Here is a 132,884-nt window from a genome sequence, read left to right as displayed (position 1 = left end):
TCCATTTAATGGGATATCAGTGATAGGCATTTGCATTTACCACTGTTTTTGTTTTCTGTCTGCCACTTTTGCTCATCCATTACTTTTCTCCATTGATCATTTGTAACTCATCTGTTGATTTATTATTTAACTGTACAGAGACTCTATTCCTTAGTTAGGCCTCCCTTGTGAGCTTCAGCGTGATTCAGCAGCCAAACAAAACAAATTTAATTTCAGAATAAAAAAAACACACAAAGAGGACGTCAAGGAGCTGCGGAGGAGGGACTTGTTTTTCATCTAAAAAAAGTCGCTACAACGTAAACTGACGCCAGGCTGAGAAGTGTTCAAGCTAATGAATTCTGAAGTTATTCTGGCTGTGCCCCATTGTTCAAACTTTTTGGAGTGATATGTGTAATTTTGTGTCTGAAAGAATTGATACTGATTTTAATTTATTTTGGAAGGATGTGTTGTCTGGTGTTTTTGACCATGTAACAATTAGAACAAAGCCAAAAGAAACATTATTAATTTGTTGATTATCCTTGCAAAATTCCACATCCACAAATCCAAATTCTTACGCAAAAAACCCTCTTTTTTTACTTTTCATTGTGAATTAAAACAGTATCTGGACTCTATTAAGTTTTCTACTAATTCAAAAGCAGTCAAAACCATAAATGTATGTAAAATGTAATGTTATAATTTCATCCCCCCTGGCTGGTTATAATGTGTTGTGCTTTTTGTTTTGTTTTTTATTTGAGTATACTATTACACCGGTCATGAAATCACTACACTGGCTTCCAGTGAGTCAAAGGATAGAGTTTAAAGTCTTACTGCTGGTCTACAAAGACCTGAATGGTCTTGGACCAAAATACATGCTGGATCTGTTAGTTCCTATGAAGCTCCCAGACCCCTGAGGTTCATCTGGATCTGGTTTGTTGTGGTTCCAGAACCAGAACCAAGCAAGGTGAGGCAGCGTTCAGTTATTCTGCTCCTCACCGGTGGAACAAACTTCCTGTAGACCTGAGGTCTGCTCCAACTGTCAGCTCCTTTAAATCAGGCCTAAAAACATCACTGTTTACAGTAAACAGTGCTGAAGCGTACTCTTAAATTGAATACCTACCTGCTGTACTCTACTGCCCTTACTTTTTAACAGCTTGTGCTTTTTATTATTTTACTTCTTTTCTTATCATCTTATTCTTAATTTTTTCAATCTTATTTGTTATTTACTGTCTAATTATGTCTTGCTGCTTTTAATGTCAATGTAAAGCACTTTGTGTTGAATTGTGCTATATAAATACATTTGCCTTGCCTTATGCTCTTTATATGTCATAATTCAACGTGAAATTGCATAATGTGAAGTTTTGTTATCATTGTACTGTTTGCAAATGTTAAATAAAATTTTAAAAAAAGTCACACATCAAATCAGGTAAAGCCACGTGTCCAGCAGGCTGGGTTGCAGGGGAAGTCACGTGACCAGGAACACACCTGTGGGCGAGGCAGCAGCGGACCAGGAAGTGGAGCGTCGCTGCCGCGGAGAGGAGAGGAAACTCCCCACTCCCGACTACTGCGGCTCGGACACGCTGGTAAGAAATCATTTACTGTATTTCAGTCAGCGGGGTGACAAAAGATCAACTATTTTTGTTAAATGTTTCTGAATCTGACTGGTTTGAGAGTGCAGATGGAGGAATAGTTGGGGGGAGCTGCGGCGTGTCCTCGTGGGTTTCGGGTAGTAATAATGCTGCGTTCCATTTACCTCGGAAGTCGGAACTCGGAACTGGTCATAGCCGAGTTATCAGCGTTCCAGTTACAAAGTAGGAAAACAAGTTTGTAGTTCGCATATACCACATGAAAAATGTAAATTACACTATAGCAGCATATATATGCCGAACAATACTTGTATACGATTGATTTAGTGTGACCAAAACTAGAATGAAGTGCTACGAATTTTTACGGAGCTCTCTTCTACTGTTTACAACCGGGGCAGCCATCTTGGAATGTTAACTCGGGGGTGGTGAAGACTCTCCCACTTTCCCAGTGGGAAATCCCACTTCGAGGGGCGTTCCAGTTGAAAATTCCGACTGGGAACTGGGAAATCCCCACTTCCGAGGTAAATGGAACGCGGCATAAGTCTGGAGGGACAGTCACAGGACTGACGTGTTTCAGGGACATAAAGAGTGCTGTAATGGTCCAGGAGAGACGTGTTTCAGGGACATAAAGCGTGCTGTAGTGGTCCAGGAGCGACGTGTTTGAGGGACATAAAGCGTGCTGTAGTGGTCCAGGAGCGACGTGTTTGAGGGACACTAGCAGCGTTAAAGCATTGTCGTGAGAGTAGGTGTTAAGCCTGATTTATGGTTCCGCGTTAAAACGACGCAGAACCTACACCGTAGGGTCTGCGTTGGTGTAACGCGGAACCATAAATCAGGCGTTACGTCGCACCCTGTGACTGCAGAGTAAACGGCAGTGGCGACAGATTGTAGTTCTACTGGAGAACGAGTCTAAAGACAGATTTTGGTTTAATTTTGTTGAAGATAAAGTTGTTAAGTGAAAGCACTGCATAAATACGTTTATTTACATACATATACCGCTTGTGTTTCTAGAGAACTGTCCACATATTTAGAATCAGAATCACGTTTATTTGGTCAGGCCAGACAAGACATGGAATTTGATATGGTTATTGCTCACTCTACAGTAAATAGGTAATAGACAAAGGACAGCTCTTATTAAATATACAATTTTTAAAAAGTGGAAGGTGCAGCAGAATGAGGTAGATATGATTATTGGAAGGTGCATTGTTACAGCATATGATTGTGTTATTATAATTACTGTTATTATTATTTTATTATTGCACAGTGATTGATTACTCTGAGACTCTCTGAGTGATGAGAGTTCATCAGAGCAACAGCTTGGGGGAAGAAACTGTCTCTGTGTCTGGAGGTTTTGGCTACAGAGCTCTGTAGCTCCATCCAGAGGGGAGGAGTTCACACAGACTGTGTCCTGGGTGTGAGGGGTCTGCAGAGATGCTACCTCCCCTTTTCTTGGACCGGTGCAGGTCCTGTTTCCTGGTCCTGGACCGGTACAGGTCTTGGATAGATGGGAGATTAGTCCCAACTATCCTCTTTTCAGATTTAATAGTCCGCTGCAGTCTGTGCCTGTCTAGTTTGGTGGCCGTTCCGAACCAGAACCATTTATGAAGTCAAACTAAAAGACTAAAGGCCCGATTTACCAAGATCCTAAATAAAGAGTAAATTGCGTGTGCACTCAAAAAGTTTGCACGTGCTGTTGTTGTGTGTTTTGCGGGTGATCAACTAAGATTGCGTGCGCAATTGATAACAGGTGCAAACAGCAGTATTTAAATGAGGTGTTGCGCGTCTTACGGTTTGCGGCGCAAACTTTGCGCCATGGAGAGTCTGGATGGAAAGCAGGATATAGTCGCAAGCGCAAAATGAAATTTGACGAGTTGGAGTTAGAGATACTAGTGGAAGAGGCAAATTGTTGTGCCGTATTCAGCACCCCTGCCGTGAAAAGCACCCCCTCGTATATTCAATGATAAGTAGACCAAGAAAAAAAACAACACACTGACACTTCAATATATTTATATATGCACACTCACACAAACACATACTTAGGAGTTTATATTATATATATTTACAAATATTATGGAAGACAACACAGTAAGCAGGCTATTAATTAATGACATCAATAACCATTTACCCGATTTTTGTTATCTGTGACTGTGATTGTGGGAAAGTATGACTATTGTGGAATCCATGAGCGCATTTAAACATGAATCATTAACACAAAACTGGACGCTAAACAGAACGTGACACAGAATGAGAATATAATTTTTGTCAGACGAGGGGGTGCTTTTCACGGCAGGGGTGCTGAATACGGCACAACACCGGGGTATGACAACTGCAGAACAAGTATAGGCGCACAATGAGAAACACTTTTTTCTCCATGAAAACACGTGATTTATTTATTATCACAAATAAAAAAATGAATGTGCCTCCTGTGGCAACCTTTTGCTGAATAATACTCGATTTAACATTCAAATAAAATATTTCTCCTTTTGCATGTGGAGAATCCTCACCACAAGTTGAGCCATCCCCACCCCAGTCCTCAAATCAGGCACCAACAAGCATCCCTGCGTAATGCTGGGCAGATTAGCACCTTCCTTTCGAACGTATTAAATACAGACGCAATCACAATCCCCGCAAAAACTTTCAGGCTTGGTAAATCTCATTTCGTGTGGTAAATGGATATATTTGCATTTTCCCCTCCCAGTATTTAGCGATTTCTGGCGGGTACGCCCCATATTGATTATTCATCAGGGCAAAAGTACTAAATGAATAGCGTGTGCTATGTTGCTCTTTTGAGAGGCGCAGTCCTCTTTGCACGCTGTTAGTAGATCAGCTTGCACTTTGTTTTGCGGGTGATGTCAAGTTTGCACACGTTTTTACGCACGCAAACCTTTAGTAAATCAGGCCCTAAATGTTTCACATCTGACTTTTCCCTTTTGATCCCTCACATCTATTAAAACCGTGAAGGAAATGAAAACTTCCTCAGGATAAAAGCAAGACAGACACTGAAGGGGCTCAGACAGCATCTCTGAGAGCACTAAATATTGTTATAGCAATAATATAAACTTTATTTAAACAGACTGAAAGGGAGCTTTTATCTTTTTTCACTCCGCTCCCCTTTTTGTCAGACTTCAGTTGGTGTGTGTGCATAATAAAAGGATTACACTATATAAAATGGATCATTTCATACAATTCTCCAATAAATCACTTCTGTGATCAACATCTGGCCTGAAATACACGCATGTATAAAGAAATTAAAGTACATTTAACTATAATAATTTATTTTCTGACTAAGGGGTAAAAACGTCAACACAACTGTAAATTATGTTTAACTTGTTAATAACTTCATTTTGAACGAAAACGTAACGGTCAGTAGAGGAGCATCTATGCCAACAGGAAACTCTGATCAAAGGATGGTTTTGTTTTTATTTTCGTCTTGAAGGTCGGTGATTCTGCTTTCTTGGGACTGGTGGCGGAGCTCTGCCGGCCTCGCTTTCCCTCGACTTCCTTTTATTATAGCAGTGATTACACTACTAAATCTATGTTTTAAATTTATCGCAGTAAATGTGGTCATGTGAGGGATAAACAGAAAAATGAGCATCTTGATACAGACATTGAGATTATTTGTTTATTTTTTGTAACTTTATTTTGCATTTTTCCATTAAAAGACACACATCTTTAGCTCTTAAACAGAAAAATACAAAAACAAATATAATCAGACAGCAACCTCTTATCATAAGTTAAAAGAATGAATGTTATCAGCGTGTTAAAAAGTGGTTCCAGTTATCCGATACAACTTAAGATGTGTCATTGACCGCCATGTTTGGTGTGGGCTGATGCACTCTGGAAAACATATATCCAGCAGTACTGGACTATGAAGTAACAACGCTATTATACCGACAATCCTTGACAATAGGGAGTGTTCTGCTATCTACAGTAATTAAGTCAATGCTAGAAAAAGAGTGTTGAACTGGGGAGAGGGAGTGGTAAGGAGTTGGGTTGTGCTTCCTTCAAGGGCCAAAAAATACGTATGTGTCTCTGAAAGATTGCATAAGTGCACCAGCGTTAGAGATCTTACTATTCAGTGTAGGGTGTGATCTAACTAATTTTGTTAGGTCTGTATACATTGTACCCAAGTTACTTTGGTACAATTTTCTACTCACAATGACATATGAGCCACACAGGGTCTGAGATGGGATGAATGGAATACTTTTTGATCTATCATTTTTTTTAGTAGAATAGTTTCCTTATCCAAGCTTTCTTTAACTTTCTGGATTCACTCGATCGTAAGTGAGTCTCTTGTGGAAAATATGATATTACTTCCTCACGTTTTTACATGTGCAAACACTCTACTGGCTTATGAATTCCCTTTATGTTCCTACTCAAAAAAACGATTCAGGTCTGACTTCCAGGTATCGGACAATGTGTTCTAAGATAAGTAAAAAAAAATAAATAAATAAGAAAGCAGGAAAAAGTCCCTGTCTAACTAGAAAACTAAAACCAAGCCTTATCAAGATCGCACCGCCTTCCAGTATTGTGCTGCAGATAACCACCTAACCTATCCTCCAAACAGGCCTAAACGGGGATTAACCATAATGCTGTATAGCAAGCGCTGATTTCTGAATGTTCATAGTGGGTTAGTGGTGAGAACACCAGGGTGACTCAAGTCTTAAATTTAGAAGAAAAAAAGGATAAGCAAATATTCGTGTGCCACTAATCCTACTACCAATAAGTTTTATGGCGTTTTTCATTTCACATGAAAGGGCGTCATATTCCAATGGTATACACACAAACTAGGGGTGGGCGATATGGCAAAAATATCATATCACAATAAAAAAAAAAGTTTAATTGAAAGAAAAAAACAGACAATATATGTTGCTGAGGGTGATGATAATTTAGAGACTGCTAAATTGGGTTTAGAGCCGTCCGACATGTTATTTAAAAACTAGGATAGCAGTGTACCATTGTCGTCAATGCAGAAATGGGCCCAGAAAAAAAATATTGAATGATTGTAGTTGTCAGTTTCAATAACTGATGTTTTGTCTGTCCATTTTTATGTTTTGCCAGTTTTTTTCATTCTTATTATTTACATTCTGTTCAGTATTCAACTTTATAGAAAACTGGTTTGTGTAGAAAATCTTTCTTTCAAGTTCATTAAATTGAAAGATTTAATTGCACTCTGACAGCCTAATTAACTTGAAACCCTTTGCTAAAATTTTAACAGTACATCTTTTTTTTGGAAATGTATTTACGGCTGGGCAGCTCGTACCGCGGGTCAGCTACTTTAAGCAAGCGTTTTACTTTTAACGCTTTAATGGTACCATGTCCTTTGCGAGATAAAAGGTAACAGCTTCTTTTACCTCTTTCCATCACTTGGGGTGCTTCCTCATCAGGGGATTCAAACAGATTCATGGTGTTACAACCCCACATGCAAAAGGTTTCCCTGCAAACTTTTCAAACAACATTTGCTTGAGCTTTATCACTTACGAAAAAATCCGAACCAATTCCATATAATTGAGGTGGAATTTATTTTTGCAACCAACTCCGTTTGGCTTCAGCCATCGCTCTCTATGCGCTACTGCTACACACACCATCAAGGAGGCGGGTAGGAAATCGCTAGCTGCCCGTAATTCCCTATGATTGGTCGGTCAGGTTGACGATGTCAATACGTTTTGAGTCGTTGCATAAGCATAGAACTGCAATTTATAAAATGTGTATTAGACGATCCCACGATCTCTGCAGTTTGAAAAATCGTCTTCACGTTGTAATCCTTCACGATCTAATATCGTCATATCGCCTACCCCTAACACATACCCACAAAGACTACATGTGTGTACACCAGGGAGCTTCATTATTGTGGGCATGGCAAAAAAGTAAACGGGTGAGAAGAAGGGGGGAAAAAAACAATAAAAAAGCCTGGTGTTCATAGCTTAAACATTTGAATTTATGGGCTCTATATCAACATTTAGTCTACATTGTAGGTCTGAGCAATAAACTGAAAATTTACCGTTACCGTCATTCACTGCGATGACCGACGTCAATTTTCCCATGTCGATAAATTCGGTGTTTTGATTTAAAAAAAAAAAGTATTTTTGTCTGTTTTGACCATGTGGTGATAGGTAGGTTTTAATTCCCCTTTAAAGGGGCGAATATATTGGCTGTTTGAGCCTACGTTCACTTCGGTTTGCGTTCACAACCAGCTGCGTTGTGAGTGTACCTCGCTCGCGTAGCACGTGAGGAGAGTGCGTCGGCAATAACCGATTGGGGGCAGTATGCAGAGCCAGAGTTATAAAAGTAATAAAATATTTTGTGGTAGTATAATAAACCAGCTGTTGGAATAACTGATAAATAAACAAAACAGCAACACTGGATAAAGAGGAGATCTTTGCTTGTGATCTCGGTAAAGAAAACTACACCATTGGAGATGGTTTGTCAGGCAGTTCAAACAGAGCCGTCGGGAGTCTGGAAGCTTGTTCCTCTTGCTGATGCAGGCAATTGATGAGAAACAGCTGCAATATTTCTGCATTTTTTCCCTTTCGTTTGACGACTTGTTACATGGGATTGTCCCGCTAATTCAGCTCAAAACCACACACGCCGAGACCATAGCAGAGTGGCTGGCCGTCATCCTGCGCTACGTGGCGACAGGGACGAGCTATCGAGCTGTAGCCTGTCGTCAGGAGATTAATTTAAAGAAATATCTGGAGCAAAGTCGGTGTCGGTCGAGTGATGACTGAAGAACCTCTGTATCCAGCTCACACGTTTGATCATTTTCAATTCAATTAAATTTTATTTATATAGCGTCTAATACAACAGAGTTGTCTCTAGACGCTTTCCAGAGACCCATACCCAGAACATGACCCCCGAGCAGTTATTACATAAACAATGGCAGGTAAAAACTCCCCTAGTGGGAGAAAAACCTTAAGCCAAACAGTGGCAAGGAAAAACTCCCCTTTTAGGGGGGAATAAACCTTGAGCAGGACCAGGCTCATAAGGGGGGACCCTCCTGCCGAGGGCCAGACTGGTGGGTCAGGGACGGCAACAGCACAGCAGGCAGGTGGAAGCAGCAACGGGATGACCAGGGGTGGGGACCGCAGGCCAGCACGCAGCTCCCGAAGCTCCGGCCCAATCAGCAAGTCCCAGGTTGGGGTGCAGGGTCAGGGAAAGACTTGTGCTCCGTAATGCAAGCTACAAGCCACCCACGACCACCTGCAGAGAGAGAAAAGGGAGGAGAAGGGGGGCCAGCAACGGGATGACCAGGGGTGGGGACCGCAGGCCAGCACGCAGCTCCCGAAGCTCCGGCCCAATCAGCAAGTCCCAGGTTGGGGTGCAGGGTCAGGGAAAGACTCGCCAGTCGGAAGTAACTAAAATGAATATTGTCTCGGTGTGTAACTACGCCAAAACCATGTCGGACTCCGTAGGTTTTTCTGGTCCCCTCCCCAATCTCCCCAATCTGACCAGCGATGACATGTTTAGTCGCATGCTCTCGCTCCGCCGCTGGTTGTCTCAGTGGTGTTCAGAAAACGACGTGGACTTTATTGACAACTGGGAGACATTCTGGGGAAAGCCCGGTCTGATTAGAAGGGACGGCATTCATCCCACCCGGGATGGTGCAGCTCCTATGTCTAGAAATCTGGCCAATGTTATTAGACACTCCCCCTGACAATGCAGGGTCCAGGCCAGGATGCAGAGCTGTAGTTTAACACACTTCTCTGCTGCTTCTCGAGGACCAACGCCTGCCAACAAAACTGTAGGATTGCATTATGTAATTAGCGACTCTAAAACTGTAGGATTACATGATATTGGCGACTCTGGCCAGGTGCCTAACAAAATAGAAGTGGTTGCAGTTCACCAGGTGCAGCGTTATAGAGGCGTTAACCAAGATAACCTTGTAAAAATTAAAACCAATGTACATTTGGTACCAATTACAGACCGAAAAATTAGATCATGTGGACAAAACACCCCAGCAGTACCATCACCGCTGTGTTCGCCCTGCAACTACCGACGAGCACAGACATAACAAGCACGACTATGTGTTTGCACCCAGGAAGTGCTAATATGCCGCCCGCTGTTTTGACACCCATGTTTGTCACTGTGCAATGTCAATGTCACATCATAAATGTGAAGATAACTGCACCCACTCGGCCAGCCTCTCTTCAAAACAGTCCGCATTTTCGCATGTTCTTGCCGACTTCGTGTGCACGCAGGCAGCGTACACCTGTCTACCACGAGGAAGATTCTAGGTCACTTCAAACACAAATGTTTTATTTTTTAAGGCAAATTAAAAGGACAATAAGAAGTAAGAGTACAGTCTAAAAAACACATTACTGCCTTACTTTACGACACTTTTATTTGCTTATTTGTTTACATGCCTACTGGGTATTTCAAGTTCAGCGACTGTTTTTATTAAAAAATGTATGTTTAAATTTGCACTATTTTTACTAGTTAATAGTTGCACCATAATTACTACCTCGAGGAGAACTGCACTGTTTAAATGCTAAATGATTAAAATAAAAATGGGGGACAACCTGGATCTATTTGTTTTTGATCATCTTTTTAATGTGTCACGAAAGTCGGATCAGGACTGTATCGGCAGATACTCAAAATGAAATGTCTCGGAATCGGCTCGGGCCGGTATCCATAGCCACTCTTTGTGATGACCTGACCGATAGGGTTCAGGTCTGTGCAGAACAGAACATCTCCTTGGTGTATGCCACCCTTGATGCTGACTTGTGCAGTTGGCTTTGAGTCACCCCCTCAGAGTAGTTTTCAACAGTCCCCCCCATCGAGTTCCCTATGAAGGCTCTCGGCGTCAAGTTGACCAAGAGTGTAGTAGTTCCAAGTATTGAAGTATCCATGAGCGTAACATTGAGTCGTAGGCTTCATTGGAGTCGATCCAGGCAGTGCACAGATTTTGTATACATACATAAGTATGTATATGTTGTTGTTGTTTTTTCTCTTTATACACTTTATTATGTCGGCTTGTCTCAGTGAATGTTTCCCTCATTTCTTTTCTTTCCAGAGAGCCAATATGTCTGCTGGCAGCAGTTTGCGATGTGAAGATCAGTTCCTGTGCTCCATCTGTCTGGATGTGTTCACTGATCCAGTCAGCACACCATGTGGACACAACTACTGTAAAACCTGCATCACGAAACATTGGAGTGTCAAGGTTCCATATCAGTGTCCCATGTGTAAAAAGGTGTTCAGTAAAAGACCCGAACTTGAAGTCAACACCTTCATCAGGGAGATGGTTTCTGAGTTCAGACGTGAATCTCAACAGAAATCCAGCGGGGACTCAGACAAACATGCTGCTAAACCAGGAGAAGTTCCCTGTGACGTCTGCACTGGAACCAGACTGAAGGCCCTGAAGTCCTGCCTGGTGTGTCTGGCCTCCTACTGTAAGACACACCTGGAGCCTCATTTGAAAGCTGCACGTCTGAAAAGACATCAGCTGGTGGAGCCTGTGGAGAACCTAGAGGACAGGATTTGTACGAAGCACGACAAACCTCTGGACCTGTTCTGTAAGACAGACCAGACATGTGTCTGCTCTCTCTGCTCTGTTTTAGACCACAAGACTCATGAGTTTGTTCCTCTGACAGAAGAATTTGAGGTTAAAAAGGCAGAGCTGGGGAAGTCGGACGCTGAAATTCAGCAGATGATCCAGAGCAGACGGCGGAAGATTCAGGAGATCAAAGGGTCGCCGAAGATCAGTAAAGATGCTGCAGACAAAGAGAAAGCAAGGGGTGTTAAGGTTTTCACTGATCTGAAGGAGTCTGTTGAGAGAGGTTTGAAGGAGTTCATTAAGGAGATGGACGAAAAACATAAAACTATAGAGAAACAGGCTGAAGACTTCATCAAAGATCTCAAACAGGAAATCTCTGAACTGAGGAAGAGGAGATCTGAGGTGGAGCAGCTCTCGCGCTCTGAAGACCACCTTCCTCTCCTCCAAAGATTCTCATCCCTGAAAGATGCTCCACCCACCAAGAACTGGACAGAGGTCAGAGTCCATCCACCTTCATATGAGGGGACTGTGGTGAGAGCTGTGGACCAGCTGGAGAAGAAACTCAGAGAAAAAATGAAGAACTTGCTCACTGAAGCTGAGCTGAGGAGAGTTCAGCAGTATGAAGTTGATGTGACTTTTGATCCTGATACAGCACATCCTGAACTCGTCCTGTCTGATGATGGAAAACAAGTCTATCATGGTGATGTGGAGAAGAATCTTCCAGATAATCCAGAGAGATTCTCTCTGTATTCTAATATTTTAGGAAAACAGAGTTTCTCTTCAGGCAGATTTTACTTTGAGGTTCAGGTGAAAGGAAAGAATGAATGGATAGTAGGAGTTGTCAGAGAGTCGATCTACAGAAAGGGAAAGGTCTATCCAAGTCCCACGGATGGCTACTGGATTCTACTCCTGGGGATTGGAAATAACTACATAGCTGGTGACGATACTCCAGTTGAGCTGTCTCCCAGTCCTTATCCTGAGAAGGTGGGGGTGTTTGTGGATTATGAGGAGGGCGTAGTCTCCTTTTATGATGTAGACGAGGCAGCACATATCTACTCCTTCACTGGTTCCTCATTCAATGAGAAACTCTACCCGTACTTCTGTCCCGGCCCTCGTCATGATGGTGAAAACATTGCTCCTTTGATCATCTGTCCTGTCAATCAAACTGTCTGATCTTTGCTCAAATGAGCATTCCTGTTTTACATTTTAAATGACTAAAACCACCTCCAGTAATGAGGGCAGATGACACAGAAACCATTCAAGCCTCTAGCCAAGTCTTTTTACTGTGGTGCCTTTTGGCCACTTTGCCCAGCTCATCTGGGGGGATCCCAAGGGGTTCCCAGGCCATGCGAGAGACATAGTCCCTCTAGGTTGGGTCTTCCCCAGGGTCTCCTCCCCATGCGATGTGCCCGGAAAACCTTACTAGGGAGGTGCTACCCACAGCTCGTGACCATAAGTGATGGTGGGAACCTAAACTGACAAAACAAACAAACTCTGGACCTTTGACCCCAACTCCTTTAAAATCCTGTACCTTCTTTATCTCTACTCCCTGTAGTCTCGCCATTCCACTTGGGTTCCTCTCCTTCACGCACATGTATTCTATCTTTGTGTGTTTAACCTTCATTCTTCTTTTCTGGGGCATATGTCCACCTGCTCTCACTATAGATCACATTATCATCTGCAAACATCATAGTCCATGGAGATTCCTGTGTAATCTTATCTGTCAGTTTGTCCATCGCTTTAGCAAACAAGAAGGGGCTCAAAGGCCATCTTTGATGTAGTCCCACCTTGAACTCTCTGTCACACCTACGGCACACCTCCCCACTGCTTTACAGGTCCCATACAAGAAGGTTGAAGTGCTTTACTTAAGGAAAAGAAAAATGTGAGATAAGAAAAACTGATACCGTATTTTCTGCACCACAAGGCGGTCGTATTATATGGCGCATCTTCAAAAAAATGGCATATTTTAAAACTCTCTTCATATATAAGGCACGCTGCATTATAAGGCGCACAGAATATATGGTAAGATACCGTACTATAGTGGCTGGAGTTGAGTTACGCATCTACCTGATGGAGCTGCGCTACAGGAAATGCAAAAGATAACCAAGAAGAAAAGTGCCGTAGGTCAAACTTTATTAACAAAATAAAGACCAGCTTTCTGAAAACTTCGTTCACTCCCAAAACAAACGCAGAGGAGAACTTTTCCAGTTCATTCCCAATCCCCGAATCTTCTTCTTCTGTGTTGGAATGGAACGGCCGGGCCAGTGCAGCATCCAATGGTCCCTGCTTCGTCTCGTCACAGTTGCCATTATGCAAGTCAGCATCGCTGCTGTTGTCTTGAACGTCTGTGACGATTCCTGCCTTTGTGGAATCATCATTATCGCTGTTACTTTAGCAATATCAACTACAGTACCCAAAATCCCTCTGACTACAGTCACAGAAATGACTGTAATGATCCTATATAAGGTGCACCCCATTATAAAGCGCACTGCCGGTTTTTGAGAAAATTAAAGGCTTTTAGGTGCGCCTTATAGTGCGGAAAATACAGTACTATTAAAGGGGCGAAAATCATTACATCTCACACTTTATGACTTGGATCTGCCCAGTCTTGGGTAAGACGTCAAGAACAGTGTGATCGGACTGCACGGTGGTTCCCCCTTTTGTGTCGCAGCTACGACCTGATGCAGCATATTGTCGGTTGCATCATTTTATTGGCTGGAGTTGCGCTTGGTCGCATTAATGTCATTTAAAGTTTTAACTGGCTCATCAGTAAACGAGTTGTAAGATTTCAGGCACAGGAAGAAAATTAGACCAGGCAGTCTTTGGTCTCAAGACCAGTGTAATGGTGGTCGTAGCATCACTCGTATTGTAAGATGAGACACCTGATTCAGTATTGCGATGACTGATTTTTCCACGATTCTTTCAAGACAGCCAGCTTTTGTCTAAGATGGCCAAAAATGGTGACTTTTCGGTTGAAGACTGAAGGACCGTTGCACGGCATTTTAGTGCACTGATACCCAGTCCAGTTCAAAGGCCGCAACACTTCACTTCGGTTAAATTCTGGGATAGATTGAATTTTTTCCAAAATAGAATGAATTCTGGGGAAAAACAAATAAAACGCGTTATTTTTCTTGTGGAAATTTACATTAGTTGGTGGTGTTGGGTTCCCCCTCATAAGTTTGAGTTTCACCACTCCTTCAGTGGTCGCTCATTGCATCTTCCTACTCGTGTAACCTCCCACTTAGTCTGTGTAGACTGATTTACTTTACTACATAATGTCCGTTACTGGGGTCCAGGGTAGTTCTTACAGGGCCTGAATTGTTGACGTGGGTCTCCGTTACTAGCTACAACCACTCAACGAAACACATCCCTGGCTTAGGTAAGGTGCTAATAGCGGCCCAGAAGAACAGCTGGCTGCGGAGATGTGTTTACTTGGCGCAGACTGCTGTTGGCAGGAGATGGAGATGATGATCAGACATCTTGATGTCTCTTCTTATTCTCCACCACTGTTGCATCCATGCAAACAGAGAATCAGCTGCTAACATTGATATCACCCTTCCTTTTTTTTTTTTTTTTTTGTTATTCCTTTTTGCTGTAATCTTTTATGTATTGGTAGTTTGCAAACTGTGAAACTGCACTACCACCACCGGTATGGGGTGGTGGTTGTCAGGGGGTCTTACTAGCTCCGTCACTGCGGATGCAGATCTGACGAATGGGAGGACCCAGATTTGCAGGTAGATGATCTGAAGTTTGTGTATAATGTTTAGTTAGTTGTTGTTTATGTGTAGTTTAGGCATCTGAATTTATCCAAAGTGTTTTATCTTTTAACACTTGTGTAAATAAATTCTGATTCATTTGAATGAGAGAAGTTGTTTGTGTTTATTTTATACATATTTGTCACAGCTGCTGGTTACAAAGGTCTGTGCTCAGACTCCTTCCTTCACTGTTATTCCTTAACGCCACCCCTGGTAACAGGCTGGCACATGGGGAATAACAGCTACTTTGAGACTGATTTTGCTGTTTAGTTATTTTCCTGATAAAGTCAGGTGGTGCCCTGTTTTGATAACTCAGCAAATGATTAATAACTCTAATAACTGAACAAGCACTCCCTTTGTGGTACAAGAAAAGAGAATAATGTATTTATATACATATACAATGACTGGCTGTGGTTGGTCTGGGAGGGTTAAATGTTGAGGTATCTTTTTATGGTTTACTTATTGAGCCATTAAACGTGTTATCTTCTGTTAATGTTTAACACACCAGTGCCGCTCAAATCAACCATTTACTGGAAAATAATTGAATTAGTTGGCAGTGTCTCCAAGTATCTTCATTGGGCTGTGGTGAGCTGGTTCTGCAGGTGCAACAGAGACCTCTGGCACCAGGAAGTCCTCATTCCATGACCATGTTCTGCAGAACACAGCAGGACAGTATTATTTTGCACACTGTCTTGGGTTAAACAGCAGGCTGCCACTACTGGGGTCCGGTCACAACCCACTCTCCCTCATGACATTATTGGTCAGCTCTGTAACAGCCCAGGTCGCTGTGTGGGTGTCTGACAACAGTTTTCAATTTAGTTTGAACAAATTGATGATTTAAGAAACATAAATGGGTTATAAACAGCTGTGCACACAGCATGTACTCAAGGGGCAGTATCTGCAAGTTATAAATGTTTCCCTGCTTCAACACAGCCCTGATAGCCATGGCTGCCTCAACAAACAGTTGTGTGGACCTTGAACTACTGATAACCAGGGCTTAGAAATTGTGGTGTTGAAGCAGGGAAACATGTAAAACATGCAGAAAGCTGTTCCTCTAGTACTGGCTTGTGTGCACCCCTGGTTATGTCATGTTTTAAAGCAGGGGGGTCAAACTTGAGGGTTGGTGTCCTGCATGTTTTAGATGTTTCCCTGCTTAAAGGCACCACGACACCAGTGATCGAGTTATTAACAGAGTTGTTCAGACCTTGATGACGAGCTGATGATGACCATTAATTACTCAGGTGTGTAAGAGCTGGGAAGCATCTGAAACATGCTGGGTAGGGGCCCTCATGGACCAGGGTTGATACTTCCGATCCTCCAGCCAGGTCACTCACCAGCTCTGCCTGGATCTTTCCAGACTAACTAGTCGTGACTAAGGTTGACTAGTTACCTTAGCCAGGACTGCTGCCGGGACTGAGTTTTGGTGGAGGTCTGGGGCCCTTCAGGCCGCGGTCAGGAAGCCAACTGGAGGCTTGGAACCTGTACAGCAGGTACGGTGGCTCTGTTCAACATAACGATCCTACTAAACAACACAACGGTTCCAGCAGCTGAGCTGAGGCGTCTAGATCGCTATTAAACATTCATGAAACGGGAGAGATTGTTAAAGTATTTAATTTAGTCAAAACATTTTGGCTTCTTAAATGGAGGTTACATTCACAGAGCAGATAATATTTCATATAAATGTATGTTTATATTACTTTTTAAAAGTACGGTGTAAAAAAAGTTACAAGATCTCTTCTATTGCCTCTATTTACACACAAGAATCCATTACGTAGCAAAAATAAACATAATACATATGTAACATATTAATACTATGACTTTTTTGTTGTAAACACTCATTACACTGTAAAATAAATGTTAAAGGGGACCTATTATGGCATTTAATACCCATTTTAAACAGGCCTTGAATGTCACAAGAACAAGTTTTTGATTGTTTTTGCTAAATAAATTAGAAATTCATTCTCTGAGCCATGTCTTTATCTTCCCATTCTCTAACCTCCTTCTCTATGAGGGATTCTGAGTGGGCGGGGCTATGATAATGAGGCACTGTGCTGATTGGCTGCCTGAATGACGCGATACACCGCTACGAAAAATGGCGGAAGCTCCGGCCGGCGGAGTTAGTTGAGGGCGTGGTTTCACGCATCGGAGGTCAACCTATGTAAATCGCTCCCGTCGTTACGTAACGACGGGAGCAGAATCTGAACGGCTCGTAGAAGCCACATCACACTGGACGGCTCATCCGGGCGGCTGTACAGACACTGCAGAATTTGGTTACTTTCCTCCTTCTCTGAGTTGGCAGGCTGAGGGGAGACCACTTTATATATGTTAAAGCAAGAAAAAACTTGTTTTTCATAATAGGTCCCCTTTAAGTTTTCTGATGGAAATCAGGAATAAACATCCTGGATCAGTGTTTACATGAGATTTACTGATAGTAAATGTCCAGCCAGTTATTCTTGGTTGCCCCAAAACAAAGAAAATACTACCAATGCTGCCTTTGAACTTCCTGCTGCGTCTCCAGTTGGGGAATGTTTCTTTCTGGTACCACATCAGTATTTTCCCTTTGACTGTGACTGAAAAACTTCCAGCCTAAAGCTGGTGTGAATCCATCATGATTCACACCAGCTGGACACATGATTGCCGGTGACATTGCCACAACAACAGTCCAAGGGGTTGAGAGTCTCTCCGTGTGGGGATAGATGTGCGGGTCGGGAGTCTGAACTTGGCGATGCAAATCCTGCTGACGTGAGCAGAAAGTGAGCTTTGTGAAGGTCCGCTGATCGGTTCTCCTGTTTCGTGCACCAGACCTTGAGAGCGTTTGGAAACATCTGGAACCAATGGTCCTTCCTCCACGAGACTCCATCCGTCCATCAGTGTAGAGTAGCTCTTCTCCCTCACACATCTCAGGTTTTATTAGATCAAAATAATTCATTATCAGCGTCAACCTGCGCGTCCCATTTTTTCCTGGCTTTTGAGCCGGGTCAGGACAAACGGGGGGGCTCCTTTGTTTGTGACCCGATTATAGTTAAGTTTGTTTTGGTTTCTGAGCAGCATCGGCACAGCCTTCGGGCAAAGCGTTTGGGATCCAGGTTTGTGAACGGGGCGTCCTGATGGTCGATGTCCCCAGTTTGCAGGTTTCTATTGGACTTTCCTGCGCTGTCACAGCTGAAGTGTGTTCGGTTATTTGTGCTCACAGGTGGGACCAGTGCAGTTTTGGTTGAGATGCACAGTTATTTGTTTAGTGGAGTTCAGCTTTTAGTGTTGTTCTGGTGGTTTGGTTGAGCCACCACTTGTCTCAGGAGCCCATCGGTGGTTCAGATGGAGTCGCCGGTTTCTGGTTGCCTCGCCTCATTATCGGGCCATGGAAGGCCACGTGATAAACATCAAGGTGTACTCCACAGGCACAAATGTGGTTTCAATGTCAATTTTAAAACTAAAAATAAAAGGCCCAACTAAGATTAGTGAAACCAGCGGATTTAGATGATACCCAGGTTTTCGTAGATAACATCATCAAGAGGATCGCCTGCGGCTGTGGTCACACTGGAAGTCACGGAGGAGGTGGAGGTGGAGGGGGTGGCGTCGCCTGTAGATGAGGGACCACATGATGGTGGTGTTTTACAGACTTTAGCGTACAGGTGGGCAAAAGGGTCAGGTTTGGTTTCGGTTTTCTTAAAGAGCTCTTCTGTCTCTCTCGTGGGCTCAGTGTAAATCGGTTCGTCGTTGGCAAAAGGTGATGTTTGTGGGAAGGTGCTTGGGAGATCACTCTGCTTTTTCTGCTCCGGGTGGATTTTGTCTAACACCTCTGAGTAGACCGAATCCCGAACATCTGTTTTATGGTTGGGATCCGGAACTGAGGACGTAAGACTCAGAGTGTCGGGTACTTTTAAGACCGGAGGATTCAGAGGAAGAACACTTGCAGGATCAATGTACAGCCCTTTGTTTGGTGTGGTGTTGGGTGTTTGAATGGTTGGGATGCAGCACTCTGGGTCGGCGTAAATGCCGTCTGACTGGCCATCACCCCCACGGGATCTGTCATGTGTGGGGACCAGTGGCAGCGGCATGAGGGTGATGGGAGCGGGGGCACATTCGGACCGACCAACCAAGTCGTCCTGAGTTGGCGACCTGTCTGTGAACACCGGAGACCTCCTCAGTTTGTTCTCCAGAGTAGCAAACAAGTTGGTCATGTCGAACGTTGGGGGAAGAGGGGAATGTGATCGTTTGTTGACTATGAGGACTCTCTCATCCTCCTGAATTTGATGGCCCGTGGAGGTGGATGTTTTGTGTTTGATGGTGCTCTGAATCAGAGAGAATATCTTCTCAGCCTGCTGCGTCTCAAAGCAGAAGGGTCCAGGACCAGATTCGCAGCGTCTGCCTGCTTCGATGGTGAAGGCCAGCTGGAGAGAAAGCACCAGGGTGGTGAGACGGATCAGTCCAGATGCATTCAGACATGAGAAGCTTTAGGATTCAGATTTAATGACGAGTTGGTTAAGAAGAATGCAATAAAGCAAACCTTATCGATTCCAAATCGCCTCAGCAGTTCATACGGCCACTTAAGAACAATGTTCTTCGTCTGTTGTTCTCTCAGCAGCAGCGCCTCTTGTCCGACCTGCAGCCAGAAGGACCCCTGCAGGCCACACCGAGTCGCGGCATCCGTCCTCTGAATCACCACCTCGAACTGAGAGACTGGAGGAAGAGTCTTATTACTACCAACATATGACAAACAAAGCTGTGCTTCACCCTATAAAGCAGTGACTACGTTTACATGCAGTCAAAATTCGGGTTATTGCTAATATTCCGGTTACTGAAACATTCGGAATATTCCGTTTACATGCGTGAGCAAACAGCGTTATCTCTGTATACATGGTAATTAATCATTCGGGATATCCCGATCAAACCAGTGACGCGCGGAGAATGTGATGACGCAATTAGCGTCATTTCCGCTTCTTCTTCCTGTACCTATCCAAATTCAAAACAAATGTTGCTTTGCGCAACTTTTCGCCCAACTTCTTGTAAATCTCGCTATCCCCGTACTTTCTACAAATGCCAAAATGTTCATATCCTTCATTACATTTATGAAGTGATTAGTCTCCTCCTGGTCTTGCGTTTCTCCGTGTTTAGAAGAACTTCCTTCCTACTCAAAAGACCAGGATTCCTTGTGAATAGAGCATGCGCAGAAAACAAATTCATGTTCCGTTTGATGGGATATTCCGTTTGGCGTTTACATGACCAAATATTCGGGTTTTAAAAGGAGTAACCCAGGGGTCATATTCAGGTTTTTAAAAACTGGAATATGAGCAAATTCGGGTTATTCAAAGGGGTTATTGGTGTTAACATGGCCGTGCAAATTCGGGTTATTGCCTATATTCGGGTTTTAAAAGGGTTATTGAGTGCATGTAAACGCAGTCAGTGGTTCTCAGTTCCAGTCCTCACCCCTCCATCCTGGGACCTCCTCTGTTTAACATCTAAATGCTCCCACTGGGACAGATTATAAAGAAGAATAAAATAACTACCATAGCTATGCAGATGACACGCAGGTATATATTGGTAAATGCATTGACGAGATTAATGACTGGATGTGCCACAACTTTCTCCAGCTAAACAAAAACAAACGGGAGGTAATTGTCTTTGGAGACAAAGAGAAACAATTACAGGTCACCACAGAGCTTCAATCTATACACCTAAAAACCACCAACCCGGCCAGAAACCTGGGGGCACTGATAGACTCAGACCTAAACACATCAAGGCAATAACAAAGCCAGCCTACTATCACTAAGAATATATCAAGGTTAAATGATGTCTCAGCAGGAAAAACTAGTCCAGCATTCATCTTTAGTAGCTTGATTACTGTAACATCTTTACAGGTATTTCTAATTGAAACTACCCATGAGATGTAACCAGGGCCATCTCCTTGGTAGTCTAGTGGTTAGGATTTGGTGCCCTCACTGCTGCGGCCCAGGTTCACTTCCTGGTCAGGGAACTTTTCTTTTCTAAAATAGATTTCTCACAATACACCAGAGGGTTTCAACAAGTTAAAATATATGATGTCTCAGGAGGACCTGTAAAAACTAGTCTAGCATTCATCTTTAGTAGCTTGCTTATTGTAACAGCATCTTTACAGTCCACCTCAAAAGTCAGTCAGACAACTGCAGCTCATCCAGAAGTCTGCTGCTCCAGTCCTCACTAAGACCAGAAAAGAGGACCACATCAGTCCAGCTCTAAGGTCTTTACACTGGCTGCCTGTCCATCAGAGGATAGAATTTAAAGTTCTGATGCTGCTCTATAAAGCTCTGAATGGTCCAGGACCAGAATACATCAGGGACCTCCTGACCCAGTATGAACCTTCCAGACCCCTCAGCTCATCTGGATCCAGTTTTTCATCAGTTCCCAGAGTCAGAACCAAATATGGAGAAGCAGCATTCAGCTTCTATGCTTCACATGTCTGGAACAAACTCCCAGAAAGCCTCAGATCAGCTGAAACTCTCAGTTTATTTAAGCAAAGATACTCTATACAGAAGATAACGCATTACCGTTTCTGCCAATGGTATGAAATGGTATCCACTTCCTGTCTCCTAAGTGGGCGTGGTCGCCCCTCTCCCCACATCGTTTTGGAAGAGTTGTGAACGAGATACAGTACAACTTGAATATTTGCGCCTTATTTTGACGCTTGTTTTTTTTTATCTGCTACTTTAATGTCTGATATATCAACCCAGTGCAAGATCATCGGATCAGTCTAAAATTCTTTTTTCCCTTCCAAAAAGACTTCAATAATATCAATAACAGTATTATTAAGCAAAGAAGCAAGTTTTATTTTAATTTTAAATTTCAGTCTGTCCGATGGGAAAACGACTTTGGCAGTTCTGCAGTGACCGACGACTCTGAATCTCTGAATCAGCACCAGAGAGGAGAGCTATGTATTATTATTATATCATATTATATTATTAGCTATGATCTATCTCCTAATCTGTCGGTCTGAAAATCGCCATTTTGGTGTCAGAATGTTCAGAAGATATGTGGCTTTTGAAAAATGGGTCCCATATTTACTTACGTTACTATGGCGCGAAAGAATTGGTAATCTGTGCTCACGTTCACTTTTCCCATAGGACTCAATAGACTCAGGACCTGCTGTTAGTCTCCTAAAGGGGCGGGGCAGTGGGGAAACCCACGTGACACAGATACAGGAAACCCAACCGTAGTGGGGGGTCTCGTTTATAGAACGTCTCTGATTTAAGTCCAGGTTGAAGACTCACCTGTTCTCAGTTGCATCTGAATAAAGATCCATACCTGCATGGGTACTTTTAAGCTTGAATTTTAAAACTGGATCATATTTTAACTACTGATTGTATCTATTGTTCTTATTTCACTCTTTTCATTTACATTTAAAATCATGCTTTTAATTTCTACTGTGACGTCTCGGTAAAGCACCTTGTTGTTGAATTGTGCTATACAAATAAACTTTCCTTGCCTTTTTCTTCATCGTATTGTGTAATTATTATGTAAGTCTTATGTCCTTATACACTTCTGTTATGTACTGCAACCACTAATAAAGCAACCACTAATAAAGAGTTCTGATAACACACTTTGTGCCGCATGATTTGACCCATGTCAGAAAATGAAAATGAGTCTACAAAAAGGTCATGGCAGGCAGGAAGAAAGAATTGAAGGATGGAGGTGAATTCTGAAACAATTATTTTCAAGGTCACTGTCATTCAAGAATCCACAAAGCAGAGATGTCTGCACCTCATCTGTGACTGTAACATCCATATCTCAGCATAGATTTGCTCTGTGTGTGCTGGATCTGCGAAACTATGCTGCCCTCAGCTGTCTGTTCCGTGGTAATGACGGAAACGGGAGATCTGTCTGCAGCTCCCTGGTGGTCTAGTGGTTAGGATTCGGCGCTCTCACCGCCGCGGCCCGGGTTCGATTCCCGGTCAGGGAACTTGTTTTGTCTTAGTATTTTACTCTTAGTCAACGTCTAAAACCTTCTTCACCGATGTCGCGAACTGTTTAATCATAGTTTAACTACTGATTTTATCTCATCTTATCTATTGAAGAAAAGTACGACAGAGTATTAGGGCTAAATTAAAAGTACGACAGAGTATTAGGGCTAAATTAAGACAAAAAATATTGAAATTACGAGAATAAAGTCATAATATAATGAGAATAAAGTCGTAATTTATAAGAATAAAGTGGTAATTTATGAGAACTCTAACATGAAGAGCAGTCTTCTCCCTGTGATGAAAATGAGGAATATTGAACATCTTGTGAAGTTATATTCATATATTTATAATATATTTACGATTACGACTTTATTCTCGCAACATTATTACTTTATTCTCGTAATTTTACGACTTTATTCTCATATTATTATGACTTTATTTTCGTAATTTCCATGTTTTTTTGTCTTAGTTTGGCCCTAATAGTCCGTCGTAGAAAAGAGGCAGCAAAGGAGGAACATTAAATAAATATAAAGAGAAGTGGACACCCACGTTCATCTGCCGAGGCGTAAATGTGGTTCTCCTCCACGTGGACCTGAGCAGAGCCGGAGCCGCTTCCTGTCTGAGAGAAAACACACCAGCCACGTTAGGAAGTCTAGAAAGAGACGGAGGAAAACTCAGTGCTCAAGATGAAGCCGATGAAGAGGAAACGGAGGGTTTACAGCCCTCGCCCTGGGCTGTACAGAGAAAAATAGATGTGATCCCGGTTTAACGTGGTTCCTACTCTGGACGCCAACACGCCCACCATCAATCAGAATCAGAATCAGATTTTATTGGCCAAGTTTGAACATTGCCCGACAAGGAATTTGATTCCGGTTATTTCGCTCACTGTACCCAGATTTAAAAATAGCAAACAGTAAATAAACAAATGTGGCACTTATTAACATATATACAATTAAAAAACTGAAAGGTGCAGCAGATGGACATGGTAATGACGGCTCTAAATAACATAACATATATACAATTTTTTTTTAAAGTGAAAGGTGCAGCAGAATAAGGCAGACATGATTATTGTTGGAAGGTGCATTGTTCCAGCATGTGATAGTGTTATTATATTTACTGTTATTATTAGGGCCCGAGCACTTACAGTGCGAAGGCCCTATGGAGGAGTTTTTATTTTTGTTTTTATCCTCGTTTTTCTTCCGACGAAATGAGGGCCTTTTTGCCCCCCTAAATGTGCCCCAAAAGTCACCAAATTTTGTAAGCAAGCCAGGCCTGGCGAAAAATGTGATATTTAATGGTTTGCATTAATGGGTGTGGCCTAATGGCTCAACAGCGCCCCCTAGAAAACTTTGTGCATCATCCCCACAATACGGTTTGACGCACGAAAATCAGTACACACCTGTATCATGTCGCAACTTAAAGGAGCTTGAGGCAGTATTGAGGCAGGATTTATGAAAGAAATTCGTATACGTTTTAAGTTTTCTAGTAATAATGTCAGATGAAGCGTTCCAAACCAAAAAGAATGAGCCCTCTAGTGTATCTCTCCGTTGCCTTGAACAGGCTGTGTGCTGCAAAATGTGCTGCAATTCAGGTCCTGGATAGATGGGAGGTTAGTCCAAGTTATCCTCTCTGCAGACCTGATTGTCCGCTGCAGTCTGTGCCTGTCTAGTTTGGTGGCTGATGCGAACGAACCGTTTTGTTTGTTTGTTTTTTTAAGGATTTTATTTTATCTTACTTTTGGAGATGTGGTTTTTCTTTAAAATTAGTGTGAGACAAAGTTTTTAGTCATATGAGTCACAAGAGATGTTTGACTTCAGGTCGCCATGGAAACCACTGATAAAATAATTTCCATTCTTATTATATTACTTATTTACTTACTTTTATTATTATATTATAAGTACGTATCAAGTAATTACATGAAAAAAGTAAATAAATTAAAAAAATATGTCACAATATGATGTCAATAAAGCCATAATTTTATCAAATAATTAAAAAATATAAGCAGTTTTGAGAGTTTTGAGAAAGAAGTCCTAATATTGAAAGAAATTGTAATTTTATGGGAAAAAGTAATCACAAGTAAGAAACTGGGCCTGTTCAGAAATATGCTTAATTATTACATATTTTTTATTATTATTATTAATTATTATTATTATTTTTTTATTATTATTATTTTTTTGACCATTTCTGTTTGGGTTTTACCTTAAAGCTGCTCTGACACAGTCTGTCCACCCAGTCCACACAATCTTCCTTGAGAGCGGCGAACACCATGGTCCTGTCTTGGGTCTCCACACAGAACGCGGACATGTTGTCCTGCAGAAACACGGCAGCTTTAGTGGTGGAAGCTATGGCACCAAAGCATGGAAACGTTAACAAAATGGCAGAGACCAACCATGGGACAGGCCTCAGCGTTCGGGGGAAGTCTGAGGACGCTGATGAGCTCCGACAGTCGTACGACCTTTGGCCTCCTGTCCCCATGAACCTGGTGGTGTCTCCTGACCCCGGGGCTGTGGTCACCTCCTGCAGAACAACACAGACAGGCGAGATGATTTGGGATCATACATCAGCTCCTTCGGCTGCTGGTGAACTTTCACAACAGGCCCTGATGTTTCAGATGTATGAAACCGGAGAAACAACTGCTGAACCTCAGTTGTGTGTCCAGCTGATGAAGTGGGACAAACAGCATTACAAGCACTGACTGTTGCTCACAACTGCAGGCTGAAGAAGGAGAATGTTCTTGAATGGTCCTGCTCCGGACTTTATACCACTGACCATTAAGATATATATATATACACACATTATATATATATATATATATATATATATATATATATATATATATATATATATATATATATATATATATATATATATATATATATATATATATATATATATATATATATATATATATATATATATAGTGGGACATTATATATAATGGCAACCAACCGGAATGTCAACCAGGATGAATCACCTTTGGCCCCTGAGCAAGGCCTTAACCCTAATTGCTCCATGGTGTGTGTGTCTCAGATGTAAATCGCTTTGGATTAAAGTGTCTGCTAAATGACAGTAGTAGTAGAGTAAATTGGCTCCAATTATAAAAGTGAACACTAGATGTCGCAATTTTTCATGTTTGTGTCAGTTGGATGGATGGATACATAATAACTCTTTATAAACAGAGATTTTTCTAATGTTCACATTAATTACCCTTTTGCTAAAAGAAAAGCACAGCTGTGATGTTTTTGGTCTTAAATGGCTGCATCAGTGTTCAGTTCAGTGATCAGTGTTTTAACACTGATCTTCCTATGGGACAGGAAAGGACAGAGGGAAGCTCCGATGTCTCTTCCTGGTCAAACATCTGTCCAGACCCAGCTGGGAAGGCAGCATTTGGGTTAGCTCATTCAGACTGGAACATTTCAGTCGTCTGTCCTTGAAAGCCCTGTCTGGATGTGGTCACATGGTCATCACCCCCATCATTAATGAGAGCATTCTATCTGAAGGAGCCACAACTCTCCAGAGTCTGACTGCATCTGAGCAGCTCAGAGAGTCCTCCTCCCGTCACCGCTTACATTACTGTCATGTCTGATTCACGTCTCCTCCGTAATCACTCATGTTACTCTCCGCTCTCATCCCTAATGTTCATTTTTGTGTCCTGGACATGTAAAATGTAACCCAGCTGCACGTGAACTCCAGTGGACCACCGGAGCGGATGTGCATCATGCAGACGCATCAACGGAGCTTATGTAACACCATCAGCATGCCAGCCTCATCTGAGCTGTCAGATTGGCTGCTCATGTTCTGCATGCAGCCATCCACCACCAGCAGCACCACCCTGAACCCACCCGTCATCCTACATGACACAACATGACTCTCCAATCTGCCCAACTCATGTTGAGTCGGGCTTCGACTGCTCCTCTTCTTCACTTACATCGGGGTAAGAAGAGCATTTATGATGTTCAAGACCAAGGAAAAAAATCTGAAAATGTTATTAAAACTTAAATTAGGAATGAGGACCTCATTTAGTTGGTAACCAGCTTAACAAGAAACTCTTCCTGTCCATGGTTAAAAGTTTAATCCTGTGTTTTAGTGATTCCTCTGAGGAAACAGGAAGTGACAGCATTAAGAGCAACATGGCGAAGACCTTCAAGGAACACAAGCACCAAAGCAGCTCAATTCTTGTCGATTACCAGCATTTCAAATATTCATTAATAAAACAGCCAGCCCGGTTACTCCATTCTGGACTTTGAGTTCAGGATGGTGGTACCAACGGAGACCAAGGAAACTTCCTCCGGATGCCAGCAGATAGTGTGACGTAGACAGAGCAACCACCAGACTAGCATCGACCACAAACTGAAAGATTATCGGACAAACCATCCGTAACCTTGTCATACTGCACAGCGCCATGATGCAGATGGATGGACCAAACGGGCCAAGAAGCCTTCGCTACCAGCTCCTCCAGCACATCCGCGCTGCTGCCGGTGAACGTTTACAACAGGACCTACTGTTTCAAATGTTGTTCCTCTGGCAAACTCAGAAATGAGCGCTGCGTTTAGCTGACGTTCAATAAGCCCAACCTGCCGATTTGCTCCGCTAAACGTGCTACCATGAAAACGATTGATGAGAAAGTGATGTAATTATTCTTATTTCTGAATTCATCAGTCTGGAAGTTAGATTGTAGGGATTTGATCCCAACATTTGGACCTCCAGATTTAGGCCAACCAGGAACAGCTGCAGTTCCTCTACTGACCATTATGGTCTGGAGTCCATCTCCTTTGACCTCCCTGTTAAAATGCCCAACTTTACAGCAGAAGTAAACATATTTACAACCTGGGTCCAAAACAGTTTTGGTCTGGACGGAGAGTTCACATCCATAACCGTACGGGGATGGATTTTATAAGTATCCGCTAGCCCTCACTTCAGCTCTGGCACCACTCGTTCAAGACGTTGTTTCAGAAGCAACACTTGAAATTAAGATGTTTGGACAGATTTAATGAGAATAAATGTAAGGTAAAATTAATTGTCACCATGGGATAGTATAAAGCAGCTAGGCTAATATAGCTAGCTGTGGTTGACATAAGGTGGGCATGTCCATTTACGACACAGTGCTACGTAGTATGGGGCACAGGAGGTGAGCTCTTCTGCTACAGTCTATGGGCCTGATTTACTAAAGGTTTGCGTGCGTAAAAACGTGTGCAAACTTGACAGCATCCGCAAACCAATGTGCAAGCTGATCTACTAACATTTGTTCATTTAGTACTTTTGCCCTGATGAATAATCAATATGAGACGTACCCGCCAGAAAGCGCTAAATACTGGGAGGGGAAAATGCAAATAGGTCCATTTACCACGCGCAATGAGATTTACCAAGCCTGAAAGTTTTTGCGGGGATTGTGATTGCGTCTGTATTTAATACGTTCGAAAGGAAGGTGCTAATCTGCCCAGCATTACGCAGGGATGCTTGTTGGTGCCTGATTTGAGGACTGGGGTGGGGATGGCTCAACTTGTGGTGAGGATTCTCCACATGCAAAAGGAGAAATATTTTATTTGAATGTTAAATCGAGTATTATTCAGCAAAAGGTTGCCACAGGAGGCACATTCATTTTTTTATTTGTGATAATAAATAAATCACGTGTTTTCATGGAGAAAAAAGTGTTTCTTATTGTGCGCCTATACTTGTTCAGCAGGTGTCATACCCCGGTGTTGTGCCGTATTCAGCACCCCTGCCGTGAAAAGAACCCCCTCGTCTGACAAAAATTATATTCTCATTCCGTGTCACGTTCTGTTTAGCGTCCAGTTTTGTGTTAATGATTCATGTTTAAATGCGCTCATGGATTCCACAATAGTCATACTTTCCCACAATCACAGTCACAGATAACAAAAATCGGGTAAATGGTTATTGATGTCATTAATTAATAGCCTGCTTACTGTGTTGTCTTCCATAATATTTGTAAATATATATAATATAAACTCCTAAGTATGTGTTTGTGTGAGTGTGTATATATAAATATATTGAAGTGTCAGTGTGTTGTTTTTTTTCTTGGTCTACTTATCATTGAATATACGAGGGGGTGCTTTTCACGGCAGGGGTGCTGAATACGGCACAACAATTTGCCTCTTCCACTAATATCTCTATAACTCCAACTCGTCAAATTTCATTTTGCGCTTGCGACTATATCCTGCTTTCCATCCAGACTCTCCATGGCGCAAAGTTTGCGCCGCAAACCGTAAGACGCGCAACACCTCATTTAAATACTGCGGTTTGCACCTGTTATCAATTGCGCACGCAATCTTAGTTGATCACCCGCAAAACACACAACAACAGCACGCGCAAACTTTTTCAGTGCACACGCAATTTAGTACTCTTTATTTAGGATCTTAGTAAATCGGGCCCTATGTGTGTAGTGTACCTTGGTGATAAAGACTTAAATAAGACAGGCCTAGGCTGATTCTTCATGTGTCTAAAATCAGGAGTCCTGCTCATCTTATCAACTTGGGTTTCCACCTATGTTCATTCAGCCAGGAGAGAATATAAACTGTAAATAAAACTACCAGAAGGTGCACAAAGTTGTGATTAAAAGCTATTTTACGTATGTAGGAAAAACAGAGAAGACACGAGTTGATGAGCAGTGTCGTACCTCCCATATCTTTGATCTCCAGTCGGCCCACTCCACTGCTGCAGGGTGGAAACAGAGACAACCACACCGGCTTCCATTTCTGAGAGAAAGATCCAAAAACTCAGATTCACAACAGAACTCAATAGTTATCAACATGTTAATATTCCTCCATCACACATCTGTGGTCCTTCCATCATTCGGGGTCCTACAGGGTTCTGTTTTAGGCCCCCTGCTGTTATTGCTCCATATTCTCCCATTCAGACAGATTATGAGCTGATTCAGAAACAGATCATTTCACTTTTTCAATTCAATTCATTTTTATTCACATAGCATTTTTAACAACAACAGCTATCTCTAGGATCTTTCCAGAGACCCAAAACATGACCCCCAATCAATGATTATGACATGAAAAATGGCAGATAGAAAACTCCTCTAGTGGGAGAAAAACCTTCAGTTAAACAGTGTCAAGAAAAACTCCCCTTTAGGAAATTATGCTAATGAGATGCTTGTAATTAATAACTATAGATTGAGCTGAAGGAAAGAAAGAGAAGGAGGACAGAAACGTTTGAAGTTTGGTTTTAAACCCAAACTGGAAGTTGGTTCCATAGTAACTGTTCCTGATAGCAGAAGACCCGTCCTCCAGATTTACATTTGGATACTCTAGGAACTACAAGTAAACCTGCACTTTGAAAATGGAGAGCTTTATTAGGAACATAAGCTACTATCAGGTCTTGGAAAAATCGGGACTTTGGCAGTTTAGGACTTTATACACAAGTAATAAAATTTTCAATTGGATTCTAAGTTTTACAGGGAGCAAATGGAGGGAGGCTAACACTGGAGAGACATGGTCTCTCTTGCTGATTCCTGTCAGCATTCGCGCTGCTGCATTTTGGCTCAGCTCGAGGATATTCAGCAAATTACTTGGACATCCTGCTAATAACACATTACAGTAATCTAGCCTAGGAGATACAGGTAGTAGGAGAACACCTGGATCAGCTTCACCATCTAGAGGAGCCAGCTGAGGTGATTTGGTGAGGATGCCCCCTGGATGCCTCCCTGGGGAGGTGTTTTGGTCCAACCAGGAGGAAGCCTCGAGGAGAGGAGACCCGAACTCTCGGCTGACCTGATAAGACCTCACCATTCCCACGGAGGAGCTGGAGGAGGTGGCTGGGGAGAGGGACGTCCGGAGCTCTCTGCTTATGCTACTGCCCTGCAACCAGTATTCACATGAGAAGTCGATGGATGGATGTTGCCCTAAGAGTGTCTTGCGCTCTACAGTATATGCAGGGTGTTAAAGTTGATTCCTCGAGGGCCGGTGTCCTGCAGGTTTCAGATGTTTCCCTGCTTTAACACACCCTGACAAAAATGACTGTCATTAAAAGACTTGTCCAGACCTGGACCTGGACTTGTCCAGACCTCAGACCTGTTGAGATGCTGATGACGACCATTAAGTAGAACCAGGCGTGCTGGTGCAGAGAAACTTCTGAAACAGGGATCCTTACTTTTGTCCCTCGAGGGGCCGCTATCCTACATGGTTCAGATGTTTCCCAGCTCTTCCACACCTGATTCTGATTTATGCTCGTCATCAGCTTGTCATCAAGTTCTACACAGCTGCTTGTATCAGGGTGTGCTGAAACAGGGTAGCATCTAACCAGGGGTGTCCAAAGTCGGTCCTCGAGGGCTGGTGTCCTGCAGGTTTCAGATGTTTCCCTGCTTCAGCACACTGTGATAAAACCAACAGAGTTGTCCAGACCTTGATGGCAAGCAGGTGACGACCGTTAATTTGAATCAGGTGTGTTGAAGCAAGGAGACATCTGAAACATGCAGGACCCCGGCCCTTGAGGACCGACTTTGGACACCCCTGATCTAAACCATGAAGAGCAGGGGCACTCGAGGGCCAGGTCTGGGCAACGCTGCTCTCTATTGTACAAACGCCAGACCATTCTCCAATAATCCTTGACATGTCTAGTTACCTTGAGAGGCCTCTAGGGGGCAGTGCTGCGAACAAACTAAGGAGTTAAAGACAGGATAGGTGATTTTTGGATGACCTCAAACCATGTATAATTCCTACGATAAACAAACTCGATGGCTCATTGGCTTGATATCTGAAGTCTTGTCAACTTTCACTTATTGTGACCGTCGTCGTTGATTCCAATGAACTGTGGGTTGTTACCCCCCCCCCCCCCCCCCCCCCACACACACACACACACACACACCACCACCACCACCACCCCCACTTTAAAAATCATCCTTCCAGGGTATTTTCACCCTCCCATGTGTGACACATAGGTAAACATGAGTCACATCCTGCCTGTGTCGTACAGGAGCGTCCCCTCTCAGCCAGTTCCCTTTCAAAATAAAAGAATATCTTAGTTTGCAAATTCCAGCAGCGAAGCTCTGGTAGATTCTTTGCAGGGTAACCAGGATTGGTAATCAGTCTTTTGCACCTTTTTTGGATGAGAGCTGATCAGAAGCGTGTTAGGAGTCAGGGCTGTGCAGGAATGTCGTCATGTGGAACCTGAGGTGTGTTTCAACTTGCTCACTTGGATTCCTGGAATGTCACATCAGCAGCGTACAGAGGAGATGTGATATTTTCGTACAGAGCAACAGCTAACGCTCTCTTCTTTCGGCTGGTTTAGAGCTGAAGTAACAACATCTGTGTCACATCTCACACATTAGACGTTGGTCAGTGGAGGAGGCAGCATGACGTCATGTGATCAGTTTCTACAGCATCAGTTCAGGGAAAAGACGAATAAAAAGAAGGGCTTCCACGTCAGTCCTGCTGGAGGCCTACGAATGCTCGCACCAGCAGAAAGTCCTAATCAGATGTGCACTTACCTTGGTGGGTTTGAGCGGTCGGAGGTAGACCTTCCCTGATTTGGTCAGAGTATCCATCGAGGACGGAGACGCTTTTCAGTGGTGCGTTCGGACTCAGAAACACCTCAGAGAGGGTTCTCTTCTTTGCTGTGGAGTAAAAATGAGGCGTGGCCACGGAAAGGCATTCCTGACATATGATCCTCACCTGGAACACAGACACACACACACACACACACACACACAATCTGCAGGTGTGACTGCAGAGGACAAAGTTCAAGGTCGTTAAATATTAACACTGATTAATGCAAGCAGGTCTTAAAAAGCCACATGTAACCTCAGATCATCCCTCCCTGCGGTTGTCTTGGTCAGGAGCACCAGAACTCAGCTACTTGGGTTTCCTTCTGCAGCAGCATGCAACGCAGAATAAGTTCATACTCTTTTCAGAGTTCAGAACCACGTGCAGATCAACTGGCAGAGGCCCTGGGTTCTGGTCCAATCTGGGCCCAGACAGCGTTAAAGGGAGGCGGTGGTTAGCAGTGAAAGCAGCTGGTCCAGTGTTACCTGACCCAGCTGCCACACATCTCCCCCTACAGCTGAGACACCACACCCTCCATCACGATGTGCAGCTGATTTCTTTCCCTCTTGGTATTGTGTTACGATACAGCTGAAAGATCACTTGCTACACAAATGAACCTTTGTTTCCACGCTATGATGCAGTTTTTCTTGGATGTGTTATTGAGGACTCATGATCTCAGAAAAAAGTCCTGACGCAGGAGTGTTGTGTTGCGTCTATTTCCTAAAGCTTCGTCCAAGGAGGCTGTATTTAGTGATACATGAAGAAATGTCGCTTCAGCGCATGAATTATCCAAAATGATACCAGGTTATGGAGGCTGCTGCAGGAAAGGGCACTGCTAAATATAATGAGGATCCCGCTTTATGAGCGCAGGGACCAAATGTGCTGCTACGGAGTAGACCTTCAAGAAAGACGAGCAGATCTCTGCTCTGCCGCCGCACAAATGCTCATTCCTGAGACGTGGATGCATCGTAAGAAGTTTAAAATACTCAGTCTGACGCAAGGACAAAACAAAGAAACACACGAAGAAAATATCTGAAAGTTAAAACAGTGACCACTGTGAGACAACAACATCACAGAAGACACAATCACATGGACAAACAGCTTCACTGAGATCCAGTAATAATAATAATAATACATTTTATTTCTAAGGCGCCTTTCTAGGCACTTAAGGTCGCCGTACACAACATGTTAAAATAATAGCAGAATACATTTAAAAAAAAACATCAAAGCATTAAAAAAAAAACAGCAGAGGTAAGAACATTAAAAGAGATGAATTGTTAGATGGGATAGGCAGTCTTGAACAGATGAGTTTTGAGTTGTAATTTGAAGTCAATGAATGAGTCAATGTTCCTGAGTTGGGGTGGTAGAGAGTTCCAGAGATGGGGAGCAGAGCGGCTGAATGCTCTGCTCCCCCTGGTGGTGAGACGGGCGGAGGGGGCAGACAGTTGTAGGGAGGAAGAGGATCTTAGAGCTCGGGAGGGAGTGTGGACGTGGAGGAGATCAGACAGATATGGGGGGGCGAGGTTGTGAATGGCCTTGAATGCAAACAGGAGGACCTTGAACTGGATGCGGAACTGAACCGGGAGCCAGTGGAGCTGTTGGAGGACAGGAGTGATGTGATGGATGGAGGGGGTCCGAGTTATGATGCGGGCAGCTGAATTCTGGACCAGTTGGAGTTTATGGAGGGATTTGTGAGGGAGGCCGAAGAGGAGAGAGTTGCAGTAGTCCAAGCGGGAAGTGACGAGGCTGTGAACAAGGATGGCGGCAGTGTGGGGGGTAAGGGAGGGGCGGAGGCGATTGATGTTACGTAGATGGAAATAGACCGGGTAATGTTATTGATGTGAGATTGGAAAGATAGTGTGCTGTCCAGGATGACACCCAGGCTCTTAGCTTGGGGGGAGGGTGAAACAGTGGAGTTGTCTATAGTAAGAGAAAAACTGTCGGTTTTGGATAAGGTGGATTTGGTGCCAATGAGGAGAACCTGTGTTTTATTGCTGTTTAATTTAAGGAAGTTTTGGGTGAACCAGGTTTTTATTTCAGAAATGCAGTCAGTAAGGGAGGTGGGCGGGAGAGAGGATGAGGGTTTGGTGGTGAGGTAGAGCTGGGTGTCATCAGCATAGCAATGGAAGTGGACGTTGAATTTACGGAAGATATTGCCGAGGGGAAGGAGGTAGATGATGAAGAGTAGGGGCCCCAGGACAGAGCCCTGGGGCACACCAGAAGTGACGGAGGAGGGGATGGATTTCAGGGACTTGAGTTGAATGAACTGAGTGCGGCCAGAGAGGTACGATGTAAACCAGTCCAGTGGAGTGTGGGTGATGCCGATGGAAGATAACCTGTTGAGGAGGGTGGTGTGACGGATGGTGTCGAAGACCGCACTCAGGTCAAGGAGGATGAAGATGGTGAGGAGTCCAGAATCAGCTGCCATGAGAAGGTCGTTGGTGATTTTGATGAGTGCTGTTTCGATGCTATGAAGTGGGCGGAAACCGGACTGTAACTGTTCATACAGGTTGTTATGGGACAGGTGAGAATGGAGTTGGGAAGCAACTGTTTTTTCGAGAATTTTGGAGATGAAAGGTAGGTTGGATATTGGACGGAAGTTGTTGAAGTTGGAGGGGTGGGCACCAGGTTTAAATACTGCTGTTAGAGGAAGAAAAACATCCATCAAACTGTCAGTCAAAGAAAACAACATTTAAATGTAATCAAGATTGAACATCCCGCATTTATATGAATGATTGCGCTCCATCAGACTCCTGTGACCCCAGAGAGGAAGACGGAGGGGGTGGATGGATGGATGGATGGATGGATGGATGGATGGATGGATGGATGGATGGATGGATGGATGGATGGATGGATGGATGGATGGATGGATGGATGGATGGATGGATGGATGGATGGATGGATCGATGGATCGATGGATGGATGGATGGATGGATGGATGGATGGATGGATGGATGGATGGATGGTTGGTTGGTTGGTTGGTTGGTTGGTTGGATATGGATAGTCAGGAAGGATAATATAGTCATGTCCTCTTTCCATGCAGGTCGGTCTGGACTCTTCCTGACTGATTCACTGGACCGCTAACCAACAGTCGACTAGAAGCATTTGGTCAGAATCTATGTACAATAACATCATAGCTTAGCAGGATAATACTGAGGTAAGGTGGGCGTGTCCTAATGAGTTACAGTTCTGCGCTGCCCATTTCCCCCTTTTGGATAAACCGGAGCTGAGGGAGTCAGTTCCTGCCAATATGGCGCTGTGCTTTTGCACAGCGCCAGCGAACATAAAAGATGTAAAATGTTCATAAAACCTGACTCCCTGCGGTGTTTGCTCTTTTTTGTACAGTTCATGCTCCAAATGACCTCATGAGCCTGAACCGGTGTAGATGGGTGTAGATGACGGATGGATGCTCAGGAACCTTCCTGATCCTCAGCAGGAAAAAACTTAAATCCGTGAGGATTCTGATTCAATTAAACTGGATTTGTTTCTTTTCTGAACATGTCTTCATGACAGAACACATTATTAGAAGGGTGTTTTATGGCCCTAATGGCTTCCCATACACCCTCAGAGACGGCTTCTCAACATATCAACACGACATCAACGCCACATTTAAATCCTTCCACACACACTGGAGTCAGAATCAGGTCGGGAACATGAAGGCGGATAGAGAAAAGAAATACTACAACAGAGATTACAGACATTAGTGACACACTAAAGACCATTACCTGCTGTTGCGTAACATGATGGATTATGTCATCCGTCCATCATCAACTCTGTCTGTCTGAAAGTGTCGTCAGTGATGTGGGATCTGCAGCGGCAGCATGTGAACATGTGGGTTGATGATAGCAGTCTTTTCCTGCAGGTAACAAAAGCACACGCTCTGACAGGTTTGGACACGACAACGTGGAGGATCTCCAGCACTGACAGGCCCCGCCCACAAACAGTCAGGCCCCGCCCACAATTAGATCTCTTGTTTGTGTGCTCTGAGGCTCCGAGGCTCTGAGGTCACAGACTGAGCAGATCCACAATGACAGTCGCAGACAACGGGGACTGGAGGGGACATCACCGTGGCACCGACTGGTTCTCTGGTTCTGCCCAAGACTAAATCCAGAATCTGGGTTTGATTCAGGGGTTCTGAGCTGCTGTGTGTGAAGAGTGGGTGAAAAGTGGCAGCATGTTCAGGATAACAGCTGCAGAGCAGAGACTGACGTGTTCAGCACTTTGCTGTCAGCGAAATGCCTAAATAAAGGTCACGTTCCCCTGGGAGGAAGGTCGCTGCCACACACGCCACTCACGCCACGACATGTCTGTCTCACATGTGGTGACTGGTTTCCTCTCCTGCACGACCGTTCACCAGCACCAGAAATCATCCCAGAGTCCTCCAGCAGCAGCGTAGGTCTTCACATGAACGCTTCGCTGCAGATTCGTCACAGGAAATCAAGGGTTTTAGTGAAGACGCAGTCTTGAAAAGACATGGCAAAGCCTCCAAAAGCATGTGGGCGACCGCAAGAAGCCCCCAGGGAGATCTAGGAGAGGCAGTCAGGTGGCGCTAATCATCAGCCCTTGATCAACTGGTCATCAGAGGGTGAGCAGACCTCAACAAAAGTGGTTTTGGCAGTTTGCTGGTCTGGAACTTTCAGGTATGTGTTAACACAATGCCAAGAGGTAAAGACATCAACAACGGGCTTAGAGAAATAAAAATATTAGCAAGTGTTGTGCAAAGGGAAAGACTTTGAAGCTGGTCTAGTCTTTGTTTCTGGTCAAATCTACATCTTCAGATGAGGTTAGTGTGCAACCAAATGTTTTGAGCCGTTGTGACTCGTAGCTAAAATCAAACCTGTTAGCGTGTAGTAGTAGAGCGACGAACCTCATTCTTCAAAATGCTACTTTTAGCTGCTGAGCATTTCTCCATGTGTCTCCATGACCAATGTCAAGAATCTGATGGTCCTACAAGGACCTGTGCAATCATCTGGTAACTGCCCCCCCGGATCCGGATGTCATGTCACTTCCTGTACCCATCACTCTACTCTTCTCTCTTCTCAAGATATATACCACAGGTCAGTGCACTTGTCGGACGGATCCTTTAAGCGACCCGGAATCTTTTCCCAGCGTTGCTAGGAGCCGGCGGTGAGTCATCCCTGGCCCCACAGACCTCCCCAGATGCTCTCATAGTCAAAGATCCTGAGGTCATGCAGCCAGTCCGACCAGCCGGTTTCAGGCGTCACGCCGCCTCACATGCCTCTCAAGGTCATCTGATGAACTCGAGGATAATGGAGTCGCCGGCTGAGGGAAGAATAAAAACCAGTGGCCTCAGGTTTCAACAGCTTCAGTTCACACAGAGGATGCTCTACTACTCTGTCTCCAACGTTCTGAAGCCACGACCCTATTCTTCCTCTTAAAGAACATTGAAAATCTTGAACCCTCATCTGTTTACTAAAAAAACGGTTCCTCCTGGCCACCTCCTGGTGTCACCAAAGGCGACTCGGTCTCCACTGACCAACCTTTATCATGTGAAATGTTACAAATGGACCAGCAAGGGAAAGACAGGAACAGATATACACAGAGGGGTTAAAGAGACACAGGTGCAGACAATTAGGGCAGATGGGAACCAGGGAAGTCAAAACAGAACTGAAACACAAAGACATAAGTTTCAAATAAAACAGGAACTTAAATCAAACTGTGACATTGTCAGTGTTTGAACCCACAGACTGTGGAAGAAGAACTGGACAGGCCTGTGTGACATCATCCATCAGTTTTCTGCCGAGTGCTTTCAAAGCTTCTTATTTTATCGTTCTGCATGGCGCCATGTGACTGGGTGGAACAAACCTAGGAATCCTGCTGGAACGGACCTTGGAACCCTGCTGGGACAGACCTGAGAACCTTGCTGGAACAGAACTGGGAACCCTACAGTAACAGACCCCGGAAACCTGCCCACCTTAAGTCTATCACAGTTTGCAATTTTAGCTTACCAGCAATTTTGCCAAACAGAAAACATCTACATATTTACTTTGGTTTTGTGGTCTGTTCATACCTCTGTTTTTGTCCTCTCCGGCGAACCAGCAGACTGTTCATAACAATGGTCGACCCATTCAGTCATGTGACCCATTGGTTTCTGAAGAGCAGTTTTCAAGCCTGTTTTCGCATGGAGGAAGTTGATGGGAACACCCCACATATGTCAATCAAAGTTAGCTTTGGCTACCAGCTCCTTTAGTGGTGCCAGCAGACGGATCCAACGACATAGACTGTTTAACATGTTGACTCAATGAAGAAATCAAAGATGACTGTCTCATTCAGCTGACGCTGAGCTAATACAAATGTCTCATTGCTTTGCTAAGTGTGGTAGCAGGAGGAATTTCAGATGAGGAAGTGATAGCGGCTAGCCATTGGCTGACTCAACTGCCTAACAATCACATTAGAAATAAATGTGTTGCTTTACATAAATTCTTAGTATGGTACAAAGTTTAAATCACCCCCTCAGAGTCATCATGGATGTGAAACCAAATGATTGAGACCAAACTAGAGCTGGGTATCATCACAGACCTCCTGATATGATACGATTCCAATACACTAGGTCCCAAGTCAATACGATTTCCAATACGATACGATTCGATACGATTCAATATCGATATTCTAGTTACAATACCAATTTACCAAAAATACCAAACAAAAAGAAAATAAAGGGGCACGGTGGCGCAGCTGGTAGTGCAGCCGTCTCACAGCAAGAAGGTCCTGGGTTCAGTTCCCGCTGGGGAAGCTGTGCGTGTTAGTTCCCCCATGACTTCAGCACCACACCCTGGGTGGGGTTGGCGAAAGGGCCTTTCTGTGTGGAGTTTGCATGTTCTCCCCGTGTTCCCTTGGTAGCTAATGTGAGCTACCCTCACAAAAACAGTCCTGGGCTATACATGCCACATTTGGCCAGCCAGGGCAAAAAAATATTTTTTTTTAAATCGATACTTGGATTTATGTATCGATTATCGTTCCTACACATGTATATCGATAAAATATCGATATATCAATATTTTTCACCCACCCCTAGACCAAACGGTTTCTTGAATTTGACTGTAAATATGTTTATTTCTGTTGGACCTTTTAACTTCGAGGTCAGTGATGGACTCGCTGTTGGAGCCAGATCCTAGCGGCCAGTCGAGGACCTGCAGGTCTGGATCCAGACCCCAGTTGTTAGTAAAGGACCCCCAGGTCTGGATCCAGACCCTAGTGGTCAGTAGAGGAACTGCAGGTCTGGATCTACCCGGTTGTTAGTAAAGAACCCCACAGGTCTGGGTCCAGACTCTAGTGGTGAGCAGAGGAACCACAGTTGTTTTTTTCCCTCTTAAACCATCCCTGAGCGCTCAGATTGGACATTTCTCGCCGGGGGCTCTTCGTGTGGATGTAAACACTCCTGTCATCAACGTCGGCTACTTCATGAACAGATGTGACTCTGATGAAGTCCAGCTGAGCAGAAAGAGATGGAGACTCAGAGAGGAGGAGGAGGAGGAGGATGGGAGTCACGCATGGGTGGGCGTGAACCAGCCCCGCCTGCGCTGATTGGCCGAGCCGCCTGCCCGTCAGGTCCGCCCCGGCGGGGGGCGGGGCTGTAGCAGCGAGCGCGGACGGAGCTCAGAGCGGAGTCAGTCTGCTCCGTCTCCCCGCTGGAGTGATGGGAAGTACCGGCGCACCTTGACTCCGAGGAGGATTCCTGACCCGGTGGCATGCTCAGGCGCGGGTGACCCGGGTGACCGCGCGGGAAGCGTGAGAGGAGGAGGAGAGGAGGAGAGGAGGAGAGGAGGAGGAGGAGAGGATGAGGAGAAATCTCTCCGCCGCGGGCTCTCTGCTCGCCTGGAAGCTGCTCCTGCTGATGCTCAGGTGAGAGCCGCCTCACCTGTCTGACAGCTGCCAGAAACTAATGTACGTACATAGATGGTATATGTAATAATTATTATATATGTTGTAAAGGTATATTATTTATAATTGCTCTGGTATATCATTTATTTATAATGCTCAGGTATAATATGTATAATGCTCAAGTATATTTATATTTATAATGACCAGGTATAATATTGCAATGAAGTGCTGTAATATTTTTATTTTTATAATGTAATAACAGGTATCATTTTTTGATAAAGTAAAGCTTGCTGTTTTATTTTTTCTTATTTTTATTTTCAAGCAAAATTGAAATAGAAACAAGAGTTTCTAGAGCAGGAGTCGGCAACCCGCGGCTCTGGAGCCGCATGCGGCTCTTTAGCGTCGCCCTAGTGGCTCCTGGAGCTTTTTCAAAAATGTTTTGACCCTTTTTTTGTCTTCTTTTTTTTCTTTTTTTTTCTTTTTTTCCTTTTTTTCCTCTTTTTTTCTTCCCTTTTCCTTTCCTTTTTAATCTCGACATTTCGACTTTTTTCTCGAAATTGTACTTCAACATTAATCTCGACATTTCAACTTTGTTCTCGAAATTTTGACTTTTTTCTCGACATTTCGACTTTTTTCTCAACATTTCGACTTTTTTCCCGACATTTCAAATTTTTTCTCAACATTTCGACTTTTTTATCGAAATTTTTACTATTTCCTCGACATTTCAACTTTTTTCTCGGAATTTTGACTTTTTTCTCGACATTTCGACTTTTTTCTCGACATTTAACCTTTCACCATTTTCCTTCATTCTAAGGCTTATACAAGACTTTTCATTTTTTGCGGCTCCAGACATAATTGTTTTTTGTGTTTTGGTCCAATATGGCTCTTTCAACATTTTGCGTTGCCGAGCCCTGTTCTAGAGAGACTCATACGTTTTTTACTTCCTCCTACTCCTTTTCGGTCATGAAGGTTATTTCCCTTTGATTTTGTTTAATGACTGTTCATTTGTATTCTTTTTTTGTTTTGTGTAATTGTTTTTTTTTGCTTTAAAATTTTTTTCTTATGTATGCTCGAAATAAAGATTTCAATCAATCAAATCAAACCTGCCCCTCGGTCACGTGACACACACAACCAGGCTCAACCATCGGAAGCTCCCCACGGAGAAGCGTGAACTCCCCTCTTTTCTCATCAAGTGTTTTTCCTCTTAGACTGAAGTAAACCTCCGACAGAGGCGGTGCTAGGTTTTTCGGGGGCCCTATGGAAGGTTTTGTTTAGGGGGCTGGTCTCTGTAAAGCTGTCGTGATGAGTTCAGGGGACCTGCGTGAAGCTGGACCCCCACCCCACGCAAAAATCAGTGAAAATATTCTCAATCGTGCGTTAGTGCTGGTTTGTGCAGCAAAAAAAATTGTTTGTGCTGCTTTAGTTTTGGAGATATAACGGGTTAATTATGACAGATGACGTCACACAGCCCCCCGACTTTGTTGTTGTTGACTTGCTCGTTGAGAGTGATTATCTGTGGTGTTTTTTCAAGACTTATGGATGTGAAACAAACGATCTGTGGAAAAAAATGAGAGGTTAAGTGAGGGAGCGTGGTACTGCTGACTCGCTACACAAACGACAAGCCATTTCCATGTTATCTAACTGTGTCCGTATTTATTTTCCTCCAACGCCGAACAAACAGTCAAAAGCAAGGCAAGGCAAGATATTCACTCTCAGTTTGTAAATATTTCAAGTGGTGAACAAAAAACTACACTCTCCCTACTCCCCTCCTCTCCATGCAGCCGCCGCAGTGAACAGGTGAATATATGCCCATTCATTCATTACTTCAATCACCCCGCTTGTAGACATCAACAAAGTCAGGGGGCTGCGTGACGTCATCGCTTCATAATTAACCCGTTATATCTTCAAAACTAAAGCAGCACAAACGATTTGATGTGAGTTGTAAGTTAAAGTCCATCGACGAAACAGCAAATACATCCAACCTGCGATGGAAGGGTTTGAGGGCCGTCTTCTGTTCAGTTTATGGTGAAAAGCCTGAATCCCGACTTCCTCTGCAAGAATAGACTGATTTGATTGGCTCCCCAAGACTTGGGGGCATTTTTAATGAGCTCCAACAGATGTTTCCTCGTCCTCCCAGCAAAGCAAATTTAGATTTGCTAGCGTTATGTCCAGATCTCTAAGCTACAGAGTTTTTGATTTCCTTTTTTAAAACTGTCTTATTTATGAGAGAAAACTGAAAATCACGGCTTCATAAACTAAGAAAATTGAAATAGAAAACTAATAAACTCTGATTTACAAGTGTGTTCATTTTTGAGACTTAATGGACCAACAAATTTGCAAGAGAAAAGTCCCAAATTCTGATTGGTAAATTTGCTAATTAGATTAGATTGCAAAAATGTAAAACAAAAGAAAAGAAAAAAAGTCACAAAACACACTGTGGTTTTTGTAATGATGGAAATGTACCAGAAAAGACAAAAAAATAAGTTTGCAAGAAGACTCTGAAATTTTGACACTAACAAAAAACAGAAAACTAAAATTCTGACTTCTCAACGCGCAAACTTTCAAGAAAAAAGATTTAAAAAAAGAGGTGAATAAAAAGAAATTGTGGGTCCTACGTTTCTCTGTGAATATATGGGGAAAAAACAGAAATAAACTATATTGTGGCTTTATGAGCACCCAAACTGAAGAGAGAAAACTAAAAAACTGTCCGTGTGTCCGAGACTTCGCCCGACGCAGTCGTCAAGGCCTGGGAATATTCCCCCTCCCTGTAGCCCCCCCGACGCTCCTGTCTCCCCTCGTCTCTCGTCTTGTGTGGCTGTTACACCTGTGTCGTAGCTCTGTTACTCCCTTCCAGGGTGAAGCCTTGCAGGTGTTTCACGCAGGAAGGTGAGATTAAGGTGGTTCAGCCCGACTTCAGAGCGATCCTGTCATTAAATCTGGGCAACCAGAGTCTGCAGAGGTTTGACTGCTCAGAGACTTGCAGGGTAGTGACATATCCGGAGCTGACGCCGTGAGCACCTGCCTCATCACAATACGATAAAATCTAAACCAAACCTTCTCGGTGGTCAACGGAAACATATTTATTTGGATCAGAAAGACAGTGGATCTCCCTTTTGCACACCATGTGATGGTTTGATGCCCCAAACAGGGAGCCCAGATGTGCCTTTCCTTCTTCTTCACTGCTCATTTAAATGTAAACTTTCCTTTCTCTGTTGCGTTTTAAATCGGACACGCTTAACTGGCTGGAGTTTAGGCTCTAAATTGAAAACTGTGCTTGCTTCAAAGGTTTTAACATAAAAAGCAGCTGAACGGATCAGACCTCAGTAAATCTTCTTACGGCGTCACGGATGGATACAGAGACAAAGTTAACAAGCTTAAAGTTTGTAATTCAACAGAAAAGATCCTCCACCAAACACTCCCTCTCCTCCTCGTGAGCCACCGTTCCTCTGTTCCTGAAATCAGACGGTCAGCGACAAAATCCGACAGCAGTTGACGGAAGCTATGGTTTATATAAGAGGATTGATTACATTTATAACAAACCTCCCCTCCTCATCCTCACATGGTGGAAATGACTTAGAGTCACTGAACAGCGCTGAGATCCACTTTCAGCAGGAACCATCAGTAGATGTTTCCTTCAGCAGGAACCCTCAGTAGATGTTTCCTTCACCCTCAGTAGATGTTTCTTTCAGCAGGAACCCTCAGTAGATGTTTCCTTCAGCAGATGGAACCCTCAGTAGATGTTTCCTTCAGCAGGAACTCTCAGTAGATGTTTCCTTCAGCAGATGGAACCCTCAGTAGATGTTTCCTTCAGCAGATGGAACCCTCAGTAGATGTTTCCTTCACCCTCAGTAGATGTTTCCTTCAGCAGGAACCCTCAGTAGATGTTTCCTTCACCCTCAGTAGATGTTTCCTTCAGCAGGAACTCTCAGTAGATGGTTCCTTCAGCAGGAACTCTCAGTAGATGGTTCCTTCAGCAGGAACTCTCAGTAGATGGTTCCTTCAGCAGGAACTCTCAGTAGATGTTTCTTTCAGCAGGAACTCTCAGTAGATGTTTCCTTCAGCAGGAACTCTCAGTAGATGTTTCTTTCAGCAGGAACTCTCAGTAGATGTTTCCTTCACCCTCAGTAGATGTTTCCTTCAGCAGGAACTCTCAGTAGATGTTTCCTTCAGCAGATGGAACCCTCAGTAGATGTTTCCTTCAGCAGGAACCCTCAGTAGATGTTTCCTTCAGCAGGAACTCTCAGTAGATGTTTCCTTCAGCAGATGGAACCCTCAGTAGATGTTTCTTTCAGCAGGAACCCTCAGTAGATGTTTCCTTCAGCAGGAACCCTCAGTAGATGTTTCCTTCAGCAGATGGAACCCTCAGTAGATGTTTCCTTCAGCAGGAACCCTCAGTAGATGTTTCCTTCAGCAGGAACTCTCAGTAGATGTTTCCTTCAGCAGATGGAACCCTCAGTAGATGTTTCTTTCAGCAGGAACCCTCAGTAGATGTTTCCTTCAGCAGGAACTCTCAGTAGATGTTTCCTTCAGCAGATGGAACCCTCAGTAGATGTTTCCTTCAGCAGATGGAACCCTCAGTAGATGTTTCCTTCAGCAGGAACCCTCAGTAGATGTTTCCTTCAGCAGATGGAACCCTCAGTAGATGTTTCCTTCAGCAGATGGAACCCTCAGTAGATGTTTCTTTCAGCAGGAACCCTCAGTAGATGTTTCCTTCAGCAGGAACTCTCAGTAGATGTTTCCTTCAGCAGGAACCCTCAGTAGATGTTTCCTTCAGCAGATGGAACCCTCAGTAGATGTTTCCTTCAGCAGATGGAACCCTCAGTAGATGTTTCTTTCAGCAGGAACCCTCAGTAGATGTTTCCTTCAGCAGGAACTCTCAGTAGATGTTTCCTTCAGCAGGAACCCTCAGTAGATGTTTCCTTCAGCAGATGGAACCCTCAGTAGATGTTTCCTTCAGCAGATGGAACCCTCAGTAGATGTTTCTTTCAGCAGGAACCCTCAGTAGATGTTTCCTTCAGCAGGAACTCTCAGTAGATGTTTCCTTCAGCAGGAACTCTCAGTAGATGTTTCCTTCAGCAGGAACCCTCAGTAGATGTTTCCTTCAGCAGATGGAACCCTCAGTAGATGTTTCCTTCACCCTCAGTAGATGTTTCCTTCAGCAGGAACTCTCAGTAGATGTTTCCTTCAGCAGATGGAACCCTCAGTAGATGTTTCCTTCAGCAGATGGAACCCTCAGTAGATGTTTCCTTCAGCAGGAACTCTCAGTAGATGGTTCCTTCAGCAGGAACTCTCAGTAGATGGTTCCTTCAGCAGGAACTCTCAGTAGATGGTTCCTTCAGCAGGAACTCTCAGTAGATGGTTCCTTCAGCAGGAACTCTCAGTAGATGGTTCCTTCAGCAGGAACTCTCAGTAGATGGTTCCTTCAGCAGGAACTCTCAGTAGATGTTTCCTTCAGCAGGAACTCTCAGTAGATGTTTCCTTCAGCAGGAACTCTCAGTAGATGTTTCCTTCAGCAGGAACCCTCAGTAGATGTTTCCTTCAGCAGATGGAACCCTCAGTAGATGTTTCCTTCACCCTCAGTAGATGTTTCCTTCAGCAGATGGAACCCTCAGTAGATGTTTCTTTCAGCAGGAACCCTCAGTAGATGTTTCCTTCAGCAGGAACTCTCAGTAGATGTTTCCTTCAGCAGGAACTCTCAGTAGATGTTTCCTTCAGCAGGAACCCTCAGTAGATGTTTCCTTCAGCAGATGGAACCCTCAGTAGATGTTTCCTTCACCCTCAGTAGATGTTTCCTTCAGCAGGAACTCTCAGTAGATGTTTCCTTCAGCAGATGGAACCCTCAGTAGATGTTTCCTTCAGCAGATGGAACCCTCAGTAGATGTTTCCTTCAGCAGGAACTCTCAGTAGATGGTTCCTTCAGCAGGAACTCTCAGTAGATGGTTCCTTCAGCAGGAACTCTCAGTAGATGGTTCCTTCAGCAGGAACTCTCAGTAGATGGTTCCTTCAGCAGGAACTCTCAGTAGATGGTTCCTTCAGCAGGAACTCTCAGTAGATGGTTCCTTCAGCAGGAACTCTCAGTAGATGTTTCCTTCAGCAGGAACTCTCAGTAGATGTTTCCTTCAGCAGGAACTCTCAGTAGATGTTTCCTTCAGCAGGAACCCTCAGTAGATGTTTCCTTCACCCTCAGTAGATGTTTCCTTCAGCAGGAACCCTCAGTAGATGTTTCCTGTCTCACTTCATCATAGTGGAGTAGTTCTGGTATTTCTTCTTTCCAATGTTGCTTCAGTTGGTGGAGGTTTTTGGAAGTTCACTTCTAAGCAGCTCTCCTAACAGTGTTGCAAACAACTTGTTTGCTGATGACACCGCTGTTGTAGCGTATGATCATTTTATACAAAATATGATCGTTTCGGGCTCTCTGTACGATAATTGGGTTTTTTCGGTATCTGGCAACACTGTCTCTGAAGGTCCACCACAGCATCTCAGTCCGGTTCAGGTCTGGACTTTGACCAGGTCATTCCAGAACCCTTTCAAGTTATTCTGACGTAGATTTGTGGCTGTGTTTGGGGTCATTTCCTGTCACATGACCCAGCTTCTGCCAAGTTTTATATCAGACAGATGTCCTCACATCTGTCTCTAGAAGACTCCGGTCCTAGTGACTGGCAAGTGTCCAGCTCCTTGTGCTGGACGTTATCAGTTGTTATCAGTTGTGATTGATCTGTCCTATAAAACCCCATTAATGTCACAGACAAGCCGGCGTTCCTTTACCGCTGGTTCGGGGTGTTTGGTTGATGTTGTAATATACTACAGGAAGTGAAGAGGGCGGTAGAGCTTGCAAGTAGATCGATAAATAAGCAGACGGACCAGTCCGATTAGCACTAGTGGAGGAGAATAATCGACAGATGTACTCCTACGACAAAACAAGCCCATACCAGCATCCCTCCACCTCCGTGCTTGACAGTGGATTCACGGTGTAGGCTATTTTGGTTTCTCTGAGCTTGGCGCTGGAGAGCCCGCCAGGAGGGTTCGGAAAAGAGCTTTTGGAACTTCTATTTGTTTGCACTCAACGGTGCCTGCGGTTTCTGAGCTGGACCTCCTGCTTCTAATCGTGTGGTAAAATTGTAGTATTGGTAGTATTACAGTATTGGTAGTAATACAGTATTGCTAGTATATTAGTTGTACTACAGTATTGCTAGCATTACAGTATTGCTAGTATATTGGTAGTATTACAGTATTGCTAGTATATTGGTAGTATTACAGTATGTGTAGTAATACAGTATTGCTAGATGCCGTACCTACTCCCGCTGGTTGAATCCTGCGATCAGCGACTCTAGAAAACCTGGTTTTATCTCCTCTCACTCTGCTGCTGATGTTATTTTTAACAACATTCTCCATCTGTGTTTCCTTAAATGGAACATTTTTCCTCCGATTCAAAAGTCCTGCAGACAAAGCTGCGTTTCAGACAACTGAGGGAAGTGTTTAATTCAACTTCCGTTGGTTTTCTTTGCATAATGCAGCGCTTGTGTGCGTACAGATCCGACCGCCTTTAAAGTTTTAGTATTTGCTTCTGTCTCCTCGCTCCATTACAAGCTGCTGCCAGCCTCGCCGCCGGCCTCCATCCTTCAGCCATGAATTTTTACTCTTCTCTGGGCTAAACGCTGGTTCTGAAGCTTTTCCGCTCAGAACAATGTCTTCACAGAAGAACAAGTCGAAGGAAGTCACCCTACGGCGAGTGAACAGGGAGACGCGGCCGTGAATGTGATCCAGGATATTTCAGTCTGCTCCACAGCGGCAGAAACCGATCTCATCACGGCGGCGGCGCATGAATAATGGAGAAGGAGGATAAATATATATCCTCAATACTTAAATAAACAGATTATACCGGCGTGTAAAAAGTCAGTGCACCGCTTCGGTTCATCTCTCGTGACACCTGTAGCCTCTGGCCTGGAGGGGTGTCCACTAACCTCGCTGCATCTCTGCATCACGTCTGCAGCAGCCTCCAGCTGCACACATCTGGGACACCACTGATTTATGAATATTGTATCTGATAAACTACGACGCGTATTTAGAATGATTTCAAATACATTAATGATGAATTTTAGTTTTCACAGACTCTCCACTGATGGAGCTAGAAGCTTAATCCAAAGCATCCAGCTCAATTTTGTTAAGATTTAGTAAATAAAATAAAATGAAATAAACTCTGTTGCCCCTCCTGTGTGGATACCTGGAACCGAGTTCCCCAGACACGTCGATTTAATTCAGTGAAAACAGTTGAGAGTTCAGGGTCACCCATTGATTGTCTCTGGTGCTGAAAGCTACAGATGTCTGAGTTCTGATCCCTGTGCGGGGTTTTTTCCTGCTCTAATTGAGGCAGAGGTGGCTCCATCCTGATCACACGCGTGCGGGTAAACCGGGCCTTCAACTGGCTCAAGCAAACACTTTTTACAAGCAAAATATTTTGTATTTTGGGAGTTGTAATATGATTAAAAATATGACAATTATCATGTTAAAGCATTATTTTATTAACATAAAAATATAAATACAAATATAAAAACTCAATCATACCAAAAAAAAAATGCCAATAGAACAAGTGAAAATATTCACTGAAATGAGTGAAAATGGTCTAGTTACTTTTTAGATGACTGTCTTATTTCAAATGTAATGATTTTCTTTCGACTAGAAATAAAACATTTTGACTGGAAAGTAAGATAAAGTAAGATTTTGAGTTTTTTGTAGGGTTTCAGACATTTACTGACAAATCTCGTAACCAGACAGAGAACATTTCAGCCTCCTATTTTTCCATCTGTAGAACTTCCTCATGCTCCTGGTAGGCCAAGACCTGGTCTGGTCCATGGATGGTCCTGGTCTGGTCCATGGATGGTCCTGGTCTGGTCCATGGATGGTCCTGGTCTGGTCCATGGATGGTCCTGGTCTGGTCCATGGATGGTCTCCTCACAACAGACATCCAAGTGCCTCTCCTTCAGTCTGCTGCACAGAGGTGTCTTCACCTTCACCGCCTTCATCTCATACCTTTTTAATGTGTCCAGCCTGTAGTTGGTAGATGGCTGTCTTACAAGACTAGCAGCAATTGCCTGCTGCATGGGGTCACAGTGCTTTTGGCATAAATAACAGACCAAACCTTCCTCAGGTAAATTGGTTCAGCCACCGTTTGTCAAACCCACTGGCTTTGTGTTTTTGAGAAGATCTGTAAAGATGAATAAAAAGTCATGTTTAAATCACGTACACTTTGGCTTTGGGTTGATATGCTCCTATTGACTTGGAAACTGACTAACGTTACCCTCGCCTCGCCACCTCGTCCTGTCCTGCACTCTGACCCTCACTATAACCTTTCATGCATATTTGTGAACCACTTTCAGCCCTGACAAAATTGCTGCATCTCGTCAGTAACATGATTTATTACTTTTTAACTTCCTGTAACGTTAATTGTCTGCACTGTTTCACCTGCAGTCTTGTTTCTCCTGGTCGCGAGGTCTCATTTTAAAAGTACCGTATTGGCCCGAATATAATGCAAAAAACACCCGTCTTATATTCGGGCCAGTACGGTAGTGGCTGATTTTGCCAGCCATATCTGCAACGCTAAAACCATTAACGTTAAACTGATACAGAGGAAACTTTTTTTAATAAATAAGACATGCTCGGATGCAAAAGAAACAATATTTACCTGTTTGAACAGCCAGGGAAAACCAGGACGCCGATTTTTAATACAACAACTAGCAGAAAAAGGCAGAAAATAATTCTCGAGATTTCGTCTTCTTCTTATTCTTCTTGTTCTTCTTGTTCTTCTTCTGGTGCACTGTCGTTGATACAGCGTGTGGGACTGATGCCCAACAGCTACTGGCTCGTCTGTGTTTGAGGGGTGGGTCTCATCGACGTGTCAGTCGAGCTGGTTGCTGAGGAAGCCCTTGGGCAGGCGTGTCCAACTGGGAGGAGGACCCGAGGCAGACCCAGGAAACGCTGGAGGGACTGAATTTCTTGGCTGACCTGGGAACGTTTCGTCCTCTGTTTCGGCTGCTCCCAACCAGGATAACTCAGTGGTGCAGCTCAGTTGGGGTTGGAGCTTCTCCCTCGCTGCGATGGCTGCCGACGACATGTCAGCTCAGAGCAGAACGTCACCAAGAAGAAAGAGTTTAGATCAGGTCCAGAGGCTGCAGATTGGTATCTCATTCATTAGTGCCGAGGAATCAAGGCAGTGCTCTTGTTTGAGCTCTCTGATGTGCTCGTACACAACCCGTTTAAGATGATAAAGAGATGAGAATGAGATAGAACGGATAAAGATCAAACACATCCCAAATATCCCAGATGATACGGGTCTGGAGGTGTTTCTGATGTCAGAATATAACCAATAAACCGTAATTACTCTTTAATGTGTATGTCGTCTTCTCTCCCACGTCCTTCAGTGATCTAAACATCATCTCTACAGCATGTCGAAGGTTGTTTGTTCAAGGACGTATCTCAGGAACAGCTTGTGGTTTTGGGTGGCAGACACCTCCATGGAATCATCACAGCTGATAGAGTCAACATGTCACTTAAAGGAGCTTGAGGCAGGATCGAGGCAGGATTTATGAAAATAATTCGTATACGTTTTAAGTTTTCTAGTAATAATGTCAGATGAAGCGTTCCAAACCAAAAAGAATGATTCCTCTAGTGTATCTCTCCTTTGCCTTGAACAGGCTGTGTGCTGCAAAATGTGCTGCAATTCCGGGCCGGAATTTCCCGCGCTGTCCTGTGGATGTGACGTCACATGACGCTGCATGTGCGTTCTCCCCGTTCTCCCGTGCCGACTTTGCTGTTGGCTGCAGTACCCCCGACGTTCGTCGTAGCGAAGGGTGGCGCTAGAGAGTCTCATTTCTTAAAAGGAGCCTCATGCTCCTTTAAGCTCTTTGTCCAATCAGGGTAAAGCAAAGATTGTATGTTTTCAAGATGCCAGCTCATGTTAATGTCTTACCGAAATTATCCGGGACAGCAACAATGAATTGTCGCACAGATCAAGTGGGCTTTTCCTTAGAGATACACCAATCAGGATTTTGAGGACTGATCACCAATCACCAAAACAGTATCTGCTAATCCCAATATTGCTGATCACCGATGACAGTATGAAATCCATAAATTTGGCAATATTGTTGTCTCATGTACACAACACCGTCATTATATTATTAGGTATAAAAATTAGGATATGAGAAAGTATCATGAATTGACCATTGTTTTATTGCAGGCTGAGGTAATGAGCAATATTTCACACTCTAGAGACTCTTATATACGACTAAAGCCTGAATTATGGTTCTGCGTCAAACCAACGCAGAGCACACGCCGTCACCGTGACGCCGTCACTCCATCTTTTTCTGAGCAGTACCCCCCGCGACCGCTGAATCCTGAATGGTTTATCCGACTTTTCACGTTCACAGTGAATCAAAGAGATAAGGACAACTATTGTGCAAAAAACAAAAACAAAAAAGAAATCACACATAAACGAAGAAAAGAGCGCTGAAAGTTCACGACTGCTTCAAACCAGAAACCGGAAATGCGTTGCTTCCAAGCAAACCAATAACAGCCCTCTCGGTCTGCGTTTGGTCTGCGTTGCCTAGACGCGTAGTTACAATTTTTGGGATGTGCACGTCAGTGACGGCGTAGGGTACGCGGCGTTGTTTTGACGCAGAACCATAACTCAGCCTTAAGACTCAGTTTACAAAGTGTAGCTTACTAGCTTAAGCTTTCTTGTGGCAATAATTACGTACATGTGCAGTACACCAACACAGCAAACAGCAGACTCTTAGTTGATAAAAGTTGTAAACTATAAACCTTAGTTTTCCTGTGGAAAATGGAATTAAATCTCAAAATAAAAATGTATTATAAAGCTTTGCAAAAGCTTTCGTGATAGCAGTGTGTGACCCAGGAAACTCTTGTATGTGAAGCACAACTCTTCACACTAGAACTCCAAATGTCACTTGTGAAGCTGAAACGACTGTCGTCCTGCATAAGGCTGTGGATGTGACTGTTTATAGTTTGGTATAACTCCAGCTGGCATTCAGCAGTGAAATATTTACGACTCGGCAGCGCATACCGGGATCCGAGCAGCTAACGACACGTTTCAACCCCATGTCTTCTACAACAAAAAGCGGCTGTTGATCAAGGGATATGAATCCATTACCTCACGATGTAGTTCTTTATTTTTCCTGCTGTTGTTGCTGTTGTTTATAGGTCTCTGTTACAGCTGAGTTAGTGCCGTTGCTTTTCTTTCTTTGCCTTAGTGGCAGCCAACTTTAAAAGCTCAATATACTCCTTCTTGCGAGGACCTTCAAATGTCTTATCAGGTTCATTGTGTTGAAATTCTTTAGTAACATTCCTCCTCGGGGTATTTCCTTTGCACAAACCTTGCAAACTGCAAATTTTCGGACATTGTAAAACTCCCATACCGGCAAGGCCATTTTCATTGCTGATGTTTTGTAGACTGTCACGCCCCCTTAGGAGACCTGGGTCTGAAATGTGGGAACGCACGGTTTGGTGTTGTAAACGTCATCGGATCGGCCTGCGCTGAACTATTTTGACGACTCCGATCAAAACCGAGGCATTATCAGTCGATTGCCATCGGTTGTCGATCGATCGGTGCATCTCTACTTTTCCTCTGGAATCTATGATGGCGAAGCATCCCCGATTCAGAGTTGGGTGTTTTTCTCGGACTGCTAGCTCAGTGCGCTTTTGTCTCAGAGTGTTCATCCCTACGCGGTTACAATCCACCGTGTCCTACTGTTAAAGGCCGCCAGGTGGGACGTGCTGTTGGCAAGAGAGGAGGTTGGCTAGATGACAGAACTCATACTCACTAGTTCTTTGAGTTGGATGCAGTGGTGCCGTCCCCCTGCATGGGAACCGGGACAGTTTTATGTACAGTCGCTGTTCTCAGGTGTAATTCAGGCTGACGGAGCAGTTCCGCCTGTACCCAGTCAGCTTATCTGTAAATGGAGGCACTGCGGTGTCGCCACGTCGCATCGGACAATCAAGTCGGACATTTTTTAACAAGTAGACATTATACAGTGCTCTGCATTCGGCACGATGCTGAGATGTTCTGGTGCTACGAAAAACATAGGAATAAAGATGAATGGATAACTGCTCTGGAGCCCTTGTACCTTTTTAAATCTAAAGCAGACTAGTGGTTGAAGTGGTTTCTGGTCCCAGTTTTCTGTGACATTTTCTTGTTTTTTTTTTTTATTGACTGGAAATGGTCCTTGAGGTGGAGCCTATTCCTGGTCATTTGGTGTGCTGCATCAGTGCCACCATGCTCTGATTTGAGATGGCATTCAGAGTGCTCATCGGCAAAAGTTAAGATGGAATAAGATCTCAAATATAAGTTGATGACATTTAGTTATAGATTATTCAGATACTTGTCGTAAAATACTCTAAGTTTGACCTCAGCTCAGACGCATCAGTGGGAGAGACTATAAACATGCCATCAGTCATTAACGTTGGAAGGAAGGAAACTTCCATCCGTTTTGTCTCTTTTCATCATTTGTTGTTATATTTTCTTTCTGGGTTGCGTCTGAACCGAACACCAGAGTTGTGACCAAGTTTTAACATCCAAGTCGAACTTCCAGGCCAACAAGGAACTGAGGAAGGTTGCAGCTCCTCCACTGACCACTAGGGGCTCCGAAAGTTGACATCCGTGTACAAATGTCCAACTTTACAGCAGAAGCAAACATTTACAGTCTGGTTGAAAAAACATTCTTTGTCCATTGTTAGATTTTACATTCATTTATCACTTTAGCGATTTAGCACTATTTTGGATTCTGAGCTGTGAATTAAGACCCAGCAGAACACAGCATCACTTGTTTTGGATGTCAAAATGAGGTTTGTTTAGTGAGGAGAATTAAATAAAATTCAAATTTACGAGGATTATAGGTTATCATAAGCAAAGTCAGCCAAGCTAAAATGTCTACCTTTGATTAATATTTGATTGACAGCGGCTACCAGGGCTGTTTGTTCTGCCCAAATGCAAACAAGGTGCTGCCGTAACAAAAAAAGGCTTCAGAAGTACTTCAGTTGTTTTTACACAGTCTAAGGTTGTGACCCAAGTAGCAGCATTTCAGACAAATGTCCGTGCATGATGTGTCTGTTAATGCAACACACATCACTCAGCGCTGTCGTCGTCCACGTCCCGTACAGAAATCCTCTGCTTCTGTTGTTGCGCTGCATGACAAATTCGACCAAAAGAGCATTTGGTCGTGCTGCAGGAAACATTTGGCTGGAAATCACAGTTAAGTGGTGCCAGGGAAGTGGCGGCAAGGCAGTGAAGGAGGGGCGGTAGTCTCCTTACTTAGTGAACATTTGGCTGAAGGCGGTAGTCGACCCCGTCCCTGTCACAGCGGCGGTCTGTCCTGGGCACGAATGTCACGATGACCCCTGGGGTTGCAGGGAAACGTGGGGGTTTTGTGTTGATAAAACCGCTGATCAACATGAGCGAGAACTGCAGCTGCATGTTGACAACAAAACGGAAGAATGAAAAGGACGTCGGAGCTGCTTTCACCACAGGCATCAGGAGAAGGAATGAGTCATGTGAATGAGCGTGGTTAGTGTCTCCCAGCTGTCCTACGTTTTTACTGACGTTTAGTTGGGCAAGCCTCTCCTCCGTGTTAGAGGACCTCGAGTATGTCAACAAATAAGTGAGAAACTAACTGAAATTGTTCAAATCAGTGCTCCCTAAAGAAAGGCTGGAGGGGATATGAGTGTTTTTCATTCTGCAGAGAAGAATATAATTTAACCATTTAAGGAACCTGGAGGATGAAGGTGTAAAAGACAAGGATGAAAGTCTACGCCCTTAATCACTGAGTTAAGAACCATCATTCATCAGCAGCCGACATGGACAACGGTAACTATGGAAACCTTTGGCAGTACTTCAATATAGACATACATTCACAAATGAAACTTAAAAAAGAAACTTTGTCCAGAGGTGACATCTCTGGAATCTATGAAGCGCCATCGCCATGGCGCTACAAGGAGCTGTATCAATAACAGAACTGTCCAGACCTTGATCACAAGATGGTGACGACCATTCATTTAAATCAGTTGTGTTGAAGCAGGGAAACATCTAAAACATGCTGGATAGGGGATCTCGAGGACCAGGGTTGGTGACCCCTGCTAGAGGATGATGGTGACCCCACGGTTACGGTCCGGATCCTCAGTGTCTCTGATGACCAGGACCTTGGTTGCTCTGGTGCTCCGTTCAGTTTAAGGAACATTTCTGTCACATCGTAGGATGACGGCAGGTTTCTCACTGCTGCTTCGGTGTAGAGCAGGGGTGTCCAAAGTCGGTCCTCGAGGGCCGGTGTCCTGCATGTTTTAGATGTGTCCCTTTTTTTATCAAACCGTGATACAAGGAGCTTGGTCATCAACAGAACTATCCAGACTTTGATGACAAGGTAGTGACGACCGTTAATTAGAATCAGGTGTGTTGATGCAGGGAAAAAAGTAAAACATGCAGGACACCGGCCCTCGAGGACCGACTTTGGACACCCCTGGTGTAGAGGATAGCGCGCTCTGATGGTGAACTGCAGGTCTGGATCCAGACTCTAGTGGTCAGTAGTTCAGAGGAACTACAATTTTTAAAACCTCCTGGATGGATTCAGCCATAGACATATATAAAGGCTAAATGACTCGTCCGCGCTGCTGCGACGTCGTCACACGGCGGCCATCTTGCCACAGGAGAGCTCGCTCACTTTAACATTGTGTTTAATGGTGCCTGTACTGCAAAACAACCTTAACTTGCTCAATTCTCAACAGATTTTCTAACAGTTTGGTTTGTTATGAACGTCAGAGATGTATGCATACTTGTGAATAACTATAAACATTGAAAACATATGAAAATAACCAAAACGGATAGCTATGACATGGTATTTATATTAAATCAATATTTCCATAGTATTCTTAGTAACATTTATATTTACATTATAACATATATACATATATATATTATTACCATATAACATGTATATGTTACTAAGAATACTATGGAAATATTGATTTAATATACCATGTCATAGCTATCTGTTTCTTGTTATTTTCATATAAAAGTACGTTTTTCAATGTTTATAATTATTCACAAGTATGCAGTGTCATAACTACATCTCTGACGTTCATAACAAACCAACCTGTTTGAAAATCTGTTGAGAATTGAGCAAGTTAAGGTTGTTTAAGCAGAACATGCACCATTAAACACAATGTTAAAGTGAGCGAGTCTCCTGTGGCAAGATGGCCGCCGTGTGACGACGTCGCTCTGCATTGGCAGCAGCGCAGACGAGTCATCTAGCCTTTATATATGTCTATGGATTCAGCCCGGACGTTTGAGTGCCAGGTGTGGTTTTGACCTGCTGCTGGCTCCAAACAGACAGTTTTAGTCCTGTCGCTGCCGCCGACACTGATTACAAGCTCACAAATTATTTAGCCACACTTAGCAAAGGCAGCTTCTCCAAACACCAAAAACCAATTTTCATCCTTCCTGAAGTGAAAGTTTTCTTGTGTACCACCGAGGACATGCAGAACGACATCGCTTCTGCATGGACGGCTCCTCTGCGTGCTCAATTTCTGGACCGAGAGAACAAACAAACCCGGCCCGGTCCTCATCCACTGCCATGTGAGGCTCCATGAAAGCTCGTTTCAGTGATGCCAGTCACCAGTGGCTTATGGTTTCATCTCTCCTCTTGGAATCACAACGCAGAGCTGCTCTGCAGACCTGAAACAGGGAACCGCTCGCTGTTGGGTGTTTCACTGTTTACCTCAAGCAGTCCTACTGGCTGGTTTCAGAGCTGAGTGATGTGTCGCAGCAGGAGACCGGAGGTCTGCTGAAGCGTGTAGAAGAAGAACGGGACACATCTCCAACTGTGACATCATCCACAGGCTTTATGAAGAGTGCTTCAGAAAGATCTTTTTTCTCATACTGAGCGGTGTAATGTTGCAAAATTGGTGCAGCAAACACGCCTGTAACCGACTGGAGCACACCCACTTTAGCTCACAGTTAGCTGTTTTAGCTGGACTGACTTCGCTTACGCTAACCCATGATGCTAAGTGATATTACTTCACTTTATTACTTTACATTCATTGTGATCAAATCTGTCCGAACATTCTCATTTTTAAGTGTTGCTAGTGTTGAAACAAGGACTATCAGAGCCCCACTTGGAATTGTGGTCACTTGAACGGCTGCTAGCAGGGTTGGACGTGTTGTGGTCTGGCTCGCCCACCAGGGTCATCGTGACTGTAGAGCAGACCTCTGCTCTGAAGGGTCCTGAAATGATCTGCTGTGGCTCTTGGTTTTGTCAGTCGATCCAAGCTGCAGAGCTGCAGGACAAACATTTACAACGAGACCTCACGTTTTTTAATGAATTAATTAATTTATTTATTTCGAACATGTATATAAAAAAATAAAAATAAACAGTAACATATGCACATAGGTTTATAACTCTATGAATTTACATTATTTCTATTATTATATCTACACAATATCCATATAAATATAGTCTATATCAGGGGTCACCACCCGCCCGCGGGCACCAGGTCGCCCGCAGCGACCGCATCAGTCGCCCGCAGGCCAGTTCTAAAAATAGCACTAATCCCGAACTAGCTCTGTCTAAAATTGTATTTAATTGTGTTGCTATTCTTTTTAAATTACATTCACAGTGATGTAAACTCAAAAATGAATACACAAAAACGTGAATAAAAAAAAATATATATAAATCATGAAAAAAGTCAGGTCAGTCTAGTTTCATGACCAAACACAGCTTTGCTGAGACGAGCTCGTGAGCGCTGCAAAGCAAAGATGAGGAGACGGAAGCGGTTTCTACTGACAAAAACATGGCTGGAAAAAGGAAGAAAACGTATCATTTTCACAGTGAATGGAAGGGAGAGTTCTTTTTTACTAACGTGAAAGAAAACTGTGTGTCTCTCATTTGCGATGCGACTGTGGCGACGGCTAAAGGCTGATTTCAGGTTCCGCGTTACACCAACGCAGAACCTACGGCGTAGGGTACGCAGCGCCGCGTACCCTACGCCGTAGGCTGTGCGTCCATTTTACACGGAACCATAAATCAGGCTTAAGCGGCACAACGTGGAGAGACATTTCAGTAAATATCACAAGATACAAGATAATTTTTGTTAAATCTTACATGATTGATAATTTGTACAAACATGCTTCAGAGTTCATGATTTGATAAAAACTGTTAGTGGCTTGTGAAAATTGAAAAATATTTCCTGCAAATTGTTGTGGAAGTGATCATTTGAAAATGAAACTTTTGGAAAGGTATATAAGAAATTAAATATTGCATGTTCTGAATAATTATTTTTGATGAATCATTAACGATTAGTGTTTTCATTAATAATAATGTTAAATTAAAGGTAAACTGTAACTTTGTTATTTCAGCAGTGTTTTATCAAAGTGGTAGCCCTTTGCATTACTCAGTGCCCTTGAAGTAGCTCTCAGTTTCAAGAAGATTGGTGACCCCTGGTCTATATCAATACTACGTAAACATGCCTATTAGTACATAATTATCCATATAAGTATATAGAAAATATAAATATTTCTATAAATATTATATCAATATATAGAAAATACAAATATTATATAAATCTATATAAATATACACTATATAAACTACATAAATATCCCTATAAATATGTGGCAGGGTGGAGGAGCTGCAGCCACTCAGGCTGATTAGGGCACAGGTGGGCCCAATCAGCCTCTCCACTCTGCCAGCCTTCATAAGGCAGGGCTGCCCAGCAGCAAGGGGCCTGTGAAGCTGCTGGAGCTGGAAGCACGTGTCTTGGGTGATTGCTGGTAAATAAAGGGTTCTGCACGAAACTCTGTGTCCTCTCTATCCTGTCGGTCGGGCCCCGTGTTGGGCGCCAGTGTAGCAGGTCTCGCTGCCACGGGGCCCGACCGACAGGATAGAGAGGACACAGAGTTTCGTGCAGAACCCTTTATTTACCAGCAATCACCCAAGACACGTGCTTCCAGCTCCAGCAGCTTCACAGGCCCCTTGCTGCTGGGCAGCCCTGCCTTATGAAGGCTGGCAGAGTGGAGAGGCTGATTGGGCCCACCTGTGCCCTAATCAGCCTGAGTGGCTGCAGCTCCTCCACCCTGCCACAAAATATATATATGCTACATACATAATAAATATATAATGTTTCAGACGTTGTTCGATCATTAGCACCGATTCCTGCGTTTGGCCCACTCTCAGTTAGCACAAGCTGCCTACTCTTAGCTAAGCTTTGTCCTCGGATTTCTCCGGACCAGTCATGACGGTGAAATTAATAACACAATAAAGTATGTCCTCCTAAAATATGAACGACTCGTTCATTGTTGGTTGTCAAGGATGTGAAGTCAATCTATGGAGAATAAAACTGTTCTTTCACACCAGGAGGTGAAGTCTGGTGCAAAGGTTTAACATCACAGTCCAACTCACTGTTGGAACCGGACCTTAGTAGAGGAACTCTACCTCTTCTTATGTGTGGGCTGGCGTCAGCCCTGATGTTGATGCTTATCTGAACCTTAGCGTGACTGGCTAAGCTCCACCCTGTAAAAGTGAAGTCTGACACGTTTGGTGACGTGTCTTTGCTACAGAAGCTCATTAAATTAAGAACAACACACTCATCATGCATTCAAGACGGGCCTGAAGAGAGCGTACACGGTGATGAAATGGAAACATTGGATTCTTTCTGCACATTAAGTGGCTGGGAGTGTTTTTTTCCCCAACACACGCTTGAATTATGCTTCCAGCTGCATTGCCACAATATCGCTGCTGATCCCGGGATGTAAAAGAACTATGGTGCTTCTCACGAGTTGGACAGAAACATGGGCTAAAGTTTGATGGTCATGTCAGATGTTTCTCCTCCATCAGTATCAAACAGTAGGTGCAACAGCACCACTGAAGGTAGGAAAGTCAGTGGTGTCCGTAGCAGCCGCAGAATCAAACAGGACAGAAAAAATACAAATATTCAGCTGCTCCCTTTAGGGTTCAGCTTGAGATACAGCAGCTTCCATACGAGGAGCTCGTCCATTATTCATGAGGACCGGATGTTACGGTGTCGCCTCGTGTGGTTTCCTGTTGTCGTCCTGGGCTTCAAAGGAGAGTAATGAGAAGGAAAAGGTCAGGAAGGAGGGAAGGAAGGAGGAAGGCGTGCAAGCAGCGACCTAAGCAGCTTAACATTCAGGATTCTCACAGCTGACAAGTCTGTGTGGTGATGCGGACCGTCTGATGAGAGACGCTGGTCGGCGTAGCGACAGACCGATGAAATAATGAGGCGAGGCCCTGTATCTTAATGGAGGTGTCACTCCACATTAATCTGCAGCTTTCGTTTTAATGCGTTGCATTTGTTCTCTGTGGTCTTCTCACATGAACCCATGCAGATCATCTGCTGAAAGGTGGAGCGTGTCTGAATCTGGTGATGCCTCGGGTGTTGCACTCGGTTGTTTCTGTCCGTCTGATTTCTCTTTTGTTTATTTATAGTTCGCTTTGAGGCTCAGAAACGTCATCTCAGGAAAGACTGAGGAGATCACAGTTTTAAGTTTAGCTTTTAGTTCGAGATGAGGGTGTCTGATCATGCAGAAGCTTTTCCTTTACCTTTGGTGTTCCCCAGGGATCTGTCCTGGGGCCACCGCTGGTGGCTTTGAACTATCAAAATCCAGATCAAGACATCATTGATGCTGATTTTCATGATGATGCATGGTTAACTGGTCTGCATGTACCCACAAAAACCCATCTGGTGGCTACGAGCTGCTGGCGAGTTCTTTTGTCCGAATCTTAACATCGACTCATTATAGACTGACAGAAAAAGTGGTGTAATTCTTTTTTAAATGTTATTATTAAATACAATTTAAAATCCGTCTGGCCCTGGGGCCTTACCATTTTGCATCTTTTTTAGTGCTCCACTTATTTCCTCTGATGTCACAGTTGTATGATATTCAGCAGAGGTAACTCTGGAAATGAAGTATGGATGAATAAATGATCAACGGCTGAGAAAGATTGGTGTACCTGGGAGAAAGTTGTCTTGCTTGTGGGTCGTAACACGTCCAGGGATCCAGACGGCCATCATCAACCATAAACTCTGAAACGATTCTTGGCATCGATGTTGGATCTGGAGCACGAGGGCTTGATTGGATCCATGAAACTGTTAAAATAAGAAAGTGGTCATTTAGCGGAGGGAAATCATTAAACATCTGTTTGTACATCTCAGAGCACCGACATTGACTGACACCCCTGGGCTTTGTAAAAGCATGGCCACCACAATCACACATCTGCCGCTCTCCTCTGCATTATATTACCCAAAGAAAACAATATCCTCTTATTTATGAGTATTGCGACCGGTTTGGCCTCGGATAGAGAGCCTTACTGCCCTTGGATAAGATAGTCCAGCATGCTCTTTATTGCATAAATGGGTTTCAAAATCTGCATTAAACTGCTGAAGATGGGCCGATACTTTGGACTACTTAAATGGTCCAAAGCTCGAATTCCACTAACTTGAGTTATAGTTGGTCCCCGTCTGGGCCAATATGAATAGAATAATGAAAAAGAATCCACCTCAGATTTACACAGCCTTCTAAACGGAGTTGGTCCCAAAAAAATTCCACCTCAATTATATGGAATTGGTTTGGATTTTTTCGTAAGTGATCGAGCTCAAGCAAATGCAATTTGCAAAGGTTGCACAGAATTTGCACGTTGAGTGGTAACACGACAAATCTGTTTAATCCCCTGAAGAGGAAGCACCCGAGCAGTATGCTGAGAGCCAAACAGCGAGGGGCCCGGCGGGACCGCAGGCAGCAGCTAGCGTGAGACCAAACCAGACAATATTAACAGGCATTTGACAAGCCAAGTAACCAATGGAAAGAGGTAGAAGAAGCTGTTACCTTTTATCTCGCAAAGGACATGGTACCGTTAAAGACGGTAGATGATGAGGGGTTCAAACGCCTGCGTAAAGTAGCTGACCCGCCGTAAATACTTTTCCAGCACTGCCATGCCATGTCTCTACTCTGCATGCTGAGAAAAGATTGAACGCAAAGTTCAGAAGGTCAAATTTGTCTCTTTTTTTTCCAATTTATAATGATTTATAGTGAAATAAAAAAAAATAAAAATTATGATTTGATATTTTTGCCATTTCTCCCACCCCTGGTGGAGGGTACATACACGTCCTCAAATATCCAACTCTGCCGGACGTCCCCCACGTGCACGTCACGCCAGTGATCGCTACCCACAGTAGGGCTTGGGGATATGACCTCAAATCAATATCACGATAAATTGGGCAGTTTTACCTCGATAATGATAAATGTACAATAACCCTTAGCCGGCAACAAAAATTTTCTATTTTCAGATTGGCTGATTGGTTGGTGACTCCAGACAGCTGCTCTGAGTTGAGAGCACAACGCAAAGTAGCGTGCCGTGACTCGCTTGTAAGATGGGCTGTTGGAGTTACTGTGTACTGAAGTAAATTTTTCAGCATGAGAAATGCCATGTGTTGCGTGAGAGTGTGTGAACTTGTTGAAATGTACGAGTCTCACACTAGACAGCCCTGTTATGTCAGCCGCCTCTTCGTTTGAACCATCAGCCACTTTCTTGTTCAGACTGGATGGGTCGAGTCACGTGATTACAGACACGCTGTGCATCTTCTTAAAGGGGAAAGAATCTAGCACACAGTTAAATCAGACAAAAAACATTTTATTTTAGTTTTTTAATCAAAACACTGATGATTTGACATGGGAAAATTGACGCTGGTCATCGCAGTGAATGTCAGTAACGGTTAATTTTCTGTTTATCGCCCAAGCCTAACCCACAGTCCCATCTGCATCCAGAGCATCTGCGCTCGCTACGGAGAAAGAGATGCTCTTGAGAAACCAGGTCCGTTGTTTTTGACAGCGCATGGTCCACGCTGACTCAGGCGAGTCACGCTCATGACCACAGGTCGTTTTGGCCAATGTGCATAGAGCTGGTGTGAAAACCCCCTGAAACAGCTGAGTCGTTTAAAAGACACGGACGGCAGCAGCTACGTCTGTCAGTGACGTGACAGTCGTGACGTGACAGTCACAGAGCAACGACGTAGAGGCGCCTTGGCACCGGTTGAGTGAGAAGGCGGCAATAGTGCAGCGTTGGACACACTGTCCCCAAACATCCAGCAAAGGAGATGGCAGAAAAGAAAGCGAAGAAGAAACAAGCAAACAAGCAAACATGGAAGGACCAGATGTTTCTTGTGTTGTTGTTGGCTTTCTCCCTCAGCAACCGCCGTGGTGGTAGCGATTGAGTCCATTGATGGTTTCTCCTGAATGTCCACCTTCATCAACATGTACTTTGAGCAAAATGTTTCGGGTCCAATGTGTTCAAATGAGCTGTGGTCACGTGATTTATGACATCGGGTCATTGGAGACCCTTAGCAAGGAGATTCCTCAAGACCCTTTCCTCCTAGAGGAAGGTGTTCTGCCCCACCCAGGTTCCAGGTATTAGCTACCCGGGCCCCTGATCGCTAGTGGAAACGCACCTTTTGCATGCTGCTTGTTAGGCTGAACCAGAAGACGGCAGCCTTTAGACAATCACCTGAGCCGTCCAGTTCTTTCAGCTCGGATCATTCCAGGAACCTCCCCACTTCACTAACCGCATCTCCGTCCCAAATGCTGCCAGAGCTAAGTGACCTTAGTGGCTTCTTGTTCCTTTGGTTTAAAAAACAAACTTGCATGAAGTCACGTGTGACAGGAAAAGTGCTGATCGTCTTCCCGTTTGACCTGGAAGAGCTGTCACAATCAATGACTCTGTTTCTGTCTTTTAGTTTGGACGTTTCTGGCTGCTGGTGTTCATCTTTGAATAATTTAAAGTATTGAGGAGAACCGGGTGTGATATTAAAGGATGCACCCCTCACTTCCAGTCCAATAGTGCGGGATGACGTTTCGGAAGTTATTAGAAGTCATAGAGGAAGACTTTTCAGTTCAGTTATGAGCAGACGGAAGACATGAAAAGTCTTCTGAACAGCAAAAAAGTTAAAAAAAAAAGTCCCATATTTAGAGGAAGTTGAGAACCTGCCAGAGCTTCTAACATCTTGTGTCACAAAGAGGTGTCAGGAAGTAGAGGGTGACTCCGGCGCACCGAGCCAACCACCCAGACACCGATCCGAGGCCAGTAAAAGCCCGGCGGGGCGTCGTAGGACAGGAGATTGGCAGCTGATGACAGTGACGTGATGGATGTTGTCACGGAGCACAATTCCTGGAGGAACCTTCCAGCATCTACATCCGGAGGGAGGCAGAGACGACCACAAGGATGAACGTTTACAGGACCAGGACAAGAACGTGAAAATGCTTCTTCAGAAGGATGCCTGCCAGCCGACGTGAGCGACAGGCGGAGGACAGGCGGGCATTCAGGCGTGAGTCATGTCTGTGAGACTCGCACGCGTGATGATGCAGCGGACAGGAAGCGGGTCTGCTCTCGGGCCCTGGCGGTGCTTTGGTGAGTCAGCACTGTGGGATGGACGATGATGTGACGGGGGTTTCTTCTGTTGTCACAGCTTTTATGGTCCCCTGTCCGACTTCGTCAGCGACCGTGTACAGAGTTCTGGTCCATTCTTCTTCACAACGTTGCTGCAGGTCGTGGGGGTTCGGGTGCACATGCATAGCTCTCTTGAGGGTGAAAGTCAGAGCTGGTTAACTCCAACCGCCGTCCTTCAGACCCCTCTGAGACCACGTCTTCATGCCTACTCCACAAAAGTATTATATATATATATAATATATTCCATAAAAAACCTTTCTAAAAAAATAGAAACTTCTCAAATGTCATTACTAACAGTTATTAGTAGCAGCTCCCAAAACCTCAGCGCAGCGTGTGTGTGAAGGAGCTGTGGTGTCCCTTGAATTTGCCTTCAATTTAACAAAGTGCGTGTGTTTTGTTCATTTTCTCCGCTGGAGACAGAAGTCGCCTTTGCTTAAGATGCCCCTTTATTAATCACTGACACAAAGACTGATATCGGCGCTGCAGTGCAGCCTAAATAAGTCCCCCTGCATTGTAAGTGGCATGTGTGCTGTTTTAAGCGTTGTTTTGTGCATTCCCGGATCTGTGCTCAACGTACCTGCGCTATCATATGTACTTAGCGTTCCAGCACCTTCAGACCCGGCTGCAGAAACAAATGGGAAGGGCATAACATTTTTTTCAGAGGGGCACACCTATTGAAACCTATATTTTATCTGCTTCAGGCTAGCGGAGTTGCTAGCATGAATGTTTACTCCGGTGTGACTGTGTGCTTAGGTGCCTAGAAGTGTGGCTGCGTGGCGCTGCCGCTGCTTCCTGCTCTCTCTCGTCAATCGTTGTCCTTTCTTTGGTGGAAAAAAAACTTTATTTAACTGACGACTCTGTTTTCCGACCCTCCTGCTCTCCGTACATCCAAAGCCCCTCTTTTCTCTCCCGGCTCACTCTTTCACTCGCCCTCACACGTACGCAAACTCACACGCCCCCGCCCCCCAATTCACTCACATGCGTGCCGCATTCACTGGACAAGCACGCAGTAGGAAACCAGGACATCATAACATTGTCCCAGACAGCAGCTAACAGCAGGGTTGCTACAATAGAAAACCTGCGGGCCGCACTAACAATACACTTTCATATCAAGGTGGGGGCCACAAAATATCATCCCACTGCAATTGGCTCACGGGCCGCGAGTTTGAGACTGTTCTAGATGAACAACTATAAACTTACCTGTAGACGTCCAGAGGAGGTGATAACTTGGATGTAGTTCATAGTTTGTGCCACTAGATGTCACTAAATCCTTCACTTAAACTCAGAATAGCATGACAGGACTGAACTGATGCAAAATAATGCTTTAAAATTGAAATATTGATGAGGACGACAGCCACTGTGAACAACGGTCCAACCAGCCGCACTGGCACATCTGATGGGCAGGATGGTTCAGAACTCTGGGCCTCGTGTTTAACGGCTGTGGAGGAGGAGACCAGGGCAAACTGAACCCGTCTGAGCCCTTCTGATACCCGTCAGAACCCGTCTAAACCAGTCTGAACTGGTCTAAACCAGTCTGAACATGTCTAAACCAGTCTGAACCGGTCTGAATGTGTCTGAATGTGTCTGAATGTGTCTGAATGTGTCTGAATGTGTCTGACACCCATCTGAACCCATGTGATACCCGTCAGAACCGGTCTGAACCTGTCTCACTGTTGCCGTTCTTGGTCTCTGACAGCTGGAGCCGGTGTAAGGAGATGGACCACGCAGCGAGGACACGACATGCACTCATGTCTCCGTCCGACTTCCTGGACAAGCTGATGGGGAGGACGTCAGGGTACGACGCCCGGATAAGACCCAACTTCAAAGGTATTTACCAAGCTGTCGGTGTGTCTCATGCTGGACACCTATGCATTTGTGGGTCGTTGGTTCTGGATTTGTGGTCAAACAATTGGATTTGGCAAATAAATATAACTTCAGTCCATCTTCATGCCTCAACTGAACTCCTCTTGTTTGTTCATGATGTGATGGAGGGAGGAATGGAGCGGTTCTTCTGCAGGTGGATCGGTCCAGCGTCTGCAGTAATGTGGACTCTGAGAGTCTGTTTACTGGTGGACCTATGGTCCTAACCCGGTCCCAGCCCGGTCCAACCTTTAGGCCTGCTGGAGGGAGAAGCACCCAGACTCAAACACACAACGTAACGCTGACGTTCAGACCTGGAGGTCCACCGTTGTTCATGTACCTCAGGTGTCACCAATCCTGGTCCTCGAGGGTCGGTGTCCTGCATGTTTTAGTTTTCTCGACTTTAACACACCTGATTCCAATTAATCATCGTCATCAGCTTGTCACTGAGGTCTGCACAATTCTCTTAACGACACAGTCACTTTTATCACGGTGCAATGAAGCAGCGAAACATGTAAAACATGCAGGACACCGGCCCTCGAGGACCAGGATTGGTGACCCCTGATGTACCTGATGGATGTGTCTGACGGCGCTCTGACGTTGCCGTCCAGGACTTTAAGACTCCTTGAAACAGATAAATATGTCTTAATCCAGTTTACGCAGCTTCTATATGTTTTGTTCATCAAAAGTGGGGAGGAGACTACTGCAGACAAACCTCAGAAATTAAATGAATCAATGTTCAGGGCTTATTTAGATCCATAACCAGGAAACATGACATCACCATCAAACAAACGTAAACTCGGCTCTTTCCTGTCAGTTTTAAACTTTTAAGCTTACACTGGGCTCATCCTTAAATCAAAGACTGAAAATGTTTTAGCCAGGATTAATATCAGAAATACTGCGTCATACTGAAAAAAAGAGTAAAAACCAACCTGATGACACCTCGAGACAGAGCCTAGAGGTTCAGCAGAACTTCCACCAGAACTACCAACCCCGCCAGCGAGTGAAGAGGAGGAACAAAGGAAAACGACAGCAAACGTGGTGGAGCGCGGTGGAGAAGGGGGGAGTGTTTTATTGAGTTTTAGAGAACAGTTTATGAGCTTTAGTCCCAGAGAAAACAAATCACGGCAGAGCTCTGCCCCTATGCACGCATGTGCGCGCACACACACAGGTGATCAAACTCCCAACAAGGGTCAGAGAGAAAACAGCTGACAGAAATGTGTGTTTGTCCATCTGTTATCAGGACTGCTGTCATTAAAGGAGTAAATTCGGCCCTACTGAGTCCTGAACTGTTCTGGCAGCTCCACAGCTGCTCCAGCCAGGATTACCTGAAGGAGCTCGGAGCAAAGACGGATCATTTCAGCACCCTCCACGGTGGAAGTCTGCTCGGACCCCCGTTAGGCTAAAGGCTGCGTCACACCAACGCAGAGCACACGCCGCAGCCGTGACGCCGTGCTGAACCCTTCAGACGTCTCCGTCTCTCCATTTGGTCGCGGTGCAGTACCCCCCGCGGCCACTAGTTAGCGATCTTTTTCTGAATGCTTTATCCGACTTTTTCCAGTCACAGTAAATCAAAGAAATAAGGACAACTATTGTGCAAAAAACAAAAACAAAAAAAATCACACATAAACGAAGAAAAGAGCCCTGGAAGTTCACTACTGCTTCAAACCGGAAACCGGAAATGCTTCGCTTTCAAACGAACCAATCACAGCCCTCTCGGTCTGCGTGTCGTCGGCGTCTCCTCGACGCGTAGTTACAATTTTCGGGAGGTGCACGTCAGTGACGGCGCAGGTGACGGCGTGTCCTCTGCGTCGACCCAAACCACACGCCGTAGGCACGGCGCCATTTTGACGCAGAAGCATAATTCAGCCTTTAGTGGACTGACGCAGGTCCAACCCTACTAACAGCACAGCAAGTGAACATCAGGTCCCAGCAGAACTCTGCTAGTCCTGTTTTCAGCTCCGGCAGTCCTTCTTCCAGCTCCACTAGTCCTGGTTTCAGCTCTACTAGTCCTGGTTTCAGCTCCACTAGTCCTAGTTTCAGTTCTACTAGTCCTGGTTTCAGCTCTACTAGTCCTGGTTTCAGTTCTACTAGTCGTGGTTTCAGCTCCACTAGTCCTGGTTTCAGTTCTACTAGTCCTGGTTTCAGCTCCACTAGTCCTGGGGCCTGTACTACGAAGCGGGATTTGGGGTTAGCGAGGTAACTTCAGGTTTAACCCTGGGTTTTCAGGACTACGACGGTGGTTCACTTCTTACCGGGGTACATCGCCATGGTAACTTATGCTGAACAGCTAACCTGCTCCGGAGCAGGTTATGTTCCAGATACAGATCGCCGGGTATAAAAGCACCGCCCACTGACCAATCAGCTCTCTTGGAAAATGGCATGCCCTTTCGAAGAGAATCCAGTGGAGCTTGGTGCGCGGATCGTGAGAGGATCCCTCCGAAGAGAACGCGTATTCAGGGACCACCAAAACCCCTTTGCTTTCCCTGATGAGTACCTGTATGAACAATCCAAAAAAAAAGGAAAAAAAGAAAAAAGAGGTGGAGGAGAAAATAAAAAATAAATCAATCAATGAATAAATAAAACAAATCATCACCCAAAATCCGATGTACAGTCAATCCAAAACTAATACCAATTAAATAAATAAATCAAGAAGAAATCAAAAAGAAGATGCATTTGTAAGGGGATAGCAAAAAAGGGATTTTCAATTTCGTCCCTCGAACATTCTGAGAAGTCACTTTAAAATACTAAATACCCCCCTCCTGAAAAAATAAAAAATTAAATAAAATAAATAAAAAAACCCAATTCTTTGGTACAGCATCAGCACAAGTTATCGGTCAACAACAATACTTATAGAACCAATATATACAGACTGTCTCAGAAAATTAGAATATTGTGATTTTCTGTAATGCAAACACAAAAACAAAAAAAATGTCATACATTCTGGATTCATTACAAATCAACTGAAATATTGCAAGCCTTTTATTATTTTAATATTGCTGATCATGGTTTACAGTTTAAGATTAAGATTCCCAGAATATTCAAATATATGTTTATATCCCTATGAATTTATGCATTTATACAGTCAGCGATCTTTTGCCAGCTGTCTTTCCTGCATTTTGCAGCTGCAACTGTGTTGCTTTTTGCCTGTATTATATGCCTATACTCATCGTATTTCTGTAGAATTATAGTTTGCTCTTCGCTACTGAAATAAGCGGCTCTGACAGCGGACTTCTCCATGCTTGCGATTGGTCATGCGCTGAAAACACCGCCCCTTTTATGTGCACGCGCTCATATCCAGATTGGAGAAACCTGGGTTGATATACCGAGTTGATAACCACCGTCGTGTGACCGCTTAGCGTGATTGCAATTGTCCCGCTTAGTGAATCTGGATAAGGAAAAGATATCCTGGATATGTTGAACTTGCTTCGTAGTACAGGCCCCAGGTTTCAGTTCTACTAGTCCTGGTTTCATCTCCACTAGTCCTGGTTTCATCTCCACTAGTCCTGGTTTCAGTTCTACTAGTCCTGGTTTCATCTCCACTAGTCCTGGTTTCAGTTCTACTAGTCCTGGTTTCAGTTCCACTAGTCCTGGTTTCAGCTCTACTAGTCCTGGTTTCAGTTCCACTAGTCCTGGTTTCAGCTCTACTAGTCCTGGTTTCAGTTCCACTAGTCCTGGTTTCATCTCCACTAGTCCTGGTTTCATCTCCACTAGTCCTGGTTTCAGCTCTACTAGTCCTGGTTTCAGTTCCACTAGTCCTGGTTTCAGCTCTACTAGTCCTGGTTTCAGTTCTACTAGTCCTGGTTTCAGTTCTACTAGTCCTGGTTTAATCTCCACTAGTCCTGGTTTCAGTTCTACTAGTCCTGGTTTCAGTTCCACTAGTCCTGGTTTCATCTCCACTAGTCCTGGTTTCATCTCCACTAGTCCTGGTTTCAGCTCTACTAGTCCTGGTTTCAGTTCCACTAGTCCTGGTTTCAGCTCTACTAGTCCTGGTTTCAGTTCTACTAGTCCTGGTTTCATCTCCACTAGTCCTGGTTTCAGTTCTACTAGTCCTGGTTTCAGCTCTACTAGTCCTGGTTTCAGTTCCACTAGCCCTGGTTTCAGTTCTACTAGTCCTGGTTTCAGTTCTACTAGTCCTGGTTTCAGCTCTACTAGTCCTGGTTTCAACTCTACTAGTCCTGGTTTCAGCTCTACTAGTCCTGGTTTCCTGACGGTCTAACTGATCACCATGGGAGAGTCCTAAAATGATCCCAGGAGAAAGTAGCATGATCAGATGACCAGCTGAGCCGGAGGTAGACATTGAGTTCTAGGTGTAAACCTTATCAGAAAGGAACATTTTAAACTCAAGCTTGAATGGTAGAGAGAAAGGTCCACCATAGAGGATCCAGATAACTGAAGACAGAGATTCACAGATATTCTTCCTATAGGCAGGCTGGACGTACGACAACCACTGATCTCAGACTGCCTTTGGCACCTTTCCCCTAACCACAACCAGGTAACCCAGCTGCTCCTCCACTGCTGCTTATTTTCAAAGCATTTTTGGCATAAAGATACAACATTTCAGTCAGACAACTCTCACAGTAAGTTCACTGACTGGTCTCTGAACTCGTCCTTTCCCACCTGAGGAAGCACTACCCTGCCTTCTTCAACAGGAGTCCAGTTGGAGGCATGAACCCACAGGATTCAAGTTAAATTGTTCAGCACAGATGTGCCATGCATCCTTCAAGGCCGTACTCGGTACATTTTAACCACTAGAAGTACGCATTTCCACCGGTAAGGAAACCTCCCGATGCTGTGGAGTAGTCCCTGTTGACATGACTGTGCTTTGCTCCCGCAGGTCCGCCCGTCAACGTCTCCTGCAACATTTTCATCAACAGCTTCGGCTCCATCGCTGAGACCACCATGGTGAGTTCCCCTTGTGGGCTAACCGAATCCGGTCTGTTCCTGTTTGAGGCCTGGTTCCAGCGTTTCAATGATTTAATGCATTTCCCATAAACCACGATGAGATTGTTGCTGGTGAAACATTAAACATGGAAGTGTTTTTCCTCAGAGCACTGAAAGGCTTTCTGCTTCCTTCAGACACATTTGTCCCTGAAAGAGCTGCATAAATAAATCCAGACAGAGTTATGCGAATGCTTTAGGTCGCGCTCGGAGCACAGACGAGCTGCTGTCAGGCCTCAGCTGATTGGACAACATTAAAGTCAGCGTGGACTGAGATCTGAGCTCGTCTTTCTGGGTCTGCTTCCTGTTCATCTACAAACTGAAGCCCGTGGGACGTCGAGGGGCTCCGGGAATGCTCTTACAGGTGTACTGTTGCATGTATTGACTTAGAGAGAGTGTGATCTGATCAACTCCGTCATCTAACTGTGGGCAAAAGAAAGAAAAGCCGCGTGAAAGGTGGATGAATGAACTAAAACACGAGCAAGAAAAAGAGGATATCCCTTAGAGTTCAGTGTTTTTCTGAATTAATTTGTCATAATGTGTCCCAGAGACTAATTACTTGCCCGTTGGGGTCAAGGGGGCAGCAGCCTGGGTTTAGAGGTCCAGACCTCTGTCTCCTCCATGTTTACGGGGGAGGTTCTGGAGGGATTGTCCCATTTGAATGTCCGCCGATGAACGGTGGTCCTTTTGTGTCCAAACATTAGTCTAAAACATCTGGGTACAAGGTCGCTGCTGTTGTAAAACTGTAGCCAATGCCAATAGATTGTCTGAGTTAGCAACCGTGACAAAGGGGGCGGGGCTTACCTTACTTTACCAGGGATGTTTGTCAAACCTCAACCTCCAGGTGAAGTGACGCACACATTTGTGGTTCAGATCCAGAAAAGGACTAAAGAATGAATGCTCTTCTACGTTAGCGTTGACTCAGCAGTTAAAACCATCCATCCATCCATCCATCCACCTGTACTTACAACCATCCATCCATCCATCCTCCATCCATCCATCCATCCATCCTCCATCCATCCATCCTTCCACCTGTACTTACATCCATCCATCCATCCATCCATCCATCCATCCATCCATCTGTACTTACAACCATCCACCCATCCATCCATCCATTTGTACTTACATCCATCCATCCATCCATCCATCCACCCATACATCCATCCATCCATCCATCCATCCACCCATACATCCATCCATCCACCCATCCATCCATCCATTTGTACTTACATCCATCCATCCATCCATCCATCCACCCATACATCCATCCATCCATCCATCCATCCATCCACCCATCCATCCATCCATCCATCCACCCATCCATCCATCCATCCATCCATCCATCCATCCATCCATCCATCCATCCATCCATCCATCCACCCACCCATCCATCCATCCATCCATCCATCCATCCATCCATCCATCCATTTGTACTTACAACCATCCATCCATCCACCCATCCATCCATCCATCCATCCATCCATCCATTTGTACTTACAACCATCCATCCATCCACCCATCCATCCATCCATCCATCCATCCACCAGTTGTGGTTTGGTTAAAAGCAGCACCCTGGACAGATCACCAGAGCGTCAATTAATAAAAATAATAATGCTAAATCAATACAATGGTTCTTATTGGTCACCTGTGTAGCTTCATGACACTGAGCATGCTCAGATGGATTTTTGAAGTGTTGGATTAAGGTTATTGTCTCCAGTGTTTTTGTTATTGTTCCTCCACAAGTTATTTTTATCTTACAGGTTGTTAAGTGTGACCTGTCTGTTCTCGTACCAAAAACAACAACAAAATTTAAATCAAGGACAAGGATGAATAATTTTTACTGATCAGAAAAAAAAAGTTTTCTTTCTCAGCAACCCTGTTAGATTATCACAGGATACAGGCCAAAGTAACTTTTGGCCACATCCACAAGTTTGATTGGTGCATTACCGTGGATGATTGATTAATATGCTTTTATTAGCAATAGCTTGTCATCACAATAGTTAGATGTAGTCAACACACTTTCATGAAAAGTGGCTCGACGGTTTCAGACCAGTTTGTTTTACTTCCACGTTTTTTTTTTAAATACCGGTAGTCTGACCATTTTAAAGATGGGAGCTGGTAGACGGTCGGAGGAATACGGACGGCTCCACTCAGGAAAATAAATCCTCATTGATCAATCGGTGATCCAGCAGATTTGGAGCTTGGTGATTTGGATGCATTTACCGACCGAACAAGCAATTTTATTTTTTTAACAACCTTGATATTTATTCTAGTGCTCATGTTGATGCTAATGGTGATATTGACACGACCTGATACCATTAGCAATCACGATTGATCAGTGGATCTCCAATCAGCAGCGACCCTCATGACCTCAGCCCTTCATGAGTCCGTCAGTCTCCCTCCAAACACCCCACAGTACCAGCAGCTGTGGACCCGTCCCGTAATCCACACAGAAGAGTTTTTGCTCCGAGCAGCAAATAAATCTGACATTTGTTGTGAAATGGATGAATTTGAAAACAAGTGTTGTTTTATTCTGCGAGTTCCATCTTTAAGGGCAGAAACTAAAAGCTTGAAACCTTGTTCAGATGAGACGTGGCAGTGACGAGAAGAAACGATGACAACAGGCGACGGACAGAGACGGAAATGAGAGGAGACAGACAAGCAGACAGGAATAGCAGATGTGCAGCGAAGACGCTCAGCAACTCTGACAGCAGATACTTTAGAGAGACATGAAGTCATGCAGCTGATTCATGCATCAATATTTCTCCCTCACAAACACCAATGCAGGATGGAAGTCTGATGAAGACCTGCTGCAGCCGGGAAAAAGTGTCCCACAATTAAAAATGTCCCACTGAACACAAACGGACACAGAAATATTCACGTGAGAAAGGAAACTGCACGCAGACGGATCCAGACGGTTTAAATTCAAATAACAAACTCTTTTTATGTCAGATTAAAGAAATGAATCATCTCGTCTAATGACTAAAACTCCAAGGTCTTCAACTGATAAATGACCAAATAATAAAGAGCCACACTAAATAAAACCAGCTAAAAATACACATTTAGGTGAATAAAACTAAAAAAAAAATGTATGTATCCACCATTAAAATGACCAACATCTCCTTTCTAAAAGTGTTGTATAATTATTTGATGTCTGTCTGACCTGTCAATCACACCTGTTGCTAAGCAACTGGAGTATGTTGGTGCTGGTTGCTGTGAATCAGGTTTGTTAGCTTTCACTGATAAAAATGACCGTCAGAAATGAGACTCGTCCAGGAATTAGACTCGTGAACCTTACAGCCGGGAAAGGTTCACATCTCTTCCTGGTACACCAGTACCATCACCAGTACTACAACTAATCCAGTATGACAACAGCTGACCGTTTCAGCTCTTGTCTGAATCGGGGAGAGTTGCACCCACACAACCATTACACACTCATTTACACACACAAGAGAACACACTCCTGTGTGCAGAGGACACGTTCATCCTCACTCCCACGTATGCACAAGACCATGTATATATTTATACAGTACAGACCAAGAGTTTGGACACACCTTCTCACTCAAACGAATGTGTATATACATATATATATATATATATATATATATATATATATATATATATATATATATATATATATATATATATATATATATAATATATATATATGTATATATATATGTATATATGTGTATATATATATATATATATATGTATATGTGTATATATATATATATGTATATGTGTATATGTATATATATATATATATATATATATATATATATACATCACCTTCATCTTCATCTATACCTGCACCCTCATCTTCACCTTCATATTCAACTTCATCGTCACCTTCATCTCCACGTTCATCTTTACCTGCACCTTCATCTTCACCTACATCTTCATCCTCATCAACTTCATCTTCACCTACATCTTCATCCTCATCAACTTCATCTTCACCTTCATCTTCACCTACATCCTCATCTTCATCTTCCTCATGTCCTCACCCTGGCTCCAGTTCTTGAGGTGACACCAGAATTGCCTGGTCAGTTACGCCCCCTGTCCCTTCCACTCCCCTATATGTGGCGGCTTGGAGTTGACTGTGATGCATGAATGGGCCTCAGGTCTGGAGAAGAAGGCTGGTGTCGTCCATGATGGAGCTGACTAACGTAAAGATGGAAGGTAGCGCTGAACTCGGCCGTGATGAACTCTGACTGGGATTCACCACCAGGGGGGAGGAGTCTTCAGAGTTTCAGACCGTTTTAGACCCAGTTCACCAGCGACCGAGGTGTTTACCTGGTCCGTCCGGTTCTCAGTCATGCACACTCAGACTCCTTCAGCAAAATGCTTCTGTCCGGAGTCCACCACAGACTTCTCAAATCCAACAGTCATTGGATGTGGACATCGTAGTGCCGGGTTCACGTGTCTGTCTTTGAACTTGGAGCCTCTATAGAAGTCCTTGGTGATCGACTCTGAACCCGTCTTTTTGGTGAACAAACTGAAACCAACTGTTGGAGTTGGAGTCCAAAGACTTGGTCTGGTGGTCTTGCGTCTCTGCTTTCATGTGGTCTTCCTCTGTTCTGATGAAACCGCTTGGTTCAGAGATGAAACACTGTAAAGAACCAACGTCCTTTTGTCCTTTATTCGAGGTTTTTAGGGACCTCTTCGTAACCCTGAAGTCTCACTGCGCAAGCCTTTGACCTCCCAACTTGTCCGTTTACAGTTTACGGTGGAGGTGGACCAGAGCTGGACCAGAGGTCACGATCCATCATTTCAGGAGTTGGAGCTCTTTTTCCACGCGGAGGAATTTGAACCAAGAGTGCGATCGTCAGTCGATGCATGGCCCATGAGGGCCGATGACTCGCTCACGTGCGGATTCGTAGCAACCATGTGTCCCGCCAGCATCAGGACCATCTGCTCACCATCTGCTGTGAGGAGAGACGGCGCCGTCACACACGCCATGACAGAGGGACTAAAGGTGTGATTGGGTGTCCACTGACGGGGACATTATTTGATGGCCTCGCAGCTCATGGACTTTATGGACTTTAATAATATGAAGTCAAGCAGAAAAAGAATGTTGTGTTTCATTACTTTTACTGTAATTTCTTGGCAGACCTTAATTTTATCTGGTACGTTCAGTCTATACTTGGATATGACAGATATACAGTATGTTGTTGCTGTGTAAGTCACAATAAACATGAGGAGAAAAACCGTGGGGTCAGAGGTGTTCATCATTGGAGGATTTGTTGCCTAGCAACAACTGTACTGGTGACATCACATGCATCACTGACAGGTAACACTGGTGGACTCTCTTAGCAGTAGTTAGCTGGTAATCCCAGTGTAGTTGGACAGGAGGTCAACCACGCTGGGTGGGTCCGGTCCGGTAGCAGCTGACCCGTCTCCGCTCCCAGGTGTTTCTGGAGTCTGGTTCTCTCCAACTCTTCATAATCCAGATCTTTTTGTGGATGTCTGCCATCATGACGGTGTTTGGATCTTGTTCTGGTAGATTGCTGTGGTCTGATCTTAAGTCCACCAGCCATGGGGCGTTGGTGTGGCCTGGTACTTGTGTGTTTCCAGTACCGTTCAGTCCCAGCCTTTGGTCGATCAATGTTCATGTTGATGGTGTCGAGAGAACAACCTCATTATTGCCCAAGCTTCCACTGCTGTTGTGTGTCTTCTCAGACAGGTAGCAAGAGCTGGGGGTCTTTGTTGGACCTCAGGTAGAGTTTGTGACATGTTGTTTCTTCATTGCACCTTTCAACTGATGGTCTCTCCCTGCAGCCTTGATCTTGGACCTTGGTTTCCAGCCTTTCCTGCCATGGAGGACTCTGCTTCTTACCTGTGGTGATCTCTCGTCAAGCACCTCTAGGTGCTGCTGCTTTATACCAGCTGACGGGTGACAGTAGGCATTGATCATGCAGATTTTTACATACATGGAGAGAGAGTTGTTACTGGGCTTTTTTTTACGATTCTGAAGAGAAGAGTCTCCTGACTGACTTGACCTCCTCTGTGGATCCATCACTGCTGTGGTTTCCTGACACGTTTGAAATAAAAACAGAAGCACTGATTGTTTATTGTCACATCACTGACAGAGAGGATGAGGACGAGGAAGAGTTCATTTCTGAGCATCCACACTCAGAGGGCATCGAGCCAGGTTGCGTCGCTCTCCTGTGTGTAACACGCCATCCACCATAAACAGATTACATTATAAACTCTTTTTTTCATCCTCGATCCGTCCACCTCTTTAATCCTTTAGTCTCTGTGAGGGAGGGGTGTTTATCTGCTGCACAGAGAGAGTGATAATACCTCAGGTTTGTCCTGACAGAAACCGTTCTCACCTCAGTATCAGAACCAGCCTGCTGATTTAAGCTGTGCACATGCACCCTGAAGGCCCCAGGCTGCATCTGTGCCCTCAAACACATCTGTAGATGGTTTCTCTGGCAGAGCGCAGATGCAAATCGGCCCACTGACAAAGGAGTTTGGGAACTTGTTTACTTCCATTTCAGCTCGGTTGTGTTGATCCGTGTGGAGCAGCTCAGTTTAAAGCACATCAGCTGCAGGCCACAGATGTTTGCAGCTGTTTCCGGAGGACACGGCCGTAGACTGTAGAAGAAGAAATGGACAAACCTCCAACGACGTCATCCAGAGGCTTCTGAAGAGTCCTTGAGAAGCTTCTTCTTCCTTGTAATGCGCAGCGTCATGTTTTAAGTGGGCACCAGTTGATCACAAGTGACTTGACGGAGGGGTCAAGAAACGGCAGAATTGAGGAGAGGCTGGCTGAGCATGTGCCTCTGTTATCCTCACCTGTACGAGTTGACATTGCCACTGCTTAGTGACAAACATGCGTGTCAGAACAGCTGGTTCCAGATATGGAGTCATGTTCGTTAGGTCCATGCTCGTTGGTTGATGCAGGGCAAACATGGCGGTGCTGATGGTGCTGATGGGGTGTTTTGTCCACCAATGATCAAATGACTGAGCTGGATACCGAAGTTCGTCAGTCATCGCTCGACCGACACCAACTTTGCTCCACATATTTTGGTAAATGAATCTCCTGACGACATGCTCCAAGCTTGTAACTGGCTGCTACAGCTCGATAGTTCGTCCCTGTCGCCATGGCGCAGGATGACACCCAGCCGCTCTCCTGCGGTCTCAGAATCGCTGTGTGTGGTCTCGTGCTGAATTAGCGGGACAATCCGATGTAACAAGTCGTCCAATGAAGCGGAAGACATGCAGAAATATTGCTGCTGTCTCTCATCATCGATTGCCTGCATCAGCAAGACAAGGGTGACGAGCTCTCCACTCTCCCAACGGCTCTGGTTAAACGTCCTGACAAACCAGCTCGTGTGCCGCTGGCTCCGGCTCTTTTTCCGAGATTGCCTTCCCGATTGGAGAATCGGGATGACTGGAGACAACGATGGACGGCTCGTCTGAGGACGACCTAGAGAAAGAGCAAGCAAAGCAATGCAGGGACCTTCTCTTCATCCAGTGTTGCTGTGTTGTTTACTTTTCAATTGTTCCATCAGGTTGTTCCAACCGGATACCTCCAGTACGACGTGTTCTCCTCACGTGGTGTGCCAGCGAGGTCCGTTTCTTAACGCAGCTGGTTGTCTGCTTGAATGGACGAACTTAGGTGAAACAGCAAGTATATTCCAGCCTTAAGTCTTGAATAAGAGATACAACATCCTAGTCTCTAGTCCACTGGTCCAAGTTTACTGTGAAACTACTGGACCAGTTCAGTATTTGGTGGATTTCTTTTTCAAAGCTCAGTCCTGTAATATATCGTTATAATTATGATCATAAAAATGTATTTATTATTGATATTACTTGGTGTCTGCTGCTGAACGTCATTTGTTTTGTTCAGCCACCTCCAGACTGAATTTATTATTGGAATTAGTGAATAAAACTGAGCACAGCCTTATTTAAGCAGGTTTTAAAAGAGGTAAGATTGTAATTTGATTAACAAGTGCTCAGATGTGATGATCAGACGGTCTGAAATAAGCTGAAAGGCCCTCCTCTCTACCTGCCAGAATGGATCACATCTGTTGGGGTTTGTTCATGACCCCGGGCCGGCACTGAGTCACCGTACCCTGAACTGTACTTCCAGCTCTTATGAGGTTTCTGCATCAATGAGTTCATGGGTCCTGCAGAGCAATGCTAAGGATGTCTGTTTTGTTCGGAAAACTCAGTAACAGCTAATGAGCAGGAAGCTACAAACCTTCGGTCCACATTGGTCCCATGAGTCCATGAAAGTCGTCCTGAGAAAATGTGTTTATGTTTGCCATTGTTGCTTTAATGTGCAGCTTTTCCATTGTATTTCCATGTTTCATTACACATATCTATGAGTAAAGTGCACGTACATCGCCACTGATGTTTTGAAAATTTGACAAGAAAACGTTCCCAAGTCCAAACTATGAGATTCTACATCAGGGGTCTCGGACCCCAGTTGTCGAGAGCCACAGTCTGCATATTTTAGAATTTTCTCTGCTTCAACACACCGTGATACAAGGAGTTGTGTCAACAACAGAGCTGTCCAGACCTTGATGATAAGCTGGTGACGGCCGTTAATTTGAATCCGATGTGTTGATGCAAGGAGACCCTGTGGGTGATGTCACAGAACATGTGTCCAGTTCCTCTTTATACAGTCTGTTGTCCAACTACAGAACCCAGGGGAACACCATAACCAGCTCTGGGTTATGAGGAAGACTCCTCATTCACCTGAACTCACTGGAGCCCATCAGACCTTCTTATAATTGATGGGTGGTTAATTATATAACTTAAACCAGACTAATACCAACATGTTCAAGCCTCTGTAATTGAATGTCCTGATAAATTGGATCAGATCACTGATCTTACAGGACATGTATGGACACCAGTCCAATGTTCTGAAGCCATGAGCTCATTGGTGGTGCCCACTTTCACTTTGACCAGCACTGTTTCTGTGAGATGATGTGATCTAGATCCTGCCTGGTATTTAACGTAGAGATAGAAGCCTGACAATAAGGGTGCATAGAGACAATTCTCCTCGAGCAGTCGTGTTGCGGTGTTAGAGTTTGTCCTCTGCCAGATCTTTAATGTGTTTTCCATGTTCCTCCCATACTGTTCCCCTTCCTGTGTTCTACGTCTGCATCCTCATCCAGCTTCACGTGTGCTGTAATTCCTGAATGCCCTGAAACTCAAGAGTATGAGTGTACACCGCTCTTTATGTAACTGTAGCTTGATTATGTTTTGGCTGACAGTGTAGAGAAGGATTATTAAACAGTTTGTCTGTGTTTATGATTCAGTTTGCCAAGAAGGCATCAGAAGTCACAGCTCATCACATAAACTGTCAACGTTTGACTCAAGCGGGCCCAAGCGGTTGGCAGCAGTTGGTGTGCCGGCGCTCCAAAATCAGGGTTAACCTCCTGTAATCTCATTAGCCACATCTGTGTTCTCCGAGCCCTGGCCGCGACTCTGTTTGAAGTGCAGCGAGCTGGAAGAGTAGTGATGTCACTTCCAGTCAGTGAGCACAGTGAGCAGAGATGCTTGCTGCCGTTTCCAGTGCATTCTGGGAGTCTTCTGCGGAGCTTGCAGCGCAGTGGGGTGATACTGGCAATAGGGATGCTCAGCTCGCTGTCCGGGGACCAAAGTCCTGTGTTCCGCCCAGATGGCTGCACTGCGTTTACTCTCACAGATCATTTACATCAGCCTGGGGGGGGTTGAGCTCTTATTTACTTCTTACTAACTACTAACTCATTTTGGCACCACTGGAGGTAACATGTAATGTGTTCACACTGCTCAGACACCAGCCTGTGGGAACCGATCCAGAATCCCCTCCCCACAACCCACAGGGTCCAGAGTATCTGTTGCTAACATTCTGGTACCAGATGCTCCGGGAGAACCTCCAGATCCCCACGGGTCAGAACCCTTACAGGATTCCAAGGAGGACCTGCTCAGAATTAAGCGTTTGGTCATTATGTCAAGATGGTTATGAAATTCATAAAGTTGTTGTTCCTGTTCTGGCATTGAGGATATGGTGGTAGAGAGTTTTGGTGTTATTTTATCCTGTACAGTAGGGATGGGCGGTATGGACTAAAAAATGTATCACGATAATTTCTGGCTTTTATTCCGATAACGATAAAAATGACGATAAGAATGACTCTCAGATCCGCCATGTTTGTTACACAAAAACGTCATCAACGGGAATTTATCCTTTCTTTCTTTCTTTCTTTCTTTCTTTCTTTCTTTCTTTCTTTCTTTCTTTCTTTCTTTCTTTCCTTCCTTCCTTCCTTCCTTCCTTCTTTCCTCCTGCTCTCTACTTCCTTCCTTCCTATTTTCTTCCTTCCTTCCTTCCTTCCTTCCTTCCTTCCTTCCTTCCTTCCTTCCTTCCTTCCTTCCTTCTTTTTTCCCTTCCTTCCTTCTTTCCTCCTGCTCTCTCCTTCCTTCTTCCCATCATCTTTTCTCCCTTCCTTCGTTCTTTCCTTCCTTCCTTCCTTCCTTCCTTCCTTCCTTCCTTCCTTCCTTCCTTCCTTCCTTCCTTCCTTCCTTCCTTCCTTCCTTCCTTCCTTCCTTCCTTCCTTCCTTCCTTCCTTCCTTCCTTCCAAAAATCAGCTTTACACAAAAACGTCATCAAGGGGAATTTATCGTTTTTACCGCGAGATGACAAATTCTTATCGTGAGGAATTTTTTTGACGGTTTATCGTGAACGGTAAAATATCGCCCATTCCTACTGTACAGTAGTAAACCATCACCATCATTGTTGGTTTAAACATTCTCCCGCAATCTTTACTGGGAACAGGACTAGGGGACAGGTCAGGAGTGAGGAACAGGTCAGGACTAGGGGACAGTTCAGAGCTGGGGAACAGGTCAAGACTAGGGGACAGTTCAGAGCTGAGAGACAGGTCAGGACTAGGAGACAGGTTCCAGGACATCCAAAGATTAGGTTTTTATCAACATTTGTAGCCCAACTCTGATTTCGGTCCAAACCAGGTCTTATCTGTGTGTGCAGGACTAAACCAGCTCTTATCTGTGTGTGCAGGACTATCGCGTGAACATCTTCCTCCGCCAGCAGTGGAACGACCCGCGGCTGGCGTACGCCGAGTACCCCGACGACTCTCTGGACCTGGACCCGTCCATGCTGGACTCCATCTGGAAACCAGACCTGTTCTTCGCCAACGAAAAGGGAGCCCACTTTCACGAAGTCACCACGGACAACAAGCTGCTGAGGATATTCAAGAACGGCAACGTTCTGTACTCTATCAGGTCAGTGTGGAGGCAGGTCCCCCGGCGTCGGGCCGCACCACGTGGTTCGTGTTCATGTTCCCGTCATCTGCGGTCCGACCACAACAGGACGGCCCTGGGTCCTCTACTCACGAACCATGCACGTATGGCCATGCACTCGCAGCCTCTCACGCCTGAAGGCGCCCACCGGAGAGGCGTCGGTAGGATGATGTGGATGCGAATACGTCGGTACGCCTGATAACTGCTGCTGACACCACCGTCTGAAGACCCGGGTCTCTGTATGGGACACATCAGGAGGACTATTGTCCAGGGTGGTGTCTCTCAAAAATCACGTTTACCAAAATACAACGTTGTTTTGTTCATTTCAAATATGTAAATCTCATACAGTGCATAATTCAACATGCATGATTACCCAGAATGCCCAATGACCCATTCACGCCGGAGCAATGTGGAGCAAATTAGTCACCCAAGACTGGATTTGTTTGTAATATAATAAGATCTGGAATTATGGATGTATCCTAACCACAAAAATAGAAGAAATGACAGTGTCCTAGCCAGACAAAAGACATAACGAACTTACGTACGAACTTCACTCATTATTCCCTTTTCACTCCTATAGCTCTCTGGCGCTACAATCTGCGTTGCCTCGTGCTTGTTGTTTAAGTCAAAACAGACATAGATTCCATGTACAGAGTCCAACAGAACTGGACCAGCCCTCTGTGGCGCCAGCTGGAGGTTTTCAAACGGGTCTAGAACCCGCCCACCTGAGCTCAGCTACCACAGGTTAGCTGGTTTAGCTTGGTTTAGCTCTGCTAACCTCTGATGCTGACTTAAATAACTTTACACAACAGTATTTAACACAAGGACTAGAGGAGCTCTGCTGGGACCTGTGGCCTATGTGTCCACGTGACCATGCAACGCCAGTCACGCTTCACTGTGCTGAGCTACGCTCTGGACCTGTCAGTCAACCTGAAACTGTCTGAAATGATCCAGGGCCTCGATTGGAGGCCTCAGCTTCTGTATGAGGCAGAAGCTGAGCTGGATACAGTCCTCTGGTCGGTCCTGGTTAGATGCAGTCCAGACGGTGTCCTCTGGTCGGTCAGCACAACAGTCTTTAAAATTAAAACTCAGTTCAGTGAATGCAGCAGAACTGGAAGCCGTGGGTAGAGTAAAAGATGGAGATTCTGGAAGGTTCTACTCTGGAGTTTTTCAGTCGTTCCTCATAAAACAGTAAATGTAAATGTAAATGTACTTTATTTATATAGCACCTTACATCAACCTAGAGGTGAACCAAAATGCTTTACATAACATACAACAAAATAAAACAAGAATAAAACATATGAACATATAAAACATCAAGTCTAAAAAAGTGTCGCCACACTACTGGGTATTAAAAGCCACCCTGAATAAATAAGTTTTCATTTTAGATTTAAAAAGGCCCAGGTCAGAGATGGTACATAACTCACAGGGGAGCTTATTCCAGAGCCCGGGGCAACTGAAAAGGCTCGGTCACCTCAGTGCTTATACTTTGACCTGGGCCCTTCCAACAAACGTTGGTTGGAGGATCTCAGAGCTCTGCCAGGCTCACGCACCGTTAAAAGCTCTGATAAATAAGGAGGAGCAAGGCCGTTAAGAGCTTTAAAAACAAACATTAAAAAGTAGAAACAGATTTATCAGAATCCACTGGTCCAACAGCACTCACAATCCTGCCGCTGGATCATTGTTCCTGCCTCTGTGCTTCCTTCCAGACTAACCTTGACGCTGTCGTGTCCCATGGACCTGAAGAACTTCCCCATGGATGTCCAGACCTGCATCATGCAGCTGGAGAGCTGTAAGTACGGCCAACCTTCAAACACACACTCACATGCTGACCCGGTCCAGACTCTGTGGATTCCTGATGAAAGACCTCCAGCATCGTGCACGTTTGTGGTCATGAGCTGTTTAAACCCTGACAACCTTCAGCAGAACGTGACATGTTCTAAATACTGTTTTACATGAATGTAAAGACCCGGCCTGGTCCTAGTCATTAGCCCTGTATGTCCCTTTCGGTTGGTGTACGAAGGAGACAAACATGAAGGTCCACACTTCAACCTGCGGGGTACGTGGACAACAGCAACGCAGTGGAATCTGATGCTGGACGACCAGCCTGGAATAAAGGGACCATTACTGCTGTTAAATCTGAGCTGAAGAAGTTTAATTTCTTCACACTGCAGACATCTCCCCCCTCTGTGACGATACCAGCAACAGGAATACAGGCGTGCTGACCTGCCATTATCCTGGTCGAGTTGTACCGAAGCGTTACTGCAGGAGATGCTGGGGTCAGCGCCGAATTTTGCAGTTAGCTGTTTGCTGAAGAAAGTCAGACAGACGTCCAAATGAAAGCCATATGTTTGTCTAAGAAGCATCTGGATATGCTGGTGTTTGGATCTATTGTTAACATTTACACATTGGAGGGGGATCGATACTGCTGCTGATGTCATGCAGCATCGTGATGACACACTCATTCATCCATCCATAACCCATCCATCCATCATCCATCCATCATCCATCCATCCATCATCCATCCATCCATCCATCCATCCATCCATCCATCCATAACCCATCCATCCATCCATCCATCCATCCATCATCCATCCATAACCCATCCATCCATCCATCCATCCATCCATCCATCCATCCATAACCCATCCATCCATCCATCCATCCATCCATCCATCCATCCATCCATAACCCATCCATCCATCCATCCATCCATCCATAACCCATCCATCCATCCAGCCATCCATCCATAACCCATCCATCCATCCAGCCATCCATCCACCCATCCATCCATCCATCCATCCATCCATCCATCCATAACCCATCCATCCATCCAGCCATCCATCCATAACCCATCCATCCATCCATCCATCCATCCATCCATCCATCCATCCATCCATCCATAACCCATCCATCCATCCATCCATCCATCCATCCATCCATCCATAACCCATCCATCCATCCAGCCATCCATCCACCCATCCATCCATCCATCCATCCATCCATAACCCATCCATCCATCCAGCCATCCATCCACCCATCCATCCATCCATCCATCCGTCCATCCATCCATCCATCCATCCATCCATCCATCCATCCATAACCCATACATACATACATACATACATACATCCATCCATCCAGCCATCCATCCATCCATCCATCCATCCATCCATCCATCCATCCATCCGTCCATCCATCCATCCATCCATCCATCCATCCATAACCCATCCATCCATCCATCCATCCATCCATCCATCCATCCATCCATAACCCATCCATCCGTCCATCCATCCATCCATCCATCCATCCATCCATCCATCCATAACCCATCCATCCATCCATCCATCCATCCACCCATCCATCCATCCATAACCCATCCATCCATCCATCCATCCATCCATAACCCATCCATCCATCCAGCCATCCATCCACCCATCCATCCATCCATCCATCCATCCATCCATAACCCATCCATCCATCCATCCGTCCATCCATCCATCCATCCATCCATAACCCATCCATCCATCCATCCATCCATCACCCATCCATCCATCCATCCATCCATCCATCCATCCATCCATCCATCCATCCATAACCCATCCATCCATCCATCCATCCATCCATCCACCCATCCATCCATCCATCCTCTCATCATCCACCTGTACTTACAGCCATCTATCCATCCATCCAGAAAATGATGAGCAGAACTGGGCATGCTCAGTCTTGCCTAAATCTGACATTCAACAAACACTTGAGTCCTGAAGTAAAGGTGTGTGAACTCAAGACTTCAGGTCAAATGTGTTTCAGCCGGGTTAAAGGTCTGGGTTCCTGATGTCTGTGGTATTTAAGTTCTTCCTCCTGAAAGTCTTTCCTCTGTTGCCTCATTAAGTATTCTTTGATGTGTGAATATTTAAATACGCTCCCATCTGCTGCTTCCTCCTCATCACCTTTAATACATCATCAATTATATGTTAGTGAAAGCTTCTGAAAATCAGCTTTAGAGTCTGTTATGTAGACCAGTGAGAGGACTCACTCGATCCCCCAAAGTGTTAGAGACTGCATGAAAAAAATAATAATAATTTTAAACCCAGTGATTCTTACTTTTATTCTCATCATCTAAAGTACGAAACCAAGATATGTTATTGTTTTTCTTTTTTCTTAATTGTATTTGTTAATGCACATCCATTTGCATTTCAGGCCTCCAACATAAACATTAAAAAAGGATAAGGGGGCAATTTAGAGGCGGTAAGAAGGAAAAGAAGTTTGGATTATAACAATGATTTGGTACAAAAGCAATAGCCATGAAAGGCCGAGTCTCAAGACTCAAACTTACACAAGGCCTGCTGTTAACCTCATTCAGAGGTGACATCTCTGGAGTCGGTGGCAGCTGTGATGGACCATCTCCATGGAAACATGGACTGTAGTACCTTGGGAGTACCACAAGGTTCAGTATTAGGACCTCTGCTTCTTTAAACCTACATGCTCCCACTCAGCTTCATCTTCTGTTAGTTAATATAAATGTCTGATTAAATGCAGATGACACTCCGAATCATCCCTCTGATTAATATGAATCAGTAAACTAGATCTGTTTGGAAGAAAAGTGCATTGTGTGCTCCAGACTTCTGTAATGGAGCATTGAAGCAGAAAAGTACACTGAGATTTTAGAGCAACATCTGCTGAAGAGAGTTGTTCATCGATGTGAAACCACATTCTGGACTCATTGCCAAGACATAACTGAGGAAGAAGAGGGTACGATACTGGACTGGTCTGTCTGCAGTCGTGATCTGTCAACTATAGAGAAGGTTGGAGGTTTGTTTAACCATAAAGTACCAGTCGTCATCACTTTGCTTTGTCAGAACATCTCTCACTGTTGTGAGAAGAAATGGAGATGTGATGAACAGCTCAGCTCAACGGTACCAACTTCATTTGGAGTATGTTGCAAGTGTGGGGTGGAAAAATAGCTGTTCATTAACAAATGTGTTCATAGAGTCAACAAAAGCATTAAGGGGAAATGTGAGAGTTACTTTTCCAACATCATCCCAACTTTTTATTCTCACAAGATTTGATCTGAAAACCTCCTGCAGCCTGTAAATAGTTTTTGACTGTGCACTGAACTGGGGGCGACGCCGCCGCTTCAGGTTTATTCTGGTCTGGATCAGTGGGACTGTGTTGTTTTGCATTAACGTGGACTGTGTGAGTGTAACCTGCAGAACTTCAGAGTCAACAGCTGGACACCTTTTCCCCACCTGAAGCTGTTAGTTTTAAAAAAACATCCTCCGATACTGAAGCATACGGCTGCAGGTCTCTGAGAGGTTTCCTCTCACTGGAAAACAAAAACTCTTGTGTTTAGCTGCAGGTGAGAAGCGGCATCCACCTCACAAACAATCCCCCCCAGAGGACTGACGGCATGCATGTTTGTGTTGTTGTGTCCCAGTTTTCTGGTTGTTAACTTCAACGTTGTTGGTAAGTTAACTGTCCAGAATGGCGCTCTGTTCGCTGTCTGCGTTTCGCATCGCTGTGGAAACGACGCTAACGTGTGAATGTGATGACCCGCAAGCTTCAACAGAACAACAGTTACTGCAGGTGAATTATGGGGCTGTGAATTAAGACCCAAGAGAGCAGGATGTTTTTATGTTGTCGATCGTACCAACAGACCACCGTGGCCACCTCTGGGTCGGTCTGGGAGAGTCCGGGTTGAAGGTAGTGAAAGATATGTGTTCGTTTGTCTGATGAACCAAGAAAGACTAGTGGAATAAAATCACAAGTTAATACAACTTTTAATCATGTCAAGCACAAGGTTTTTCCGGCCGGAGGTAGACTTCTCTCAGACCACGTAGGTAGGAGAGAAAATCACACGGGGGTCATCGATCCAATCTTTTTTATACTGAAAAGGAGGGTGTTCTTTGCAAATGATTTTCATTGGTTGAGCCTAAGAGACGTGTCACTTCCTGGGGTGTCAAGCCTAGCTCACAGGTGAGACTCCCCACAGCTAAGCGTCTGCTTATTCCTCCATGGCATGTGTATTGCAAATTAATTTCATTAGGAGAGCCGGATCAAGGAGAAATCGCCTTAAGGTGTCACCTTTCCCCAGTCTCCTCTCCAACAATGTGTATTTGTATTTAACTTCTAATCTAATTTTTGTCTACCCTTGGCTCTTAATCAGAATGAGATTACTTTGAAGAGAGAGCCTAGACAGTTTTGAGCTTCAATAATTTCATGAAATCCTAACAGCAGTTTGACCAGAGGGTAAGATTAGTCAGTTTCAGGGATTTACAATATATAGAAAATGTATTAAATCAAAATATCTACATGCACAATATCTGTATCACACAACAAAAACAAAATCATAATAAATGAGGCAGCACAGTGGCTTGGTGGTTAGCACTGTTGTCTCACAACAAGAAGGTTCAGACTCCCAGGCCCGGCAGGGTCTTTCTGTGTGGAGTTTGCATGTTCTCCCCGTGCTTGTGGGTTCCCTCCGGGTGCTCCGGCTTCCTCCCACAGTCCAAAAACATGCATGCTAGGTTAATTGGTGATTCTAAATTGCCTGTGAGTGTGAGTGTGTCTGGTTGTCTGTATATGTGGCCCTGCGATGGACTAGTGACCTGTCCAGGGTGTAACCCCTGCCTCTCGCCTGAAATTAGCTGGGATAGGCTCCAGCAGACCCCCGTGCCCCTGCAAAGGATAAAGTGGGTATAGAAAATGGATGGATGGATAATAAATGGTTGTCAGATATTTTCCAGTTTTATTGCCTCAGATGCTAGTTAAGATGCTAATTTAGTGGTATTGTAGTCATTTCAGGATGCAGTGTTGTGATTATTTACCTTTGATAAAACTGTTGCTATAAAACAAATATTACAACAAACAATATCCCATCTTGCATGTTTTGCTAGTCTTGTGCAGCACTGATTAACATCGTAGGTTAGCAAGCGCAGAGCTAAGCTAAGATAAAGTACAAAAAGTGAGCGTGTTTTTGTTGCACCCATTTGATTTTTTTAAGTCATCTGCTAAAATAGCAACAACCAAAGCTCTCACATCTGACCAATCCATAAGCCCCGCCCCTCAAATGCAGATGAGCCAATGGCTGCTGAGCCTCAGTTCCACAGGGACCAGAACTCAGACATCTGTCGCTTTCATCTCCACAGAAAAAGACTGGAAGACCCAGAACTCTCATCTGTTTTATGGAGTTTATGTCAAAAATAATTAAATGATGTATCTGGGACTTGGAATAACTTAACGTCCAGAAAATCAACATTTGTTTTAAGATAAATCAAAGTATATTAGAGTCTAACTCTGCTAATGTTACCTAAACTTATTTAATCACTATTATTATGTAAGAACACAGTTAAACAGAGCCGAAACCAGGACCAGTGGAGCTGGAAACAGAACTAGCAGAGCTGAAACTAGGACTGAAGGAGCTCTGCTTGGAACCCCGGTTGTTCGTTCTGTGGTTACAGTTGAGTCGGACCGGTTCTGGTCAGACTAGGCTACGGCATTCCATCCTGATTGACTTGCCTGACATTGGATACAATCATTACAAAAACATGCCCCAATTATACATAAATGTTTGGTTTATTACAGTTTTAACTGATGAGGTACGTAACAAATCAAACCTGTACAGTTGTCATGGACGTGAACCAAAACTGTTAAATATCTTTATTTCTACATTAAAGTTGGACTTTTTAACACTTATGAAGCCAGCCCCGAGTGGTTGTTCAAGGAACTGCATGTTTATGGACTTCTGCACTCGTTTTAATCCTTGATTTTGTACCATTATTTGTCAGCTTGTCATTTGTACACAGTATTGTTCATAGTTTTATAGTTTGTACGGTTTTGTGTCGTTTTAATTGTTTTATTCCGATCCTGTACTTTGTGTTTATGTACCAAACATGCTGCTTTGAGCAGGAGTTTCCCAGGTTGGGATCAATAAAGTATATCTATCTTATCTATGGATTTAGGCCTGTAACTGACCCACCAGTGTAACCATCAAAGGGCTGGGGTACAAAGGACCCTACATTATTTACCTGTCAACGTGTTTCTGGGAGGTTTTTATGGACAAAATGTGGCGCAATGCTTCATCAGTTTGTGTTATTGATCATTTCCAGCCTGATCAGTGAATAAATCAAACAAACCTAGATTACTGCTAACTCTGGGACAGAGGTGTCAAGTAAAGAAGTACAAATACTTTTACTCCTTACATTTTCACGCAATTATCTGTGCTTTTTACTCCTTACATTTTAAAAACAGCCTCGTTACTCTATTTCATTTTGGCCTTTAAACAAAAACTATCCGGTTAAATTGCTCCATCCGGATAGAGTGAATTTGGTTGTGGTTGTTTCAGATGTTCTTGTCCAGTTTTGTTCTTACATCCGTTCCCTCAGATTCCTGCAACTGAACTTGGATGTACATTCCAATAAAGGTTAGGATAAATGATAACATGCCTCTGAAGTTTGACTTTTTGCACCATTACAATACTTATAGGCAACTAGTCATCATATCTGCTGCTCTCTGAAACACATGTTAATGCTCAATAGTACACATATATGGTTCTTTAATATATTTGCATTATACTGAGATGCATTCATTTTCAATGGCTTTTGTCCTTAATGGCTTTTTCCCCCTTACATTACTTTTACTTTTATACTTTAAGTAGTTTTGAAACCAGTACTTTTATACTTTTACTTGAGTAAAAAACTTGAGTTGATACTTCAACTTCTACAGGAGTATTTTTAAACTCTAGTATCTATACTTCTACCTGAGTAATGAATGTGAATACTGAAGACACCTCTGCTCTGGGAGGAGAAACTAAAGTTTTAGCTCCAGAATTTGCCATCTAGTACAAAACAAAAGGCAAACACAGTAAAAAGATAAGAGGAAGTCCGTGTCCTGTGTGCTGGGTTGTGCTTGGGTTGCTCGGTGGTTTCTGACAGGATGGGTCTTGTTTTCCAGTCGGGTACACCATGAACGACCTGATCTTTGAGTGGCAGGAGAACGGGCCGGTCCAGATTGCCGAGGGCCTCACGCTCCCACAGTTCATCCTAAAAGACGAGTCGGACCTCAGATACTGCACCAAGCACTACAACACAGGTAACACACACACACACACACACACCGCTGCGAGCGTATCTGCACTGCTAACATGGAGAAACACCTGCCACCTCTGATCAGCCGCGTTTGTGCCGCCGGGTCTGAATATGAACCAGCTTCAGGGAATGGACAGATCATGAAGGATATCTTCCTTGAGGACATGGGGCCGTACACCGCGGGGTGGGTGTCCTGTCTCTGACGCTTGTGTGAAGAGACATTTGAAGACTTTGCTCCCCTAATAAACCTTTGGAGAGTATTTCAAAGACGTAGAATCACCGACTGTATAATACGAACTGGACAATTCCTCCTGTGACATCACCCACAGATCTTTGAAGAGTGATTTTGAAGCATCGTCTTCCTAGAAATTGCAGCGCCATCATGCGAATACGTCAAAGGAACAGCCCTGGGAAGCCTACTGGGCCACACCCACCTTATGTCAATCACAGCTTATCATATTAGCATATTGACTGGTTATAGGGTTGCCACCTTTCAGAAATAGAAATAAGGGACACCCCGATTTCAGCAGCGCAGGAGCCAAAAAAAGGGACATCCCCAAAACTTCTAAACTGCATAGAAATGTATTTATTTTATATGAAAAAACAAAATGCTTTGATTTAAAGTTTAAAGTGCTTTAATAGCATTGAACTTGCATGACTGTACAGACAACCATACTAGCAACTGAAATATCCTCCCATGATGTGTATGTCCATCAGCCCAGATGTATAATAAGCTACAGGTGAAGGTCGGAACATTAGAATATGGTGTAAAAGTTAATTTATTTCAATAATTCAACTAGAATATGGTGAAACTAATATATTACATAGTCTCATTACATGCAAAGCAAGATATGTTAAACCTTTATTTGTTATTATTTTAATGATTGAATTGTTTATTGATTTCATAACATAGAGGTTTTTTTCATTTGGGGTTTCATAAACTGTGAGTCATAATTACCAAAATTATAACAAATAAGGCTTGAAATATCTCACTTTGAATGTAGGTGGGAAATAATATATTTGTTTCACCTTTTTTTTTTGCAATATATTCAAATTTTCCGACCTTCACCTGTATATTATGACATCAATAAATAAGAGCATAATATATGTCTGTATTGGTTCAATACGGAACACAACTTTTAATTCACAATTACGGAACAATTACGTATTTTAAAGGACGGGTGGCAAGCCTAACTGGTTATGCTAACTTGTCTGCAGGGGACAGTTATCGTCTCATGCTGTTGGCTTTATTGCAGGTAAGTTCACCTGCATCGAGGTGCGCTTCCACCTGGAGCGTCAGATGGGTTACTACCTGATCCAGATGTACATCCCATCCCTGCTCATCGTCATCCTGTCCTGGGTCTCCTTCTGGATCAACATGGACGCCGCCCCGGCCAGAGTGGCGCTGGGCATCACCACCGTCCTCACCATGACGACGCAGAGCTCTGGCTCCAGGACCTCGCTGCCAAAGGTGTGTGTGTGTTTGCACGTGAGGTTCCAGGTTAAAGCCGAGTGGTTAAGGATCCAAGAAGTTGTTCAGGATGAGTGTAAGAAGCTTGAGTTTGTGCCATGCATCATCCAGAGAGGTTGTGGCAGAGAAAGGGTTGGATTAATTAAGACGATCAACAGAGAGTTTAATTTAAAACAGAGCCTCACATATTACCGCCCCGTCTGCAGAATGACAAATGCAGCGACGTGAAAGAAGCCTCCCAGCGAGGGACACAAGTCACGTTCAGTTTGTGTTCACCAGCACTTATACGTCTGCAGGTTTTGGACCGTGAAGCTGATTAATGCAAGGCAAGGCCAGGCAAGTTTGTTTCAGCAACAAGGCAATTCAAGGTGCTTTACATAATAAAATCATGACAAGTAAAAATGGAAAGAAGGAAAAAAAAGAGTTACAGTTCAGTGACAGAATAAAGAAAAGTTATACTTAAACCAGAATTACAGTTTAGTTCTAAAATGAACATTTTTTCAATCTAAACTCAGAATAGTTTAAATATTCCATCAAAGGCAGCTGTAAATAAGAGTTAAAGAGCACATTGCAGGTTAGAATTTTTTCAAAAATGATACCTGACCTTATGTGAAAATGACTATGTGAGAAGTTAATGTAGGATTTAATATGTTTTACAAGACATAAGGGCACGTATTCAGAGGAAAAAGTGGCTGATTTTAGCCAAGCTCCTACAAACGCTTTTTTTTTCGAACACCGCGTCATATGACGCCACACCAGGGAGCAGTCTCCACAGCTCTGCCCCATCTGACTGCCCAGACCCCGTACACACGTAGCCGGTATCTGCTAAACCGAAGATATTTTCCTACGTTTGGACCTGTCATCCACATGAAAACACAAATAAACGAATGTTTAAAAAAACTCCGGGCAAAGTGAAGATTTTTGAAAACTCCATTTATGTAGATGCGTGTAGACACACACAACCGGAGTTTTGCGTTTTCGAACGTCGCATTATGCGCCAAAACAACAACAAATCTGCTCTGAGTCTGACGTCTAACGTGCGACCCAGAACTGCAGATGATCCACCATCTGTCCTCCAAGCTATTTATTAAATAAATGGTCTCTGCTCTTGACACCGTTACACCGACGCGGAGCCTACGCCGTAGGGTACGCGGCGACGCGCAGCAGGGCTGCAGCTGGGCTGCGTCGATTAACGCGGCAGCTCCGCGGCGGACACCGGGGGGACTCCAGCTCGTTACCCGAAAATGAGGCGCCGCTCCCGGGGAGCTGCGCCGCAGAGGCGGCCCGGAGGCCGGATGACCAGATGATCTACAGGTTTGGAATGCTTATAAATGTGGTCGAAAACGCAGATCTTCGTTTATGTGTGGAAGGTTTTTTTTTTTTTTAACAACGATGTAATGTGGATACTCATTTTTTATAAACGAAGGGGGGGAAATACGGGGAAATATTCGGTTTTAAAAATACCCGGCTATTTCGGATGCTTTTAATCAGAAAAAAGAGAAGATAATAAGCCTGTTTTCTGTTTAGAAAGTACAAACATAGACAGATTACAAGTACTCACCCGTTTTTAAGGAGTTAATTTCAGAGTTTCTTTCAGGAGCACGGGTGCTGCAGTGAATAAAGGCGGATTTATGGTTCCGCGTAAAATCGACGGCGTAGCCTACGGTGTAGGTTACGCGGCGCACGCAGTGTTCTGTGCGTCGCCGCGTAACCTACGCCGTAGGGTCTGCGTTGGTGTAACGCGGACCCATAAATCAGCCTTTTAAAAAGCGAGTTTCAGCTGTCAATCAAAAGAACGTGGGGGGCCTAACGGGTTCGTAATTATAAGGCTGTGGCCCGTCATATTGGTGTGAATACACATTCACAACCTCTTCAGTGTCACAACTAACATTAAGATCCATTATTTTTCCTATTGTTGAATTCACCGCGCTCCCTGATGTCACGTCACTTCCGGTTCAACCTTTTCAGATGCGGAAGTAAAATACTCTCACAAAAACAACTCCGGAGGTCACTGTAGTATATATTTATGCGTATTTCAATGAAAATTCAGTTCCTACATTATTTTCCTACACATTGATTCACAGTGGTCTCCAACCTGCAATATGCTCTTTAAGAGTAACTTGATTTAGAGGAACTGAGGGTTTCAGCGTTTGTTCCAGATCCGTGGAGCATAGAAGCTGAATGCTGCTTCTTCATGTTTGGTTCTGGTTCTGGGGACGCAGACCTGAACCAGAACCAGAACCACTGAGAGGTCTGGGTGGTTGCTATGGCAACAACACGTGTGTGAGGAACCAGAGCGGCCTCCCCACTACAAGGGGACAAGGCAAAACTGGAGCTTGGTGATGAGGTGTAAAAAAAACCTTGCAGAGCGTAGAATGCCAAAAAATAAGGCTTTTTATTGTGTGCCAAAAAGCACAAAAACATACACGCAAAGGCAAAAACAATATTCTAACAAGAATGGCACAAAGGGGCATAGCCTCACAACAAGCTTCCTTCAGCAGCCTCTTCTTCCGGTATGCAGCTGCTGTTTATAAACCCTGGCAGGGAGGAGAGGTTGATTGGACACAGGTGTGCCACAATCAACAGAACCAGGTACACCTGTGTGCTGCTCCCCTGCAGACCACGCCCAATCCTCCACTCTGCCACACACATTAAAAAAGAATGTCCGGTGATGGTGAGAAGGGGAGGGGTTGCTCACTTTCTCACACTTCCCTCCCCCTCTGGAGTCTCGCCAACCCCGTTGCGAGACAGGAAAACGGCCATTTCCTCCGGTTGCCGGCCGCTTCCTCCCAGTTGCCGAGGACGCTTCCTCCCGGTATCCGAAGACGCATCCTCCCGGTATCCGAAGACGCATCCTCCCGGTATCCGAAGACGCATCCTCCCGGTATCCGAAGACGCATCCTCCCGGTATCCGAAGACGCATCCTCCCGGTATCCGAAGACGCATCCTCCCGGTATCCGAAGACGCATCCTCCCGGTATCCGAGGACGCTTCCTCCCGGTTACAGACCTCCTGCTGGTCACCGGGTCTCCCAGACTCCTGCTGGTCACCGGGTCTCCCAGACTCCTGCTGGTCACCGGGTCTCCCAGACTCCTGCTGGTCACCGGGTCTCCCAGACTCCTGCTGGTCACCGGGTCTCCCAGACTCCTGCTGGTCACCGGGTCTCCCAGACTCCTGCTGGTCACCGGGTCTCCCAGACTCCTCCTGGTCACCGGGTCTCCCAGACTCCTCCTGGTCACCGGGTCTCCCAGACTCCTCCTGGTCACCGGGTCTCCCAGACTCCTCCTGGTCACCGGGTCTCCCAGACTCCTGCTGGTCACCGGGTCTCCCAGACTCCTGCTGGTCACCGGGTCTCCCAGACTCCTCCTGGTCACCGGGTCTCCCAGACTCCGCCAAACCCACGGCGTCGCTTCCCACCTCTTCTCTCCAGTTTTCAGGTGGCGCCAAAGATCCCACTCCTGACACCAAATGTGAGGAACCAGAGCGGCCTCCCCACGTACAAGGGGACAAGGCAAAACTGGAGCTTGGTGATGAGGTGTAAAAAAAACCTTGCAGAGCGTAGAATGCCAAAAAATAAGGCTTTTTATTGTGTGCCAAAAAGCACAAAAACATACACGCAAAGGCAAAAACAATATTCTAACAAGAATGGCACAAAGGGGCATAGCCTCACAACAAGCTTCCTTCAGCAGCCTCTTCTTCCGGTATGCAGCTGCTGTTTATAAACCCTGGCAGGGAGGAGAGGTTGATTGGACACAGGTGTGCCACAATCAACAGAACCAGGTACACCTGTGTGCTGCTCCCCTGCAGACCACGCCCAATCCTCCACTCTGCCACACACATTAAAAAAGAATGTCCGGTGATGGTGAGAAGGGGAGGGGTTGCTCACTTTCTCACAACGTGTCTGGTGTATTTTTGTTCTCAAACCCATTCAGTGATTTATAAACAGAAGTCTATTCTGAGGTACAGAGAGCCCGTGTAAAGATCTCAGATCTTCTTAGTGGTGAGAACCCGGGCAGCAGCGCAGCTGTCTGATGGACGTTTTAGGCACCTGTGAAGACACTGTTGCAGTAATCAAGTCCACTGAAGATAAACCCATGGATGAGATCTTCAAGGTCCTGCTGAGACATCAGTCCTTTGATCCTGGAGATGTCCTTCAGGTGACAGAAGGCCGACTTTGTAACTGTCTTAATGTGTCTGAAGGTTCAGGTCTGGGTCCATCACTACACCCAGATTTCAGTTTTGTTCTGTTTGTGTTCACCTGAAGAACATTATGTCACATCCACTCATTGATTTGTTTTCTGCATCTTATCAACGCTTGTATGGGTTCATTATCTCCTGGTGACATTGTAATGTACAGTTGTGTGTCATCTGCTTACTTATGGTAACGTATCCTGTTGTGTATTATTATCTGAGCTAGTGTATCCTGTTGTGTATTATTATCTGAGCTAGTGTATCCTGTTGTGTATTATTATCTGAGCTAGTGTATCCTGTTGTGTATTATTATCTGAGCTAGTGTGCTGAGGTCTGACCCAGTCCTCCAGTCGCTCTAGTAATACACCATGGTCAACGGTGTCAAATACTGCGCTGAGGTCCAATAGTACCAGCCCTGCGGTTCTTCCGTAGTCGGTATTTATGTGGATGTCATTGAACACCTTGACAAAGGCAGTCTTAGTGCTGTGGTGTACACTAAGAATGCTAGCAGTACAACATTTTACGAGATGAGCAAAGCTTTGACAGACCACAGACCACCTCCCTGCGGTTCATCTGATTTATTCAAAACGAGACCTGAAAGGCCTCTTCATCATCATAATTAGTTGTACTATTATTATTTCACTAGCGGATGCTTTGCATGACCAAACACACGTGTGTTGGTAACACACATCGTGCATCTGCTGGAGCGTGAGTGATAGCGAGCCCCTCGGTCTTGTTCTGGTATCGTGTATGCATGAGATAGAATCAGACATGGAGCGCTGCGTTACGCAACACACTCACCACTGCGTGTGTGTGTGTGTGTGTGTGTGTGCGTGTGTGTGTGTGTGTGTGTGTGTGTGTGTGTGTGTGTGTGTGTGTGTGCTCAGAGGTTAGGAGGTTTCTCGTGTTTCCAGTGATGAACAGGGCTTTGCACTCCAGGATGTTACATGTGTCTGAATAAGTCATTATTTCATGCAGGAACGAGGCTCCGTCTCTCCGACACCGCAGGCGTCAGCGGCTCGGTCACGAGTGGGAGTGTCGGACAGCAGATCGGCATCGTGGGAACGTGTTAGTTCCCCGTCTACTAGGGTTTCTGTGTAAAAATAATTTTTTTAATTCACCTGATCATAGTAAAACCTATTTCACGGTGACATTATTTATTAAACAAAAGTGAAGCCAGTAGCAAGAACTTTCAGTAGATGGTTCCTTCAGCAGCAGGAACGCTCAGTAGATGTTTCCTTCAGCAGCAGGAACCCTCAGTAGATGTTTCCTTCAGAAATCCTGCAGGTGACGTCACAGTGGGTTTGCAGAGTTTTTACACAGTCGAGGGTTTGGCATCATTGTCCAAGCTTTAGCTCTTGAACCATTGAAACCTTTTTCTATGCTCAATGTCAAGAGCTACCTACGTTACCCTCGCTACCCACGTTCCTCCCTGTGGAACGCAGACACCAGAAACAGAAATGGTTTTCTGACCCGGCCGAGATTATAACGCAGCAACAGTTGCTTCTTCATGACCACTGCTGATGACTTTCCTCCTTGGCATTGTGTCAACACCTGAAAACAGACACTTTTGGGGAACTTGACTGATCAGAAATGTTCACCACCTGAAAGGTTCCTGGAGGTCTCAGAACCAGAGAAAGTTGAAGGTTGCCTGTGGCCCCCCGGTGGCCCAGAAGCTGCAAGTTCAGCCTCAACATCAGGTACTTTTGGAGAACTTTAACCCGAGTCGCACAAAGAGGGAAAGCACCGTGGTCCGGTTTTACGGCGGAGTCGTCCAACCTGGTGAAGGACATCCCGATGTGCTGTTGGTGTTAAATATGACATATTTCTGGTCTAAAAGAACCCGGTTCTAATGCCGCCTAACCGTCCAGAACTCGAAAACTATCACAGATTACTGAAGCAAGTGTGTCTACGTGTTCTTGTTTTGTTAACCTCATGTGGACCCTGTTGTGTTCTATTCACTGACCTCGTGGGGACCAGTGCCTGGTTATAATGGTACAGAATTTAATTTGTGTGTTTTCAGGTCTCCTACGTGAAGGCCATCGACATCTGGATGGCGGTGTGCCTCCTCTTCGTCTTCTCAGCGCTGCTGGAGTACGCTGCTGTCAACTTTGTGTCGAGGCAACACAAGGAGCTGCTTCGATTCAGGCGGCCCAAGAACAAGAGCAAGGTACCGAAAAGTCCCACAGAGAGCAGAACAGTGAATGCAACTGATCAAACCTGCAGAGATGCCTCTAATGACATATTTAAACTCACGCCGCACACGTGTTGGTGCTGTGGTACGTGTCGGTGCTCACTGAGCTGTAGTGTAACGCTGCCATCTGGTGGACGCTTATCGCCATTGCAGCTTTTTATTCAAAAGAAGACAAACTATGAAGTTAGAAACACTGCTGGGTGCTGGGAGAGTGGATCTGTGCATGTTTCCTGACGCTCACGTGGCACTTCCTGCATCCGTGCATGACACAGCATGGGTCCATGTGCTTCCCTGGTTCTTCAGGCTCCCGGTAGAAGGTCATCCACACCGAGGATGAGCACGTTGTTGGTGCATGTTAGGTGGCTGATGAAGGGTGAACAGCATTCAGTCAGCTCACTGAAAAAAAAACAGAGTTCACAGACGGTGTCACGACCCGGCTCAGAAGCAATGACACAAAAAATGGAGATACGTCAGTTGTAGGCCAGTACTTAAAGGAGACCTATTATGGCATCTAATACCAATTTTAAACAGGCCTTGAATGTCTTAAAAACAAGCTTTTGATTGTTTTTGCTAAATAAATTAGAAATTCAGCCTCTGAGCCATGTCTTTATCTTCCCATTCTCTAACCTCATTATCTATGCAGGATTCTGAGTGGGCGGGGCTATGATAATGAGGCTCTGTGCTGATTGGCTGCCTGAATGACGCGATACACCGCTACGAAAAAATGGCGGAAGCTCCGGCCGGCAGAGTTAGTTGTGGGCGTGGTTTCACGCATCGCTCCTGTCGTTACGTGACGACAGGAGCAGAATCTGAACGGCTCGTAGAAGTCACATCACACTGGATGGCTCATCCCGGCGGCTGTACAGACACTGCAGAATTTGGTTGCTTTCCTCCTTCTCTGAGTTGGCAGGCTGAGGGGAGACCACTTTATATATGTTAAAGCAAGAGAAAACGTGTTTTTCATAATAGGTCCCCTTTAAGTGTTTTATCTTAACAAAATATCAGTGCAACTAGAACAAACGACCAAACTACAAGGTGTCGTAATCCGCAGGTTCAGTGGTGAAAGTGACCAGTGAGTGATGGAGGTCAGCATGATGTGTACGAGAGAGGAGAGCTCCACCCACTACGGGACGGGTGGAGTTAAACAGGGGGAGGAACACAGGAACCAGGTGGTCCACATCACTCTTCGGTTCTGTCCACGATGATGCAGCGTAGACGGAGAGCAGACGCTCACACCAGCAGGCCGTTGCTACGGAAACCTCGTTTCAGCTGCATCGGTCAGCTTCACAACTGAAATGACATCTTAAACAAGGACAGATGGACGGATTCAGACAGAATGAATGTCAGGCAGTGATGGTTGGCGTTGTAAAAGCTAAGCTAAAACGTGGCTAGCTAATGCCCAACTAATTGACTGCATCTGGGGGAGTCCCCAGAGCTCTGTCCGAGCTCCACCTTGGTTGGGGGGAGTTATCTAGCCAGCAGCTGGAAGGTTCTTGTGTAACCTGGAAGGTAGTCAGCTGTTGCAGCTGCTGTCAGAGCTAGCACCCGGCGAGCTAGTGGACATCAGTCCAGATGGGTTAGCGCCCCGGGGTCTCAGATGGACCCCAGACCAACCCAGAGTACTGACCTCTTCCTGTCAGTACAATTAACAACAAAACAAGTCATAGTATCTGTAAGATAAGAGTGAGTGATGTTAGCTCTTAAAACAGCTCAGAGGTCAATTCACTGAAAACGTTAAGTAGCTAAAGTGACAGCTAACCCTTGACTCTGCATACTGCATACTCTTCATAGACTCTGCCAACCCCTGATAATCCAGTATTTAGTAAATAAGCAGAAGAAGCAGACCGAGCTGAAGCAAACCCACCACTTGTTACCACAAGCTATTTTGGCTAAGCTGGCTAACTGATGCTAACCCATGATGCTAACTAATGTTATCCTGCAATTATTCAGATCAAATTTGTCCAAGCCTCCTCATTTCTGATGTCACTACTGAAACGACAACTGAAACTAGCGCAGAGCTAGCAGGAACCACAGGGACCCTCAACAAGCCGATGCTAAGATAACTGGCTCAAGTTTGTGTCCACAGGGCCCGACTACATCCTGGGACGCTAACTAGCTTCACCTCACATTCATTCTAAACAAACATGTCCAAAAATCATAATTTCTGTTAATGCTACTAAACCAACATTTGATAATACAAACAATTAGGAAAATAGGACAGTTGTCATGGAAACATGACATTACATAGACTACAAACCCCAGACAAACAGGTCAGCTCACACGTTCTGTTGGTTTATTAACAGTCCAGCAGACACATTATTCTTAAAACAAAAACTGCTATAGACAGTTAGCAGTTTAAAAAGCCCAGAAGTCAAGACTGTGTTAATCGCTACGTGGTTAAAGTGATGTCATTAACCTTCGCCGGCTGACAGTAGAAGAAAACACTGTCATTAAGTTTATCATATTATTTTATGAGATGAGATACATTAAAAGATTAGTAAAGTTGTTTTGCAACATTTGACACTTTATCATGGAGATGAACTCGCTGTTGGGTCCAGGTCCTGGAGGACCCGCAGGTCCAGATCTGGACCCTAGTGGTCGGTAGAAGAACTACAACGTCTCTTGGGTTGGTTTGAATCTGCCTCCAGAAACCAGATGTTTCCTTTCTTGTGAACCCAACCAAACTGGTGTCTTCACTGCGAAGCCGCTGACTGAATGACTGAGGCCCCGCCCCCTGTCTCTGGTTGCTGTTCTCCTTCTTGTTTCTGTCTGTTGACCGTGTGCATGCTGTCGGCCGGTAGAACGCCGGCGTCGACCCGGAGGAGCTGGCCCGGTCCCTGCGCCGCGTTCACGCTGACAACGGCCTCAAACCTTCAGAGCCCGTGTACGGATCTATGAGCAGCTTCTGCACCGGCCGCCGCAGGGTAAAACCACCGTGCATCTGTGAGCATGTCTGCATGTGTTTGCTCCACCTTCACCATCTCACCAGACCATCATCATGCAGGTATACCCTCCACCCTTCATAACGTCTGACTTACAGTGAACTGAGGGCTGGTTTATACACATCTTTGTACTTCTACCTCTGAAAATGTCCCTTTTTGAGTTTGGATCTGCCTGGTCTCACTAATAAGTGGGTTTCTGCTCGTTGATTCAGTTTTACTCTTACACAAGTCAGATGTCCAGAAGATAAACGAGTGAAGGGCCAGACACACACGCAAGAACAGAGATGTTTCAGAAACTGATAGGAAATCAGACATTGCTTTTGAATCGTAGCTCAACAGAGTCATTCATAAAGAAAACACCTAATGAAACGAAGCTGCAGGTCCGGGCCGGTTCCCAACGGGGCTAGAGCTGGACAAAGCTTCTGTGACGTCAGGAGACAGCTTTAGAAGCCAGGGGCCAGATTCACCAATATATTCTTAAGAACAATCTTAAGAAATGTCTTAAGATCTAAAATTAAGAAGTTCATAAGAAAGTTCTTAAGTGCAATTCCTCATTATTTTCTTAAGAACCGTCTTAAGAACTGTCATTTCTTACGAATTTCTTATTTTTCTACTTAAGAACTTCTTAAAATACGCGCCAACAAACAACATTTATAGTTTAACCGTCAGTCACTCATTAAACATGGAGAAGGAGAAAAACAGATGCAGGAACTTTTCAAGGTTATGGGGGATGAGATTAATCTCATCTCATCTTCTCCCGCTTTATCCGTTACCGGGTCGCGGGGGTAGCAGCCTCAGCAGGGATGCCCAGACTTCCCTCACCCCAGACACTTCCTCCAGCTCTTCCGGGGGGAGTCCGAGGCGTTCCCAGGCCAGCCGAGAGACATAGTCTCTCCAGCGTGTCCTGGGTCTTCCCCGGGGTCTCCTCCCGGTGGGACATGCCTGGAACACCTCCCTAGGGAGGCGTCCAGGAGGCATCCGGTACAGATGCCCAAGCCATCTCAGCTGACTCCTCTCAATGTGGAGGAGCAGCGGCTCGACTCCGAGCTCCTCCCGGGTGACCGAACTCCTCACCCTATCTCTAAGGGAGTCCAGTCACCCTGCGGAGGAAACTCATCTTGGCCGCTTGTATCCGCGATCTTGTCCTTTCGGTCACTACCCAAAGTTCATGACCATAGGTGAGGGTAGGGGCGTAGATTGACCGGTAAATAGAGAGCTTCACCTTTCGACTCAGCTCCCTCTTCACCACGACGGTCCAGTACATCGACCGCATTACTGCGGACGCTGCACCGATCCGCCTGTCAATCTCACGCTCCATTGTTCCCTCACTCGTGAACAAGATCCCGAGATACTTGAACTCCTCCACCTGAGGCAGGACTTCTCCATCCACCCGGAGAAGGCATGCCACCCTTTCCCGGTGGAGAACCATGGCCTCGGTCTTGGAGGTGCTAATTCTCATCCCTGCCGCGTCGCACTCGGCCGCAAACCGCCCCAGCACATGCTGGAGGTCCCGGTCTGATGAAGCCAACAGGACAACATCATCTGCAAAAAGCAGAGATGAAATCCTGAGGTTCCCAAACCGGATCCCCTCCGGCCCCTGGCTGCGCCTAGAAATCCTGTCCATAAAAATTATGAACAGGACCGGTGACAAAGGGCAGCCCTGCCGGAGTCCAACATGCACCGGGAACAAGTCTGACTTACTGCCGGCAATGCGAACCAGACTCCTGCTTCGATCATACAGAGACCGGACAGCCCTTAGTAGAGGGCCCCGGACTCCATACTCACTGACCCCCCACAGAATGGCACGAGGGACACGGTCAAATGCCTTCTCCAGATCCACAAAGCACATGTAGACTGGTTGGGCAAATTCCCATGAACCCTCGAGCACCCTGCGGAGGGTGTAGAGTTGGTCCAGTGTTCCACGACCGGGACGAGGATGAGATTAATGTGAGAAAAAAAATACTATTGGGGAAAATTAATAATAATTAACTACCACGCTAACTAACATGCTAACAAACAGTTAACAGGCTCTTTGTGTAATTAATTAGAAAGTATATCCTCAAACTATGACCTACTAGTCTAAACTTGTCTAAAATGTGTTGAAAAAGGTGATATTAGAGGCTTATTATTATTATTATTATTATTATTATTATTATTATTATTATTATTATTATTATTATTATTATTATTATTATTATTATTATTATTATTACCTTTTCACAGAAGACATTTTAAGACAGGTCAAGGTTGTCTTAAAGTTAAGAAAAAAGTCAAGAACAAATTTGAGAACTTTTATTTCAAGAATACCATTTATTCCTAAGTTTTTTCTTAAGAAGAAACTTAAGAAGAAAGTTGAGAAAATACTTAAGAACTTTTTTGGAGAATATGACTTCTTCTCTTTTTTCTTCTTAAGACTGAGCTTAAGAAAAAAAATACACTTAAGAAGTTTTTTTTTCTTAAGAATGTTTTGTGAATCCGGCCCCAGGTCTTTGTCTCTGCGCGGTGCTGTGGTTGTAGGAACCGACTCTCAGTTGATCCAAAAGTGGGCTGAACAAGATCACCTGGCGGGTTTGGCCACGCCCACCTCACCTCTACTTTACATTGACTGGTTAGCATGGGCTAACCGTTAGCTCATGGTAACCAGTCAATGTAAAGCTAACATGGTTTCTGATGCTGCTTCTGTAACGACGCTTGTAGGAGGGACTTTTAGGTTGGATCCCGCTCATATCGCTGGATGAAGAACACGCGTTGGTAACATAAACACAAGGCGTGTTAGTAGTGACTTCGGTTGTGAAGGCGAGTCGGGAGGCGATAACCGCTAACATAACATAACCTGTGTGGGCGTGTAGAATGACGTATGTCCCTACATCAGCTAGATTTATACACAGTCAGACAGGTGTAGTTTTATCAACCAGGATGGATGAACATCGGGATGAATGTTTCTTGGCTGCGTTTTTCTTCTTGCAAAGTCCCGGTTTTTCATTTTTGTGTCCGCTTGTTCAAACAATGGACCATCATCCTCTGTGGTTCTGGACATACGCCGGTTTATGGCGTCCTCGGCACCGAGGCTGAGTAGCCCGTGGATCTCCTCGTCTCCCCAGTTACTCATCTTGCTAATATAGATCCTGCCTGTGACGTCCTGCTGCTGCTGTTCCTCTCATCAGCTGTTTCCTTAGTTTATAAAATAATACATACATTGAAAAACTCAGGTTACGTGATCAACAAATCCCTCCCACAACCGTTAGTTCTGTTTACATTAGACCTGACCCGCGGTTCAGACCACCCACATGTAAAAGGTGCCCATCAAACTGGGGGTATTCAGCAATGGAAAACGGGCTGCTGACTGAGGGAACTTTGATCGCCAGCGGGTTTGTTGACGCTCAGCTAACGTCTAGTCTCCTCCTCCGTTTGTTCGTTCCCCCTCATCCCTTCGTGCCTCATTTGTGTTCCGTTGCTAAGCAACACATCCATCTGTGAGAATTCAAGTCCTGATGTCAACAAACTAAAATTAAATCGTTGTTTTTAATTTGGAGGAAACAAGCAGCGGTGTGAACGCAGGTCACTGAGGTCACTGAGGTCACCAAGTCACGACTTCAGGATGTCTGACAACGTTCTTGTTTGTCATTTTAGTTTAGCTTAGGATTGACTCAGCACTGCCCCCTGTGGCTGCTGGTGGTACTGCGCCCTGTTGTCTGTCCCCGTCAGCACCTGCAGCGGTGGATTCAGCCCCGGTCCTCAGGACCCCCGTCCTCAGGACCCCCGTCCTCAGGACCCCCGTCCTCAGGACCCCCGTCCTCAGGACCCCCGTCCTGCTCCCACGCAGGACGGGGGTCCTGAGGACCGGGGCTGAACACCTGTGACCTACAGGCAGTACTCGAGTTGTAAAAAAAAAAATCAGGGGGTATGGTGGATTTTATCATATGGGGACAGATAATTTGTGCTGATTAAAGTAAAAAAGTAAAAAAAGAGTAAAAAAAAATCTTATTACACTTAAAACAAGACTCGTTCACTGGAAAAAACAACAATTTTCACCTGTTTCAAGTAGATTTTCACTTGAAATAAGTAGAAAAATCTGCCAATGGAACAAGATTTTTTTGCTTGTAATGAGAAGATAAATCTTGTCCCACTGGCAGATTTTTCTACTTATTTAAAGTGAAAATTTAATTGAAACAAGTGAAAATTGTCAAAAAGGTTATTTTTCTGGTGATGACTCTAAGTGTTGAAATAGCAGTAAAACCACATTCATTGATGAAATGACATAATGGATGGAAAGGCGGGATGGCAGTTTTACAGGGGGGATGATTTTGACTGTTTTTATTTCAGGGGGGATGCCATCCCCCCTCATCCCCCCTCAACTCCAGTACTGCCTACAGGATGTGCAAAAAGACAGAAGTAGGCGGCGCAGGAAGCGGACAGAGGTGCACGTCCCTCTTCGTACGGTCTGGTACGAAGCATATTCAGAAACCAATCAGTCATCAATGAGGTGAACTGAACCCAGATAAGCAAAGGTCAGAGACTCATGTGATCCTGTTTCTACATCTGGACCCGTCCCCGGAGCTCCAGCTCAGCGCCAAACAAGTCCTCATTCGTCGTCTCAACTTTACATTTTGATCTTACACGTTTTGGAAAATTAAAGTTCTGTTCAGCACCAGTTTCATCTTTTTAGAGACGTCCAGGTTACGCCGCGTGTTTACTGGGAACAACTCTGATCTTTTCTTCTTCTGCAGCTTCAATATGTCAAATGAACATTCAAATGAAACCATAGACAAGGTTGTTTAAAGCTTCTTCCTCCTCCTCCTCTTCTTCCTCCTGTTCATCCTCATCCTTCTCCTCCTTCTCTTCTTCCTCATCCTCCTCTCCCTCCCCTCCAACAGGAAGGGGAGCTCCATGAGAGCAAGACGGCGTCCACGGTTGCCGCGACGTCCACCCCCAGCATCACCAAGGACTCCAAGGTCAGCGTCAACAACGCTGTCAGTGTTGTGAGCGCCGCCGGCGCCGCCGGAGCCCCCGGAGCAAACCCTACCCAGAACCCCCCTGGGGCGGCGGGGGGGCGCGGCAAGGGGAAAAGCACGGAGGAGATGAGGAAGCTGTTCATCGACCGGGCCAAGAAGATCGACACGGTGTCGAGGGCGGGCTTCCCTCTGGCCTTCCTCTTCTTCAACATCTTCTACTGGGTCCTCTACAAGATCCTGCGACACGAAGACGTGCTCAAGCAGTAGAGGCCGTGCACGTCCCCCTAACAGCGCCGTGAGCTCCGGGTGCTGAAACATCAGACGTTTAATGTACGTGTCCGGAAAACGTTCAGCTGTAAACTCGTTAGAGACCATCTCCTGCAGCCGTCGGCCATCCCCAGGAACCAGGAACCAGGAACCAGGTCCCGGTCCACCACCGTGGGTCCTGAGGAACCAGGTCCCAGTCCTCCACCTCTGGTCCAGAGGAACCAGATGTGGTCCACCACATCTGGTTCTGAGCTCCTCGTCCCGAGGAACCAGGTCCCAGTCCACCACCTCTGGTGCACAGGAACCAATTCCCGGTCCACCACATCTGGCGCTGAGCTCCTCGTCCCCAGGAACCAGGTGTGGTCCACCACCTCAGGTCCCGGTCCACCACCTCTGCCGCTGAGCGGTGAGGAAAAGCTCAGGTGGACATCGTCCGTCAGCACTAGAAGCTGCGTGGAAACGTTTCACGCGCTTCTGTCCCCGCCAGACCTCAAGAGGACAAAATCTCACTCATCAAAGACCAACTGTGGTTTCAGTCGGACAGTCAATGACTCCACGCTCGACTCTGAGTCACGTTTCCATGGTGACTGAGATCCGGTCCGTCCTTTTAGAGAAGCACACGCTGCATGAACACATCTGGGACTTTAGATCGCGCCACAAAGACCACCTCCACCCTCAGGTCAGCTGTCACCATGACGACAGTGAGACGAGGCTTCTGTAAACCCTCACATCCACTTTAACGTCACCACCAGACAGATCTATTTTTAGATTTTTTTATATTTCCCTCCAGGACAGATTTGAGTCCCATTTGAATGTCCCTCCGTGAGAGCTGTGAGACCTCTGGGGACACAGCACTGATAGACTAGCCCAGGGGTCGGTAACCCAAAATGTTGAAAGAGCCATATTGGACCAAAACACAAAAAACAATTATGTCTGGAGCCGCAAAAAATGAAAAGTCTTGTATAAGCCTTAGAATGAAGGAAAATGGTGAAAGGTGAAATGTCGAGAAAAAAGTCGAAATGTCGAGGAAATAGTAAAAATTTCGAGAAAAAAGTCGAAATGTTGAGAAAAAATTCGAAATGTCGAGAAAAAAGTCGAAATGTCGAGAAAAAAGTCAAAATTCCGAGAAAAAAGTTGAAATGTCGAGATTAATGTTGAAGTAGAATTCGAGAAAAAAGTTGAAATGTCGAGATTAAAAAGGAAAGGAAAAGGGAAGAAAAAAAAGAGAAAAAAAGGAAAAAAGAAAAAGAAAAAAAAAGAAGAAAAAAAAAGGGTCAAACATTTTTTTAAAAGCTCCAGGAGCCACTAGGACGACGCTAAAGAGCCACATGCGGCTCCAGAGCCGCGGGTTGCCGACCCCTGGACTAGCCAAACACAACTAAGGGGACGGGGTTTACTGAAGGAGAAGGTCCATCAACTGCTCCCCAGAACCCCTCCAGACCAATCCTGATCTCTTAGTACGGTTAACAACACGAGACATATTATCTTTAAAATAAAAGTGATTATGTTTTATTGTGTCTTTTTTCACAACTCTGAAGTCAAGCCGACTCAGCGTTAAATCCTTAGCAGCTAAACTGATGTATCTGTGTCAGCTGTTAAAGCTCCCCGCACAGTCGTCATGGAGAAGAAATTACTGAGACTAAAACTGTTGGGTCCGGACCCTGGTGGTCGGTAGAGGAACCGCAGGTCTGAACCCGGAACCTAGGGGTCTCTTAATAAAGACTACCACTGTGCTGCAGTGAGTTCACGGCTCACCAGATAAACTCAGTGAACAAACACAAGTGTGGGTCTTAAACTCTGTTTCCTCTGCTTGTGTTGAGCTACTTGAGCTGCCAGCATTGTGTTTCTCTCCTCTTTGATCGCCAGCCTGAATCCAATCTTTAGCCCCGTCCACAGACATGTCAGCTCCCACCAAACAAACATCCATCCATCCATCCATCCATACCCGCTTTGTCCTTTGCAGGGTCACGGGCCAAACAAACATGATTGGTTTTAGTCACCAAAACAAATATTGGAAGGAGTTCCTGTCCACTCTGACGCTGGTGCAGCAGGCCTCCTTCTGGAGCAGGGGTCCGCAACCCAAAATGTTGAAAGAGCCATATTGGACCAAAACACAAAAAACAAATATGTCTGGAGCCGCAAAAAATGAAAAGTCTTGTATAAGCCTTAGAATGAAGGAAAATGGTGAAAGGTGAAATGTCGAGAAAAAAGTCGAAATGTCGAGGAAATAGTAAAAATTTCGAGAAAAAAGTCGAAATGTTGAGAAAAAATTCGAAATGTCGAGAAAAAAGTCAAAATGTTGAGAAAAAAGTCAAAATCTCGAGAAAAAAGTTGAAATGTCGAGATTAATGTTGAAGTACAATTTCGAGAAAAAAGTTGAAATGTCGAGATTAAAAAGGAAAGGAAAAGGGAAGAAAAAAAAGAGAAAAAAAGGAAAAAAGAAAAAGAAAAAAAAAGAAGAAAAAAAAAAGGGTCAAACATTTTTGAAAAAGCTCCAGGAGCCACTAGGGCGACGCTAAAGAGCTGCATGCGGCTCCAGAGCCGCGGGTTGCCGACTCCTGTTCTGGAGCAACGGTATGACCTGGTCCAAGCCCAGACCTGAACCTGCTTGAGAGGCTGTTGTGGAAAGAGAGCTGAGTAGAAGCTGAGGTCCAAAACCTCAGTGAACTGAACCAACAATGGAAAGAAAAACGGACCAGAACTCCTCCAGAACCATGACACACTGAAGTCACACGGGAGACTCCTGGGAGTTCCCACCGCTGGAGGGAACTTTACTCTACCAAACGGAGTTCCTGCCGCTGGAGGGAACTTTACTCTACCGAGCAGAGTTCCCGCCACTGGAGGGAACTTTACTTTACGGAGTGGAGTTCCCACCGCTGGAGGGAACCTCTGCTCTACCCAGAGTTGTGGGATCATGGGCGTGTTTCGGTTTTCACACACTGCTTCTGAATGAGTTTAGTTCTCGTCCAATAAGTAAAGACACAGTGCAGTATATCATGTGTCGTTGGTTATCTGACTTCCCTCGCTCCATCACGCACCAAAAATGGTGAAAGTCAAGAAAACAAAACCCTTTTTTAAAAGACGGGTGAGACGTGGTGATTTTTCCAGCCAGTTGGTGACTCGTTATTGATGTGAGGTGTTTTGAAACCCTCCTGATCCGAGTTAGCTGCTGCGTCCGCTGAATGAGAGGAAGCAGCTCCGAGGTCTGGTGTTGCAGAACCGGTGTTGGTGTTGGCCGCGGCCTTGTTGGGTGCCAGACTCTGGAACTGGACTGATTTCCTGGAAACAGCCTGGCTGCAAGGGTGTAATTCCCGTCAGCCGCTGTCGTCAGATGATCGCTCGCTTTCCAAACATGACCTCCAGGAGATGTAGACTAGAATCAGCAGAAGGACTCAGAAGGGGGTTTCCTCCTGTAGGGTTGGTCTGAGCATAAACAGTAGAAGAAGAGCTGGACACGCCTCCTGTGATGTCACCAACAGCTTTCTGAAGAGTGCTTTTGAATCCTCTTTTTCCTCGGACTGCACGCCGACATGTAGGAAGCTGGCTGGAACACGTCCACATTGTGTCAGGCCCGGTTAGCATTTTTAGCTTAGCTGACTTATCTTATGCTAACCTATGATGCTAGTTGATATTAGTTTACATTCATATCAAATTTGTCTAAAACAAGTTGGCTGCTCTGGAGAAAAGAACCAGAGACTCTTTGCTTCATGGAGGCTGATTAGTGGGGACGGTCCGGCAGGTGCTGATACCAGTCATTGTCTTGGCACGCTAACGAGCGTTACCTTGCAATCGTTCTGATGGACTGTGTCCATCCATCCTCATTTTTATTGTCGCTACGAAAACACCATTTCGATCGAGTACTGCCAGATCTGAAACGAGGAAGCGCAGCGGTCCAGTCAAGCACCGCCGACGCCCTGGGCAAGCTGACGCCCAGCTAAGCGACTGCATCCTCCGCGTCCTTGGGGCTTTGACAGATGTGGGCGCTGGCGGCGGTGCTGACAGTGCTAGTGAACCTGGAGGCTGGCTTTGGCGGGAGCAGCCAGTTGCTCCAGCTGCTGCCAGAGCAAACAGCCCGCAAGCTTGAAACCGGCCCCCAGTCGACCCAGGAAGCAGCCTTCGACCGTGACGGTAGATACATCTGTGAGGGACGATCAGCTGTCGGCCACACCAAGGGTGTTCACACGCGCCAACAGGCTTTATAAGTGCAGGTCTGAGAGTTAAAGGGCACATATGCCGTTCCTGACTTTCAAAGGTTCTGAATTTTCAGGAAGCTAGCCAGTGACAGCAGAGTGAGCGGGGAGCAGGGGAAGGCCTGACAGAGTGCTAACCGCTGTCAACGGAGAACAGAGGGTTTAGGCTGCAGGATCCACCAGACTTGAGGGCTTTTAGAGTCCCGATCAAAGTAAAATGACTCGCGGTGCTAATCAACATGAATACAGAACACAAGACCTTTAAGACTTTTGGTTTGACAAACACTGTGATTTTTAGAGACGCGTCGTCTCCCTGCACTGTGACGGTTTCAGAACCAGAACTTTGGCACTGCTCAGATTTCTGGACCTTAAACGACTGGTTTCCACGTGCCCTCCATCACATTTTGTGAAATACAGAAAACGCCCCCTGGTGTTCAGCGCCTGGATTACAGTTCTTTAACAGTGGTTTGGCTGGATGCTAATGCTAATCCAGATGTTGGTAACGTCGTTACAGCTGTTTAAGCTTGTAGGTTCACTACAGACTCAAACATCTGCTTTGTTTTTCACACTGTGCCAGCGTAGCGCACACGTCCTCTCCAAACCCTGCAAAATTTCCGTCACTCGGGAGCAAATGAAGGTAGAACCAGAACCCCGGAAGGAGGAGCTTCCTGATCAGTTTGAACTCTGACAAACCAGAGCAGCTGCATTTCATGGTCACACTCGCCTCTGTTGGGGTTTGAAGGTCTTCAAGTTTCACCAGCTGTGCTTCAGTCCTCAGTTCCGTTTCTGTTTCTTTTGAGAAAGTTTGTCTCTAGACCCGTTTTTAGACCCATTTTTAGGCCCGTTTGGAATGAAGTCGGATCTCGTCAGCTGCAGCTTTTCAGCCAAAAAATCCACAACCTCCTGCAGCCAGAGGGCCCCTCACCACGTTTTCCAAACAGTGTTTTTTTTTACTGTAAAATAAAACTAAAAACCATCTTTGTTTCACAGTTTATCAGCCAATTATTTAAAACTGTATTTATTCTGCCACCGTGGTTAAAATGTGGTGAGATTAGTTGTTAAAGTGTACGAATCACATGTGTTGCTCGTCACCGTCGCCGTCTGACTTCAACCGGCTGGAAACACAACAAACGACTGAATCCCTACTGTGTTCGGTCTCTCGCGACCATCCTGGCGGATTACATTTGTTGTAATTATATTCTGTTGGGTTTAAATAAACTTGATAGCCACTTCTCATCGGTGTCAGTGTTTCCTTTCTGGGTTCTTCCTCAATAAAGCATCATGATGAAGGTGAACACCATTTCTGAACAGGATCTCCAGCAGCAGCGGCTCCTCTGGGTTCTAAGAGGAACAGGACCTTGTATCCAGTCTGATGCAAGAAAAGGAGAATATTTTACCTCTGGAACGAAGATCCATCTGAGGACTGTTCACACTGGTTTATGACGTTTTAAACTTCCAAGTACCCGGTATTCATTTAAAAACCAGGTAAATGTTTCGCCACTGGGGGGCAGAAGTGCACCAGAAAGGTGGCCGGATTCTCCTCTGTGCTGAGATGACATCGCCCTTTCCAAGGGAGTAATAATCACTAACACTTAAAAAAAATGTGAAATATAAATCCTTGAAGAATTGTAGCAGCGCTTTTGTGTGAAGAACAAAAATTGAGAGCTAAACAGTCTGATTTGTCTATGTAAAATCCAGGAAAAACTGGAATCAGGATATTTTAAAAATGAAACAATATTTGAATAATCAGTCTACTACAGTGAAGGTGAGCTGTAGCAGTTAATAATAATAATAATAATAATAACAATGAATTCTATTTATAAGGCACTCTTCATCCAAAAATTTGAGAGCCAGTACATAGTTAAAACTAACAATAATAAGTCAGAAAACTCAACTCAAAAACACCTTCCTGAATAAAAAGGTTTTTAGGCCAGTCTTAAAAGAGTCCAGTGTCTGTGCCGCCCTTAGATGGTCAGGGAGACGGTCCATAAGCGGCCGCTACTGAGCAGAAGGCCCGGTCCCCCATGGTGCGGAGCTTGGTGTTGGGAACCCGGAGGAGTGAGCAGTTTGTAGATCTGAGGGTGCGGGTAGAGGTTTGGGGAGTAAAGAGTTCTTGTAGGAAGTGCATGTTCATTTATGGATGAGGAGTAGGACTTTGTATTCAATCCGGGTTGAGACAGGGAGCCAGTGGAGTGAGAGGAGAACGGGTGGTATGTGCTGATATGTCCGGACTCTCATCAGGATCCTGGCAGCGCTGGTTTGAATGTATTGCAGTTTCTGGATGTTGTTGCCGGGGATCCCAGTGAAGAGTGAGTTACAGTAGTCCAGTCTAGAGGAGATGAATGTGTGGACGAGCTTGTCTGAATCTGACAGGGTTAAAGTGGGGCGGAGTTTGGAGATGATAAAAGGAGGTTTTGCACAGGTGTTTTATATGGCCATTAAATGTCAGGTGAGGATCAAACCTAACTCCCAGATTAGTGACTGGAGGAGAGGGCTATGACCTGACCACCGAAGCTGAGGTGAGTTATGGAGGATGAATGAACCTGGTGTGGAGTGCCGACAAGGAGGGCTTCGGTTTTGCTACTGTTTAGCTGGAGAAAGTTGTTGCTTATCCATGTCTTTATCTCCCCAAGACCGGCAGAGAGACATGAAATGGCTGCAGAGGGGCTTGGGGCAGTTTTTATGTAAAGCTGCGTGTCGTCAGGAAGGACATCTTATGTCTGCTGATGACACGACCGAGGGGGAGCATGTAGATAATGAAGAGGATGGGGCCGAGGACCGACCCCTGCGGAACACCACAGGAGACAAGGAGCAGTCTGGACTTGCATATTCCCAGTGAGACATATTCAGTTCTGCCAGAAAGGTAGGACTGAAGGTAGTTGCTTATTAAACACCTGAATAAACCTTAATGACAATGTCAATAACTAGTTTGAAGGAAAGGTGCTGGAAATAAGGAAAAAGGTTCTTTTTTTGTCACTGGCCAACGTCTCGGCACAACGATATACATTCCAGTCCAGCCCGTCCAGAACAACAAAAAAAAACAACTTAAGACATGGATAGACAGGTGCCTGCGGCTGCAGCCATGGTAGGCACTGCCCTTTCATTAGCTGAGAAAGGATAACACCAGGAAAAAGGCTAAAAAAAACATCTTCATGCTGTGTGAAAACAAATGTGTCAGTTACAGTGTCTCCACAAACCACAAAGTCATCCCCGAGGTTCGACTCGTTCTAGACCCTGAAATGTCTTCTGACTAGCTGTTACTCCTTAGCTTTTATCCATTAGCTGCTAGCCATTAGCTTCAACCATGAGCTGTTTGACTTGTTCTAGACCCTGAAATAGCTTTTAAGCTTTAGCTTTTAGTCATCACCCACTAGCTGTTTGTCAGGGTTTGGTTATTTAGTTCCTGTTTTATTTTGAAACCTGTGTCTTTGTGTTTCATTTACGTCTTGACTTCCCTTGTTCCCATCTGCCCTGATCGTCTGCACCTGTGTCTCATCAACCCTTCTGTGTGTATCTGGTCTTGTCTTTCCCTTGCTCCCTACTCGTCCGTACTGTTTCATCCGGTCTGGTTTTGTGCAATTCTGATTTTTTGCAATCCTGCTCAGCAGCACTCTGGGTTTTGTTTAAGTTAATAAAACAAGTTTTTTGGAACTCCTGCCTCCTGGTCTCCTGCATCTGGGTCCTATCCACCCCACTTCGGGACACTGTTAGCCATTAGCTTTTAACCATTAGCTGTTAGCTGTTGACTTTTGGCGATTAACCTTGCTTCAATTCGTCAGAACTACAGCTCTGTAACTGCTATCTACAGATGAAAAATAGCAATTTCTAACAATCCTTCTTCTGAAATACTGAAATATAAATTTTTTTCCCTCCAAGAGAATGAAGTCAGAGATAGTTTTTTATTTAGTGGCATTCTGGGGCAAACTGGAACTAACTTCAAAAATAATATTTAAACCTTTACGAACGAAAAACAGGTCTTTTGTTCAGAGACCGGCTCTCCGGACTCGGAGGCGTGTGGGATGGACCATCACACAGTAGAATTCTTCAGTGTGGTCAAATGAATGAGTATTCCTGTTCTCAGCAGCCAGTCCAGTTGTGTGATGGTCTGAGGTGGAGTCAGTAACCAGAGCTCATTTGGATTTCTGAGAGAGGAACATCTGCTGCCTTCACCTCTGGTCCAGGGAAGTACTGAGATGATGGAAAACTACATTCTGGACGTATTACAAAGACAAAACTGAGCAAGAAGATACTGGACAGACCAGTCCTTAAAGGAGCTTGAGGCTCCTTTTAAGAAATGAGACTCTCTAGCGCCACCTTTCACCACGACGGCCGTTGGGGGTACTGCAGCCAACAGTGAAGCCGGCACGGGAGAACGGGGAGAACGTGCATGCAGCGTCATGTGACGTCACATCTGCAGGACAGAGCGGGAAATTCCGGCCCGGAATTGCAGCACATTTTGCAGCACACAGCCTGCTCAAGGCAAAGGAGAGATACACTAGAGGAAACATTCTTTTGGGTTTGGAACGCTTCATCTGACGTTATTACTAGAAAACTTAAAACATTTATGCATTTTTTTCATAAATCCTGCCTCAATCCTGCCTCATGCTCCTTTAATGGACGGATGGATGGACAGATAGACGGACAGTACCAGAACGAGACCAACTGGGACCAGCCTGAAAAACCCACGAGACAGAAACCACCTGACAGAACCGACCTAGCAGAGGGGGTCAGATCTGTCTCAGTTGGTTTTATTGTATCAGTTCTGACGGGGTCGGTTCTGGTAGGGATCAGATCTGTCTCAGTCGGTCCTGTCTTGTTGGTTCTGATGAGGATTGTTCTGTCTCAATCGGTCTTGTTGGGTTGGTTCTGACTGGGTCAGTCCTTTCACGTCCTTTCATTTCTGTGTCTATCAGTTCTGACAGTTCTTTCAGGGTCCAGTTCTTTTAGGGGTCAGTTCTGTTGTATCGATTATGACGGGGTCAGTTCTGTCAGGGTCAGTTCTGTTTCTGTCGGTTCTGTCAGGGGTGGGTTCTGTCTCGGGTGGTTTTGTCAGGTCGGCTCTGACAGAGATCGGTTCTGTTTGGTCGGTCTTGTTGTGTCGGTTCTTTCAGGGTCGGTTTTGTTGGGGTAGGTTCTGACAGGTTCAGTTCGGTCAGAATCGGTTCTGTTTCTGTCGGTTCTGTCAGTATCAGTTTTGTCATGTTGTTTCTGTTTCGGTCGGTTTTGTTGAGTCGGTTCTGTTGTTGTCTGGTTCTGTTTCGGTCAGCTCTGACAGGGTCGGTTCTGTCAGAGGTATGTTCTGTCTCGGGTTAATTCAGTTCTGACCGGGTCGGTTTTGTTGGGGTCAGTTTTCCTCATGTTGTTTCTGTTTCAGTTGGTTTTGTTGAGTCGGTTCTGTGGTTGTCTGGTTGGTTATGTTTTATGTTTGCTCAGCTCTGACAGGGTCGGTCCTGTCCCGGTCGGTTCTGACGGGGTCGGTTGGGCCTCACCGAGCCCGAGTGTAGTCTGGCCCGAGCTGGATGCTGAGTCGGGGTTCCTGCTGGAGGATGTCAGAGCCGGCGGAGGAAGGAAGTGGGGGAAGCGTTCCTGCTGAACACAAATTAAATCTGACAAATATAAGCAGGGAGGTCGTTCCTAAACGATCTTTCCAGGATTGCCAGCGTGAATCTTCCGCATGTGTGGGTTGTTTTTGTCCTGGTGGGAGCTGAGTGCGACGGCGGCGTGCAGAGACCTGACGCTCCGGCTGAGTATCGGTGCAGTCATGTTCTGAAAGCGAACGCACCTCAGAGAAGCAGCTGCTCAGGTGAGCACGTCAGGGAGGAGGCGGGGCCGCGGGGCGGGGGCGGGGGGGGAGCGGGGGCAGCTACTGCAGGGTGGGTCAGGACTGTAATTAGTACTCTGCAGAGTTTACTTAACCCGCTCTGAGTGACAGATGTGTTGTATAGACTGATGGGAGGGAGGCGGGAGCAGCAGGGGGAGGGCAGCACCGAGGGGCAGAAAACATCTGAAAGCGTAAAACGCAGAGCAGAAAGACGGCAGACGTGGAGCTGGAATCATGTCTCTGACGGGGAGGGTGGCTCTGGTGACGGGGGGGGCTCAGGGCATCGGGAGAGCCGTGGTCCAGTCCCTCCTGCAGAGCTCGGCCAAGGTCAGTGCTGCTACTCACTTCTGCCAGGAAGTTAAAGCTCCTCAACTTTCCTGCTTCTGTGTGTTCTGTTGTTTTTCTCGCGTTTCTCTTGCTTCTGCTCTGAGAAGCTGCACATCAACCTGCTCAGGGTCCAGTCCAGAGTCAGATCTGAGCCGTGGGAGGACGGGTTCTGCCCTGAGCAAACGCTTTACTGTCTCTGCTGCCGCCAATCTGAGGCTGAAATGACACTTAAGTATTTCATAACTCTGTTTTTAACCCTTTCATCCGCTGAAGCTGAGATCTAGTACGCGCATGAGTCTGGAAGGTGTAGCTGCGCCGCAACAAAACTACCATTTAAACTGGCTTTGTTTGTTTTTTTGTTGGCAGAAAAATTAAATCCCCTGGAGCACACATGTACTGTCATGTCCAAAAGTTAACACCCCCTCTTCAACCCTGAGATTATAATTCACCTTGTTACAACCAAAAATGTAATAACGGCCAATAATGTAATAATTTTGGCCATTTCAAATGTAATAAAGCCAATAGTGTAATAATGTGCCAATAATGTAATAAAACTTTTGAGTCAATAACGTAATAACCTTTTGCCGATAATGTAATAAGGCATTACATTATGAAAGGTTTTTTTTAATACCAGGCCAATAACGTAATAACCAGCCAATAATGTAATGCCTTATTACATTATCAGCAAAAAGTTATTACGTTATTGGCTCAAAAGTTTTATTACATTATTGGCACATTATTACACTATTGGCTTTATTACATTTGAAATGGCCAAAATTATTACATTATTGGCAGTTATTACGTTATTGGCCGTTATTACGTTTTTGGTTGTAACACACCTGATTTTAGCAAAACTCACTATGAGACAAGTACAACCCCAGACAGACTTTCACCGTGCCATTATTTATTTACCAAAAACGTAAACGTTTGGGCAATCCTAGGTACCCCCTAACTGCCTGGACAGGAGTTCAGAGAATACGTTTCAGCTAGGTGCTGATGTCTTACCCTTTTGGCTTTGTGTTAACACATCTGAACCCTACAGAGCAACAAGCCACCATCATACAGGTCTGCACACCTGCTGATGATTGGCAGCACCTGAATACAACCTGAAGTGGGGGGACTTAGTTCTGCCCACATGATGTTTCTTCTCTTCTTGTTTTCATTTCTGTCAAATAAACAATGGTGATGGTTGAAAAGAAAAAATATGAAATGTTTTCCATCTGGTATTTGTACTATCCTGATACTGCAATCCATCACGACCAGGTGGTTTCTATTGTGTTTTATGGACCAGAAACGAGCAAACGACTAAGGATTAAATTAAATTAAGGATTAAAGATTCATTTACAACCTTTTTAACATTTAAAAAGAGGAAATAAATGCATGACAGCGTTTCTCACACCTGTGTGTGTGTGTGATGGAGCTGTTCTCAGTCAGAGGTGTGAAACCACGGGCCTGACGAGAACAGAACAAGACAAGATGGTGTCTTCTTAGCCGTAGCTTTCTTAGATATATATATATATATATATATATATATATATATATATATATATATATATATATATATATATATATATATATATATATATATATATATATATATATATATTAGGGCTGGGCGATTTTGGACAAAAATAAAATCCCGATTTTTTTTCCTGTAAACTCGATTTTCGATTTCGATTTCGATTTCTTTGGTAAAACTACAAAAGACAATGGAATAAATTGTTTCAAATATTTTATTTTTATTTTGAAAGAAAAATAAACAGATTTCCTTATTGGGAATGAAGTGCAACTGAAAGATACTTTAAATTTAGTAAAGTTTAGTTATATGTTCTAGCACTAGCATGGCAGCACCTGTGTCCAACTGGACTCTCAGCAGTCTGACCAGCACTGATCCAGCTGGACCCTCCTATGGGATTTTGTGCTTGTGTTGTTCTCTCAGATGTAAGTCACTTTGGATAAAAGCGTCTGCTAAATGACAGTAGTAGTAGTAGTAGTAGTAGAACCGCTGAGGCCCAACCACCTTCTTCTTCCTCCTGAGGACTCAGTTAACGGACAGATGTGGCTCAAACATCAGGAGTTGGGTCTAATTTGGGGTTCTGGACCGGATGTGGCTCATGTCCGGTGGAGGTGTGGCTGAGTTTAACAGCAACACACCCTCCGCATCAACGTTGTCAGTCAGGGCCAAAGGTGGCGCACAACAAGCTGCAGATGTGGGCCAGATGTGTTGGTAACGCTGTGTGCTGTGGTGCAGGTGGCCGTGGTGGACCTGAACAAGACCTGCGGGGACGCGTGCAAGGCGCAGCTGGACGCCGAGTTCGGAGACGGCCACTGCGTCTTCATCCAGTGTGACGTCACCGACGGAGACGCCCTCACAGGTAACGTCGGCGAGGCCTGCAGGCTGAGATGGGGTGAAGAACAGAAACAACTGATAACATACACAAATAACTAAGTAAATTAATACACAAAAGTAAAAAACAGGCAACTAAACACACATCTATACTTCAACCTCCACCCTCATACACATACTTACACACATACTGTATGCTCAAGTTAAGATGGAGGTGTGTAAAGACAATGTATCAAACAGAGTAATCAGAATCAGAATCAGCTTTATTGGCCAAGTTTGAACATTGCCAGACAAGGAATTTGACTCCGGTTGAATATAGTGAATATAGAGCAGACCAGAAATGAATCTGCCAAAAGCAAGGTAAGTTAAAAAGCCACATAATTGTAATATTAAAAATAATAACAGTAACAAAAACCACACAGCAACATCCCTGCAGGCATGAGTCTGCAGCAGGAAGCGCGCTGACAGCAGAACTGCACATCAGGAGTCAGGTCTGCGTGAGCCCGGGTGACACGGAGCAGCGCTGCAGGCGGCAGCTGCAGGAATGCTGTTTGGTGTCGCAACTAACCGTCTGATACAACTGTTGTTGACATTACACAGCTGTGATAAGGAAGTAACACGTGCGCGCGTGGGTGTGCGTGTGTCCCTGCAGGTGTTCCAACAATGTTTGTTTAATCTGAACAGGAAGTAAATTAGCGTCTCAGAGAGCCCAGTAAAACGTGCAGGATGAAAACTATAACCAATAAAATGTACATTCAAAAATGAACATAATGAAACAAATAAAACATGTGCACGTGACACATGTGACACATGTGACACATGCCTCAACTACAACATCTTTTTTATTTCACACTCTAAAAGCTTCGAGAAAAGTTAATGGTTCTGCGTAGTTCAGGCGACGGTCCTAGGATCCTTCAAGACCAGACCAGAACCAGGTTGTGGTTTCAGCTCTACTTGTCATGGATTCAGTTCTATTAGTTCTGGTTTCAGCTTTACTAGTCCTGCATTAAGTTCCACTAGTCCTGGTTTCAGCTCCACTAGTCCTGGTTTCAGTTCCACTAGTCCTGGTTTCAGCTCCACTAGTCCTGGTTTCAGTTCTACTAGTCCTGGTTTCAGTTCTACTAGTCCTGGTTCCAGATCTACTAGTCCTGGTTTCAGTTCTACTAGTCCTGGTTCCAGATCTACTAGTCCTGGTTTCAGTTCTACTAGTCCTGGTTCCAGATCTACTAGTCCTGGTTTCAGTTCTACTAGTCCTGGTTTCAGCTCTACTAGTCCTGGTTTCAGTTCTACTAGTCCTGGTTTCAGTTCTACTAGTCCTGGTTCCAGATCTACTAGTCCTGGTTCCAGATCTACTAGTCCTGGTTTCAGTTCTACTAGTCCTGGTTTCAGTTCTACTAGTCCTGGTTTCAGATCTACTAGTCCTGGTTTCAGTTCTACTAGTCCTGGTTTCAGCTCTACTAGTCCTGGTTTCAGGTCTACTAGTCCTGGTTTCAGCTCTACTAGTCCTGGTTTCAGTTCCACTAGTCCTGGTTTCAGTTCTACTAGTCCTGGTTTCAGCTCTACTAGTCCTGGTTTCAGCTCTACTAGTCCTGGTTTCAGCTCTACTAGTCCTGATTTCAGCTCTACTAGTCCTGGTTTCAGCTCTACTAGTCCTGGTTTCAGCTCTACTAGTCCTGGTTTCAGCTCTACTAGTCCTGATTTCAGCTCCACTAGTCCTGGTTTCAGTTCTACTAGTCCTGGTTTCAGCTCTACTAGTCCTGGTTTCAGCTCCACTAGTCCTGGTTTCAGGTCTACTAGTCCTGGTTTCAGCTCTACTAGTCCTGGTTTCAGCTCCACTAGTCCTGGTTTCAGCTCTACTAGTCCTGGTTTCAGCTCTACTAGTCCTGGTTTCAGCTCCACTAGTCCTGGTTTCAGCTCCACTAGTCCTGGTTTCAGCTCTACTAGTCCTGGTTTCAGCTCTACTAGTCCTGGTTTCAGTTCTACTAGTCCTGGTTTCAGTTCCACTAGTCCTGGTTTCAGCTTCTACTAGTCCAGTTTTGAGCTTATACTAGTCCTGCTCCTGGTTGACATCACAGCGGTCGCGTACTGTTGTTTTTATTCAGTTTTACAACCTTGGATGAACAACACTTTACCAATATTTATGTGACAAGAATGAAAACTAAGAATATTCAGTCTTGCTCAAGATTCGTCTGTTTTTAGTTTCAGTTGTGTAACAAAAATACTGGCAAAGGAATGTTATTATTTCAACGTCTTTTTACACATAAAAGTCTCGAGATTAGAGAACGAGTTTTGAACATGACTGTAGAGCTGATTACAACCAGTGAAATCAGCGCACGCTGATGAAGACGTGTTGACAACTTAATGGTGATAATGCATGCACACGCGTGTGTGTGCGTATGTGTGTTTTTGCATGTGTGTATGTGTAGCAGATGAATCTGTTCCAGACATTTGGTTGATAATTGCTGGTTTTCCAAAGTGCTGCCGGTGACTTCACTCTCTGGTTTCACCACCTACATCCGTCCGTCTGTCATCTCGCATGAAGCAGAAAAACAACCTTCAGGCTGCATCTCACCGTTTATGTCCTGCCTGTATGTCTGCAGGCAGTTTGTCCTCCTCTGCACTGAGACCCACTGAACCCGCTTACGTGTTCATCTGAAGAACTCAAACACGACTCTAAGGGGGACGTCAGGGACATCCCAGTAGTCTTTAAGGCCCAATCCCAATTCAACTTCACTCGCCCTTCTTTTCTTCCCTTACCCCTAAAAAAGAAGGGGGGGATTTTAGGGCACTTGAGATCTAGGACACTTGGCCCAGATGCCTGTCCCAATTCTCCCCCTACCCCTCGTTTTCATCCCTACCCTGATCAGGAAGCTGAGAGCCAAAAGCTGTTTTAATTTCAGCTGTAGCGCTGTTAATATGGCACTTTATTAAGTTTTAATATTTTTTCAGGTATAAAGGTAACCTTTAAGATCCGCAACCGGGGCTCAGTTTCGAGATTTCTGTCTGCCGGCTCCGGAGCTTGGGTCTGTGTTAAATCAACGCAGAGACTACGGCGTAGGTTACGTAACCTACGCCGTAGTCTCTGCGTTGGTGTAACACGGACCATAAATCCCTTTATTCTGGTGTGATCTTCGGCAACTTTATCTGAAAGTGTGTAAATTACCCAGATAACAGCTGGATTACTTTGTGGTTTCTGAAAACTATTATATCAGAAACATCCAAAACAAATCTGGCGGGTCACAGGATTATTTCTCTCTATTTCTCTGAGACCAGTCTGCCTGTTTGCCTTCGGTCGGCGAGTCAAATCGACGCAGAGCCTACGGCGTAGCTTACGTAGCCTACGGCGTAACCTAACAGCCTTTACTCCGGCGCGATCTTAGCGAACAACGGACAAAAAAGGGATTATGTACATTCACTGAGTGAATATTATGAAAGTAAAATATTGGTTTGTAACGAGAAATGTAATCAAAACGCATTTTTATGCAGAAACTAACTCAAAATATTGATTTTATTCACAAAAAAATAAGAAATGTCCGCAAATGACGACGAAAAGCATTCTGGGAAATTTTCATACCCCCTCGCTCGCCAAGTCAGCATCTGAAATCCCTCGATCCGTAGGGGCTATTCTCAGCCGCTAGCCCTCGTTATGCCCCCTCCCCCTAGGTGAAAAGAGGAATTGGGACACCACTACCTTCACGAGAACACGCAAAAGTGAAGAAAACGAGGGCGAGGGGGAGTATTGGGACGCAGCCTAAATGTTTTACATGATCGGTTCATGTAAAACACTTAAAGACCACTGGGATGTCCCCACCAGTGAAAACAGGCTTTTTTCAGAGGTGGCACGAATGTTGCCACTAGTAACACAAACAACTTTACTAAGCATTTACTACTACTACTACTACTACTACTACTACTACTACTACCACTACTACTACTATCATTTAGCAGACACTTTTATCCAAAGCGACTTACATCTGAGAGAACAACACAAACAAGAAATCACATAGGATTTAAAGAGTTTATCAAGTCAAAGTGAAAGTGGGATGTAGCGCAGCAGCAACAAGACAGTGCAGCTAATACATTTTACAGAGAAAACTTCTTTCATAACAACACCTGCTCTTCAAACAGGTTTATACATTTAGTGAACTTATTCTTTTAGCTGCCTTCATTTTCCACCAGTTTAGTGTTAGAATTCACTTTTTTATGTCCATCCATCCATTAACGTCCGCTTATCCAAGGTCGGGTCACGGGGCGGTACCCTAAACAGAGAGGCCCTGGCCTCCATCACTCCTGAACAAGACCCTGAGATACTTAGACCCCTCACCCGAGGCAGCACCTCGTCCCTCACCTGGAGAGTGCACCCCACCCTTTTCCCACTGAGAAAATGCCTACGTGAACATTAACCTGCAGCGGTAAACCAGTTGAGAAGGTTTCAGAAAAGACATGAACCGCGGACGAGGACACGTTCAGTCTAGACGTCAAAAGGATTTGACACAAAGTTCACCTTGATTTATGTGAGATTCTGGAAAAAAGAAAACACGGGGAGATGTTTGTTCTTAAACAAACAGATTATCATTCCCATGCATCTCAAAGTCTCCAAGTGAACTTGTGACCTCATGAATCCAGCCGAGCATTTCTGAAACAGCACCGGAGGCACCTGAGGAGAACAGATAGATAGATAGATAGATAGATAGATAGATAGATAGATAGATAGATAGATAGATAGATAGATAGATAGATAGATAGATAGATAGATAGATAGATAGATAGATAGATAGATAGATAGATAGATAGATAGATAGATAGATAGATAGATAGATAGATAGATAGATAGATAGATTAGTCCTTAGTCTTTGAGGTGTTAAACTGCAGGTTGTTCATGTAACACCAGACAACAAAGTTCCTCACCAGGCTCCCGTACTCCTCCTCTTCGTCGTCTCTGATACACCGCATGATGGCCGTGTAATCCGCAAACCTCCAGATGTGACACGATCCAGAAGTGTAGCAGAAGTGTACGGTGTGCATAGTGAAGAGGATGGGGGTCAGTACAGTCCCCTGTGGAGCTCCAGTGCTGCTGACCACGGTGTCTGACGTGATGTCCTCCAGCCTGACGTACTGTGGTCTGTCAGTGAGGTAGCTGGAAATCCAAGCAACCAGGCAGGGGTCCACTCGCATTCTGGTCAGTTTTTCCTGGAGTGAAAGGGGCTGGATTGTGTTGAAGGCACTTGAAAAGTCCAGGGAAAGAATCTTGACAGTGCCGCTCCCCTGGTCCAGATGTGAATGGGCCAGGTGTAGGAGGTAGAGGATCCTCCTCACCAACTCTCCATATTGATGAGTCTCTCAATTTTAAATGTCATATTGACCATCTTGTAAACAAACTGTCCAAGTATGTTGGCTTGTTCTACAAGATCAGACACTTCCTTCCTCTGTCTGTCCTTCTTACGTTGTACAAAACTCTCTTTGAACCTCATCTCAACTACTGCAATGTGATATGGTGCAACACCTTCACAAGCCATCTTAAAAAACTAGTATCTTTGCAAAAGAAAGTCATACGGGCCCTGTCTTGGTCAGAGATAAATTCCCCCACCCACCCTCTATTTCACTGCTTTGAGTTGCTAAGACTGGCTGAGTTAAACAATTATCATAATGCTTGTCTTATGTTTCAAATTGTCAACAGGCTCAACCCTAGACTTAGTAGTCTTGTGCCAATCTCCAGTCCTCAGCACACATACCAAACAAGAATCAAACCACTCATATTAGGGATATGTCGCCGACATGTGCGCGCCAGTATGAGTGTTGTTTGCAGGGGGCCGCAGATTTGGAATGGGATTGGTGATGGTGTTGCCTTCTATCTCCAACTTTAAAAGACAACTAAAAAATAATCCTTTACTAACCTATATATAATATAAAATGCTTCTTCATGGACTGCTGGGACGTATGTGTGTGATTGTATGTGTATGTAATGTTAAGTATGTATGTTAAGTGTATTGGTGTACTTTGTATGCATTTATCCATCACCATCTTTTTACAGATGGTAACTGCTTATACCATTGACTGTACCCTCACCCTTATACGAACTATGGGCCCCCACCTATAAGCTTTCCTAGCTTCCTTGGGGGACCCATTCACTCTACCTACTTAATTCGATTGTATTAGTATAACTATTATTATGGTATTGTGAATAAATTCAAACTTCAAACTACTGTAGAGGGTCCTCAGCGTGCTCCAGAGTCTTCATCAGGTGTGACCTGAGTGGCACCGGTTGGAAGTCATTAAGGTAGGTAACTTGGCTAACTGTAGTTGGCCTAGGTTACCTTCCCAGCTGACCTTTAACCTGGTTAGGTGACACAACAGTCCACAAAATGGCCAAGTTTCTCCTAAACTGGTCTCCAAGACGCAAATGATTTGTTTCTTTGGGGGGACGCTTGAGCTGTGGGTGTGCCCTTACCTTGCAGACAGGTATTAACCTTGTCACCTGGTTTGGAGCTGTCTCGGTCTGAAATCAATCACGCTGCAATCTACTCAGATCAACAGGTTTCTGTGACTTCACAGACTCTGACTCTGATCGCGTCTCCACACCTCTATCCCCACCTGGAAACTCACTGTTCCTCACAAATAGGAAGTCTGGATTTATGATAATAACAAATAACAAACTACCATCAGTGAGGAGTCACTCAATTTAAGAAAGAAGTTGTTGATGGACAAAGAGAGACAACACAGACCCGGGAGGTCTTGTCCCACGTTCAGTAGATGAAGTTTCATGTTCATGTCAGTTTCATAAACTTCTGAGTTGTTAATTGACTTCAGATTGATGGTAAAAACCAAACATAGGAGCAGTTTCTAATCTAATCCAGGCCATGTTTACACTCTGAGCTGCAGGCGGTTGCTTCATGCAGATTGATGAATCTCCCCATCCCTCACCCCTCTCTCTGTTTCTGGAGCAGACGCCTTCCAGGCCACCGTGGACCAGTTTGGACGTCTGGACATCGTCATCAACAACGCTGGCATTAACAACGAGAAGAACTGGGAGAAGACCATCCAAGTCAACCTGGTGAGGATGAACGAGAACCAGAGTCAGAGTTTTGATCCGGTCCATGCAAATATCCCTAACCCGACAACACACACACACACACACAACACACACACAAACACAGGATGTTTCCTTCATGAGTCAGCATCTCGGTGTTTAATGTGCAGGTTTATTTCACTCATATTCGGTGGAAACAATTATCATCGTGGATCATGACCATGCTGACAGACGACTTCATCATGTCCTCTCAAAAACAAACAACTCTATAACGGTGCGACCAGTGTTACAAAAATCTCGCCCGAGTGTTTGGATTTCCATAAACACAGCGCAGATGTTCCAGGCCACATGCCATCATCAGTTGATCAACTTCATCACACAGAACCTTTCAGAGCAGAGCCACGAAAAACATCCAAATCACAAACAGTGGCAGAGAAAAATACAGATCCATCCCTGGGCAAATGCTAGTTTACCCTCTTTTAATCCTTTTTTAAGTCAAATACAGTCATAGACGAATGAGAACATCTTTTCACCGTGTGTCATTATTTATTTCACAAAAAAAGAACAGCAAGTACTGGATGTTGTCTGTTCTTTCCAGTGTTGCTTCATATCATTGAGGTTCACGTGCACGCAGCTCTCTTAAAGCCATTCAGAGACGTCACATCTGAACACATGTGAAGATCTGCTGGGCTGACTCTCGGTCCTTACATCCTGGCATCTCTCTGCAGAACATTTGCCCCTTCTGCCCGTCACGGTGTCTGTATATGAGAGCCAGTTTCTGGAAAGTTGTGGAATTAGATCTCCTAATTTTTACGTAGATTTTTCCCCGTGGCAAAGAAGCGTGAAAAAGGAGAAACCGGTTGCGCTTCTATGGGCCATCCCCCCATTCCTTAACCGAGTGAGAAGTAAACAACTTTCTGATTTTGTTGTACGTGTGCCGACCACATTTGTAAGCACAGAGCTGCACTTCACTCCAGCGATGAGCAGCACTCTTAGTCAAGACCTCAGCTGGTGACGAAGACCTGGACATGACTGTGCATGAAGGAGCTATTGACAATACTGAGTTCATTTGTTTGCGATATGGCGCATCCCTGAGGTCAGAAGTGGTATTGCTTTATAAAATAGCTTTAAAAGGAACCCCGGTTATTAAGACTTGTAGGCCCTAATTAGCCACAATTGTTCTCTTATACTAAAATATGTTGTTAGAAACACATAAAATCATCTAATTGCTTTAAAAATCTACAATGTTTATCCCCTAATTTGACCTGCGGGAGGCGCCATGTTTTACCTGCGCAATGCATTCTGGGGGCGATGACGTAGACCGGTGGCTCTGGGAAGATAAGCCGCGTTAGTTTAACTGGGACAGGTATCTAAAACATAGATGAGCAGCTCTCTCCCGGCCGTGGAGGCTGACGAGGGAGCCCATAAGACGTCTCGGTTCAGGCAAACTGGATCAAAGTTCTGTGATGCACGGGAGATCTGCAAAAATGATCAATGTCGTGCGCATCTTACCAGTGCATTAGGCTACGGCGTAGCCGTGGCTCTAGAGCCTGCAGCGCTCCACCATCCGCTCTCCGCTCTCGCCGGGATGGAGACGCGGTGGGCAAGATGCACGTTTGGGTGGGCATAGCCCACCCCTGCCCCCCCTAAAACCGGCCTCGGTGCTGGGTCCACCGTTTGATGACAGACCAGAGGCTGAGGGGACTGGCCCGGGACTTTGACGAAACGGGAGGCGCAGACTTCGCGTCAAATAGGCAAGAACATCTTTATTTAATTTAATGACGCCAGATCTGGCTGGGGTTTTTATTGTAGCATCGGTTATCTGCTAGTTGAAACGTGTGGTCGGTTAGTCTATCTGAGTTTTATGGTGTTTTTGTAGTTCATGCTGTATGGTGCGGCACTTTTTTTTTTTTTTTACTTTTTTTAGGTGCGCCGTCACCTTAATGTTTATCTGTGTTTTGATCTGTGTTTCTGGTGCGCCGTCACCTGTTTAGCTGTGTTTTTATCTGTTTCTGGGTGTCAAAACAGTGGACGGGGGCTAGCAGGTGCCACCGTCTGACGTCACTACCCAGAATGCATTGCGGTGTAAACAACAATGGCGACCTACGAGTTAAATTATATTTTCAAATTTTATAAAAACGAAGACATCAAAAAGGTTTTTTATATCACATTGTTATAATTGATACCAACATTTATCTTTTAAGACCTACATGTCTTAATAGCCATGGTTCCCTTTAAGGCCCTACGACATCATTTCAATCAGGTCCCCATCTGGACTCTCGTCTACAGAGGAGTTAATGGTCCACTCAATGACCCAGACCATCATCCCTCCACCACTGTGTTTGACAGTGGGTCTGCTGAAATGCTGTTTGGTTTCCTCCAAACATGCTTCTGGACATTAAGACCAAAGATCTCCACTTTGGTCTCATCTGTCCAGAGGACATTGTTCCAGAAGTCTGCTGGTTTTGTTCACGTTCAGTCTCCAGGATGTTTACGAATGTCAAAGGAAGGTTAAAGCAGCTTTAATCTCAAACCAGTGTCAGTAAGGTCGCGCTAAACCACAACACTGACCAAGAATTATGACATCGGCATAAATTATCCGTCTACCCAGATGTATGAAGCATGTAAAGATAAAAATGTGGTGGCCCTAAAATAAAACCTTGAGGAACACCACCGCTCAATTTGAGCCTTTTAGATGTATGAAGTAGGGGTGTAATTCACATGTTTTATTGCAATATGGTATTACATTGATTAACAGGATAACAATGTTTACCAATATCACAAATGGATTTGGATATGATTTGATGGATGGATGGATGGATGGATGGATGGATGGATGGATGGATGGATGGATGGATGGATGGATGGATGGATGGATGGATGGATGGATGGGTGGATGGATGGATGGATGGATGGATGGATGGATGGATGGATGGATGGATGGATGGATGGATGGATGGATGGATGGATGGATGGGTGGATAGATGGATGGATGGATGGATGGATGGATGGATGGATGGATGATGGATGGATGGATGGATGGATGGATGGATGGATGGATGGATGGATGGATGGATGGATGGATGGATGGATGGATGGATGGATGGATGGATGGATGGATGGATGGATGGATGGATGGCAAGGACCAGAGGGCGGGAGCACAGTACACCTGTTTTAAAATCGCTGCATTGGCTCCCCGTGCGCTTCAGGATCGATTTTAAGGTTCTTTTACTGGTTTTTAAGTGTCTTAATGGTCTTGGGCCTTCTTATTTGTCTGCACTACTTTTACCCTATCGACCCTCACGGACCCTGAGGTCCTCCGGTGCTGGCCTTTTAACTATACCAAAAGTTAGAACTAGGACACACGGGGAGGCGGCATTCAGTTTTTATGGTCCCCGATTGTGGAACAGCCTCCCGGAGAACCTCAGGGCCGCAGAGACTGTTGATGTTTTTAAAAAGAGGCTCAACACCCATCTCTTTAATCAGGCTTTTAACTGACTCATTTAACTCTTTTAAATTTTTTATGCCCCTTATTTTTATTGGATCTTACTGCTCTGTTTTATATTTAGTTTATCCTTTTTTATCATATTTTATTTTTGTTTAATTTCATGTTTTATCTAAATATTTTAGTCATTATTTATGCTCTATTTTATACATTCTACTGTCTTATTCTTTTAGTTTTTAATGTCTTGCTTTCTAGACATACTTTTAGGATTTTATGTTATGTTATACTTTTTAAACTCTATTAGTGTATTTTATCCTGCTTTCTTGTAGCTTTTATCTCCAGTGTTTCCTCATGGGGAGCCTCCATGCTGGGAGTGACTCTGGCCTGCAGGGGGTCGTCCTGGGGGTGGTTCTGATGGATGGATGGATGGATGGATGAATGGATGGATGGATGGATGGATGGATGGATGGATGGATGGATGGATGGATGGATGGATGGATGGATGGATGGATGGATGGATGGATGGATGGATGGATGGATGGATAGGTCGATGGATGGATGGGTGGATGGATGGATGGATGGATGGATGGATGGATGGATGGATGGATGGATGGATGGATGGATGGGTGGGTGGGTGGATGGATGGATGGATGGATGGATGGATGGATGGATGGATGGATGGATGGATGGATGGATGGATGGATGGATGGATGGATGGATGGGTGGATAGATGGATGGATGGATGGATGGATGGATGGATGGATGGATGGTGGGAGAAGTCCAGATTATTTTTTCCAGTTCCTCTATCTCACGTTTCCCAGTGATGCTGTGTTGTTGGAGCAGGTCAAGGTGTCATTCAGATGCCTCTCCCTCCCCTCTATACCTGTTGTAGGCTCAGGTGTAGTACAGAGGAAATGACGTCCTCTGTGGGGAAGTTCGAAGGCAAACTGGTATGAACCAAGTGTCAGGCTATCGTAGGCTTTCAGGCCACCACAGTGATGGTAGCAGTCTTGAAACATGATGAGAGAAATAACCTTTCTGCTGGTTTTCCCCTGATTTAAGTTGTAAAATCAAATAGTGTAGGGTGCTGGGGTTGTTTTGAGAGCATTGCATTATGGGTGTTGTTGTTACTTGCTTTATGTGTTGTGCGCAGTGCAGGGCTTTGGGTTTAATGTGCTTGTACGGGTTTATGGGAGTATGTGTGTGCAGCATTACACTTTTTTGCATTTCGAGAATCGACACCTTACCTGAAGGAGGAAGGACCAACGATGACGCTCCTCATTCCAGGGAAACTTCAGTAGAACAAGTTGGAGGGAACCTTGATACATGTGTATCTTATGTGCTATAACCTGCTGAGGGCAGGAGGCACGTCCTGAGGGGCAGGAGGAGAGACCTGCCCCCATCCCCGGGAGGAGAGACCAGTCTAGGTCCCGGCCTCCGTCACTTGAAAAACACTTTCTGGAGTCCTGCAGCACCTGCAGCTGACCTGATATAAGACTCTGAAAGTTGCCTTAACATTCAATAAAAACTCTTTTCATACATTGCTGAGACACATCAGTTCGTACCGACCAAAACTTCAGTGACATGTTATGTTATGTTTTAAAAAGACAACTTTAGAGAACCAGTTCTTTAATGTTTGTCTGTTCAGACACAGTTGTGGGATATTTTAAGGATCTGGCTTTTATCTCGAGTAGTCGTCCCATACGGTCGTCATGGCGACTGAGAGATGTCCGACCTGTCAGCAGCTCCAGCTGAAGCATCATGTTGGTCTGAACCGGAGCAGCTGGTCCAGTTCAGGACAGAGATCCAGAAGATCCTCTTGGTACCTGAACCAGCTGATGGTCCAGTCTTAGTCCTGGACCAGCAGATCTACGTGGTCCCTGAAGAATCGCTCCCTCCAAACTCTTTAATGTGTCTAATTGGACCACAGTTTTCACAGTTGTGTAATTACACAACTTCACACAGTC

At 44.8% G+C, this 132,884-nt stretch overlaps 4 protein-coding genes and 1 non-coding gene across 7 annotated transcripts in view; 4 read left to right on the top strand and 1 right to left on the bottom strand.

Annotated features, from left to right (window-relative positions):
* The first annotated feature begins 1,549 nt into the window (after positions 1 to 1,549).
* LOC133446212 (E3 ubiquitin-protein ligase TRIM39-like) lies at positions 1,550 to 15,038 on the top strand. 2 transcript variants are annotated; one of them, XM_061724167.1, is made up of 2 exons: positions 1,550 to 1,559; positions 10,576 to 15,038. In XM_061724167.1, exon 2 carries the CDS (start codon positions 10,585 to 10,587, stop codon positions 12,226 to 12,228), a length of 1,644 nt encoding a protein of 547 aa, XP_061580151.1. In that variant the 5' UTR covers positions 1,550 to 1,559; positions 10,576 to 10,584; the 3' UTR covers positions 12,229 to 15,038. The 2 variants fall into 2 exon arrangements, with proteins under 2 accessions (XP_061580151.1, XP_061580159.1); XM_061724175.1 differs by lacking the exon at positions 1,550 to 1,559 and adding an exon at positions 10,209 to 10,483.
* Positions 15,039 to 16,411: 1,373 nt separating this feature from the next.
* dok1a (docking protein 1a) lies at positions 16,412 to 32,381 on the bottom strand. Its single transcript, XM_061724155.1, has 7 exons — positions 32,196 to 32,381; positions 29,379 to 29,457; positions 25,134 to 25,261; positions 24,944 to 25,054; positions 23,294 to 23,363; positions 19,318 to 19,490; positions 16,412 to 19,201 (listed from the first exon to the last, which is right to left on the bottom strand). The coding sequence occupies exons 1-7, from the start codon at positions 32,250 to 32,252 to the stop codon at positions 18,284 to 18,286; spliced, it is 1,536 nt and encodes a 511-aa protein (XP_061580139.1). The 5' UTR covers positions 32,253 to 32,381; the 3' UTR covers positions 16,412 to 18,283.
* On the top strand, positions 22,672 to 22,743 carry trnae-cuc (transfer RNA glutamic acid (anticodon CUC)). The gene has a single exon. It is a non-coding gene; the product is annotated as a tRNA-Glu (tRNA).
* A 7,518-nt stretch (positions 32,382 to 39,899) lies between the features above and the next one.
* glra3 (glycine receptor, alpha 3) lies at positions 39,900 to 108,847 on the top strand. Of its 2 annotated transcripts, XM_061724131.1 has the most exons (10): positions 39,900 to 40,113; positions 66,298 to 66,428; positions 71,299 to 71,366; positions 82,417 to 82,640; positions 84,368 to 84,450; positions 91,611 to 91,748; positions 93,001 to 93,215; positions 99,429 to 99,575; positions 102,401 to 102,523; positions 107,416 to 108,847. In XM_061724131.1, exons 1-10 carry the CDS (start codon positions 40,049 to 40,051, stop codon positions 107,758 to 107,760), a joined length of 1,539 nt encoding a protein of 512 aa, XP_061580115.1. In that variant the 5' UTR covers positions 39,900 to 40,048; the 3' UTR covers positions 107,761 to 108,847. The 2 variants fall into 2 exon arrangements, with proteins under 2 accessions (XP_061580115.1, XP_061580125.1); XM_061724141.1 differs by lacking the exon at positions 102,401 to 102,523.
* A 9,090-nt stretch (positions 108,848 to 117,937) lies between these two features.
* hpgd (15-hydroxyprostaglandin dehydrogenase) overlaps positions 117,938 to 132,884 on the top strand; it is a 25,565-nt gene continuing 10,618 nt past the window's right edge. Inside the window, exons 1-3 of the mRNA XM_061724117.1 lie at positions 117,938 to 118,098; positions 120,350 to 120,473; positions 127,390 to 127,496. Coding sequence (XP_061580101.1) covers positions 118,006 to 118,098; positions 120,350 to 120,473; positions 127,390 to 127,496 — 324 coding nt within the window. The 5' untranslated portion in view covers positions 117,938 to 118,005. The remainder of the gene's footprint in view (positions 118,099 to 120,349; positions 120,474 to 127,389; positions 127,497 to 132,884) is intronic.

The sequence above is a fragment of the Cololabis saira genome, chromosome 1 (genome assembly GCF_033807715.1).
Source record: "Cololabis saira isolate AMF1-May2022 chromosome 1, fColSai1.1, whole genome shotgun sequence".
In the NCBI taxonomy this organism is placed as follows: domain Eukaryota; kingdom Metazoa; phylum Chordata; class Actinopteri; order Beloniformes; family Belonidae; genus Cololabis; species Cololabis saira.
Note: the sequence above shows the minus strand (reverse complement) of the source record. Positions and strands in the feature narration are given on the sequence as shown.

Coding starts and splice junctions, on each gene's coding strand:
- LOC133446212 (XM_061724167.1), top strand. CDS start 10,585: ATGTCTGCTGGCAGCAGTTTGCGATGTGAAGATCAGTTCCTGTGCTCC.
- glra3 (XM_061724131.1), top strand. CDS start 40,049: ATGAGGAGAAATCTCTCCGCCGCGGGCTCTCTGCTCGCCTGGAAGCTG. Junction 40,114..66,297: donor CTGCTCCTGCTGATGCTCAG/GTGAGAGCCGCC, acceptor GGTCTCTGACAG/CTGGAGCCGGTGTAAGGAGA. Junction 91,749..93,000: donor CACCAAGCACTACAACACAG/GTAACACACACA, acceptor GCTTTATTGCAG/GTAAGTTCACCTGCATCGAG.
- dok1a (XM_061724155.1), bottom strand. CDS start 32,252: ATGGATACTCTGACCAAATCAGGGAAGGTCTACCTCCGACCGCTCAAA. Junction 25,262..29,378: donor GGAGATCAAAGATATGGGAG/GTACGACACTGC, acceptor GTTGTTCTGCAG/GAGGTGACCACAGCCCCGGG. Junction 23,364..24,943: donor TGTGTCAGAGCAGCTTTAAG/GTAAAACCCAAA, acceptor GTTTTCTCTCAG/ACAGGAAGCGGCTCCGGCTC.